The 121,896-nt window shown below is 50.0% G+C and overlaps 2 protein-coding genes across 3 annotated transcripts; both read left to right on the forward strand.

The window, feature by feature from the left end:
- Window positions 1-15,770: 15,770 nt before the first annotated feature.
- On the forward strand, window positions 15,771-25,545 carry LOC120386907 (glutamine synthetase). The gene is made up of 7 exons (XM_039506917.1): window positions 15,771-15,899; window positions 16,839-17,014; window positions 17,954-18,115; window positions 21,058-21,204; window positions 22,958-23,085; window positions 24,248-24,447; window positions 25,209-25,545. Exons 2-7 carry the CDS (start codon window positions 16,849-16,851, stop codon window positions 25,528-25,530), a joined length of 1,125 nt encoding a protein of 374 aa, XP_039362851.1. The 5' UTR covers window positions 15,771-15,899; window positions 16,839-16,848; the 3' UTR covers window positions 25,531-25,545.
- Window positions 25,546-51,033: 25,488 nt separating this feature from the next.
- Window positions 51,034-121,528, forward strand: ARRDC1 (arrestin domain containing 1). 2 transcript variants are annotated; one of them, XM_039506747.1, is made up of 8 exons: window positions 51,034-51,225; window positions 78,671-78,781; window positions 109,116-109,166; window positions 110,510-110,664; window positions 112,092-112,274; window positions 112,908-113,084; window positions 113,771-114,182; window positions 119,518-121,528. In XM_039506747.1, the coding sequence occupies exons 1-8, from the start codon at window positions 51,108-51,110 to the stop codon at window positions 119,580-119,582; spliced, it is 1,272 nt and encodes a 423-aa protein (XP_039362681.1). In that variant the 5' UTR covers window positions 51,034-51,107; the 3' UTR covers window positions 119,583-121,528. The 2 variants fall into 2 exon arrangements, with proteins under 2 accessions (XP_039362681.1, XP_039362682.1); XM_039506748.1 differs by lacking the exon at window positions 78,671-78,781.
- The last annotated feature ends 368 nt before the right edge of the window (window positions 121,529-121,896 follow it).

Genomic DNA, 121,896 nt, shown 5'->3' on the forward strand with positions numbered 1-121,896 from the left:
CATAGAGTCAGGGAGCTGGAGTTTCACAGTGCTGTGCCTGATGTGCAGATACGACTTTCAGGCATTTTGAGATCCTTGTGTGAAGGTTCAAACTTCAAAGCGTTATCATTAGCACACTGCTAAAAAGGGGTGTGAAAGCACAGAAGAGTGACAAGAGGAGGAAGTGGTTGGGATGTCTGGCTTGTAGATATAAACTAGTCTGTCACTGAACAAATATTTTCGCTCTGGGGGAGGGCTTCCAACCCTTCTGGTTCTACAAAGACAATGCAGAAGTGATCATCGTATAATGGTTGGGGGTGGGGGACACATACCAACTCACACCAGTCTGACCATATTGCAACAAAGTCGTATGATGGCTTCCAGCAGGGATGTTGGCATCTCTTGCTAACAGGGTTGTCGTATGCCACACTAGTGCATTCACAGTGAGAATACAGATTCACACCAGATCACACTGTCACTGATCTGAGAGAGAGAGAGAGAGAGAGAGAGCAAGCATGTGAAAGGGAGATTAAATCCCTCTATCTCCTGAAGTGATGGCACTAGAAAGGCACACCTATCCCACCAATATCTGGCATGCCAACAGAGGAGATACTTAGGCCATGTCCCTCAAGCTGTCTCATGGGAATGGATTCCTGCACCCAGTCCCATTGAAACTCATCCAGCTCTGTGTTGGCACATGAACAACTTGCAGGGTCAAGGCCATAGGCCAGTGGCAGTCCAGGTCCTAATGAACAAGCTTCCATATCAATTGCTCACCCCAGCTGGCAGTCCCGTTGGAAGCCTCCGCTCAGACATCAAGGACTGAATGGGCCAAGGAGACTGAATTGGCTGCAGGCTGAATCACAGATGAAGGGATAGATCTACAGGGTCATCTAGTCCATCCTCCTGAACTAGCGTTGAATCATCTTCTCTGTAAGCCCTTGCATAGAATTGTAGCATCGTAGACTGGAAGGGACCTCGAGAGGTCGTCTAGTCCAGTCCCCTGCACTCATGGCAGGACTAAGGGCTTGTCTACACTTACATTTTATAGCGCTCTAACTCGCTGGCACAGCAACTTTGAGCGCTTTAAAGCGCTAGTGTGGATAGGCTCCGAGCCCTAGTCCCCTCATGGAGGTGGATTACCAGGAGTGCTCCCGCAGCAGCGCTTTGAAGTTTCTAGTGTAGACATAGCCTAAGTATTATCTATTCTAAACCATCCCTGACAGGTGTTTGTTTAACCTGCTCTTAAAAATCTCCAGTGATGGAGATTCCACAACCTCCCTAGGCAATTTGTTCCAGTGCTTAACCACCCTGACAGTTCGGAGGTTTTTCCGAATGTCTAACCTAAACTGCCCTTGCTGCAATTTAAGCCCATTGCTTCTTGTCCTAGCCTCAGAGGTTAAGTAGAACAATTTTTCTCCTTCCTCCTTGTAACAGCCTTTTATGTACTTGAAAACTGTTATCATGTCCCCTCTCAGTCTTCTCTTCTCCAGACTAAACAAACCCAATTTTTTCAATCTTCCCTCATAGGGCATGTTTTTTAGACCTTTAGTCATTTTTGTTCCTCTTCTCTGGACTTTCTCCAATTTGTCCACATCTTTCCTGAAATGTGGCGCCCAGAACTGGACACAATACTCCAGTTGAGGCCTAATCAGCGCAGATTAGAACGGAAGAATGACTTCTTGTCTCTTGCTTACAGCGGTCCTGCTGATGCATCCCAGAATGATGTTCCCTTTTTTTTTTTCTTTTCTTTTTTTTGCATCAATGTTACACTGTTGACTCACATTTAGCTTGTGATCCACTATGACCACAGATCCCTTGCCGCAGTGCTCCTTCCTAGGCAGTCATTTCCCATTTTGTATGTGTGCAGCTGACTGTTCCTTCCTAAGTGGAGTCCTTTGCATTTGTCCTTATGGAATTTCATCCTATTGACTTCAGATGGTTTCTCCAGTTTGTTCAGAACATTTTGAATTTTAATCCAATCCTCCAAAGCACTTGCAACCTCTCCCAGCTTGGTATCGTCTGCAAATGTTATCAGTGTACTCTCTATGCCGTTATCTAAACCTTTGATGAAGACATTGAATAGAACCAGACCTGAACTGATCCCTGTGGGACCCCACTGGTTATGCCCTTCCAGCATGGCTGGGAACCACTAACTACTCCCTGGGAACAATTTTCCAACAACTTATGCATCCACCTTGTAGTAGCCATTGTATTTCCTTAGTTTGTTTATGACCCCCGTGCTTTATCTAGTCTACCTTTGAACACCTCTTATCAGCTTCCCAACAACTAGCACCCTGGGCAAAGTGTTCCACTTCTTCCACTGACCTCCCTGTTTAGAGAAATGTACAGTACTGCACTCCCTGTGGGTCCAGCCTCTTCTGTCTTAAATACTGCATCGCCTTCCCATTTCTTCCAATACAGAAAGCTCTGTCTCCCTCTAAGCTGTGCATACAGTAACGTTCCCATAACCTCTCTTCCTGGGTCATCACACCTTCTAATCCTTTTACGGTGTTTGTGCCGGTCTTCCCCACCCTGACCCTGCTCTTTGCCTTCTCCCTAATCTACTTGTCTTCATTTTGGTTGAGAGACAAACCTGCAGATGTTGTTCCATGTGTGACTGGACCAAGGCTCTGTATAGAGGAGATGCTGCCACCTTAGTCCTCGTCCTTGATTGTCCTAGACATGCAATCCCCAGGATAGCACTAGTCGGAAGTAGTTCCCATCGTATCTGAGCACGTCACAATCTTTAATGTATGTTTTCCTCCCTGGGCGGGTGCAAGGGTGTTTCATGCCCTAGGCAAAACTTCTACCTTGCACCCCCACCCCTGGGGGCAGCCCTCTGTCCTAAGGTGCCCCCCTCCTCCGTGGCAGCTCCCTCCGCCCCGCCCTGAGGCCCCCCCCGGCAGCTGCCCCCCTCCCCCCTAAGGCGCCCCACGGCAGCTCCCCCCAACCTGGGGAGCCATGCGGCAGCTCCCCGCCCCAGCTCACCTCTGCTCCACCTCCTCCCTGAGCACACCGTCACTGCTCCACTTCTCCCACCTCCCAGGCTTGCGGCGCCAATCAGCTGTTTGGCACCGCAAGCCTGGGAGGGAGAGATGCAGAGCGAGGCGGCGTGCTCAGGGGTGGAGGCAGAGCAGAGATGAGCTGGGGCGGGGAGCGGTTCCCCTGCGTGCCATGTCCCCCCTTACTTGCTGCAGGCGGTCCTCCCCCTGCCCCAGGTCCCTCTGCCTAAATGCCGACGACGACCGGGGCAGCCAAAGATCCGGCTGCCGCAATCGCTCCGAAGGACCTGATATGCCGTCCCCCAAATGCTAGAGCCCTAGGCGACCGCCTAGGTCACCTAATGGATTACACCGGCCCTGCCCATTGTACAGAGCGGGGAACTCAAGCACCAAAGGTGGGGTCCACAAAGGAATCTAGGCTTTTAAACCACAAACTTTATGTGCCTTAAGTCCCAATTTTGGCTCCGTTGCAATCCACAAAACTCCTGCTGACCCCCCTCTCAATGCCTAAATGCACTTTCGCACCTATGTTTTCTGTCGGGGGGGGGGGAACGATTTGAACCTGGGTCCCTCCCCCGGCGAGTGCTCACCCCATTGAGCTAGGGGATATTCTGCCGTGGGGTTCCCTCCCTCCCTCTCTCCTGTTGAAGCTGCTCCACTGAGGATAAATACTTGAGTCACTGCGAGAGAGAGAATGACTCGGGCGCCCAGCCATTATTTAGCCACAGTGGGGCAGCTTCAACAGGAGAGATTGAGGGAGCCCCACGGCAGATTATCCCCTAGCTCAGGGGCAGGCAAACTCTTTGGCTTGAGCGCCACATCTGGGTATGGACATTGTATGGCAGGCCATGAATGATCACAAAATTGGGGGTTGGGGTGCAGCGGGGAGTGAGGGCTCCGGCTAGGGGTGCGGGCTCTGGGGGTGGGCCTGGGGGTTTTGGGGTGCAGGAGGGTGCTCTGGGCTGGGACAGAGGGGCTCAGAGGGCAGGAGGGGGATCAGGGCTTGAGCAGAGGGTTGGGGCATGGGAGGAGGTCAGAGGTGCAGGCTCCAGGTGGCGCTTATCTTAAGCAGCTCCTGGAAGCAGTGGCATGTCCCCACTCTGGCTCCAACACGGAGACGTGGTGCCAGCCAGGCGACTCGGTGCGGTGTCTTGTCCGCAGGCACCGCCCCTACAGATCCCATTGGCTGCGGCTCCCAGCCAATGAGAGTTGCAGAGCCGGCATGTGGGGCAGGAGCAGCGTGCAGAGTCCCCTGGCTGCCCCTACACATAGGAGCCAGAGGAGGGACATGCCGCTGCTTCCGGGAGCCGCACGGACCCATGGCATGCGTAGAGCAGGGCAAGCCTCCAACCCCGCTCCTCGGTGGGAGCTCGAGGGCCGGATGAAAAGGTCTGATGGGCCGGATGTGGGCCCTAGTTTGCCCACCCTGCCCTAGCTCAACAGCTAGTGCACACTCCTGAGACCTGGCAGTGAGGGGGGAATTGAACCTCAGTCTCCCACCTCCTAGCCAAGTGCTTTAACCACAGGGCTAAAAGCTGTACCCTGCACAAGATCTGCTCTTCCTCAGGCTGCCTTGCGAGGCAAGAGCCGAACTCATCTCCCCAGGAGCTCCTTAGGCACCTGAGCCACTTGACTCCTGACAGCAGGTTCCAGTTGTGGATTGCGAAGCCGAGACAGGTGCTTCCCTGCAGCTGGCCTTAGGCGCCTATCTCCATGACAGGGGCAGGGCTCAGCACACACCCTCTCCTGGGCACCACCCATTGGCCAGCGTACGCCGCTCCCTGCCTGGTCTGCTGGCTTCTGTGGACTGCATTCTAATGGGCCTGTCTCCCCCATGAGTTGTGTAGGGAGCCTGGGTCCCTAGCTTGACTTTGTGGATTGCAATGCTGTTCCTGTCGTTTTCCAGGTGTCGTGATACTCAGCACTGCAACGCCTATGGCACTTTGTGGATTTGGGCAGAGACTAGAGCCCAGATCCTCAAAGGTATTTAGGCACTTGCAGCTTGGTGTCTATGTACCTTTAAGGATCTGAGCCTACGTGACTTGCCCAAGATCAGATGGAAACCCAAGTCCACTGGACCGTCCTTTCTCTCCATACAGCCTCTTTGCTCAGTTTTATAATTAAATCCGAGATTTAATTTTTCGTATATAATTTCCCTCCTGTTTCTTGCTGTTTCACAAAGTCCCTTTCACTTCCAGCACACAACCTCCCACAATGCACACCTTTACTTAAGCCAGGTGCACTCAAACGCACACCCTTAACTCCAACCTCATCGAAATGAACCTGTTACCCACAGACGGCCTCAAAGTGTTGTAGGTGAGAGTGAAAGTTGTGTGTTTTCTGCCTGACTTGTGAGGAATTGAATATACGTGAAGGAGAGCAGGGTGGATGCTGCGTGACAAGTTGATTGTGGAGGTGGATGAGTTCATGCATTTGGGCAATATAATGTTTGGTAGATCATGTGAATTGAGGATGGTTTGGATGTTAATATTGCTACAGCTGGTGATTTCCTACTGTTGGTGCTGAAAGGAAATACACTTGTTCAGCTTGAGCTCCATGTTTTAATGAATATATTTAGTCCTGGGGTATTTGCTTTAAGAAATGCATTGATAATATCTCTGGTGTATCTCCTTTTAAAGGGAGAAAATAGTCAGGAAGATAAAGTCTCAAAGTCAGAGATAACGATTGAAACAATGAAAAGTATTTTGGGTCACTGCCAAACTTACCGAAGGGAGTTCCAGCAGCGGAGTTCTCCAGCACTCGCCTAGTGAGGGCCACGACGTAGCAAAGAGATTGGTCTGGTGGACCCCACTGCCCCCATTCGCTATCTTATACCTTCCCTGTGGCAACTCCAGCAACTGCTGACATGGGAAAGGAGTAAAATAAGACCATTCAATGGAGCTTTTGTTCCTTGTGATCGGAAGTTAGCAGCTGGAACCGAGGAGGAGCCATTCCTATGTGACCAACAACCTGCCCACAGAACACCATGGACTCATGAAGCCCAGCAAGGGAGAAATGAATTGTAGGAGGGGAGACGCAGAAGTGAGAGGCTGCAAAGCTCCCCAAGAAGAACCGAGGGAGAGGGTGGTGTATATCAACAGGGAAGTTAGACCCTCCATCACCATTCCCCACTGGGTTCTCTCTAATAATAGCAAAACCACACGATGAAACCTCTGAAGAGACCGGCACTACTTCTTGGAATGCCACATACAGAGCTTGTTTCTAGCCACTGAACAGCGTTGACAATGGGGTTCTATCTTGTCTTTGCTATTAGTTGGTAGCAATAAAACAGAATTTTGTTTCTCTGCTTCCACCTTCCTTTATCTTGAAAGAGATAAAATTGGGCTTCTAATATAATGACACTGTCTTCTGAAAAGTTCCTTGAAGATTTAATCTAAGTGACTTTTTGCTGATATAAGGACATCTACGTTCTGTTCTTGGCTCCACCACAGAACTCTTGTGTCTGACCTTGGGCAAGTCACTTAATCTTTGGTTCGCTTTGCTCCTGGTGCATAATATTTACTGTACCTGCCTGCCAAGGGTGTGTTGAAGCTAAATACATTGTTCATAAAGATTGCTGAGATCCTGAGATGGAAAGCGCTTGTAGGACAAAAGATCGTATTACAATCGATGGGATCTAGGCCTGATCCCGAGTTCACGAACACTGGTGTAAATCAGGAGTAACTCTACACAAGGCAGTAGAGTTACACCAGTATGAGATGAGACTTAGTCCCACAGTGTGCACAGAAGTAGCCCAGTGTCTAGATTATTAACCCCTTTGGACAGGAATCCTGTTCTTGTATGTTCTGTCTAGTACAGCAACTAGCAGACTTTTGGTGATTTAATGATAGACTAGAGATTATCACTTCGTTTGTAAGCGGTTTGGAACAAGGGCTGCCTTTTGTGGGAGAATTGGGGGTGCGGGGACAGCGCCTACCGCAAGGGGGCTCTGATTCCTGATTGAGTACTAGGTGCTACAGCAGCGCAAACAGATAACGGACACAGAGTGTTTGTATTCTTAGAGGTGGACTATTTCTTGGGGTAGCTGGGAATTTAACTGCCCTCCCTCTGCCTCCCAGACATGCAGCTGTGTCCCAGGATGCTGCAGCGCTGCCAATCCCATATAATCACAAGAGTTGGCAACACAGATTATTGTTAAATTTGTCTGGTCTGATTCTTCTTTCATGACCACCTGCTGCCTCTTGCCTATCGGTAAATTTTCACCTACCCAGAAGTTATTACAAACACAATTCCCTTCAGTTCAGTGGTGAGAGAGACTGGCAGAGTAGATAGTGGGAGGAAACCTGCCACTCTCACTTTCTCTGAGCCATAGTTAGACTTCAGACTGCAGGGATATTAGCTTGTTGAGCGTGGGGCCTATTTCCATTTCCTGGTTATATCCAGGTGTTCATTGTGAAACAGTGGGCACGGTCTGGGGTTCTCTGTTCATTGTCCTCACCTGCTGCCCTTCTTTTGAATCTTTGACACCACCCACTCCTATTTCTGTTTGATCACATGTTGTCCTATGGAATCAGGGCTGCCCAGAGGCAGGGAGGGCAAGTGGAGCAATTTGCCCCGGGCCCTTCAGGGTCCCCCACAAGAGTTTTCAGGGGCCCCCACGAGAGTTTTTGGCGGGTCTTCGGCGGCAGGTCCTTCAGTGCTACCGAACATACCCGGAGCAAGTGAAGGACCCACTGCCGAAGACCCGGAGCTTCTTCCACTCTGGGTGGCAATTCAGTGGCGAGGGCTCCTTCCGCTCCGGGTCTTTCGGCAGCGGGTCCTTCACTCACTCTGGCACCCGCCGCCGAAGTGCCCCGAAGACCCGCAGCGGAAGAACCTCCACCGCCAAAGACCCCAGGCCCCCTGAATCCTTTGGACGGCCCTACGTGGAATCCATTGTTTTCAGGGCTCTGTGGCCTCTCCCTCATCTTGATGCTTTGGTGGGCTCTGCCCACCACCCCTGGCTTCAGATAGGCTTTCCCCAGTGTTTGAGATCTGAATAGCAGTGATTAGAAAATAGACGATGATTCTGAACATATTATCTATGAAATTCTAGGTGTTCAGAATACAGGTGGATTAGTTTTGTTCTAGAAGTGAGTTAGAAGGTTTTAAAGAACAACTAAGAATATCTCAGCAGTGTCTTTTCTTTTTTTTAAAGGGTGCCTTGCAAAAGGGGGTACAAACCCCCCAATTCCCACATTTATAGAATTAAATGCTGGAGGATCCCAAATAGCTTTGGGAAAAGGTGGGGTTTAAACTGTAATTTGTAAGAGTTGGGGATAACACATTTGTAGGCCGGCTTTATTCTCAGGGATTCTTTTTTGTAAAGCAACATTGTTATAACACAGCAACCACACTATTTACTGCTACTACTAAACAACTTCATTCAGCACCCACTGAGCACAAGATGGCCTCCAGACACCAAAAGATACTGCCCCAAAGAGCTCACAGTCTAAGGCCTCACTCTTGCAAGCAGTTCTTTGTGGATAGATTCCTGCACCTGCAAAGAGCTCCTTACAGGATTTCAGCCACAATGAAGCGATGACAAAGCAGAAGGGAATGGGTAGGTGGAATAAAGTACAGAGGTTATAGATACCACATTGGGTGGAATTTGGTGCATTCCAAAGGCCAAAAAAAACAACAACAACAAAATCCTCTTAAGAAAGATTGAGCCTGGATAAACCATCTAGGCCAGAGGTGACTGAGCAGTATTCATAGACGGGGAAGAACCTCATTGGCAGCTGTCAGGGAAACGTCTCCCAAGCCTCCACCCCCACTTCTAGTATTAACACTATTGACTATGTGGAATGGCTGCAAACTGGGGGATTCTCTAACTTATTATCTTTAAAACTTCTTGTCAGTTTTCAATGTTTCAGATAACCCAGCGTCTTAGAAATGTTTGCGGCTGCATGCCCCCATTTCTCCTCCCCTTCGATCTTCATAAGAACATAAGTTCTCTTCCCGACTGAGATCTGTGTTGGAGGGTAGCCAGCCACAGGGCCTGTTTCATTCATTCTGGTATTCCGGCTGCTGCTTTGCTCCACCTCCAACATAACAAGCACCATAGGAATCAAACAAGGAAGTTTCCCAATCAGGGAGTGCTATAAACAAGCTAAGGAGACTGATGCAAAATAGGACTGACTCATCCAATGTTCAGACCAACAGCACATTTAATCTGGAACGGAGAGAGAGGGTGGGAGTCCCTGGGACATTTTCTACCACAGGAATGTTGAAACCTCTCTAACAATATTTATTGGTTGGTTTGGTTTTTTTTATCAAATCACAGGTTTGATAGAAAACCCACTGGAGTCTGCCTGTTTGCATATGGACTGCTGCCTTGTTAATATAAATGCACTGATGCAACTCAAAATATATGAGGTTCTGAAACTGAGTTCAGATTGGAGAACTCAGTGCAAACGTTACCACAGCAGTACTACTGCTGATGCAGTATAAGTCAGCCTTTCGTTCAGGGCCTCTGCAAATCCTCACTCCTACGTGCTCTCTCATTATCTGAGCCTTGTCAGTGGACATGACTCCAACGAAGCTGCACTTGCCTACAGCAGGGTTGGTTTTTGGCTCACAGTTGAGTGCAGTCTTGCTGTCCAAAACCCTAAGCAGGTTTGCTTTTGTTGTTGTCAGCATCTACACTGCCTGGTTCTTGTGCAATCGCAAACGCTTCTGTGTCTCATCCGGCTAAAATTGGCCCAAGAAAGATGTTACCTCACCCAGCTTGTCTCTAAACATTTATCGTCATAGGCGATCAAAGCACCTTCCAAGGAAAAACAACAGGATTGTTGCTTTATAGTTCTCTATTTGCCTCCCCATCCATAGCAGTAAGGGGTAATTTGTGTTTAGTGGCTAGAGTTTTTAATTGTCAGGGCAAAGCAATGGCCTAGAGATGTTTAACTACTGTTTCACTAATGTGAGCTCATTCAAATGACTTTGAGTCAGGCCTCAAAAATCATGAGATTAAAAAAATGTTGTGGTGGTCCTTCTCTGCCCGCTGGGGTTTTGGTTTTTTGTTGTTGGGTTGTTTCGGGGGGGCAGGGGGTGTTGTGAGCTTTTATGTTATCAAGCTTTTCTCTGAAATTCTAAGGGTTAGAATTTACCTTTTTTAATTAAAGATGGGAGTCCCATGTAAGCCATGTCTATACTATGGGTGCTACAGCGCCGTGGCTATGCCTCTGTAACCCCGTAGTGTAGACACAGACTACAGCGATGGAAAGGGGTTTTCCATCCCTATAGGAACTCCACCGCCCCAAGAGACGGTAGCTAGGTCAATGGAAGCATTCTTCCATCAGTGTAGCTGCCTCTACACTAAAGGCTAGATCGCCACAGCAACTATACTCAGGGGTATGGGTTTTTCACAACCCTGAGCCCCATAGCTATGTCAACCTACATTTTAAGTGCAGATCAGGCTGTAATCCCATGAGTCCAGTAGCTGGGCCTTTTTTAGAAAACAAAACCCAACTATCATAAGCCCCATAATAAAATTCCAAGAGTGGGCAATGCTGGTCCTCTTGAGCTGGGGACTGGTCTGCACACATCTGCACAGGCTTAATTTGCAATGTGATTTTTTTTTTTAAACCAACTTATTTAAATGGGTGCAAACCTCTATGTGGACATGCTTCTTTTGAGTGAAAAGAGGGTTATCTGTCTAACTTCAATCAATTTAGGAATTGATTGAAGCTAAACTGCAGTAAGCCACTCGTCTACTGCAATAATCATTTACACGTGGGTTGCACCTTGTGATGGGGGCTGCAGGCCCCACATTGAATGAGGATGGGGAGTAGAGCAATCCTGAGCTAGAGAGGCCTCATCCCTCAACAGGTCCAGGCCTGTTCCCAGTGGAGGAACAGCTTTAAAAAGACACTGGTACCACAGGCCAGGTACCACAGGTACCACAACTGCTTTGTGAGGGCTGCTCTAGCATCAGGGACTTGGATTCCCTCTCTCCTTCGGGAGCTGAACGCCCAGAGAGAAACTGACTGAACAGACACTAAGAGAGTGAGGAGAGGCTGCTAAGCCAGTGACTGTGCCCCACACAGAGGCGCTCCAGACCAGTAGCAAGTGATCTGGGGGTAATTTGGGGTTGCTCAGCAACTGAGCTGGAGACTTTGAGACACTCCTGGCTCAGCATGAGGTGAAGTGCATGGGCCTGGGTCCCCCTACTTTCCCCTCCCCCCTCCCCCTGTGCCTTTATAGTGATGAACTCCGGGGGAGGAAACGGAGCATGGGCAGTAATTGAGGCCACAGCTGGGGCCTCCCTGGGAGGACAAGACCGGCAGAACCTGTAAGGCCGTGAGCTGACCACGAGGCTAGCTGGTCACTTGTTCCTGCTACAAGCCTGTTCAGCTAAATTGGTTTGTAAACGTGCTTAAATTAAACCAGTGCTTAACTTGTGTGTGTAAACAAGCCCTTGGTTTTATTCTATGCATGAGGCCTGAACTAAGTGTCCCGTTTTAACTTGTAAATGGTGCCCATATGCCGCAGGGTGAATATGGCAAGTTTGCAGTGCTTTTCCCTAACAGCGATCCCTCTTTTACTCCAGTCTGCTCTTAGTTTTTGTTGTGTTTTTTTTAACAAAAATTGTCCCTGGTGCCTTTGATTCTAAAGAGAGCCTTCAGACTGCTACCCGAACATATGTCTGCCGCCAGCCTGAAACAGTAGCCCTGAGAAATGTGAACTTTCCCATTTGTATCAGTCATGATGCAGAAGCCTTATTAGGGTTTTCCACATTGAAAAAACAACAACAAAACAACAACAACATGGTAGCAAGTCTCAGAGCCTAGACCTACTGACTTGGGCTTGAGCCTAGGGCATTCAAAATCGGGTGATGGTCTCACTTGGGCTCTGAAAAACGGTAAGGGGGATGGGTCTCTGAGCCTAAACGGAACACCTCCATGGCTATTTTTAGCACTAAGACGTGGGCTCCGAGACTTGCTGCTGCAGATCTTTCTTTTTGATTGATTGACGCTAAATGTCAGTGTTCTTAGCCATTTTGGTAGTGATCAAAGCATGCACCCAAGAGGGCTGATCCTATTACAGAAATCTGCACACACTTTACTCATAGACTTTAAGGTCAGAAGGGACCATTATGATCATCTAGTCTGACCTCTTGCACAATGCAGGCCACAGAATCTCACCCACCCACTCCTGTAACAAACCCCTAACCTATGTCTGAGTTACTGAAGTCCTCAAATTGTTGTTTGAAGACCTCAAGCTGCCTCCAGCAAGTGACCCATGCCCCATGCAGCAGAGGAAGGCATAAAGCCTCCAGGGCCTCTGCCAATCTTCCCTGGAGGAAAATTCCTTCCCGACCCCAGATATGGTGATCAGTTAAACCCTGACCATGTGGGCAAGACTCACCAGCCAGCACCCAGGAAAGAATACTCTGTAGTAACTCAGATCCCACCCCATCTAACATCCCATCACAGACCATTGGGCATATTTACCTGCTGATAATCAAAGATCAATTAATTGCCAAAATTGGGCTATCCCATCCTACCATCCCCTCCATAAACTTATCAAGCTTAGTCTTAAAGCCAGGTATGTCTTTTGCCCCCACTACTCCCCTTGGAAGGCTGTTCCAGAACTTCACTCCTCTAATGGTTAGAAACCTTCGTCTAATTTCAAGTCTAAACTTCCTAGTGTCCAGTTTATATCCATTTGTTCTTGTGTCCACATTGGTACTAAGCTTAAATAATTCCTCTTCTTCCCTGATATTTATCCCTCTGATATATTTATAAAGATCAATCATATCTCCCCTCAGCTTCTTTTGGTTAGGCTAAACAAGCCAAGCTCTTTGAGTCTCCTTTCATAAAACAGGTTTTCCATTCCTCGGATCATCGTTCCAGTTTGAATTCATCCTTCTTGAACATGGGAGACCAGAACTGCACACAATATTCCAGATGAGGTCTCACCAGTGCCTTGTATAATGGTACTAACACCTCCTTATCTTTACTGGAAATACCTTGCCTGATGCATCCCAAGACCACATTAGCTTTTTTAACGGCCATATCACATTGGCGGCTCATAGTCATCCTGTGATCAACCAGTACTCCGAGGTCCTTCTCCTCCTCTGTTACTTCCAACTGATGTGTCCCCAGCTTATAACCAAAATTCTTGTTATTAATCCCTAAATGCATGACCTTGCACTTTTCACTATTAAATTTCATCCTATTACTATTACTCCAGTTTACATGGTCATCCAGATCTTCCTGCATGACATCCCGGTCCTTCTCTGTGTTAGCAATACCTCCCAGCTTTGTGTCATCCACAAACTTTATTTTTTGTGCAAGGTCAGCAATAAAAAGATTAAATAAGATTGGCCCAAAACCGATCCCTGAGGAACTCCACTAGTAACCTCCTTCCAGCCTGACAGTTTACCTTTCAGTATGACCCATTGTAGTCTCCCCTTTAACCAGTTCCTTATCCACCTTTCAATTTTCATATTGATCCCCATCTTTTCCAATTTAACTAATAACTCCCCATGTGGAACCATATCAAATGCCTTACTGAAATCGAGGTAAATTAGATCCACTATGTTTCCTTTGTCTAAAAAATCTGTTACATTCTCAAAGAAAGAGATCAGGTTGGTTTGGCATGATCTACCTTTTGTAAAACCATGTTGTATTTTGTCCCAATTACCATTGACCTCAAAGCTTAACTACTTTCTCCTTCAAAATTTTTTCCAAGACCTTGCATACTACAGATGTCAAACTAACAGGCCTATAGTTACTCGGATCACTTTTTTTCCCTTTCTTAAAAATAGGAACTATGTTAGCAATTCTCCAGTCATATGGTACAACCCCTGAGTTTACTGATTCATTAAAAATTCTTGCTAATGGGCTTGCAATTTCATGTGCCAGTTCCTTTAATATTCTTGGATGAAGATTATCTGGGCCCCCCGATTTAGTCCCATTAAGCTGTTTGCGTTTGGCTTCTACCTCAGATGTGGTAATTTCTACCTCCATATCCTCATTCCCATTTGTCATCCTACCATTATCCCTAAGCTCCTCATTAGCCTCATTAAAGACTGAGGCAAAATATTTGTTTAGATATTGGGCCATGCCTAGATTACCCTTAACCTCCACTCCATCCTCAGTGTTTAGCGGTCCCACTTCTTCTTTCTTTGTTTTCTTCTTATTTATATGGCTACAGAACCTTTTACTATTGGTTTTAATTCCCTTTGCAAGGTCCAACTCTACATGGCTTTTGGCCTTTCTCACTTTATCCCTACATGTTCTGACCTCAATAAGGTAGCTTTCCTTGCTAATCCTGCCCATCCTCTACTCCTTTTAGGCTTTCTGCTTTTTCTTAATCACCTCTCTGAGATGCTTGCTCATCCAGCTTGGTCTACAACGCCTATGATTTTTTCCCCCTTTCTTGCAATGCAGGCTTCTCATAGTTTCTGCAACTTTGACTTGAAGTAATTCCAGGCCTCCTCTGCCTTTAGATCCACAAGTTCTTCAGTCCAATCCACTTCCCTAACTAATTTCCTTAATTCTTTAAAGTTAGCCCTTTTGAAATCAAAAACCCTAGTCCCAGATCTATTTTTGTTTATCCTTCCATCTAGTTTGAACTGAATTAGCTCATGATCACTGTGAAGATCATCTTGTTTTGGTGCCATAGGTGGGCAGAGCTCTGGCCAACACTGCTGTTGCCTATTGATTTATAGCACTGTGATGGGGATGGGAATCTGATAAACATAGGGAGATATACCTAAGCTCATAGAGCTAGAAGGGACCCTGAGGGTTCATTGAGTCTAGCCCCCTACCTTCACTAGCAGGACCAAGTACTGATTTTGCCCCAGATCCCAAAGTGGCTCCTTCAAGGATTAAACTCACAACCCTGGGTTTAGCAGGCCAATGCTCAAACCACTGAGCTAGGCCTCCCCTTCCCCAAAATGCTTTGGGTTAGATCAGTCTCATCTGCATTTTTTGTTTTTAAATTGAAAAAAAAACCTTTAAACTAGCAAGCTTCGTTTCAAGCAGACCGAATTTCTCCAGCTGCTTCTGCCATTCCCTAGTTTAAGGTCCATCCATGCTCCCACCAACCCGAGACCCAGCCCAGGCTAGAACTGATCCTGAAAAGCGTGTTCAAAGTGGAGATTGTGCAGAAAGGATGTACATCCTATAGTACTGCCAAGGTCATGCATTCCTAATTCATGAGTCAGATCCCCAAATAGCATGAGCTTGGCTTAAAAATAATGATTTTTTTAAATTATTTTGTGTTTTTATTTGCTGTCTGGTTGTCTTATTTTTTCTCTGCACCACAGACGAATAAAACATATTTTTAAAAAGCAAGCTGCTAGTCCTGTATCACTTGCCTCCAAAACTGAGGCTTTAAAAAGAGTATTTAAAAGAGGGTTGGGCAACACTCCATGCCCAGGTCACAACTGCTGCACATCTACTGCTCCAAACATCCCCTTTTTCCTCCACTTCCCCCCCCCCCCCCGCTCGCCCCCAAACCGTCTCAAAAATCCATCCTTTGCCCTCTGTGCACCTCTCCTCCCCAGGCTGCCCCCAGCCTGGCCCTACGTGCAAGCACAAAAATCATCGTCCCAGCCGCCTTTCAGGCCGGGCGACCCTACAATAACAAACACAAAACAACAACGCCCAAAGAACGAAACTTGTTCCAAACTTCCGGCAGGCTGGGCGGGGACTAATCGCAAACTGCGCTCGTACCCGGGAGCGGGGGAACTCCCCACCCCAGCGCGGCCGGCCCGGAGCGCGGGGAGGGGCGAAGGGAGCCAACCCTCTGCCGGCTCTTGCATCAGCTGGGGAGCGGCCGCCCCACTCTGCCCCCGGCCCCGCTGCCTGGCTGGGGCGCTATAAGAGGCGGCGGCGGCTGCAGCCGGGCTGCGGGCGGGGAGCTGCATCGCGGCGCTGGGCTCCTGCGCGGCCGGGGACGGTAAGTGGGGAGCGCGGGCGCCACGTGCTCCGGCCCGGGGATGGTCCCTGCCCCGGGGCCGGGCTGCCCCCGCTGATCTCCGGCGGGACGCTGCGCCCTGCTGCCGCTCGCCGGCTCCAGCCCTGCTGCCGCCTGCGGGATCCCGCGTGGGGATGTCCCCGGCCTCGCCGGGCGGTGGGGAAGTTCTTCCCCCGCTGCCCGGGCCGTGCAGCTCTGGCGGCATCGTGCTGCACCCGGGCGGGGGGATGCAGCGAGTCCGGGGTCCCGGCCTCACGGGGCTCGTCTCTTATCCCGAGCACGTCTCGTGCGCGGCGCTGGGGCCACACCGGCGTAGCCAAACCGCCCCAGCTTCTGTGTGTGGACAAGCCCCGCGTGGCTGCGCCAGCCTTGCAGCGGACCAGGCCGGCGCGGTGTCCCTGGCCGCGGATCTGTGGCGCTTCGGCCCTTTTCCCGCCCTCCTCGGGCTTCTGTAGATGAATCTTTTTAACAAAGGCCGCGCTTGGGGGCAGGACCGTCTCTGTGTGCGGCGATAGAACTGATCGCAAGCGCGTCCCGGGTCTGCAGGGAGTAGCTTTAATGTGGGGGAGGGGCGGCTTCTCTCCCCCCCCCAACTCCCCCCCTCCCACATGGGCTGGTGGAACTGCTCTGGGGTTTACGTTCAATCGTTCCTCAGTTACAAAATTTAAATCGGAAATGGCGCCAAAGCACCATCTCTGCAGGGGAAAGGAAGTGGTGCAAGATCATAAAACTGTGCATCTGCTGAGACACTGTTACCACTGTAACGAGAAATCAGTTGCTTGCTCCCCCATCTGCCTGCTGGGAAGGAGCGAGCGGTGGGGGCTGAGAGTTTTTTCCTGCTCTCCCCGTGGCTAGGGTGAGTCCATCTTGTTCTGGAACAGTATCTATAACTGGGACCTTTCGTTCTCCTCCCTTCTCTAGATCCATCAACATGTCTGTGTCACACAGTTCCAAGCTGAACAAGGTGGTCAGGGACCAGTACATGAGGCTTCCCCAGGGGGGCAAGGTCCTGGTGACTTACGTGTGGATTGACGGGAGTGGAGAAGGAGTCCGCTGTAAAACTCGAACCATGGACCAGGAACCAAAGTGCATAGAAGGTAATGCTGGGCCTATTAGCTGTTTGGCGCAGACACCCTCTTGTGGAGCAAAGTGTAGAAGCCAAGAGTTTTAAATGCAAGGCCTGTAACACTTGTAACATTATATGAGGAGCTGCTGTATGTTTTTGAGTCATTTGGTAGCATAATGCACAGAACAGATCTCTTTTCCCTGTGGATTATACAAAGTAAATGAACAGGGTTGCGGATGTTATCACTGGGGTATATAAGTTGAAACGGTAAATAGCCAGCCTTTTCCAGGGTGATGGTGTTTGCTATCCATAATCTCTCTGCCATCAGTGCTAGGATGGTGAGGGGGAACCATTCTTGCCTTGTAAGAGCAGGGCTCATTTCCAAGAAGCATGTTTTAATGGGATTCCATCAAAAGTGGTTTGTAATGGGATTTGGCTAGGTGCTGCGGACACAGAGCCAAAGGACTGGAGGCCAGACCTCTAGTTTGTGAGGCACCTCTATGGCTGGAATGGAGATGTTAACCCTGTCTGGTGTTAGTCCCTAACAATGCTGTGAGCTGTTTGGAGTCTAAATCTACTATCTCGTTTGAACCATCAAAGAGGTTAAGGGGCGTTATAGTGGGGGTGCTTGCTAAAGCCATTATACAAAACTAAACCCTATAAATGATGGAAACCGCTTCAAATGAGGGGGTGCTGCCGCATCCCCATTCTAGCACCTATAGCAGTTGCTGGATCACTGTCCCCTTCGTGGTCAGTGATGGGGGTAGTCGCTGCAGGACTGGGCTTTATGTAGATACAGGGGAGTTGGAAGCTTCCTGGATTTCCTTTTGAAGCAGTTTTTAGTGGCATGTTGCAGAGTATATCCCCCCGGGCTCTTGATTGCTCTCGTCTTAAAATTCTCTAACATTTGACATGATCAAATCGAGGGATTTTTAATCTTAGGGATTTTTCCGTTTCCTCTTGCTCCCAGATGTCCCAGAATGGAATTTCGATGGATCCAGTACAGACCAAGCTGAAGGCTCCAACAGCGATATGTTCCTGATACCAGTCAGGATGTTCAGAGACCCCTTCTGTCTGGACCCTAACAAGCTAGTGTTGTGTGAAGTCCTGAAGTACAACAGAAAACATGCAGGTGAGGTTCCGGGCTGTCTGCACTGGCCTAAACTGGTTGTTACCAGAGCCATTGTGTTACCAAACAGACACACCAGCTAAGTGCCATCGGCATCAAAATATTAGGGCCTCGTTCTCAGAAGTGCTGAGCACCATGATGCCACTTGAGGTCAGTGGGAAGTTGCAAGTGATCATGTGCTAATCCGTGACTGAGCTATATTTTGCTCAGTTAACCTAGGCATGCAAAAACCCCGTCGCTGGTGCTGGTTATCTGCAGGAACCCATCTTAGCAGGAAGGACAAGGAGAATTCTGTTAAGTGGTCAAAAAGTAGCTAATGTTCTGCTCGCATCTGTTGGCAGAGGTCACCGCACGCCTCGTAGACCAGGCCAGCACCAAGTAATTTTAACCTGTGTGCTCAAATATACAATCTCCCTGCTGCTGGAAAGCTCCACTCGTTCTTTTGAGAAAGGAAATCTGTATCTCGTGTGTTGCTTCTCTGACTTCCAACCATTTGATCTTCTCTCCTACGATATCTGTATCCTTGATCCTGGCCAATAGCTGGGTATAGGGATCTGTCAGGCGCACAGCAGGAATCAGGCCTGCGTGTTCAGGGTGATTGTGGAGAAGCTGATTCCTGACCTTGTCTAAAGTGATCTCGGATCGTTGTTGAGCGTGAACGAGATGTAGTTATGAATGAAGTCTCCTGGCTCCTGTGAGGGCAAAGGAAAGTCAGGTGATACCAACATGTGGTCCCCACATGTAGAGGATGCAAAGCTTTCGCTGGGATGGTGGAGGTCTGAGGGATGTGGTGGTCCAAGATAGGGTTGGTTGGTTGTAGAAACACTAAGACTCTGGCATTTCACTTTTGTGTGAAGTACCGTAGTCTAAATCCTGACTTCTGGACTCTTAAAAATAATTACTGTGTTCTCAAGTACTTCTGTACTTCCATTCTGACAAAGGCTTTCTTTAAGAATCGCCCTACTTTTTGAGACACCCGTCTAATAACCGTGTGCCAGTTTGATGTGGCTGGAAAGCTCAGTCCTGGGTCTCTACCAGTACATTTGTGGTGTTGGGCTCTTTAAGTTAATTCTTGTAACATACATAAGGTAATCATCAAGTGATCCATTCCTAGCTTCCGGCTAACAGAGGCTAGGGATACCTATCAAGCAGTAATACAGCTCTGAGAGGCAACTGTTGTGATCTCAGATGACTGAATTTATGGCTTAAAATAATCAAAAAAGCATTTAACTCCATGCGCTTGGCTGTATTCTGTCAAACAGGGAGATTATCCATGTTACTGTGTTTAAAGTAGCATGGTTTAATAGATTTAAGCATATGAGACATTCCTTATAACTTGAATCAAGGAGCATTTAGCTTGATAAATGAAGGCAGCGCTTTTCTAGCAAACGTATGCAGAAAGGTCCTGTGTCATGCACAACAAATGTCCTGTGGTTACAATATTTTGTTTCATTAAATTAGCCAACCATCCTCTACAGATAAAGGAATCAGCTGATTCATAGCCGCTAGCCTGGGGCTCAACTGTATCTTTAAAGCAGTGGCTTGTTTTGAGGTTGACGCAGAGCCAAATTCTTCCCCAGCAAGAGCTTCAGGAGACAATATCTCGGTTTCTGAAGCTTGTTTAAATGCCTCTATTGTACCATGTTCATGAGCCTAGTACAGCTAAAGAGATTCAAAGGGGAATATGGCAGCCAGTGTTGCCCATAACACTTAGCACTTACCTAGTACCCAGTGAGTGCCAATCCCTGAACTGACTTTTCTCTGAAGGTGCCCAGCTTAAATGGTTAGAGGGTCTCTTCATTTTTCTCTCCACCATTTAAGGTTCAAAGTGTGACCTTTAAAAGAAAATGTTGCTGATGCTTTGTCATTATTTACAAATCCCTGGGATTTTGTCGCAGCAGCATTTGGGTCTCTTCAATGAACACTGTGGGTAAAAGTGCAACTTATTACCTGCAGGCTGCCATTTTCTGTGACAGGGAAAACCTGTTATTTCACGTCCTCCTTCTCCCCTTTACCTGGATTCTTCTGGTCCAGGTCTGACTTGGGCCAACAATATCTTTGGGACTGTTCTAATGGGTTTCTGTGCCACTCCTATCGGGGAGAAAGCCAGATACACTAGCCCTGGTGCTCAGTGAGCTCTGCAAGCTGTCAGCCAGCTCGAATGCTGGCCCAGAACGTAGGGGCCAGTGAGGTGGGAAGAGAGCCCAGGGAAGCTTGGTTGGGGACACATACATAGGGTGGGAAGATGGACTTCTGATTAAGGGACTGTATCCATCTGTAAAATAGGAAGATTATTTGCCTACTACTAGTGGTTGTCTAAATCCCTACCTACTTGGCAGATGGCCAGATACTGTGGTGATGGGATGGGGGAAGGCAGCAGGGTATATGGCTACTTATATGTTTATGGATTTTTATGGATCAGTTTTAATGGGCAGGGGGTTACATTTGCACTTTGTATATAAAATTACAAACCCTTTGAAATCAAGCACTGTTGTCTTCCTCCAATGCTAAAGCAAATGGTGGGTGAGCAGAGAACATTTTCCTCATGGATAGAAGGAGATGACCTTGTGTAACCAGCTACTTTCCTTATTCCCTTTCCCACTGTTGAACACACCGTGTGTTGGTCTGGATTTATCGGCCTCTCAACCCAGCTTTTCCACAGCCAGGGCCATCCTAGTCCTGTCTTTGAGACAAGTCTGTCGCGGTGCAAACCAATACAGTGTCATGAATTGATAACGACAATATTGGTTGCAGATTCCCAACAGAGAGGCTGGCTGGAGGAGAACTCTCTATAGCTTATAGAGGGCTGTGCAAGGAAAAGCACCAACTGGTGTCTTCCCCAGTAAGAGAGGCCCTCAAGTGATGGGATGAATGAAATGCTGGAGGGTTCCTGATCCCCAGGTTAGGTGTTCCAGGTCTAATTAAGGAATTTCTCTTCTCTCCAGAAACTAACTTGAGGAACACATGTAAAAAAGTCATGGACTTGGTTAAGGACAGCCACCCGTGGTTTGGAATGGAGCAGGAGTACACGCTGCTGGGCATCAATGGACACCCGTACGGCTGGCCTGATAATGGGTTCCCAGGTCCACAAGGTAAGAGCGAGACTCCCCTTCCCCTGAATGCCCTCCCCCCACTAGTATTCCCAGATGCTTGCTAACTAGCACAGTGCTACCCAACTTGCGCACCTCTTCTACGCTGAAGGGACGGACTTCACAAGGTGCAGTTCCCATTGACCTCTATGGCAGTCAAAGGCACTCAGTGCGTCACAGGATCAGTGCTAAACCCTGTGCAGTTCATGAGTGGGGCTCCAGTCGTGCAACGAGAACCATGTGGACAGAGCCTCACATGCTGTGTGGGTGCAGGTATGTGCACACCCCCACCCACACACCTCATCTCCAATGCAGATCTCACAGCAGGACCTACATCCAAGGCTGTTTTAACTTGCTGAGTGAGTGAAGCCACGCGAAAAAGCTCTTCCATCCCTAGTGGTAGTGGTGGGTGGATTACCTTGGCTGGCTTGATTCAGCTGCTGTTCTCACTTCAGACAGCCGGAACTTCTTCTGAAGATGTTGATCCAACCATGGGCTTCTCCCCTGAATCACCCTACCAATTAGCGCTTAGGCAAATGGGTGCAGCTTTTTCCTGAAACTTAAATTACAGGCAGCACTGTGCCAAGTTCAGCTAAGTACCAGTGGCACACCTTTCTATTTTGTGCCCTGCAGGTCATGTGACCTGCAGTGGTACCACTCTTGACGCTGCCTAAGACAAAAACAACTTTTCCATTCTAGAACTTGTTTGTCGAGGGTTTGAGAACTTGTCTGGGGAAAAAATGTGCAGGTGGTTATTAATATAAAGACTGGCCATGTGAAGCCTGGGCACTCCAGCAAATTCCCCCACCCCCTACGCACAAACTGGTTCGGCTGCCTAGACTGGATTGTGTGGGGTTAGTGACGCTAGAGGGTTTTCTTTTCTTTAAGATCCCCTGACGGGGGTTGATTCTCAACATCTCCGTTTTTCCCTCTGAGTTTGTACTGCAGAGCTGAACTGCCTCCTGCGAAGGAGGAAAACCTGTAGCAAACTGCAGCAGGTTAATACTCATTCAGGTTCCAAGTTTGTTGCAATAAACACAGGCAACAGTAGCTGTCAGAACTCTCTCAAAAAGCCAGCCTTAGCGTTAGGGGTGGAGTTCATTGTAATGGAGCAGTTCTTCGCTTCCTTTCTTCCTGCCACCCCCACTGGGAAATCCTCTGTTTAATTGGGAGCAGTTAGCTTGCGCAGTCTCTCTGCTGGAACTTGAAGTACTAAGGACTGCAATAGCTGGAGTATAAATGAGGTTTATGGGGAAATTAACGCTTCACTGGGGAACAGCCTGAGACTAAATGGCCCAGAGTGGCGGGAATGGATTATGGAGCTTTTCACTTCCTAGCTGCTGCTCCAATCCGTCCCCTCACTGGTCGTGTCCACCAAACGGCTCTCACATGGAGCAGCTTTTGGTCTCAATACCTTTCCCATAGGATGGGCAGGTGTCCACACAACAGAACAGCCCTTTCAGTTGGTCATGTTGCTGGCAACCTCAGTGGAGGCCAACAGTTGGATGCGCCAGGGAGATTGAACTGCCCTTGCTCCAAGATGAAGTCCCTTCAGCTCAGTCTGGAGCCGAGCTGGAGAAGCCATTGCATCTCCGTGGCTGTTGGGGTTCTTGTGCTGGAAGGAGAGCCCTGGGAACGTCTCCGAGTTCGAAATGCCTGCTGGAAGATAAGCTTGTGGGATGGGAAATGAAGGGGCACTGCTCCTCCCTTGAACTTGCCTTGGTTGGTGACGTGGTGTCTTGTGTCTCCCTTCTAGGGCCTTATTACTGTGGGGTTGGAGCAGACAAGGTGTACGGGCGAGATATTGTCGAGTCCCACTACAAGGCGTGCATCTATGCCGGGGTGAAGATATGTGGCACCAACGCTGAGGTCATGCCCTCCCAGGTATGTACGGAAGGAGCATTTCTCATTTGTCCTGTCAAGGGAGCATTCGTTGAAGCAGGAAACTGACTGGGAGTTGGAATACTTACCTTGCAATGCCCCGAGCATTAGCTCTGCAGTGCTCTCCCTGGGCATCTGGTTCTTCCAGTCTCCAGCTTCCCCCTGCCCCACTTACTCACAGCTCTTGCAGCACCTTACCTCTTGCCCAGTACTAAGAGAGCTGTCTGCACTGAGTATCTGTGGTCTTCAGCAAAACTAAGTGGAGGGGAGAAATGAGCTCCTTCTCCAGCCAGGGGCAGTGTGTTCTTCTGGAGAACCTGGTCTCCAGTGCTGAAAGATGGAAGCAGGAGTTTCCAAAGTCACTGTGCAGGCTGGATTTCCTCTACACCAACACAGTCACTTGCCACTGAGTCGAGTGACCTCGTACAGCTAGGGCTTGGTCTCCAAGAGAAAGCTGAACCACTTCACTGAAGGTGTGACTTTCAAAGGAGCACCACCCCCGAATGCACTCCTATTTCAGATTAGCTCAAATTAATTCCTAATTCCGCAAGAGAGGGCTGCACCCGTTTTAAAATCACACCTTAAGTCAAACCAGTGTGACTTTCCCATGTAGACAAGGCCTGAGTCTTGGCGCACCCAGGATGAATCGTTTGGAGGTTGGGTTGGGTTTTTTTCACCCCCATCCTTGCCCTCTGTGGAATAGGGCTGAGGGTCATTGGCAAGGCAGCGTGTGGGGGTAGATCTTACCCTCGCTGTACCTGCTTGGGGTAAGTGGCGGTTTTACTGCAGTGTTGTCCGCCCTACACCTTAATGAGCCCTGAATTGATTCTAACCCGCAATGAAGTGAGTCCTCCTAAGCTTCTTGCTCCACTTCCTTCCGTGTCCTGCACTTGGTCCTTGCTAGGCTGGGTGATACCTACAGATGCTATAAAGTTGCCTCTGAAAGGCATCAGGTGATGCAAGCCTCTGCTTAGTCACCTTGGGTGGAGCAGCCTCTGGCTGCATGTTGGCAGGAGCCAGATGATTAAACCCTTGATAAATAGCTCACTGGCATGTGTGCCAGACCACCTGGCAGGAGTCTGCCATGATTGACTGTTGAGACAAAAGCAAGTGGCTAAGGGAAAAACCCAAACCTTAGCGTTAATGCTCATCTTTCCCCTTCTAGTGGGAATTCCAGGTCGGGCCTTGTGAAGGCATCGAGATGGGAGATCACCTGTGGATGGCAAGGTTCATCTTGCACCGCGTCTGTGAAGACTTTGGGGTCGTGGCCACATTGGACCCCAAACCGATGACTGGCAACTGGAACGGAGCTGGGTGCCACACCAATTACAGCACAGAAGACATGAGGAAGGAGGGCGGTCTCAAGTGAGTTAATGCTGTTGCTAAGCTGGAGTCTGTCTGGGGTCATTGTGGTTAGTAGCACCTTGGTTTTGTAGTTTTGCGGCCAAAAGGGACCATTGGATCATCTAGTGCAGTGGTGCCCAACCTTATTACACGTGATGGTCACATAAACCTAAGCACAACCTTGTATGGGCCAAACAGATTCTACATATTTTAATAAGATTTAAAGTCCCCTGTGTTGATTTGTATTTTAAGTTTGGCTTGTTTTGGATGTATTTAGATAGCATTGTCTAGTTAAAAACAAATAAAGAAATCCACGCATAAAATTTGCACACAACAAAAAACTTCTGATGAATCGCCCATTAGTATATTGTGCTGAAGCTGGTCACAGGCTTCGTGAAGTGCTCTGGTGGGCCGTGGGTTGGGCACCCCTGATCTAGTGTGAGCTGCATTGAATTTCACCCAGATACCCCATGTTGGGCCCAGTGACTTCAGTCAAAGTAAGACGTTTTGGTTCTCAGAAGACCACTATTGTGTGCCCCAGACAGAGAACAGGTGAGACCAAGGTGCCACCTGTGCCTAAAGCCCTGTGTGTGTCTCCTGCTTGAGTAACAGTGTTTGGCAGGATTCTCAGTCACGCTCACACCCCACACCCTTATTTTCAACACAATCTCTTTATTACTTGTATTGCGGTAGTGCCTGGGAGCCCCAGCCATGGCCCAGAACTTCACTGGGCATCGTGCTGCATATCTGTGTTTTAACCTATTCCTCTCCTTGTTGGTTAGATGTATTGAAGCTGCCATTGAGAAGCTAAGCAAGCGACACGACTACCACATCTGTGTGTACGACCCCAGAGGGGGCAGGGACAACTCCAGGCGACTGACCGGGCACCACGAGACTTCAAGCATCTTTGAGTTCTCTGCTGGCGTGGCCAACCGAGGGGCCAGCATCCGTATCCCCCGCCAAGTCGGCCAGGACGGCTGTGGCTACTTCGAGGACCGCCGGCCTGCAGCCAACTGCGACCCATATGCTGTCACAGAGGCCATTGTGAGGACGACGTGTCTTAACGAGACAGGGATGCAAACGATAGACTATGCAGACAAATGAGGCCTTGAAGAGGGTGGGGGTTTCAATTCAAACCTAATTTCTCATGTGGGTTTTATGAACGCGTGACCTGGTCAGCTGTAAAGTCCAGACTCTTTAGAACTTTGCTTCTGGTCTTGTGAAATGGTGGCTTAGAAAAATATTTTTAGATGTATTTGTGGGGGGAGGGAGAATCTATATAGTTCTCAGCCAAACTCCTGGTTACTGGTTTTAGATCATACATGGGGGGCGTTTAAAACTTGGATTTAATTTTTTTTAATTGACTTTATACTGTGATGTACATAGACTCCTATGTAAAAGCTGCTGCTGTTGAATCTGTTTGCTCCCCCCAGCCCTCCTCTTCCCCCTCCCCCTGCCATGTTTGTATTGTAAGGTAACAATAAATAGTCTTATTGGCTGACATGTCAGCCGCTCTCTGCTATAAATATTTGTTTTTTCTATAGTTTTTCCACAGATTTAATTCTGGGATCACTTAATCTGCTGCTGATAAGCAGCTACCTGTGGGGTGAGACATGGCAGCTGTTCAGTAATGTGCAGTGGTGATGGCCCTAAGGAATAGTTCTGGTTAGGAAACTTGGCGGGGGAGAAGATACCTCTTCCAAGCAAAACTGCTGACTGAAGGGGAATTTAGAGAGCCGTCTGTGGCTGCTTGCGATGGAATTTGGCCAAGATAATGAAGCAACCGTGAAGATAAGTGTGGGATCCTTAATGACCAGTGTGGTCAGGACCTTTTTAGTTGTATTTCTTGGCTGGAAGGCACCAGTAGAGCCCCATGCTGGGGTGTTCGTCCTATAAACCTTCAGTAACTGCTTCCTGCTGCACCTCTGTTTCCTGAGGGCTGCCAGACCAGGCCTGACCCTGCTTACCCTGGACAGGACACCTGGTAGGATCACTACACAATGTGGCCTGACGAGCAATGAAGTCTAGTGGGATGCTTCCTGTATCTCAGACCTTGGTGACTGCTTGGGTTGTTGCTTGCAGCAACCCACCACAATGCCTGTGACTGCTGGAAAGTAACTTGAGGCAGGAGGTGCCTCACCTCTGTGACTGGGATTGCATCCTGGTCCAAGAGACGATGTTGCTTCCTGGGGCAACAAGACCACTCCCAACGTTGGTCCATCCCCTGTCCCAACCCAGTAGCTCCCCACCCCCCAAATCGGCAGAGCCTTGTGGATTTCTATTTTTAACTATGCTTTTAACCACTGTTGTGATCCTCTGGCAGCAAACGTCCTTTATGCTGACCAGTGGATGGCCTTAGAGAATCATAAAATGTCAGGGTTGGAAGGGACCTCAGGAGGTCGTCTACTCCAACCCCCTGCTCAAAGCAGGACCAATCCCCAGACAAAATTATTACCCCAGTTCCCTAAATGGCCCCCTCAAGGATTGAACTCTCAACCCTGGGTTCAGCAGGCCGATGCTCAAACCACTGAGATGTCCCTCCCCCTTGTATCCATGCTGTTTGTGAATGTGCCCCAGCACACAGCTCATGGGGGCTGCTCAGACAGCTGCATGGACATGCCTAGCAAGTGATACTGATGTCCCGACTCAGGCTGCATGCCCATGTCCCTGGGGCTGTCCTGAGTAGAACCACCTACTTGCCTATTGCCCCATGGAGCAAGTGCTTGGGCTGTGGGAATCAGGTCTGGGTCTCTGGTACAGTAGTGCACCAGGCTGCCTCATTGGAAGAAAGCAAGAAGAGTTGCAGTTTTCTCCCTACTGCACAGGGTTCTTTTGCCATGGGCCCCATAACTGCCTTCTTCCAGTCTGGATCATTACTGCATTTCCTACAGGTGGCGGCATGTCGCTGGTGCAGCATGCACAGGCTCTGTCCATCCTGCTTCCATCCCTAAAACATGCTGGGCAGTGGGCGACCGCCTTGCCCTGACTCTGGAAGCTGAAAGCCATCCACCTTAGACGTGATTCTCCGAAAGACAAACAGCACGTGCAGCCTGAGCAAACATGCCTGGGACGGGCTGAGCAGCTGGCAGGTGTTTACACAGCAGGGTGCGGCCGGCTGACTCAGCAGCCATCCCCGTGGCCTGATTCCTAAGTATCCTAGTTAATGGTGCAGGGCTCCATTTACAGCGAGAGTCAGACTTAGTTTAACTGGGCCTGAGCCCTGGTAAGCGGGGGCTCGGGGGTTGCTTGTGCACCCACCTGTGCTACTCACTTGTGATTTAGGCATTTCTAGGGGTGAGGAAGAGGAGGTGGTGGACCCATCACTCCAAGATTAGCCATGTCATTGACACCCCTGGCTTAAATGCATAAATGTTGCAGCTGGGGAAAGTCCTATTAACCCCTCACCATCAAGGTAGGTTCTGCCCTACGCTCCATTAAGGAAATTAGAGCCAGGCCCTGGGGTTTGGCTCAAAGCAATGTTTACCAGGCTGCCTGCGTCTTCATTCCTACAGAGCTTATTGACAAAGGGCAGTTTAAAAGCCTGAGCAGGATCATTTCAGTGCAGCGGAGCTGGGTGCCCATCACTCTCCCTGCTCGCTGGAGGGGTAGCATTAGACTATGGGTGAGTACCCAGAGGGGCCCCCTGGCTGAAGGACAAGCCCATGGCTATAGGATAACTCAGGTATCCAACAACCTTGTTCCAAATTGCTGCCGCCTTTGAAGGGCTGGGCATGGGGAAACACAGATCTGATGTAGGTGATGAATGCAAATGTATGACACGCTTCTCTGTGGGCTGGGCTGAGTGGCTCGCAGTAGACAGGCAATAAAAAGCTGCACACCTAGCTCCCACCACACATCAGCTTGTTTTTCTTTTGCAGAACTGAAGCTTCTCTGCTTAAAGATACTACGTTTCTAGCCAGGCCAGTTGTGAAGGAAACCCTGAGGGTGCAGAACACATGCAGGGCTCCTGCAAGGCTTATCTACACCAGAACTGTGGCAGGGAACCCAGTTACCACACAAGTGTCCTGGCCTTGCTTAGGGGACACTGTTAGCAGTGACAGGGCTTCCCCGTGTCTCCAAAGACGCTTACAGCCTTGCTCAAGCCAAGGAAGTGGCACACTGTAAGGGCATGGTACAAAACCCAGGGCTTCCGCACAGCGAAGTGATCTGCAACCCGGAGAACAGCAACCCCAGCTGTCCAAATGACAGGCCATTGCAAGCCACCCTACAGAAATACTGGGTGGTTTCAAAAGGCTCCTGCAGGGCAGCTTGTGGGATTTCTAGAACACTGGATCCAGTCACCACTGACTGCTTCGTCCTTGAATATCTTTTGGTGACTCGGTGTCTGGTAACTAAGAGCCTGATTCTGCTCATGTAAATCAGGAGACATTGCCTTGGTGTGGATGGCGTGACACCAGGCCGGAGCTATGAATTGGGCTCTACTAAGCAACCTGGCACAGCGTGCTACCATCGGCAATACAAAAACTGTGTGGCAGTGCAAAAATTTCCTCTTGGCTCTGGACGTAACAGAAGCATCCAAAGGCCAAATGCTGCTTGGAGTAAATTTAGAATAAATGCCCTGAAGAACCCTGGTCTGCCTGACAAGAGAAGCTTCCAGCTCAGGTGTGATGAAAAGGACACTGCCAGAATTTCCCATTACTAATTTTTTGTAACTTCCTAACGCAAAAGGGCAAATATGAGTATAATGTTCCCCCCCTTGCCAGCGTGCAATGCTGTGCTAAGGGGGAAGGGATTGTTCTCAACAATGTACTGAATGCTATTTACTTTTGGAAAAATGAATAAAGAAATGTAAGCGTGGAACAGAGAGATTCTTTATAATCACATCTCTGGCCACCCACCACCAGCTTTCAGAGAGAGCACTTGGGAAATCAGGTTCACCCAACATTATGTTACAGACCCTGTGCTAAGCCTTTTTTGTGTGTGGGAGGGGAAGAAAGGGGGGAACTAAACACACAGACATTTTTTCAAAGGGACATCAAGCTGTTTTGCAAGCTCCCTCCACTCATTGTAATATCAACACAGTCTCTGGTGGATTTTATTTGCCACAATACCCCTGTGAGCTAGGGAAGCATTATGTCCCTTGTATAACTGGGAAAGTGAGGCACAGAGAAGATTCAGTGACTTATCCTGCGGGGGTTTTGTGGCTGAGATAAGAATTGAACCCAAGTCTTCTGAAGCCCATATGGGTCCTTGATCCACTAGACCAACCTGCGCCTATGGAGAGCTACTGGTAGCTTGGGCACCCAGGCACAGATCCTCAAACATCAGTTGGTCCCGCTCTCATTGATTTCAATGGCAGTTAGGTACCAAAATACTTTTGAGGACCTGGCCCGTACTTGTTGTTTGTGCCTTTGAAAATCTTCCCAGAGATGTTCTAGCATGCGTTTTTGGTCCACAAAATGGCCAGAAGAACTGATGGTGGATTGCCCCCCCCCAGACCCGAAGAGATCTCCATCCTCATAGCCGGGCACTACAGACGCCTGAGGGAGCCATTGCGAGGACGCCAATGGCATGAAATGTCCTGTGCAAGGCTCTACGCACAGCCACGCAGCAAACCTGGGTTGGGGCGTGTGTGTGCCATAGAGCAGAGGCTATGCCCAGGGCATTCTGGGAATCCTGAGACCTCTAGCCCAAAGACTGGGGGCCCAGGGGCTTGTGGGTAATTTACATCATTTACATAGAAGTTGAGTCATGCTGAACTGGTGCAGCTATGATGCTTGTCATTTCCTGTTCGTGCTGTGGGAAAACCAGTGAGCTGCAGCCATTCATCCCCCATCTTCCAACGGCGCTCGTACCACCCCGGCGATGGCTGTAGCACCTCAGCCAGACATGGCCGGCTCCTATTTCAATTCATGTCTGTGTCTTCTCTGTGCTTCAAGAGCTGGAGGCTTGTTCTGGTGACACACAGAAGGCGGAACCCCGTGCTGAGCACTGAATCGGGCCCGAAGGGACCTCGAGGAGAGAGCCCAGGTCCCCTGCATCCTTGTACCATCGCTGCCACTGAGCTGTTGTGTGAGTCTGGGTAAGTCCCATCTCTGTGCCTCCATAGCCCCATCCGTAAAACAGGACCCTCGTTTGTGACAGGCAGTGAGATCTACGGATGAAGAGCTAAGTATTAAATCCAACTGCTCCCTCATAGGGCCAGCTGTTTACAGGGAACTTCCCAGCTCACATATGCCTGGAACCTAAATCACCACCCAGTGCCACGAGCACCTTCTTCTGGGTGTGTTACTGCCAGGTAGGGCATCCAGGTTGTAATTGGTTCAAGTAACCTTCCCACACGTTGCAACACTCCTGCCTGCAGCCTCATGTCCTTTGGACACGTGTAAATTTCTCCCTGACTTTGGCAGGAGACAGAGGAACTTGGAGAAATGGCTTCCAGCCTCCAGGCTGGCCACACCTCTGTGGAGATGAGAGACAAACACAGCAGCTCTGAGGCCAGGGCGCTTTTTGGGGCGGTCAGAGTTAATCCACCTCTGCTGATCACTGCATGCCAGGTCAGTGAAAGCAAATGCTCCTTGTCAATAGACAGCTTTAAGGCCAGCCCAGACAAAGGGTAGGAATGCAGCCCTGCACTGGAATCTCTTGGAATTGGAGCTGCAGGTGAATATTTATCTCCTATTATTTATATTGCAGTAGCATCCAAAGGCCCCAGTGAGGAGCAGAAGTGCAGATTGCTAATACTTAATATGGCTCTTTGGGGTGTATTGGAAAGTGGTTAAAAAGGACAAGCTATTGCTTTAAGTGTAATGGGTTTCCTGGTCCTGCTTGCAGGCTAGGGCGCCTGGAGGGAAGCCAGGTGATCTGGGTCAGCAGACAGCCGGACCAGTCTGGATAGAGACAGTTTAAAACAAGGTGGAGTGAGCTGTGTCTTGTTGCCTTAGGGAACAGCCTGTTGTCTCTCGCTCTGATTTTTGGGAGTTCTTGTGTGTTATCGTTCTGAATGCTAAGAAATAAAGTCGTGTTACATCGCAAGCTGCCAGCAAGGAATATTATCTAACTTCTCTGCGCGTATGCTGTGAACGCTGCAGTCTGAACTAACTAATCCATGCACCTAGGCAGGCAGGCATCATTACCTCCCCTTTACTGATGGTAAAACAGAGGCACCCAGAGAGAAGTGGCTCGTTCAGCTAGTCTGTGGGAGGCCTAAGGTTAAAATTCTGGAGTTCCTGGCTCCCAAGTCCTCTAACCAGGCTGTCACTAACATGGGTTGCCCGGTGCCAGCTTATGGGAGCCAATGGCACCATCTGACCAGTGACTAGCCCTGCATGCAGTTATGCAAAGAAGCTGAAGATTCCCTTCAGGCTTCCGGACCGAGTTGCCTCCGTTGCTAGGTGCTGGGAGCCCTGCCTGGCTGTGTGTGAAACGCTGGGGAGCGAGCGATAGCAGTGGGTTTGGAGAGAGTTCAGAATGTTCTGCTCATTCAAGCGTTCCCTGCTCAGCCACCTGCATTGAGCAGAGGTGGGACCCAGGCAAAACCACAGAGCCGCACACCTGTGCATGCTGCCGTCTGGAACTGAGTCCAAATACTGCCGTTCCCGTTCTGGCTAGTTCCGGCCTAGTGTTCTAGCCACTAGCCTTTCCCCTGTGGGTCTTGTGTCCCCAGCAGTGACTCAGTTGAATGTGAGGTGCAGAGGGGAGAATCTCTGTTTTAACAACGACAGCTGCTCTTCAGCACATTCGGAGCAGGCCACTCACCCAGCCTGCACCGATCCGTCTTGTTCACGGGCTCCAGCCACTCTGGCTCCTGCCTGGGCCAAGATCTTCCCACCAGCTTTCAGACAATAAGGGTGCAGTCCTGGGTTGCACAATATATCTCCTTTCCTGGCTAGTGTCTCATGAGCCTGGTCCTTGCAGCCTGAGCAGGGCACTTGCCTCTCCTGCAACCAGGGCTGCCCGGGGGGGGCTAGTGGGGCAATTTGCCCAGGGCCCCCAGGGGCCACCACGAGAATATAGTATTTTATCGTATTGCAACTTTTTTTTATGGAAGGGGCTCCCAAAATTACTTTGCCCCAGGCCCCCTGAATCCTCTGGGCGGCCCTGCCTGCAACAGGGGCAGCATGGTTGGGATTCAGCTGCCAGAACTAGGTGGGCTCCTCTCAAGCCAGCTCAGGTCCCCCTAGCCTGCATTTGACCCTGCAAGAAGCGCCTCTCAAATGCAAAGCTCCCATCTCCCCCTGCTGCAGGCCTGACTGCTCTCCTTCCGCCGGCAGGTGGCGAAGGAAAAGGCAGGCTGCTTACTTTGTAGGTGCCTAGTCAGGCTGCTTGTTAGCAGGACTCCAGCAGGTCTAACCCAGATCTTACGGGCTGTGCAGGTAACTGTCCCTGGGGAACATACAGGTTACAGATGTGCTTCTCTGGATGTTTTGCTGCCCCCAACAGGTGCAGACAGGAATAACACCTGCTTACCTAGTATGTAAGCTCAGGCACCTCCCTTTCTGTATTAGGCCCAGATTCAAAGTCACTCCCATCAGGGGCTACGATTTCCCTCAACCCCCCTTCTTTCTGTCAAGTGAGTCTCTCTCTCACCCCAGCAGAGGCCTCCTTTCTGGGTGGCAGCTTCCTGCCTGGTGTGGCTCTGTCGGTAATGCTTGTCAGAGGCCAGTAGACTGTGGAAAAGAGAAGCCCCTGCCGCGCCCAGCTCTCCTCCTCCCTTCCTGCCTGCAGTACGAGAACCAGGGGGTCCTTGCTGAAATGAACAGCTGACAAATTCAGAGCAAACATCAAGAAACTATTCCCGTGGCATGTGGAACTCCCCACCACAGGATGTGGTAGACAGATGGTCTCAAACTGTGAAGATTTAAAATTCAGATCAGAGCTCCATGAGCATGCTGGGGTACCGGGAGCTGAGGTTTAGGTCTGTGCTTATCTCTAGCCATAGGTCCATTTCTGTGACAGGATTCATCCTGGACGTCACTGATGGAGGCCCCCAGTGTGTGTGTGGGGCGGGGGTTACAGGGGTGGGCAGTAGTTGTAACCCACTTGTGAGTGTGTTACGGGGCCCTCTCTGCACTGATCCTCAGAGGATATGAGTTGTTCCAGTCCCCAGATTAGTTCTTTCACTTAAGCTGCAGCAGCTTGTGCTTTTAGCTCCGCAGAACCCTGGTTCAGTCCCTGGAGTGTTGGCAAAAAACAAGTGTGGGGTGTGCATGGGACCAAGCTGCCTGTTATGTTTGTAGCACTGTGTGGGAAGTAGCCAGGGCCATTGGAGATCTGATCATTCAGTGTCCTCCAAACAGCTTCTCCAGGGGACCGGGTGATGGCCAGCCTAGCAGGAGATGTAACTTACACCTCCCCACCCAGAGAGTCACGTACTGTAGCTGGATAACTTACATTTGCATGTGCTGGTAAAAGAGGTGAGTGATCAGACACCAGGCTACAGGGCATACGCGGATCCTCACCACGGGGGATCAGGAAGGAATCCCCTTCCCTCCTCCACACAGCATCCATTGCTCAACTGGCCGGCAGCATGCTGGGCTCTTTCACCATCCTCTGAGCAGTGGGCACTCCCAGAGGATACTGTTTGGACAGTGGGTTGATCTGGTGAGGCAAATCCTACGGAATCCAGATGCGGCCGTTCATATGGGGCAGCCTGAATGGCTGAGACCATACCCCTGCCCAATTGGCTGTAATTGCTCTAGTTTGCCAGGAGAGAGCATCAGTAACTGCCTGCTATACAATGTCAATCCCGAGCCCCACTCCCATCACTGTGCACTGCTCCCTGCAGCCCCTGGCAGAGGGAGCATGCTGGGGCATTCCCAGGTGGCAGGAGACCACCAGAGCGCTGTTACACTTCGGTATCCTTGGCTGGCAGACAGCCCCTCGGAGACAAGAACGGCTCTGAACGATGCCAGTGGCCCAGCTGGCTCCAGAATCAGGGAACTGCAAACAGCTCCTCCTCAGGGCCCAGCAGATCCATGGTGCAGCTGAGGACGCAGGACCTTGCCTCTGCAAAAAGTACAGGGAGTGAGGTTCGGCGCTTAGCTCCTGGCGTCTCTGTAAGAGCTGTCAGGGAACCGGCAGCAGCCAGGCTGTTCCAGTGTGTCCAGGTGCCTGTCACTGCATCAAGTGGCTGCCGTCTCTTCTCTCCCCCACCCCCCGTTTGCATCCCCCAAAGACAACGTTTAAACAAAAGGGTAAAAAAGGGGAAGATGAGAAGATCGGCAGGGACCGTTGTGATTATCTAGGCTGAACTCCCGCATGGCACAGGCTGTAGGACTTCCCTGAGTTAATTCCTGTTTGAACAAGGGCAGAGCTTTTCGAAAAACTTCCAGTCTTGATTTTTAAATGTCCAGTGCTGGAGATCCACCACGCCCCTTGGTGAGTTGTTCCAACGGTCAGTCACCCTCCCTGTTAAAAACTGGCACCTTATTTCTAGTCCAAATTTGTCTTGCTTCAACTTCCAGCCATTGGATCGTGCTACACCTTTGTCGGCTAGACTGACCAGCCCTCCAGGATCAAATTTCTGTTCCTCGTGTCATTATTTACAGACGATAATCCAGGCGCCCTTGAACCTTTGTGCCGGGCAATACCTTTGGGGGAACCTATTGTATTAAGTCCATGAATGGTTTATGTGTCACTGTGGGGCTGGGATTGTCTGCAACTCCATGGGCTGGGTCACCGCAGCTCCTCCAGGGACCAGAAACAGCGGGCAGTTGGGATGGGACACACCCCATCCTGCTGGCAGCGAGTCTAACAAGCCCCTGCACTTGCTAATTAGGTGCACCTGGAGCGCATGCGCTGCTTGGAGAAGGGGAGCGTAAAAAGGTGAAGCTGGGGGGGGAGGGAGTTTGCCTAAGAAGAGAAGCTGCTAGTGAGAAGTGCCCAAGGCAGTGACTCCTCGTTTAGGGTAGGCAGCCATTGCAGCCTGGGGAGTGGCTCTGCTCGTCCGCTCTCTGTCAGTGCCCTGTAGCCTTTTCTAATCCTTTAATCATTCTCATGGCTCTTCTCTGAACCTTTTCCAGTTTCCCAGCATCCTTCAAGTGCGGACACCAGGACCGGCCACAGGATTCCAGCAGCAGGCGCACCAGTGGCCAGTACAAAATAACCTCTCCAGGCCCACTCAGGATTCCTCTGTTGATACAGCCAATGAGTCCTTTCGGCCACAGCATCACATTGGCAGTTCATGATCCACTATGACCCCCACACACACCTTTCCTACTGTAGGCTAGGCCTGAGTAAGCCACTAGCAGCGCTAGGCACAGCAGCCAGGCCTCCTGACTCCAAGTGTAATATTCTGGCCACTTGGTCACCCCGGCTCCTCATTTTGGACGAGTGGGGGGGGATCTTTGTGGAGTGTGGTTTGCAGACTTGACTTTTACAGGTTTTATCAAACTAATTCAAGAACTCAAACTTCTTTCCCCCCCATGCCTTAACCCATTTACCTCCTGGGATATTTAGCTTTGCAACAGAAAGGGTTTCCAAGCTGGAGGGAAGCCTGCGCTGTGTATTGGTGACAGCGGAACACTGCACACATGACCCAGAGTTTAAACCGTAAGCTCCTCGGGGCAGGGAGCTCGTCATTCTCTATGCACGGGTCAGCACCGTGCACACTGCTCCCACTCAGTCCAAGTAACTGCTTCAAGAGCTGAATATGACAGCCAAGGGCACCCCATAGGCTGCATGGCAGGAGTGAGATTTGCAAAACACTTGGCAGTAACTCAGCACTGCCACCTGTGTGCGATGAGGTGCAGAAAGTCAGACAAACAGCTCCCATCAGGCCTGGAAATGGTGTCTTTGGCTAGTGCAACATAAACGCAGGCAGGTTGTAGTATTGTCTGTGGCCACCAGGGGGCGGTAGTCAAGCTTTTTTTCCATGTAGCCTTGCAACATATCTAGAAATGCTCAGATGAAAAATGTGTGTGTGTGTGTGTGTGTGTGTGTTGTACAGGACAGACGTCGCCGAGTTCCTCAGACTCGTGTTTATATAGTTATATAGCCTCAGTGCTTTTCGTAACTATATATTCCATTCCTTTTAATTCAGTTGATAACTGGTTATAAAAGCAGGTTATACAGAGGACACTAGATTTAACAATAGCATTAGTCAAAGCCTCTGGCCAGGAGAGGGTGTTAAGGGTTAAGACCTGAACTAAAATGTCAATAATACCGTCTTTGTCCTTATTCCTGGCTGCACAGCTTGACTGGCTTGTTCTTTCAGCTGAAGTTAATGAGCATTGCAACTGCTCCAAACTAGGCCCACTGAAAATCAGATCTCTCTCTTCATAAGCGTAGTGCTGCCTTTAAAGGTCTGTGATAAGAATATTTCATTTGCTAGAACACCTTTGATCCCAAAGGCTCTCAAAACAGCTTACAAGATAGACATGCTAGATCAGCAGCATTTTGCGTGCCACTGAAATGCAGCCATGCCTGGGGTGGAACACAGCAGTGTACAACAGCACTGATTAATTCTTTAGGTGAGGAATGAAGGAACATCACCTCCCATGAAGATGCAGGGGGAATTTCAGGTATGCAAAAGGTAGTCACCCTGCCTGGAATTTGGCTAGCAGGGTGAGACTAGAACCTCGACTCTCGTGAGAAAATCTCACATGATGTCCAATGCCCATAAGGGGTCAGGAACTTTGGTTTCAATCTCATGCCAAAGCCAGTGCTTCCAGTAGCAAAATGTCTTAACATCATATGCGCTGGGCCAATGGTTGGCTAATCCCAGTACTTAATGCTTATATACTACTTGTCACCTTCAGAGCCCTGTACAGGCATTATCTGTCCTGACTCGTGGGGACGAACATCACCTGCTGAGTCACCAAGACCACTTCCGGCACTTGTCACTGCTGTCAGAAGTAGCGTGGGCTAGTAGATTGAGCCGGGATCACCTGAGTTCTAATTACAGTGGCACTGACTCACTACGGTACAGACTCTTAAGTGCTCCGTGCCTCAGTTTTCCTACCTGTGACATGGGAAGAATGATGCTTGCTCACTTCATTGGCAAGCGTTAAATCAGGAATGCTGTGCTGTGACAAAATAGTGCTCAAGGGGCTATTTCCCCATTCCTTGCTCTTGCAGCTAAGAGGCAGAGGGAATTAACAGTGAGTGCTCGTTCCTGCTCTCTTCTTTCCGGCTCCGATCTCCCTCACAATAGAGGATCAACTGCTATATTATTATTATGGGTTGCCTTAGAGCTTAGAGGGTCTATGTGCTAGCACTCCCCTCCCCCTCTCCCTTTTAATTAAACTCAGCCAGCTACAGTCAGGGGCACTGAAACAATTTGTATAGTGAGGTGCTGAGAGCCATTGAACCAAACTGTAGACCCTGTATATGATGGAAACCACTTCAAGCCAGGGGGAGCGGCAGCCCCCCACTCCCACCCCTAGTTCCGGCATCTATGGCTACAGTACAGTACACCTTGCCTTGTCTTGATTAGTGTTTTAAAAGGCATTCAATGAAGCTCGCTAATATGGTCTAACAACACACCTTTAAATCTTAGTCTAGACAAAGCCTATGGGTTTGTCCAGCACCTGGCACACTAGGGCCCTGAACTGAGCTGTGGCCTCTAAGTGCTAGTGTAATACAAACAAGAAACAATAATGGCATATCTCAGCTGCAGGCCTTTTTACCACCTTGCCGCTCAACTAGAGTGAGGAAGAGGTCACTCTGCACGTTGTCTTCTGCGAAGGGTGTTGAGATGCCTTCATCTGGCCTGCCCTGGAACTTCCACCTTTGACAGTAACAGCGATGAAAAACATCCGTGACGTTGACTAGCCTCATCTGTGGGGACAGCAAGAGGGGGCAGGACCATGGCAGTTGAGACGTTGTCGCTGGACACATGGGGATGGAACTGGCAGGAGCAGAACACACAGTAACTCAAGGCAGAATCTACTTGACATTAGAGGGTCTGATTGCTTAAAAATATCCAGCCCCGTCACTGACAAAGGTCCAACCCAGTCACTTTCATACTGAGCCCACTATTAGAATCCAGTGGAACAAGGACCAGATCCACTGGGAAGGGCTGTTAAAGGAGGGAGTTCTCAGTCGTTCTACAGCCTGGGACCTAAACCAGGCTGCAGTTTCTTGCCGTGATCCCCAATTCCACAACTCTTAATTGCCACAAGTTTGTAATCTGCACAGTTTATAAAACTGCAAGATGTCTATACATTAACGTACACCAGTGAATCGGCGGCTGCTGTCATCATGGAGATGGAGGAAATACACGTGGGCACCCGGGGAAGCACTGGAGGAACCTTTTTGGCTGGAGAACTGGATGGTGCATTAAGGCAGTGCTTAGAGATGGTGCTGGCCTGACTTACAACAGAGGCAGCTATTACAATTTCCATTAACTCCACTAATGAGGCAAGGCGACTACCCCTCTGATACTTGGAGCAAAAGGTAACAGATCAGCGGTTCTGAACCAGGGGTACATGTGTTCCTGGGGGTACTCTGAACTCTTCCAGGGGTACATCAACCCATCTAGATATTTGCCTAGTTTTTCAACAGGCGACATGAAAAGCACTAACTTTTCATACAGACAATGACTTGTTTATACTGTTTTATATACTGTACTATATACTGAAATGTAAGGACAATTGTTATATTCCAGCTGATTTATTTTATAATTACATGGTAAAAATGAGAAAGTCAACAATTTGTCAAGTATCAGAGGGGTAGTCGTGTTAGTCTGGTTCTGTAGAAGCAGTAAAGAATCCTGTGGCACCTTATAGACTAACAGATGTTTTGCAGCATGAGCTTTCGTGGGTGAATACCCACTTCTTCGGATGCGGGTATTCACCCACGAAAGCTCATGCTGCAAAACGTCTGTTAGTCTATAAGGTGCCACAGGATTCTTTGCTGCTTCAACAATTTGTCAGTAACAGTGGGGCTGGGACACTTTTGTATTTTTTGGTCTGATTTTGTAAACAAGTGGTTTTTAAGAGAGGTGAAACTTGGGGGTACGCAACACAAATCAGACTCCTGAAAGGGGTACAGTAGTCTGGAAAGGTTGAGGGTCACTGTAATAGATAACCCCCAGGTAACGCATGTGTTGTTATTCTTTTAAAAAAATAAAGCAAACAATGATTGCCATAGAATTACAGAAATGGGACCTTGAGAGGTCATCCATTCCTTCCGCCCGTGCTGGAGCAGGACCAAAGATACCTAGGCCGTCGCTGACAGACAGTCGGCTGCATGCTTCAGTTACCCCATTAGAAGGTCAATTAGACGTGTTCTGATCTACAGTGAACTTGCTGGGGTTGTGGGCAGCCCAAACCCCAGATTAGACCCAGTAGAGAAGGTACACTGGATAGAATCACTGTTAGAGAAGAATCACTGGATAGAATCACTGTTAGAGAAGAATCACTGGATAGAATCATTGTTAGAGAAGGGTTCAAACCAGAATGCTGAGAGGCCAGATCCTCTGCCGGTGTAAATGGGAGTCATTCCCTTGACTTCAGTAGAGGAACCCCCATTTACACCAGCTGAGGATGTGGCCCCGGAAGCTCTGATTTGGATCAGAACTTCTCAGCTCAGGGCTACCTATATAATAGGTTGAGCTTTGGCAAAGTTTAGATTCAGATCCAAATCCAAACCCAGAGGCTCTGGTGGGTCAATAGTCACTGGTGAAATAAGCCATAATGACATAGTTGTCTCTAACACACACGCAACACGGTTAATGCACAGCCAGCAGCCATGGCACCTTGCAGTGTTTCACCCCTGCCAACGCCCAAGCCTGGTACGTGGCTGGGGCCTGTAGGCAGTTGGGCACGCTATTCGTTTTCAGCGGAGATGGACTCTCCTGGTTTCATTGGTGGCAAGTGATGCAACGGGCAGGCAGAGTTGCAGGGACGATATCTTTACCGAGCACACATAGGGTATGTCTGCACAGCAAAGAACAACCGTGTCAGCCGACTTGGGCTTGCGGGGCTCAGGCTGTGGGACTGTTTCATTGCTGTGTAGATGCTGGGGCTCAGGCTAGAACCTGGGCTCTAGGACCCTGCAGGGTGGGAAGTCCCACAGCGAGGGCTCCAGTCCGAGCCCGGGCTGGGAGTCTACACAGCAATGAAACAGCGTCACAGCCTGAGCCCTGCGAGCTCGAGTCGCCTGGCACGGCTGGGCCAGCTGCGGGTTTTCCTGTGCTGTGCAGACACATCCATAGAGGCCAGTGTTACGCTGGAAGGCTCATGTTTGTCTGGTAAGAGCATGGCCCAGCATGCATTCCCGATCCCTCCTGAAACCTGACCCTCGTTCTCCAGTTCCACTCATTGTACCACAACCCTGTGTAACCCATTTGGCTGGTCCTGCTGCCCAGTAGATCTCTGTGCGGTACAACCTCACAGACTGCACTGCCCTCTGGGCTGCTCTCTGTGCATGGCCCTTCTTGGCCAACGAGCCCCCTGCTAAGGCACGGTGGGAGAGCAGACCTGATGTGCCCACAAGGCACTGCCACAAACGCGGTGAAGGACCCAAGCGGCCGTGGACACAACTCGGTCGTTTTGATTGTAACCGGGTCAGATGCTGGTGTCCCAAGCTGGTTAGGAAATCACTGGTGCACTTTATAGTGTAGACAGGGCCTAGCTTGGTCACTCATTTTAGACCAGGGACCTCCGCAAGCGGTAGCCATGCAGGTTACTCCACCTAGTGAGAACTGTGAGTGCATTTATCACCTGTGCGGAGGCAAGGCGTACCTTTTAATTGCACCTCCTGTTGCTAGTTGTACAGGTTCCTCAGGCATTACTCATCAGTCTCATGATGAGTCCAATTGAACTAGGCTCCAATGACCTTTTAATCTCTCATGTTACCTCATGTAAAATCAAATCAAATGATAACTGAAAAAAGGAAACTGTCCTGTGGGGAACAACACCCTGCTGTGGCGAGGCGGATGAGCTAGTCAGGGCCCAGTCAGGGTTTTCCCTCTCCGGCTCCTCTGGGGCTCTGAGCTGAAATGCTCAGCGGGGAAGGAAGGTCTCTGAACTTATCAGACACCCCCCAACAGGACTCTAATCTAGAAGCATCACCTCATGAGGAGAAACGTTCATTGGCTGAGCCTGCCCTGAAGGCAGAACAAGGTTCCTTCCAGCTTCTGAAAGCAGCTTTGTTTGAGAAATTAACCCTTTCCTGGGCACCACACGCAGCTTTGCCGATCTTGGGTCCAGTCTTAGATTGGCCTCAGAGCTGGCCCCGAGGAGATGGGCTGGCAGGCAGTTATCACTATGTCCCCTTTCCCCTGGCCACACCCTGGTGCTTGGGGGCTCAGGAGACAGGCTAAGCCATTCTTCATACAGGAGGGGACACCCCAGACCCAGGTAGCCAGCTAAGCTGAGTTTCTGGCTGCTTTGTGCCACCAGAGCTGCGCAAGGAAGACTAGGCCCCAGCAAGGCCAGCAGGGCCTGGAGTAAGATTCGCACAGTAAGTGCTGAGGGCTGACTCTTCAGTGACCGTGAGCAGTCAGGGCTTTGCTTTTATGTCGTGCCCAAGGCACTGGTGAGTCTGGCTTGCTGTGAGTGTGTACCCGGGAACGGTGATCACAGCCACCTGGACAAGCTTGTCAGGGTGGAGATTGATTTTAGTCTGGACTCTTGGAGGGACAGAGAAATTGCTGAGAACCAAGGCGCTGCTTCTGACTTGGTGAAAGGGATGGTAGGGAACAAGGGGATTAATTGTGCTGGGAAAACAAGTGGAACCCCCAGCCCAACACTAAAAGAAAGGGGGTTCAGGAAGGGCGTAAAGCAGAAAATAGAAGAAGGTGGGAGCCAGCACGCCGGGGACAGAATATAAATACAAACAGCAGGTATCTGTGGCAATTTCACCATTGCTCTGGCTGTGGATGGCTGGAGATTAATTGAGGGAGGCAGCCATGTCTCTGCCATATGTACCTGAGCACCTTGCATTCATCATTGTATTTAGCCTCACAGCACCCGAGTGATAGGGATGTGCCATCCTCCCTATTTCACAGCTGGGGAACTGAGCACAGCGAAACTAAGTGACTTGCCCGGGATCACACAGGAAGTCTGTAGTGGCTTAGGTAGGGTGACCAGATGTCCTGATTTTATAGGGACAGTCCTGGTTTTTGGGTCTTTTTCTTATATAGGCTCCTATTACCCGTCACCCCCGTCCCAATTTTTCACACTTGCTGTCCGGTCATCCTAAACTCAGGGATTGAATCCCAGTTTCCCATGTTAAAGGCGAGCTCCTGAACCGCTAGATCATCCTTCTTTCCGGGGGAAAGGCTGAACTGCAATGGAAAGAGTTTCTCTCCAGTGGGGAAACCAGACCGCTAGATCATCCTTCTTTCCGGGGGAAAGGCTGAACTGCAATGGAAAGAGTTTCTCTCCAGTGGGGAAACCAGTCAGCCCTGAGCGCTGTTTGTTGTAAGTTTTGATACGTATTTAAATCTCGGGGGGTGGGGAGGAGCAGACGTGATTGACTTTTAAATTAGCTTCTTTTTTTTAACTTTGGGTCAATTGTGCAAGTCTCACTTACTCACAGGAGCAGGCCCAGCTGAACCACTGGTGGGAGTAGGGGCTCATCTATGGGTGAAGTGCACCCCTGTGCTGAGGGCCGACACCCCACTTAAACCCGCAAAATAGGATGTGAGCAGAGCATAGTCCCTTGCACTGGCCTTTTGCACGGGTGTGAATTTCACCCCACTGTGAATAAAGGATGGAAACGGCAGTGCAGCTGTGGTTGCATGGAGGGTGGGAGGGGCCAGCCGAGCCGGGTATGTACTTAGCATTTCAGACAGGATCATACTTAAGGCAGCTAGCCCATCCCACCGCTCACACCGCCAGGGCTGCACTAGTATTTTGGGAGCGCTGGCTGGACCACAGCTAGTGCACGTGTGTCTGCCTGAACTGAAGATTACGCCTGCAGCTGTTGTGCAGCTGCACCCTGCAGGGAACGAGGGGCGTGTTCTTGGCTCAGGCTGGCTAACCCCAGCTGCGGGGGCTCCTCCAGAAGGAGCTGAATCACTAGTTAAGCCGGCCCCATTCAAACACAATATGTTTTAATACAGCCAAATGCAACATTTCCCGTTTAGGAAAAAAGGAATGCAGGCCACACCTACAGAATGGGGAACTGTATCTTGGAACAGGGTTGCCCGGGGGGGAGGTGGGGCAATTTGCCCCGGGATCCGCAGGGGCCCCCACGAGAATATCGTATTCTATAGTATTGCAACTTGTTTTTATGGAAGAGGCCCCCAAGATTGCTTTGCCCCAGGCCCCCTGAATCCTCTGGGCGGCCCTGTCTTGGAAAGCAGCAAGAACTGTATCTGGAAAGGATTTAAGGGTCATAGTAGACACACAACTCAGCAAGTGTGAAAAATTGGGACAAGGGGTAGGGGTTACTAGGAGCCTATATAAGAAAAAGACCCAAAAAACAGGACTGTCCCTATAAAATCAGGACATCTGGTACCCTAATGAGTCCTGAGTACAGTGCTGTAGCAAAAGTAGGTGATCCTTGTATGGCTAATCAGGGAAGTGAGGAGATGATTTTACCACTGTATACAGAACGGGTCAGATCAATCCTGGAATATTGTGTATGGTCCACCTTTTAAAAAGGATATTGAAACATTGGAAAGGGTGAAGAAAAGAGCCACAAAAATAATTCGAGGGCTGGAGACCTTATGGCAGATGTGGGCAAACTATGGCCCATGGGCCAGATCCAGCCCCTCGGGGCTTTGGATCCGGCACACGGGATTGCCCCCCGTGGTGCTGCGGGCCCCGCGCCGCTCTCAGACGCGGCCGGCACCACGTCCCTGCGGCTGCCGGGTGGGGAGGCAGAGGGCTCCCTGCGTTGCCCTTGCCTCCAGGCACTGCCCTCCGCAGCTCCCATTGGCCGGGAACGGGGAACCGCAGCCAATGGGAGCTTCAGGGAGGTACCTGGAGGCATGGCAAGGGCAGTGCACACAGAGCCGTCCCCGTCCCCCCCCCCACTCCCAGGGACCGCAGCGCTTCCTGGAGCGGCACAGGGCCGGGGAGAGGGCAGGAGGTGTGCAGGGAGCCTGCCTGCACCGTGCACCCCTTCTGCATCCTAACTCCCTGCCCTGAGCCCCCTGCTGCACCCCACACCCCTCCTGCACCCCAACCCCCTGCCCTGAGCTCCCTGCTGCACCCTGCACCCCTGTACACCCCAACCACCTGCCCTGAGCCCCCTCCCGCAGTCCGCACCCCTCCTGGACCCCTGCCCAGATCCCCCTCCTGCACACCGCACCCCTCCTGTACCCCAATCCCATTCCCTGAGCCCCTTCCTGCACACCACACCCCCCTCCCACACCCCACACTCCCTCCCGCACCCCAATAACCTGCCCCAGCCCTGCATACAATTTCCCCACCCAGATGTGGCCCTCAGCCCAAAAAGTTTGCCCACGGTGAGAGATTTAAAGAGCTCAATGTCTTTAGCTTATCAAAAAGAAGCTTGAGAGGTGAATTGATAACAGTGTATAAGGACCTTCATAGGGAGAAAATATTGGGTACTAAAGGGCTCTTTAATCTAGCTGAGAAAGGCAGAACAAAACCATTGGCTGGAAGCTGAAGCCCGACAAATTCGAATTAGAAACCAGCACAGATTTTTAACAATGGGAGTGATTAACCATGGGAACAAACTACCAAGTGAAGTGGTGGCGTCTCCATCGCTTGACATCTTCAGATCAAGACTGGCTGCCTTTCTGGGAGATGCTTTAGTCGAACACAAGTTATTGGGATCAACACGGGGTAAATGGGTGAAATTTAAAGGCCGGTGCTATACAGGAGGTCAGACTAGATGATCTAATGGTCCCTTCTGGCTTTAAACTCTGTGAGTCTCTGAATGGGGTCCTGCTCGGTGGCTGGGGTTCCTAGGTGTTATGGCAGTACAAATAACAAAGGGATGGGTCAAGGATTAGTGGCGACCTCTGAGTCACAGAGAATAGCTCAATAAAGACGTCTGCTTGATTTTGTTATATTTTGGGGCTGTGCTTAGCACAGTGGGGTCCTAGGCCCATGAATGGTGCTATCATAAATAAATAACAACAATTGAGTGTGGTGGTCAGAAATCAGCTAAGATGTTACAGTGCGCTGAGAAGAGGACAGAGAATGGTGAGGGAAATGTTATAACACCAGTATAGAAACAAATCCGTGGCGTGACTTCACCTGGAATACTCTGGTATTTGCTACTTTGTCTACAAACGGCTGCAACGGAAGTAGAAAAGATCCAGACATTAGCTGGCTTGAGGGGGGTGTATTTTCTTTTTGTTATGCCTTTCTTTGCTAGATTGAAGAGCCCTGTTAGTACCCGTGAAGGTGCTTAGACAGTATAATCAAGTCACCTCTTCATCTCTTAATCAGCTCAGATTAAACACAGACTGTGAATGGCTTGCCAACTACAGAACCAGTTTCTCCTCCCTTGGTTTTCACACCTCAGCTGCTAGAAGAGGGCCCCATCCTCCGTGACTGAACTAACCTCGTTATCTCTAGCCTGCTTCTTGCTTGCTTATATATACCTGCCCCTGGAAATTTCCACTACATGCATCCGACGAAGTGGGTATTCACCCAAGAAAGCTCATGCTCCAAAACGTCTGTTAGTCTATAAGGTGCCACAAGACTCTTTGCTGCTTTTACAGATCCAGACTAACACGGCTCCCCTCTGACTCTTGATCTTGTTAATATAAATATAAGCTTTGGCTATCTTGGCTTTGTGTATACTAGTATTTTCTTCTCCCACCATGGCTGTTGCTCAGGTGCCTGGCTTATGACATGATGGGAGGTTCATTACGCTGCATGGCTTTCTCTCCAGTGGTAATACATTGCCTAGAAAAGCTAACAGGCCAAGGAATTGTGACAGTGTTCATCAGTGGTTTGAGCATTGGCCTGCTAAACCCAGGGTTGTGAGTTCAATCCTTGAGGGGGCCATTTGGGGATTGGTCCTGCTTTGAGAAGGGGTTGGACTAGATGATCTCTTGAGGTCCCTTCCAACCCTAATAATCTATGAGTATGTGAAATCCACAACGCGTGTGTCGCTCCCACAGCACACTTCTGGAACCACAAATAATCTGGAAATGGTCCTGTGATTTGCAATTGCACTGAAGACAAAGAGGTGTTGCCTCACCTTGATGTGTTCACATAACTGGCCTATGTGTATGTGCATATCAGTCATTACGTAGTTATTTAGGGACATTTCCATAGCACTTCTCACTGAAGTCACGGGTTGCCTCACAAATTCAGCATCACAACCTCCCTTGGCAAGATAAGTGTTATCATCCTGAGTTGGTAGGTGGAGAAACTGAGACACAGAGAGGTGACACAACTGGCCCAAGTCACCCAGGAAGAGACAGCTAAGGAATGGAAATTAGGCCTGGTCTACACTAGGCGTTTAAACCGGTTTTAGGAGCGTAAAACCGATTTAACGCCACACCCGTCCACACTGAGAGGCCCTTTATATCGGTATAAAGGGCTCTTTAAACCGGTTTCTGTACTCCTCCCTAACGAGAGGAGTAGCGCTAGTATCGGAATTACCATCTCGGATTAGGGTTAGTGTGGCCGCAGATCGACGGTATTGGCCTCCGGGCGGTATCCCACAGTGCACCACTGACCGCTCTGGACAGCAATCTGAACTCGGATGCAGTGGCCAGGTAGACAGGAAAAGCCCCGCGAACTTTTGAATATTTCCTGTTTGCCTAGCGTGGAGCTCAGATCAGCACGTGTGGCGATGCAGTTAAAAATCAAAATAAAGAAAGAGCTCCCGCATGGACCATGCGGATGTGATCGCTGTAAGGGCAGGCAAATCTGTTCTATCAGCGCTCCGTTACAGAAGACGAAATTCAAAATCATTTTTAAAAAATCTCCAGACAGACGCCATAGCAGGGGCTCAGCGCACTGCTGCGTGACAAGCGTAACGGAAAGCCAAAGAATCAAATGGACGCTCATGGACTGGAGGACTCAAGCTATCCCACAGTTCCTGCAGTCTCCGAAAAGTATTTGCATTCTTGGCTGAGCTCCAAATGCTTCTAGGGTCAAACACAGTGTCCGCGGTGGGTCAGGGCATAGCTCGGCAATTTACGCACCCCCACCCCCACCCCCAGAAGTGCTTTCCCAGAGGAAGGAGTGACTGACGACATTTACCCAGAACCACCCGCGACAATGATTTTTGCCCCATCAGGCACTGGGATCTCAACCCGGAAATTCCAAGGGGCGGGGGAGGCTGTGGGAACTATGGGATAGCTACGGAATAGCTACCGACAGTGCAACGCTCCAGAAGTCGATGCTAGCCTCGGACCGTGGACGCACACCACCGATTTAATGTGTTTAGTGTGGCCACGCGCACTCGATTTTATACAATCTGTTTTACAAAACCGGTTTATGCAAATTCGGAATAGTCCCGTAGTGTAGACGTACCCTTAGATCTGATTCAGAAGAAAACTCCTGTGCTTTAATCATTACACCTTCCCCCGTACAGATAGCTATATTATATACTAATAATATTTTGCACTTACTGCTGGTCTTTGCATATGTACTTTGGTATCCTTATTTTATTTAATAAATACAGCTACTCTTTGCTCCCCAGGTAGAGGCTGGTGTCTTTGGTCCCAAAGGAGAACAGATGCGGTTATTTGGTTTTTAACTTGGGATTTTGAGAATGGTTACATTTTTCCAGGAAAAATTTCCTATTCCTCAACACATTTAGTTTTTTGATGCACTTTCCAAATGAAAAATTTGTTTTAAAATTGTAGGGAGAATCTCACTTCATCATACTTTTTAAATGTATCTTTTTTTCAGCAGAAAAGGGGGAAGGGAGAGATTTTTTAAAAATAAGAGAAAGTGGGATTACACCTCCCCACCCACAAAAACATTTCAGAACAATTTTTTTTAAAAACTAAAATTTTTGTTTAGACATTTTTGTCAAAAAAATTCTGTAAAATTCAAATTAAACAAAAATAATTTAATTAAAATGTTAATGTAACGTATTTTTTTTCAATAACTCTAGTTGTGATTTTCATTCCTCATGCTTCTTTATGTGCTGTTAGATAAGAATTGTACTTTCAGTGCATACACGTAGCTGCAGATGAGCAGACAATTAGGTATGTAAATAGCCTATGAGTACATACCCCATAGGCAGAACATAATCAACCAAGAGGTGAGGAGTAGGGAATGGTGAGTGAGTTGGCATTCAAGTGGTAAGACATTGGGTCCATATAGTTATGTCATGTAAATTGCTAAGCAAACTACAACCATGGATCTTTGTAGCTCCTGGCAAAAGAATCAATTCTGAGGTTTCATAACCATCCATATTAGAAAAATAATCATTATCCAGACAGAGAGATAAAATTTACAGCTTGCACTTGTATTACGGCATAGGGAACATACCTAGTGGATAGACCAGCGAATAGGGTGCCTATGTTCTATTCCTGGCTCTGCTACTTATTCAAACTTTGGCCTTGGGCATGTCATTTCACTTTTCTGTGCCAGTTTTCCTTGTGTAAAGTGGGGATAATAATGATATCGGATTGGAGGGAGGTCTCAAGTGGGACTCCATAGGGATGTGTTCTGGGTCCGGTGTTTTTTAACATCTTTATTAATGACCTGAATGTAGGAATAGAGAGCGTCCGGATCAAGTTTGCAGATTTGCTGGGTGAGTTGCCAATACTTTGGAGGACGGAACTAAAATTCAGAGGGTGACACCTTGGAGAACTGGACTATAGACCACAAAATGAAATTAATCAAAGACAAATGTAAGGTGCTACACTTAAGGAAGAAAACCCAAATGCACAAATACAGAATGGGGGATAGCTGGCTTGGTGACAGCACTGCTGAGAAGAATCTGGGAGTTGTGGTGGATCACAACCTCAACATGAATCAGTCATGTGATGCTGTTGCAAAAAATGCAAATGCAATTTTCGGTTACATTAACAGAGGCATAGCGTGCAAGTCATGGGAAGCGATAGTACTGCTCTACTCAGCACTGGTTAGGCCTCAGCTGGAGTACTGTGTCCAAATTTGTTCACCAATGTATAGAAAGGATGTAGAGAAACTGGAAAGGATCCAGAGGGAGCGACAAAGATGGTGAGAGGGATGGACTCTTTAGTCTGGAAAAGAGGAGCTTAAGGAAGGACCCAACAGCAGGCTTCAGATATTTGAAAGGCTAAAAAAGATGAAGAAAAGTTGTTCTCTCTTGCCACAGAGGGCAGGACAAGCGGCAATCGGTTCAAACTACAGCACAGCAGATCTAGATTAAATCTCAGGAAAAACTTCCTAACTGTAAGAACAGAAGGACAATGGCAGAGACGCCTAGGGAGGTGGTGGGAGCTCCTTCCCTGGACATTTTCATAAGGAGGCTGGAGAGCCACCTGTCTTGGACGGTTTAGATGCAAATCCTGTCTCTTGGTGCTAGACGACCTTTGCTCCCTTATAGCCCTATAATTCTAGGCCTACTGACTCCAGAGAGTTGTGGTGAAGCTTAATTATTAGCATTGGTAAAGTACCTTGGATGAAAGCCACTAGGGATGGGATCACTAGTGGGACAGAGCACTCCCACTTTTGCTACTACAGGACTGTACCAATGCTAGTGCAATGGCAGGAGACTTTAAGAAAAGTGCTAGCAGAGCCCAGGCCTTAATCACCAGTGTGAATGCAGCCAGGTTGGGGGAAACCAAGAGCTGTTCCCTTTCCCAGCTAATGGCTGCTAAGGGGGCCAGGTGAAATTCATTGGAATTTCAAGTCCATTTCTACTGGATAGCCATTCTCATCACAGGAACTACTATCAGGACTGACAGTTCTTGTCCCTCTCTTTACTGGCAGGCTCATTGTAGAGAGACTAGGACAGACTAATGGGTCATATCAACTGGAATCTCTTAAAAGTCTGAGCTGAGAAACGGAGCAGCGTGGGGGGAAGCTTACAGGGCTATACGATCCCTGTTATGTGGATAAACAGGGTTTGTTGTTAATTCTTCCAGTGTCCACAACCTGCCAGTCCTCACCCTGGCCTGAGTCTCCAGGAGGAGCCTTTCACTAGCACTAAAGTCACACCAGTTCATTGCTACATAAATGGTATTTTGACTGCACTGACTTGCTCAGCACATCCAACAAGGATGGAGACACAGGAGAGGGAGGGGGGGGAGGTAGATGGTTCTGAGGACGGAGCACCCTGGTGCAAGGTGCAGCCCACCCCTTGCTAGCTGAGGAAGGCTGGATTCTTCATAATCCTCCCCACTAGCAGGGTGACTGGCTGCACTGCAAGGGAATAAAGGACAGAGGGCATTTATCTGTAAGGGGCACCTGCCCACCCTGTTTCCCCTTTCCTTACGATTCAGGGTAGGTGCATTTGGATCACAGCCGCTGCAGGCGATTGGTTTTATCTCCCTGAGACAGGCGGCAGTTGGACAGAGACTGGGTTGTTTTTGCTGATACAAACAGGGCTACCACTCTGAACCCAACAGAGCCCTGCTTGGAAACACGCTTTCTTCCCGGCTGGCTCCAGCTCCCAGGGCATCAGACTAGGGATTCCTCCCCCTCTAGCCGCAGGGTGCGGGACACCCCGTCTGGCATCCACACCTCCCAGGCATCCCCCGCCCCCGCCGCGGGCGGTGTCTGCCGGCCCGGGGGAGGGCGGGGCGGGGGCGGTGCTGGCGCTTTAAGAGGCGGGACATGCCCGGCCCGGCGCGTCACTAGCGGCAGGTAGAGCCGCCCCGGGAAGCAGCAGGAGCCGCCGCCGCGCAGCCCGGCCGGGAGCAGCAGCGGGGCCCGGCCATGGGGAAGCTGCAGCTGTTCGAGATCCGCCTGGGCGAGAGCCGGGTCGTCTACAGCCCCGGGGAGCCGCTGGCCGGCACCGTCACCGTGCGCCTCTCCGGGAGCCTGCCGTACCGCGGTGAGCCCCGCACGGCGGGCTGCGAGCTTCCCCACCGCAGTGCCAGCCCCCCCCCCCCCCGCACCGTCCCCGGGCGGCGGGGCCCCTCTTCCCCCAATAGCGCCCTCCTCGGGCTGCGAGCTTCCCCGCCGCAGTGCCACTCCCCCCCAGCACCATCCCCGGGCGGCGGGGCCCCTCTTCCCCCAATAGCGCCCTCCACGGGCTGCGAGCTTCCCCGCCGCAGTGCCAGGTCCCCGGGCGGCGGGGCTCCTCCAGGGCTGCCCAGAGGGTTGAGGGGGCCTGGGGCAAAGCGAGGGAGCTGCAGTGCTTGTACTCACCCGGGGTCTTTGGCGGCACTGAAGCCCCCCCCCCCCACTGCCAAAATGCCGCCGAAGACCCGGACCGCCCCCGCGCACCCCTGGGCTCCTCTCCCCCAATAGCGCCCTCCTCGGGCTGTGAGCTTCCCTGCCGCAGTGCCATTCCGCTCTCCTCTCCCACTGCACTTCCGGGTGTAGGGCCACGCTCCCCAGGGCTGTGGGATTCCCGGCCACCGCGCCTGCTGGCTCCCCCTTGTCCCCCCGCCCCTGCACTTAGAGGCTGAGTTCAGTATGACCATGTTGAGCCACATCTGGACACCCCCCCCCACACAGATCCCTTTGTACTGGGAGTTTCATTATTTGTGACTTTTCAGGAGGCTGGTTTTCATAGAGTTCTGTTATGCGGGGGGGGGGGGCTTTTTGGACCCTCCAGCCCCTCTCCTTATTGTAGGGCTTGGATTACATTGTCCGTTGTGTTTCATTTCTACCTCCTGTGGGCTTCAGCCGGAGTGTGACTAATATTTCACCACCTTCCCCCATCCTCTGCTCCATTCTCCCTCCTCCCCTCCCCTGCCAAGGAGGGGGTGGGGATGGGGGAAGTTTCCTCCTTGGATCATGGGCAGCAGGAACAAAACTTGCTCTGCTCAGGCTCTGTGCATGCGGGGGTGGAATGGCCTTGGTAACAGGCTGTGTTTAAGCATAGCGGGTACTAGCTGGCGTCTGGCAACGGTCTCCCTGTCCAGGGTAACTGTGGGTTTCTCCTCTACCTGTTTCAGATGTGAGATCCATCTGGTCAAAGTAAGTGTGTGCGTGTGCCCCCCCACACTCCCAGTTTGGGGAGCAGTTGCTCAGACCCTCTTTTTAACAATTGCTCAGATTCCATTGTTGCTGGCATGGCTCTGGCAACAGTGTTGATTTTTATGCGGCAGGCGCTCAGATGCTGTGGTGATGGGTGGCGGTGTGAAACCCTGAAACAGACACAGAGTGTTGACCTAAAGCTCAGCTGTGATCTTTCCGGAGATAGGCGTTGGCACAGGCAGTCTGAACTTCCCCATAAAGTTTGGGGAATTGCCAGGGTTTGGAGCATAGGAGTTGTCAGATGGGTTCCGCTCCAGGGTCCATCTACTCCACTACCCTGTCTTCAACACTGGGACCCACAGTAAACTAATGTGGGATAAACTGCCCTTCCACCCATTTTCCTCCCCTCCCCCCCCCCCCAATCTCTTCCTTATAGAAGTGTGATGTTAAATATCTGGGTTCTGGCCTGTATCTAGTTTGTCCCAGCTTGTGTGAATAGGACTGAAGTGAGTTAAAAGTCCACAGCCAGGCCTAAAGTCTTTAGCTGGGTTGGAGCATGTGTTATGTGCTTGGTCCCAACTTGGTATGACTGTTTAGAGGCCAAACCATAGTGGAGGATATTTGAAACACAAGCAAGTGTAAGGGTTAAACTCAGCTGTCACTGTAGTGTGTGTTTGGGGAGGGAGGGCCACATAGATACTTGCCCTAAAATCTGAATTCTCCACACCTGCTGTTAAATGTAACTGATTTTGATTTATTTATGGTAAGACCCTGTTTCTGATATGGATGGTGCTCGGGGAGAACTGTTTGAAGACTGTCTTGGTGTATCTGTCTTTTTATAGAATTATTGACTGACTGTAAAGGACCCAAGAGATTGTGTATAGGTACTTTGCACAGAGAAGGTTCTTTCTCACCCCCTGAATATCCCCCTCAGCCCCAAAAAAACCCCCAACAAACAAAAACCTATACCGCTTGGTTCACAGAAGTGCCAGCCATGTGCTGACACAGCTCTGACTCCAGTGCTGACTCACTCATGAGGTCAAAGAGATGACAACCTGAGTAGCTTGGAGGCAAAACCCAGCAGAGCTGGGTCCAGGTGATCCTCTGACTCTTCCATTTCTTACACTGTTCAGTCTACTTGGCTCCCAAGTTGTGATGTGATGGGGAGAAGCAGTGCCTTGGTGAAGGGCTTGTGCTCCAGAGTGCAGTTGGAAAGTGGGATTTCTGCATCTTCCCTTGAGTCTAGTTGGACTGTGCCTAATGAAACTGACAAGCAGGCCTGCTGCTGCCTGGGGACAGCTGCTGTGGTGACTTGGGAGAGGGAGCACTGAGGCTTTCTCAGACAGTGGGGATGGTAGGGTAAGGGGACTATGAGGAGCTAGGCTGTGCCAGGCACTCTGGCTGTAGTCGAGGGAGAGCACTGTGGCACCTCCTTGTTAGCAAATCTGACCATTGCAAAACTCTTCATAGCAGAGTAGGCAAATCCTGTGTTGTGTTAATTCACTGGAATTCTGCCAGTTGAGAAACCCCAACTTAGACTGGAATCTTCCTCTGAAAACTTCCAAACTCTAAGGCCCGGTCTATGCTAGGGGGGAATCTTCTAAAACTGTTTTAAAAAGAATTAAACCCCTTCTCATCATTGCTAATGCTAGTTCAGCTCTACCAGTGCTAGCCGGGTTGGGGACCCTAGACCTGCAGACACCCATGGAACTGACCTGATAGTGATGGAAAGTTACCTTAGAATTTCCTTAGCATAAACAGGGCTTCCCCATATAAACAAGGGATGGTTAATGGGATGGGGGTGGTTGGGGATAGAACCAAGATCACCTATCTCAGCTCTGCCACAGGCTTCCTGTGTGATTTCAGGGTGAGCCTCTTTTGTCTGTACCTGTTTCTCCTTTGTTTGTAAAATAGATATTAGCATCTTTCCTGTCTTCATTATTGCTTGCAAAGTGCTTTGATAGCCCTGGTGCTTCAGAAATGCAAATGATTATTCTTTGCTTTCCCTAAGGCTGAGTCTCTCCCTCCTCCATCTTCTGCTCTCATTGACTCTGTCTCTGATTCTTGGGACTGTTTCCAAGTATTTAGATTTAGTCCTTCTGGGCCAGGACCTTGTTCTGTTGACCTTGTCTGGAAAGCACAGTTGCTGTAGAAACAAGTGTGTCTGTCTTGATTTTTAAAACACCTCTCCCATTGGGCTTCGGTTATTCTCACTTCTGAAGGCTATTGTACAGAACTTGTTAGAGTGATGGTGATGGTTTACACCCATTCTCCTTAGGAAATGCTACTTGCCTCTTTCAGCATGAGACTTCTAATGAAGTAGTCCGTGATTTCTCTCTCCTCCTTCTCTCCTTCCCCTCCCCCCCCAAGCCTATGGACTGACTCTTCTCTCTTCCCAAGAACCTGCTCCCAGTAATAGAGCAGAGCTGTAGTATCACAGGATTCTGTTGAGCTAGTCCAACTAGCCATGATGCATTATTGGCCAGCTGTGAGGTAACTATGGTTGCCCCAGGCTACTGACTGCTGTTTGCCTGTGGCGCAGCCATAGGCAATTTAGGTTTTCTGGAGAGTGTCTCTCCTCATTTTTCTCACTTGTCTTCAGTTACAGTTTTATTTAACCTCACTGACCACTCGAGATCTGTGGTATGAGCCCTTTTTCTTCATTTTGGAAAAGTCCCTCCTCTCCGCCCCCCGGCCCTGCTGTAGCAACCTGCGTGGACTTGAGCCTAGGAAATTTTGGAGTCTTGCATAAGCTTTAGCAACAAAGATGGGAAGACTTTCACCAGCCCCTGGCCTTTCAGTACTTGGGTAGTGTTTGGTAACAAGCTGGTGAGCCCTGGGCTGTAATGGGACCTGAGCAGGGGTTTTGTGAAACTGTTGGGAAGTGCTAGCTGATGACGGCTGCTAGACAAGTTTTTTGTTTTTAATTGCATGCAGGGATGGCCTTAGGCATAAGCATCTGCTCTAGGCAGAGGAGTCCTGGTTAACTCAGCAGCTCGTGGAGCAGCCTTATCGCCTCTCTCCCTGTGGCACTGCAGAGGGAGGCGGTTGGTGGCCCAGTTTCCTTATGACCACTTGAGTGAGCCCGCTTGCAAATCTGCACGTCTGGCTCTGCTCTCCAGGGCAGGAGTCTGTATATTTTTAGACTGCAGGATTTGGTGTGATACCATCCCCAGGCTGGAGTCGGAATGTGTCCAAATGGGAAGCCTGCATGAAGGGCCAGTGGCAGCTGCCTGCAAAATGCAGGCTGTCTGATTCATTCCGATACATCCTCCCTACTGACTTGGCTAATATCTTATTTATTGCACTTGTGGCAACTAGTGTCTCAACTCTAAGCAGCTGAGTTGGGGGTTGTAGTTTTGCCCCCTGAGGTTTACAGCTGCTTCTGTTTGGTTTCTCTGGCTAATGGCAATGAGGCTGCTGTATGCCCGCTGTAGGAAGGGGTCTTCTCAATGGGCTGCTGTCGGGGGAGCATCCAGTTAGCTGTGGTGGTGTCTAGGAGCCTAGTCTGAGATCCCATCTCTGCCCCCAAAAATACACCAACTGGAGGCTACTTCATGTTACGGCTCATTGTCTGGCTCTCAGATGCTGTGTCTGATGCCACAATCAGCCAGCACAGGAGTATCTTGGTCATTCTTCCTTGCCCAACACATTGGAAACCTCAAGCATCTCCTTTGAAAAGGACTCAGATACCAACACACCTGCGTCCTTCAGATCAAAACACATTTCTCTGATCTGCACACCTTTCGGTGCCAACTCCATAACTAGAGAGATGTGTTTAGCCAGAGGTCTCCCTTAAGGAATGTCCCACAATGAAGTCATAAATACTTTCTCTGCCCTGCTAAAGAACAGGAAGCTGCCATCTTGACTGAGTCAAATTGGAAGACTCTCTGCTTCAGCGCAGGGGAAGATGGCTTCAGAGTTGTAAGGAAAACACTACAACGGTGTGTTACTTTTTTTTATTTAACCACTTGCTTCAGCTGTAGAGGGGCTTTTTAAACCTTTCAGCAACTTTAAACTTTCTGATTTCCAGTGGCAAAGCAGATTGTTTCAGTTCTGCTTTCCGCTATCAAACTGGAAAATATTGTTAAAAGAACAGCCCTGACTCCCACACCACCACCAGTGGCAGACCAAGAATGAAGAAACTAAGTTTGCTTCTAAAAGCAGCTCTGAAAAGTCCTGCGTTCCCCACACACTTATTTAGCTGTCCAGATTACTATAGTAATGGCTCTAAGTGAGACTTTTATACCTTAACATTTCAAATACACACATCTTAGGTTTTTTAAAACATGCCAACTCTTTATACAGGTACTAAAGTACTGGCAGTGATGGGGCTATCTGATTACCCCCTGGGTATTAATCCTTATAGGTATAATAGCCCCATTTTATAGATAGCAAAACTGAGGCACAGAAATCCAGGTCACAGAGGAACTTGATAGTAGAGCTGAGAATTGAAGCCATGTCATTCAATGCCAAGGCTAGAACACCATAGAATATCAGGGTTGAAAGGGACTTCAGGGGGTCATCTAGTCCAACCCCCTGCTCAGAGCAGGGCCCAATCCCCAAGACCATCTTTCTTCTCCTGGCTTGTCTATATTAGGAAAGGATGGTGGGGTTAGTTAACTTAACTTGCACCCATGCTAGGGGGAAAACTTGTGGCTAAGTCCTCCACCCCAGGCCCCCTACCCCCATGCATTCAAAACCCAGCTAGCTATTCAAACTACCCTGGTATTTCTTTGACCTAACACTCACCACTGCATGTTCCTGTACATCAGTGTAATTCTGTGTCAGTCTATCAGGCTGACTGTTTCCTACTTCCCAGTTTCAGAATCCAGTTCAGCTATGTGTGGGATGAGAGAACCTTAGCTCTGTGGCAGAGTCTGTCTGCTGAGACAGGGAGAAAAAGGAGGCTTCTGCCCCTCTGGTTAGTTCACTGGTGGATCAGAAATGCCATGTAAATTATTCTCAAGATTATGCTGTATGTCTTGGTCTGTGGTGCACTCCTTTTGCCCTCCCCTCCCCCAGCCTCACCTGTGGGCAAAGCTTTGCTGTTAAATTCCTCTTTGACGGAAACATGAGAACTGGAGCCATCTGTGGTGCATCGTTGGGCAGGTGGAATGTAGACCTGAGAGCTAGTGGCCAGCATCTGTTATGCTGCCAAATATGCTGAAGGGACACTGGGGCATGACCAGGGGATAAACAGGAAGAGTGGGCAGTTGTGTTGCTTTGCAGCATAAGTCTGTTGCTAAGCAGGGGAGAGGATTTAGTGGCTTGAAGGAGCAACTTTTCTTACCGTTGGCTACCACTTGAAAATCCATATCCTTTCATGGAGAGGGAGGCTGAGTTCATATCGGGATTCTGAGGTCCCCCTGATCTAGGGAATGTTCTGCTCTAGGGGTCAGTCTGTTTATTCATGGTTACTTTCCCATGGTGGTGGAGAAGACTTGGAAGTGGGTGGTTGGTGTATTGTATTGTAACCTCTCTGACAGAGACATCTAAAGTATTTTGCAGGGAGTTGGGGGGTCAACCATTTCTTGGTAGGCAGTGATGCTTGTTCTCGTTGGTTCCATGAGAACTGGTGTGATTTGGGGAGGGTTGTTGGAGTGAAGGTGGAGAGGTGCAGAATGGATCTGGTCAATGATTGAAAGAAGGAGGCTGAGGGTGAAGAAACAGTCCAGAAAATGGATGGAAAGAAGTGGCAACTGGGCTCTTGGTGTTAGACCTCGGTATTGAAGTCTTTTTTTATTTAATTATTTATTAAATTTGGAGGGCAAGATACTCAAAAGTTGCTGTGCACTCACTGAGACTGGGGGAGAATCAATCCCCCACTGTGGTCAGTCTTAATCTTTTTTAAAATGCAAATCTGTGTATGTGTCAGGCCATTCCATGACCTCTTGCCCTGGATTGCTGTGAAAGATGATGATCTCTTTGGTGTGGCTTCTCTAACTACTTTTGTGTGCAAGTGAAAAGTGCTTAGAGAAGAAATGTACAAAAGATTTAACTGCCTCCAGTTAGCAGACTTGTGTGTGTATGTATGTGCATGTGCTCGTCTCCCGTTTCCGATTTGCTTTTTGGGATCTGAAAGCAGAGATGTCTGACCACAAAGATGCTCTTCCCAGGCTGACAAAATCCTGAATTTCCTTTGCACAGTTAAAAATAGGTGACACTCCAGTGTCTGATGTGACTTGACTTTTGCTGGGTGTGTCTTTAAAACTTGCAGTGTAAAGGCCTGCCACCAAAATTGACAGGTTTTACTCTAATGGTATAGGGGATATTTGTAACTAGTTCTTGGATCGATAGTAGTGTCTGGATATCTGCCCTTGGATATCTGCATGCAACCACTGCTGGAGTCAGATGTACATGAGTCGAATTGTAGGGCCTGATTGAAACCGTCTGATATAAAGCCTGTGGAGGTGCAAGTCTTCTAGAAAGCTGGATGGCTGCAGAGGAGGGATACTGTAAGTATCCCAGGGCAGGAAGGGATGTCTTTTGATAAGAATTTAGGGGTCATAAATTAGCTGTAGATTGCCACTTCCAGACAATTTGTAATTGACTTTCAGCTCAGAATAAAACCTTGGGCTTCTCTGATATCCATAACAAGCATTTTAAGTCCACGTTGAGTGAGTCATACACTTAAATTGTGTAGGTGAACAAATACATTGTCTCAACCTTTCACTAACTCCTTGCCAGAATAGGTGCAGGTTATGTCCTTGTTCCCAATCTTCCCTGCCCCAGTGACTCAAGTCAGACCCTGCTCACTAATGGGAATAGAGCCTGAAGAGGGAAGTTCAGCTCCATATGTTCTGTAAGGCTGGCTCTGCTCTACAGGCTTCTGCTGGCACAGCTTTGTCCGTCAGAAGTGTGGGGAGGTGTGATTCCCTGACCTGACAGATGCCCCTAGTGTAGAAACAGCTATGTCAGGTACTATTACCAATATAGCTTGGATTTGCTAGTGGATATGTGGAATAGACTAAACCATACCAGTAAAAGTACAGCTATACCAGCAAAGCTGCATCCGCACTAGGAGTACATTGCTGGTATAGTGTACTAGTAAAGTGTTCCTAGTGTAGACATGGCTGAAGTTCAGAGCAGGTCCTGTTTCTCCAGGAAGTGGACTGAGGCGGGAGGGATGGCTTAGTGGTTTGAGCATTGGCCTAAACCTAGGGTTGAGTTCAGTCCTTGAGGGAGCCATTTAGGGATCTGGGGTAAAAATCTGTCTGGAGATTGGTCCTGCTTTCAGCAGGGGGTTGGACTAGGTGACCTCCTGAGGTCCCTACCAACCCTGATATTCTATGAAGGTGTCCAAACAGCAGGCAGGTGTTTAATGGGCCATCATCTCTGCTCCTCTGTACCTCTGTTAACTAGTGTTAACTAATGTTTCAGGTGCATGTAAGTTTCTGAGCATAGAAGGTACAAGTTGGTATGTTGGAAAAGGAGGTCATGCAAAAGTGAACATAAATGAAGGAGCTGGGTGTGTACAATTTCCTGGACTGTAGTAGTTGCTAGTTAAATCCCAGAAAGACACTACATGGTGCTGTCAAAAGAAAAAAAAAAGGGGGGAGGGGGATGACTGTCCTATGTCTTGCGACCTGTGTCCTCACTTACAAGTGCAGAGCAGCGGGGATCAGGGGCGACATGAACTGTTTACTTGGATATAAAAATAAACCCATGAAGTGTACATTTCCTGTCCTTTATTGAAGCCTTCTCTAAAATGAGGCTGCAAAGGCAGCAGGCTTGTTCAGTGACCAACACCCTTTGTGGTGATGGGTGTAATGCTGATTGGTCCCAGGAGTCTCAGTGCCATATGGGGTCGCACCCCTTTGAATCAATGTCTGTGGTACACACAATGGCTGATGCTGAGGGGGAAGGATTGATTGCTTTCTTCCCATGGCCCTCCTGAGCGGTCTTAAATTGCCATTGGTATTGGCCAGATTTAAAAGACTCTGCTCCCAGGATGTCTGAGCACTAGGTCTCTCAGCCTCTCCAACTGCTTATTGCTGATCTCGCTCATTCAGTGAATTGCTGGCTTGCCCTGGCAGCCGGACAGGGATGGGATGATTTGCTTTGTGCATACAGGGAAAGAACAATACATGGATAACATGTTTTGAAAGGGCAGCTTATTAGGCTGTAGACTTGACAGGCATTAAAGCACCTTGTGGGGAATGTTTGCCAGGACCTAAAGAGTCATTAAGCTTGTCTAAATGTGAAACTTGCAACAGAATAATTTAAGGTATGAATTTAAACCAGTGCAAATTGTGGTGTGGACACTCTCTCTTATTTCAGGTGTAGCAACCTGTTTTTGTCTAGTTAAAGTCCATTTAGGATCAGATTTAAGCTAAATCAGAATGAGCCATTGGTAATTGAAATGAGAGGATGCCTGGCTCGGTGACTAGGGTACTAGCCTGAGACTCTAGAGACCAGGGTTCAGTTCACAGCTCTGCCACAAACTTCCTGTGTGACAGTGGGCAAGTCATTAGGGGATGTCTGTACTGTGGCTTCCAAACCAAGAAGGTGCAACCTGTGGTCTCAGAACTTGGGTGAACTGACCTAGCGGCGGAGGCATGCGTACCCGCCCCGCTGGGTTTCAGAGCCGAGCGGGAACATCTACACAACTGTTAGCCCTGTAGCATGAGCCTGCGTTGGTTGGTCTGGGTTCTGAGACGATTACTGCTGCAGATGTTTTGCCGTATAGATGTACTCTTGGTCTCCCTGTGCCTCTGTTCCCCCGAAACCAGGAAGTAACAGCACTGCCTTGGCTCACAGGAGTGTGGGGGTGTTTGTGCAGCTCTCTGACAGCGATAAGGGCCGTGTCGGTATACGCTGGCTTAACTCGGCCGGATCACCCACCCCCTCTCGCACCCCTGCCCCAGCCTGGTGGAAATGAGCGAGTGAGCAAAGGTGGGGGAGAGCGAGCAAGCAAGGGAGGGAAGGGGGATAGAGTGAGCAGGGGGTGTGGCCTCAGGGGGGGTGGGGCTAGGGTTTGGGTTTTCTGTAAATAGGAAGTTGGCAACCCTACTTGTTTTCCAGGGGTGGGATTCTGCACTCCTACCCCCACACACGTTCTGAGAAAAGAACAGTGACCCACTGGGGAAAGGCTGGCACTGTGGTAGGCTACCATAAGTGGCCCTACAGATTCTCCTTCTGTCTCTTCCCCCCATTTCCCTTGCAAGCCCAGTTCTAGGAATATTGTCCTTCCTAGACTTCAGTCTGGGGTAACTTTGTGGGGGAGGAGAGTAAAGGAAACATCTGTGCAGCAGGTTGATCCTAAAAGCCCATGAACCTACCTGAGGATCTGGAGCATTGGAATAAGTCTCCAGGAGTCAGGATTATTAGGCAGAAGGGTAAATCCAAGGTGCAGCTGATCACATGGCTCTGTAATTACCCCACATGCCCACTGTGCTGTGTCAGATGAAGGGAGATAACGAGAGTTATCAGGGGAAAGTAACTTCCCCATTCCACAAGACTTGACGGAAGCAGGATTTGGAACTAAACCACAGTTTCAGAGTTCAGAAATCCTTGTATGTCTGGGGGTGGGGGATGGGAAATCTTTGTTGTGAAGACAGATGCTCCTGTGCCAGTGGAGTAACAGAAGGGGGTTAAAAATGAGAGATTCCCACAAAGCTGCTGGATGTCAGTTTCTAGACTCGTGTCCCAGAAGGTAAGGTGCTTAATGCCTGTTGCTAAGAAACTTCAAAAATCTGCCAGAAGCAACTGTAAATTATGAGCGCACGTTGGTTGTACTTTTCTCTCATTTCTTCTTTTCCCCGCCCCCTCCAAACCACCAAAACAAAGTCGAAGTGGGATGCATTGGTTCACATTCCACTCCCCGCCTTGCAGCATGTGTAAAGAACCAGGTGTGGTAAACATTCTCAGGTTGGGTTTTGTTCCAGCTGTGCAAGGTGACTCATTTTTTTTCTTCCTCCTGGGGCAGCCAGTGTGCTGATAACTCACACTTATTTATAGCACCGCATGTTGTCTAAGTAGGGAAAAGTGACTGAAGTTTAAACACACGGACTCCTGTTTATAACGAACTTGGCAGTTGATTTTTTTTCTTCCCCTCCCCTGGGATGCATGCAGACGAAATCCCTGATGGGGAAAGAACAGGTCCTCTTGTCATGTTCAATTTGTCTGTGATGGAAGAAAATCCTTGCAGACTGGAGACGATCGACCCATGTGTCGCATGGGGGAGATTTGGACAAGTGAACTGTACTTAGAGCCCAATGGTGGTGAATCTGTACCGCACTTTGAGGAAAAAGCTGCATTTGCTTAAATCAAAACTTCTGCTTAGCATGGAGGCAGTTACCCAGAAAAACAAATGAAAATAAAAACTCTACCTGACCAGCTTCTTGGCATTGTGGACATGGGCTATGTAACCTTCTGCAGCAATGTGCTGAAAGGCCGAGGAAGGGTAAAGTGTGGCCAGGGGGATGCTCTTTAGGATTCCTTTGAAGTAAAACCCCGGGGGAAGATGGTCTGGATATTGCTAATGCAGAGACTGCACAAACCCAGATGCAGCCCCTTGGGCTGGACTAGCAAATTGCCTGTAGCCCCAGGGCGGTGCCTAATTTGAATATTTGCATGTATTATCCAAATTTACTCGGCCAGAATACTTGCTCCTATTTCTGTCCCTTGTGGGACAAACTGAAACTGTGTGGAGTTCACAAGCAATACAGACCCTGCAGCTCAATTCTGCAGAGGGAGGGAAGCAGAGGGAGGGATTTGTCAGTTGATCTGGACTTTCTACAACCCTTTGGCTGGACTGTGTCTGCAGTAGTGTTGAGCTAGTGCTGAATGCAACTCCCTTGGCCATGATGATTTGTTGTAGCCAACCACTAGCTAGTCCAGTTTGTTCCATGTTAACTGGTGGGCTTCTAAGAGTAACTGTCTTCCCTAGTCCCTTTCAAGAAGCAGCTTTCAGCTGATTCTCTTAAGCAGTCTGTGGAGGTTTGAGCACCTCCCTTGTTTCCCAAGGCATGATGCAACATACCCAGGGCTGAATGTTGCACCCATCCAGAGGTCTAGCACCAAGTCTATGCAAAATCCTACTTATCCCCTCAAAGTGGCACTGGACCATTGGTGTGTAGGTCTTGTGTTGGCTCTCTGCGTCAGAGTAATCTTCACCCAGGGTGGTGGGATTCCTAGAGGGAAGTGTGGTGAGATGGGCATAAGATGCTCCTCAGAGGAGGGTTCCTATCTTTAGAATTGGTCTCTCTCTCTCTCCCGCCTCCCCTGGCTTTGGTCCCTGCAAACTACAGTACTCTGACTGCAGTGTGTGTTTCTGGTAGCCGTGTGCTCGAATGTCTGTCGATCCATGTATGCATGGCTGTCGTCAGAAATCTGGTCAGCTGTAGGGTGACCAGACAGCAAGTGTGAAAAATCAGGACAGAGAGTGTGTGTGTGTGTGGGGGGGGGGTAATAGGGGACTACATAAGACAGCCCCAAATATCAGGACTGTCCCTATAAAATCAGGACATCTGGTCACCCTAGTCAGCTACCTAAGCAGAGGGAAAACCGTGGCATTTACAGCTGCTTCTCTTGCTGAGTGGGGGATGGGGTGGGTGGGTGTGAGATGGATTTGATCGTGGTTGGGGGTTATTGTAGAGTAGTAGGGAAGGAAACATTCTGTGCCCAACACAACCCTTTTGCAAAACAAGCACATTCTGTCTTGCAGCTGCTGTCCTACCTTGAATGTCCTGTTGGGCCATGCCTCATGGGGCAGAACTCCTTGCTGAACTCAGTGAGGGACTCTGGCTCTAATGAACAGTGTGTTTCATGCCTGAGCATATTGGTAGCTGTGGTATGAGAGGCGTTGAGAACACTGGTCAGCATTGCATTCCCGTCTGACTTTATCTACCTTCAGATAACAAGTGAATCCTTAACCCCAGAAGGTCACTGAATAGTTTAGTCACATGCTGGAGTAATAGCTGTTCTAGACTCATGAATTTTTCAGCTGGATTTTGATCCCAGCCATTCTTGTGATGGCCTGTGTCTCCGTACAGGGTCTACCTCCCGGTCCTCGTGTACAAAACTACATAGGCTTTTTTTCCCCACCCCTGAAGATCAATACCCAGGATATTGGTTAAAGAGGAACTCTAAAGTTGTCACACTAGAATTATGCAGTGTCTTCCTAGGATTTGCTGCTGTAATATAAATGGCAGGAAAATGTACGATGTCTGTTCTCCATCTTGGGCTAATCAAGCATTGTTCTCCGGCAGCTTAAGTGCCCAGTAGCTCCACTACATACGATGGCTTTTCGGTGTGTGCTGATACTTGCGGTGGCCTCTTGGCTGACCATAAGGTTTTCCTCAACATCAAGCGGAAAAGGAACCTCTAGGGCTTGGTCTATCCTTCTCCTTACAATACACAATTGTTCTCTAAACTATATTTTTCCAGTGCCTTGTTCTGTGCACTTCCAACTCGCACAAGCAATGTGGCGTGAGCATTTCAGATTTGCATTTCTCTCCCATCACTCTTGATATCCAGCCTACCTTTTCCCTCTTTAACTCCTATTAATGTAGGACCCTTGGCCTTCACCCAGGCTAATCTGCCTCTTCATCCTTCATCTAATTAAGGATTGCTATCCCCGGCTTGATCATCCCTTAGCTAGACTATACTTATCTGGCTCTTGGAAATCTTATACCTCTCTAGCACCGGACTGTCTTTGTGCTCTGAACACAGGTTGTGTTACAACATCACCCTTTGTGGCTCTTCCGAGGAGGTGTAGTAATCCAAACAATGGGAGCAGAGAGCATAACTGGTCTGAGCAGAAGTGACAAGACCAATCGGGGGTGAAAGTAGCCCAGGTCAGAGCCACAACTTAATGTTGTCATTGCAGGGCCAGCCTTGAGGATTCAGGAGGCCTGGGGCAAAGCAATTTTGGGGGCCCCTTCCATTAAAAACAAGTTGCAATACTATATTCTTGTGGGGGGGGCCCTGGGGCAAATTGCCCCAGTTGCTCCCCCCCCCCCGGGGCAGCCCTGTGTCATTGGACTATAAACTCTGTTTGACCCTGAATAGAGAGAAGGTAGGTGAGGTCATATATTTTATTGGACCGACTCTTGTTGGTGAGAGAGACAGGCTTTGAGCTACACGGTCTCCTTCAGGTCTGGGAAAGCAGCTCAGAGCACCTCAGCTAAAGGACTGTTCAAGGTAGAGTGGCCTGGTAACACCTCTGCAGTCATAGGACCAAAAAGGGGGGGTTAGTGGGTTACAGACGGTTGTAATAAGCCATAAATCCAGGGTCTCTGTTCAGTCCATGATTTTTGGTATCCAGCAGAGTTCTGAATTTAAGATCCCCCCCCCCCCCCCGGCTCAACTTTTGAAAATGTTGTTGTGCAGGTTTCCTCTGAGGATGGGGACAAGTCTGTTAGGGAGTGATAGCTTTGTGAACAGGTGATAGGGTGTTTTTGTCTTTTATCACTTCTCTGACTAGAGAACTATTTCAACCATGATTCATGTGATCACATCTGACACACATCCAGCTCCTGGGAAGTGTGCTGTCCCTCTGGTCACAATGATCAAAGTTCAGTTACCACAAGAAGTCACGTTCTCCCACCCTTTTTAATGCTGTCATCAGTGTGGGTGACAAGCATCTATTCCAGACCTGTAGAATCTGAATCCCCTTCTATATTACCAACAGCCATGCTAGGGGCCTGATTACCCCATGGACCCCTGACAGTCTTAAGCATTTCCGCCCTATTTTGTATTTTGTTCCCAGAGCATGCTTTTAAGTGGGGGAATGATCCCACCCCCCCTTGCAAATGAAGGGTAGGCTAAATTAGAATCTGGATCCAAACCACTCTTGCTTTTGCAAAACCAAAATACTGCCTAAGCACCTCCTACTACAGGTATCTAGCTTACCCTTTCCTCTTTCACCTTGCTCGGATGACTTGCTCTATTGTTTGTGTGTGTAAATGTACAAGAATTGATAGGACAGCCCCAGAGGGTGGGGACAGCTAAAAATTAATTAGTAGCTGGTTAATTAGGAGTGTCTTTCCCCAACTTTAGCAATTTATGCAAAGTATTTAAACTAAGGTTGCTAGCTCTTCTGTTGACACTTCCCAGCCCTTTCTCCAATCAATTTTCCTTGCTCCTCAGACATGAAGGGGTTGAAATTTTTTTAAATCTGTGGGAACTTAAGGTGCTTTTCACCTTTGAAAGTTACTCCCTTTTTGTTCTGCTACCAATGAAGTTTTCATTGACCTTTTTGAGATGTACTCCATTTTAATTTTCTTCTACACGTTGAGCAGAGACTAAAAGTAACATTTTTTTACCTAAAGATTTTTGTAGTTCTTCACAAACTTTCCAGCTTCCCAAAGTCTTGTCTTGTCTTACAGCTGGTAGATGGACACCCAGAGTCCTCAATTAAATTCCAACCATCTATGTCCCCTCCCTACAATGCTGGGGCCTACCATACACCCAACCAGGCCGGCAAGAACTTCAAGCACACATGAGCTTTGACTTCTGTCTCTGAGATGAATTCTTCAAGCTGCTGATGTATTGACACACATGCTGCTTGTTACAGCAACTTGCTGAGACCTTTGTGGCATTTTTATAATGTGCTGCATGTCTTGGAATACAGAATCTCATGCCTCCGCTTCGGCAAATCGATGTGGCCTTATTTTTCTGAAGCCAGCTCTGCTCACTGATGCTCACTCTTGAGAGGTGGTGCAGAAGGGTGTGTGTGACAAGTCCCTGTTGTGATTTGGCCATGCTAGATAATTGACCCATTGCTGGCAATGATGGATGACATGTTACTGAACGATCATTCGATCATCCCACTTCAATCCTATCAACTGGTGCTAAATGTGGTTCTTCAGCTGCTAGTGTAGACAGGGACAATGTCTTAATTATTTGTAAAAAGAACGAGGAGTATTTGTGGCACCTTGGAGACTAACAAATTTATTTGGGCATAAGCTTTCATGGGCTAAAACCCACTTCATCGGATGCACACAGTGGAAAATACAGTAGGGAGACAGACGCAGAGAGAACATGAGAAAATGGGTGTTGCCTTACCAATTATAATGAGACTAATCAATTAAGGTGGACTATTACCAGCAGGAGGGGAAACTTTTGTATGATAATCAGGATGGCCCATTTCCAACAGTTAACAAGAAGGTGTGAGTAACAGTAGGGGGAAAATAGCATGGGGAAATAGTTTTTACTTTGTGTAATGATCCATCCACTCCCAGTCTTTCTTCAAGCCTAACTTAATGGTGTCCAGTTTGCAAATTAATTCCAATTCTGCAGTTTCTCGTTGAAGTGTTTTTTTGGTGGGGTGGTGGTGGTGGGTGGTTGTTGGAGAATTGCGACTTTTAGGTCTGTAATTGAGTGTCCAGGGAGGCTGAAGTGTTCTCCAACTGGTTTTTGAATGTTATAATTCTTGACCTCTGATTTGTGTCCATTTATTCTTTTGCATAGACTGTCCGGTTTGGCCAGTGTACATGGCAGAGGGGCATTGCTGGCACATGATGGCATATATCACATTGGTAGATGTACTGCACAAGAGTTGAGGATCCAAGTGAGATCAGACCCTGCCCCCCTGCAGAGCTCAGTCTTGCTAGGCAAGCCAAGGATGGAAAGGGTCACCAGAGGCAATATTACTTGTGCCAAGCTGGGCAAAGAACTCTCCTCTCATGTCTCCCAAGCCAGTAGGTCACATTGGCTATAATGGTGCTTGGGGTCTGAAAACAGCCTGTGCTATCTTATACTAGCACTAAATTTGCTCTTATTACCCTACTGGAACTGGAGTGAGGAAGGATCAACTTACTGACAACCCCCCTTTGCTATAAGGCCCAGTCTTAGTGCATATGGGACCCGGATGTACTGTTGCTATTGCCAACATTGTGTTGGTTATGGAGGGCTTCCTCCCACTTTATTCATGGATCGGGGCATGGGTGCTCAGGATAATTATCTCCTTTCTCTTTCGGGAGGGCTTGGCTATTGCTATTTTTGGTGCCTTCAGCTATTGACTGACTCTTCTGAAAGCCTGTCTCTGGCTGCAGATATGTGAGGAGGCAGTACCGGTCTCGTGTGTGTGTGTGTGTGTGTGTGTGTGCACATGGAGAATCTAATTAAAACATGGTGCTTGGCTGATTCTATCCTCTAATGGGGGCCCAGTTCTCATCCTCCCTCAAAGTTAAAATTGGCTGATCAGATAAATCTCCATGTCTCAAAGCTGAATCTCTAGTTTCCCAGAGCACTTGCTGTTCCCTGCTGGATCTTAGAATTGAGGGGCAGCTCACTCAGACTGAGAAAAATGCCCTTCTCCTGCTCCCTGCGTCATGAGGGAAAGGCCCCTCTCTAACTCCTGGGACAGTTGTGATAGGGAGGGAGCATGGTCCATGTTTAACATGACACGATGGCTGGAGAGGCCAGCACCCTGTAGCTCAGGCAATTTAAGCAACCCTGTTTAAAGAGCATCCATCCCGAGTTCTGGGCACTCTGGATAAACTTTACAGACCCACTGTATGTAGACAGGCTCCAGCGTTTACTTGGATAATGCTGCACTGAGAGCAATGCGGATAGAACATACTTACTTATTAAACATGAAAAGAACAGGAGTACTTGTGGCACCTTAAAGACTAACAAATTTATTGTAGCATGAGCTTTCGTGAGCTACAGCTACATATGCATCCGAAGAAGTGAGCTGTAGCTCACGCAAGCTCTCATCTATAAATTTTTTTGTCTTTCTTTGGCTTAAGTTCTTGTTCTTTTTCTTTTCTAACCTAACTGCTACTGGCTCTGAAACCTGTTATTAAACATGCTGCCCCTTCCCCTCCATCCCACCAACCCACGGCCACTCCCCATCCCTTTGCCACAACGGCTCCAATTTAACCTTGGTAGTGGCACTGTAGCTGCTTCCCTGCCCCAACCCTCCAGAATAGTGACCTGAACCTTGTCTGAAATCCCCTAAAGGGGGTCCCTGCAAACTCCAGTCTCCCCCACCCGTGCGAGGGGTTGGTTGTATTAGAGGCTCCAGCCAGGGTGCTATTTCAGATTTTCAGGGGGAGGGGGTAACTTTAACTGATCCCGGGGGCTACTTAGGCACCTGAAAACCCTATACTGGAGGGGGGGAGAAATAGTTCAACTTCTCGGGCCAGCTCCATATGCTGGGGCCTAGTGAGAGCACCACCTCCATCCCCTGACTCACCTCAGCAGGCCACCCAGCCTGTCTGGGAGGGGGTTGGGGGGACGGGGGGACGATGACACTCAAAGTTTGCAAACCAGTGAGGCAGCAGGCAGGGGGTAGTGCTGTGTGCCAGAAGAGGGGGTAGCTCAGGGCACAAGGAGTGGGTGGGTAGGTGCGGTTTCTTCCAGGCATCTTGGCAGGGCAAGGGCTGGAGCAAGGGGTGCACTCTGCCCACCCAGGTACATAAGGGAGGCCACTCCCGACATCAGCCTCCACCCAGCTCTGTGCAGCAGATCAGGAGGCAGGTTCCTGGTCCCTAGCAGTGCAGCCAGCCGCAGCTCCATGGTGGGGGGCAGCGTCTTCCCTCCTACTGCAAACTTCACTCAAATGTGGTATGAAACTTGGGGTGGGGGGAGAACTACCTTCCTGCTCTCCCTAAATGGCACCCTGGCTCCAATCAGAATTGGGGGCCCCTGTTTGTTAGGTGCTGTGTAGACCTACTGAGAGCTGCTTGCTAACCTGAAGAGCTTAAAAATCAAGCAGAGAGTGGGCAGAGAAACAAGACACAGCAGGGAAGTGACTTGCCCAAGGTCACACCACTAGTAGTGGCAGAGCTAGGAACAGAGTCCTGGTCTCCGGATGCCTTGCCCCGTTGTCATGGGGATCCTCATTCACAAAGAAGTGGCTGTAGGAGGAAGACCTGCCTCTGAGGTGATTCAGCGTAGTTGGGGTGGGGGGAGGGATTGTGACCTTCTGCATTTTATTTTGTTGCCGAACTTCCTGCTGAGCCTTGTATTCACTCCTCATGCAGGGCAGCAGGTGACATTCTGTGAACATTCGTGACATCTTGTTAGCACTCCGGGAAGTAGAAGAGATCTTAGCCCGCTGTCTCTTGCTTGCTACTCTGCTGTCTTCTCCTGCAGGGGAGCGTGCTGTACACAGCTTCTCATTCACATGTGTCTGTCCTTGCTTTTCCCCCACCTACAATGGAAATGGAGCTTCCCTGAGGGTAGACACCACAACACTGAATCAACAGAGAAAAGCAATTGGAGCTCTGAACAGAACTTGGCCGCTCTCCTACATCACCTGGAGGGGAGGCGGATGTGCTCAGGCTCCTCTGCTGACTCTGGCCACATCTAGCCATGTATTGAGGGTAAACAATCTGTCTGCCTTCGTCTCACCATCACTTGATTCTCTTACTGTGACGCATAACGTGGGGCATCACTGGATGCATGCAGATACCACTGCCTATCTTGTAGGTGTGGCTGTTCTGCAAGTGCAGGGTACCTCTGGATTTTGCTCTATGTACGTGTGGGGGGATTGGGTGTCTTTCTTTTCTGTTGAACCCTGGAGCTCTTACTATTTGAATATCAAGTCCACCCAGTGGAACAGGAAAGTGCAGAAATATGGGGCTGCTGGTGTCACCTTACAGGCAGCTTTTGTTTGCTTGTTGTAAATGTGACTCAAATAGCTGAAATTGGATAGCATGATGAGGAAATTACCCACATCCTTCCTCTCCCTGGGAAGTACACCCAGGCCGAACGTTTGGAACCTCTACACCCATGGACTCCCCTCCAGTACAGCACTGCCACTGGGATTAGCACCCCCCAGTTGGCATAGAGCCATAGCAGTGAGAGAGGCAACTTCTGTGCCCAGGACATGACTATTCACCTTCCCATCCATCACTAGGTAACGATCCAGTGGAACTTCTGTTGTGCTACAGATGGACAATACTGTGTCTCAAGAGATTAAAAATCATGAGTCAGCCCACCCCAAAAACAGGTTGGTCCCCAAAATGATCCAAATAATGTTTAGTCTGACTCTGACTCCCCTCTGCTCTGCCAGTGTGTGGTGGTTTCAGGCTGAAAAGGCAAATTTTAAATGCATGCCTTTCCCCGGCTGCTCAGATGGAGACTCCACTTTCCCTATCTCAGGAGGGGAGGGGGAGGGGAACTGCCAGGAGTACTCCTGGCATATGTCTTTTGATAAAAGGCTGGGTGGCAAATAACTTGAGAACCACAGAGGTGATTGATGCATCAAGCTGGTACAGGGTTGATGAGTTACAGCTGCACATTAGAGAGCTTTGAATGACTATCAGTCATTGCTATGGGTGGTGGTAGCCCCTAAAACCAGTGAGACTGGCTTAACCTTTGGCAAGAAGCAGCGCTTCCCTGAACACCGCCTCCTGCCCCCTCACATTCTTCTCTGCGTGACACTAAGGCCATGGCTCCACTTGCATATGTGGAGCGCTGTGAGTTAAACCTGCCTTTGTAGAGCGCAGTAGTGGAAAGTGCTGCAGTCTGTCCACACTGTCAGCTTCAAGCACAGTGGCGTGGCCACGTTTGTGGCACTTGCAGCAGCATTGGGAGTGGTGCGTTATGGGCAGCTATCCCAGCATGCAAGTGACTGCAACGTGCTTTTCAAATAGGGTGGGGGTGGGGTGGAGTGTGACAGGGAGTGTGTGTGTGTATATATAATGTGTGGAGGGGAGTGGGTTTTTGGGGGGGCTGAGAGCATGGCAGCATGCTGTCTTGTAAGTTCAGACCCCCCCTTCCCCCCACCTCTCACTCACTCAAAGCCAACAGTAAATGCTTGCTTTTTCTTGGGGCTGCCGGCTTCTCCAAACAGAGCTTTGAAAGGGTATTTCCACATTTCTGCAGTCGATTTCACAACAATGAGAAGAGTGGCCCCTTGACTTAAAGGGATTATGGGATGTTTCTGGAGACTGATCAGAGCACAGTAATGCAACACCTCGTTCACACTGGCGCCACCGTGCACCAGCAGGGGCGCAGCAAACATTATTCCACTTGCCAAGGTGGAGAACCAGCAGCGCTGTAGCCACGGAGTCAGAGCGCTCTACGTGCCTTGCCAGTGTGGATGGGGAGTGAGCTAGGGGACCTGGGGCTGCTTTATTGCGCTGTAACTCGCAAGTGTAGCCAAGCCCTAAGCAGCAGGACTCCTTCACCCCACCCCCACTTCCGCCCTACCTCTGCCTATCTTAGGCCCCTCTCCTTCCTGCTCCCATCCATCAGTCAGTGTCTCTGCTGTCCAGCCCCCCACCCCAAGCCATAGAGTGGCAGCTGGTTTTGCCTGTGGGCATGGCAAACTCCAATCTCCTCCACGCTGCCACCTCCCACTGTAAACTTTAAGGGCCGTGTCACTTCCATAAGCAGGCTGTAAGGCCATAGTGGTTATGTTGCTGGCTTCAGCCTCACTGAGAGGATTAGGATGTGGTAGCCATTTTGAATAAGGGAACTTTCCAGAGTGGGCACCTGGGATTGTTTTCATGAGACAGGTTAAGCATCCCAAATCGCTAGTCATGATAAAATGGTGAGAGCTGGCAATATAGGGGGTGCACGGTTATCTTTCCAAAGCCCTTTTCTGTCATCCACCAGCCCCAACTGCTCATAGGGAATTTGGTTTTAAAGGATGAGGACGGCTCTAGCTTTCCTCCTTTTTACTCTTTCAAAGGCAAGAGGGTTTTCCCACCTGTGTAACTGCTGCTCAGCTCCAGGCAAGGGATTTTAGGCCTTGGTGAGCCAATCCTAACCCGAGCAAGCTGGTGCTGAAATGCCAGTACCCATGTGTGATCTGAACACCCTGCTGTCTAACCGCTCTTCCTGTGGCAGGTGTGGGGCTAGCAGGACTGGCTCCAGGCACCAGCTCAGCAAGCAGGTGCTTGGAGCAGCCAAGGGGAAGGGGTGGCGCATCAGGCTCTTCGCCGGCAGGTCCCTTGGTCTCTCTCGGAGGGAAGGACCTGCCACCGAAGAAGAAAGTGGCGTGGTGGAGTAGTCGCCGCTCGCAATCGCAGGGATGTGGTGGCTTTTTTTGGTTTCCCCTCCCCTCCCCCCCGCTTGGGGTGGCAGAAACCCTGGAGCCTAAAACTCTCAGAGGGAACATGGCCGTAATGGAGACTGTAACAGGATTCCACTGGATCTACAGAAAATGGAATAAATGGCAAACAGTTGAGTACAGTAGCCTAGCTAGGCCACAGACTTGCTCCCATTTCCTTGACAGAAAGCCGAGGAGTCCTTAGGTGCCACAGGTTCTGGCCTGTGATAAAGGGAGCTCAAGCATCCACAGCTGTGCACTAGACTAAAGCAAACTGCAAGCTTGGCTGTGTCCTCTGTGTTCCACATGCATCCATCTGTGCCTAGATAACAAACACTTTGCCGAGTGCCCTCTCGATCAGGCAGGCCCTAACTACCGGGCAGTAATTCTCTGCAACTGGGCATTGCAACAGATGCTGATGACTTATGAATGTCTGAAGTGGCCCGTGGAGGTTTCCTGATGTGTCCTTTGGGACTATAAAGATTAAGAATTTGATAGGAAAATTACCATCTTCATTGTGGGGGAAAATGTAACTGCGGTGGGAGAGGAGCTGGCTGGGGTTTGGAACTGTTCATCTGTAACAGATGGGCTGGCTAAGCAATTGGTGTGAGCTTCCCCCTATGGGAAGGACTAGACCAGAGACCATGGCAGCTGTGTAGTGGAATTCGTCTACTCCAAAATGATGAGCAAAGGCTGAGTGACTCAACACCTGGCTGGTGTGCTTTGGAGTCCTGACTGCAGTAAACCTGGGCTTCCCTCTGCTGTTCTTCCTGGTATCTGCCCTGGTGAACAGTTGTAGCGGAGCCTTGAATTCCCTTCCCTGTTGTGGGCACCCCCTCCTGCTAGGGCGGAAGGTTTGGATTTTTCCAAAGCCCACTTCCCATTCATTTCTAATGTGGGCCTGTCAGATGACCTGTACTGGCTCAGAGACTGAGGGCTGTGTCTGCCCGACTGACCAAGAGATCACAACTGATGGCCAGACAATTTAGTCTCTCATTTGGCCACCTGCTTGGGCAATATTGTCGTTTGAGGGCTGCCTTCACACCAGCCTGGTAGCCTTTTACAAAAGGCTTTGCCTCTGAGCTAAGAAGGGAATTCCAACACATTGGACTCTCAATTGTATTGACTCTTAATGAGAATTGCCCTTTATGATGCTAAATAAAGAACTCTTCTGGATTAAGCCAGTTAAGTTACATACACATGCCAATCTCCATGCCGGGTATGTGTGTGGGTGGAGGGCTGTATTCTGTCTAACTACTGGTCAATGCAGAAAAAACTGGTAACCAATGGATCTTCTGGTGGCTGCTCTTTGCTTCATTCTATGATGACTATGGCCCTGCAGGCACAAAAACCTAATGGAGTAAATTGGCACCTTGAGTCTGAATGGGGGAGAAAACGGACTGGAAAACTGAATGCAGTGCAATGGGGAAGGCGACGATTCAGAGTGGTGTGGTCAGAGGACTGGCCAGGGAGATGATCTCCAGAGCTGTAGACTGGAGGGTATGACATGGGTGTGAGGGACACTGGGCAGAAGACTAAAGCGATAAGGCAAATGTTGAGCCTTTCTGAGAAATCAAGCTGCATGGTCCAAAATCTTATAGCAAGATCTGGACACTGCTTGCTTTTAGTCCATAAGGTGCTACAGGACTCTTTGCTCCTTTTACAGATCCAGACTAACATGGGGACCCCTCTGATACTATCTTATTTATACAGATAAGGGCACAAACTTAATAAGATAACAAAGGGAGCAGAATCTGATACGTTTACCTGGGCTAGACATGCACAGTTAATTTCCTTACTAACTTTTACCAATCTCTGGTTAATGTTTCACCATTAGCTCAAGTGGGCTCATTGTTTTATGCCTTAATGTTTCTTTTCCTGACACCTGTATTTCAACATTTTTCTGCTTTAAAGTACAGCATTTCTTTAATCCATTCTTATTTTTACAATATAGTTCATTCTACTTTCACAAGGGAGACACCTCAGGTAAGGCTGGGTAGATCTGAGTCAGATACTTAGTGGCTTCAGTTACTTCAAATCAGTGGGTCACCCAGAGAGGCTGCCGAAGGAGGAACCCTGTGGAAGCCTTGGAAGCCTCAGAGTGGGGGAGGATGAGGACCCCCAAAAAGCACTAAAGTTGCTGCCAGGGAACCAGAGGAAAACCAGGAGAGGACCCCGGTCCCATCAGCTTGTATCAGGGTCTACACGCACACAGGGGCGGCTCTAGGAATTTGGCCGCCCCAAGCCCGGCGGCACGCCGCGGGGGGCGCGCTGGCGGTCGCCGGTCCCGCAGCTCCGGGGGACCTCCTGCAGATGTGCCTGCTGAGGGTCCGCCGGAGCCGTGGGACCAGCGGACCTTCCGCAGTCGTGCCTGCCGAGGGTCCGCCGGAGCCGCCTGCCGCCCTCCTGGCAAAATGCCGCCCCAAGCGCGCACTTGGCGCGCTGGGGTCTGGAGCCGGCCCTGCATGCACACCCTTCCACCCAGCAGAGAGAGGTAGCACTCCCACTGTAGGAGGACAATCTCTGTGTAACAGGCTAGTTTTGTGTGTGTGTGTGTGTCTCTTCTCCCCCCCCCGGTTAAGGATATAAAGCCATATTTTGACTCCAGCTCCGCTATGACTTTGCAGGACTAACTGCTCTGCCTGATGCCTTCTGTCAGAGCAGCCCAGAAGGCATAACCGCCAAAAGCCCAAAGTGGAAAATGTTTTGGTTTAAAGAGTCTCTGATCTCAGAGATGCTGCCCAGAAGCTTGGTCTAGAAACATGGATCTAATTATGCTATAATCCGGGAAAGATCAGGTTACGTCCTTGGTGCAGCTGGGGACTTCCGAGCGTAGCTGTGAACAAGTGAAGCTGTTCTGCTAGAATCCTGTTGAGGAGTGTCTCCAGCATGGTTACTTCCTTCCAGGATTTGTGGGGGTGGGTGGGTGTGATCAATTGGTGTGTACTAAACACCAAATTGGACCAGTCATAGCTGTGTGGTAAAGCCCAGGGTCTACTCCCTACATAGGCCCATCCATAAACCCTATGGGTGAGAGAGTTCAGCACATACTGCCCAGTGTCTGATCAGCCCTTCCTGAAACTCTGCACAAGGGCCCTTGACTTGACGAAAACTCTTTACAAAAGGCACAAAGCACCAGCCTTTGTTTCAAGAGAGGCCAAGGTAAACAGCAGCCACTTACTTCGCTTGCCAGGGAACTGTCTTCCGGCCATCTGAACTGTAAGGGATCAGCAGTGAGGAAAATTCCCTCCCCCCTCAAAGTGCTTTTCAAGATACCAGAATTGCAGGTTTCAGAGTGGTAGCCGTGTTAGTCTGTATCAGCAAAATGAACAGGGAGTCCTTGTGGCATTAATAGTCTAGTCTCGTTAGAGTTGGTATGACAACACCCATTTTTTCATGTTCTGTCTGGATATAGACCTTCCTTCTGTATTTTCCACTGCATGTATCCAGTGAAGTGGGTTTTAGCCCACAAAAGCTTATGCCCAAATAAATTTTAGTCTCTCAGGTGCCACAAGGACTCCTCGTTCTAATTGCGGTGTGTTCAGTCATGATTCTTACTGCTCCCAAGAATTCTCAACGTTCCCTCCCTGCAGCCTAGCAAAAGAGGATTTCTGCCTTGGGTGAACAGGTCCTAAAAAGCTCTGCCCTGGGGCATGGTGTGAGGCACTGCCAGTTGGACCCAGGCTCCTTCCCGACTCCGCTTTCTGTGTGGCTGCACTGCTTAGCCTGGCCAGCCATCCTGCCTGGTGCTGTGCTGAACGTTAACCTGCCTGCATGAGACTTTTCCACCCCTACTCCCTTTCCCTCCTAGAAAGGGAAGGTTTGTGCTTTCGGAACCACCAGGGTGGGAAGGATGGTGTAGTGCAGCATTTTCCCGGGTGGTGGGAAGGTTTTAGGGGGGGTCATAGGCCAGGTGCAGACAGGTGGCCTCAGGGAGGTGTGGGGTGGAGAGCAAGCCCATCGTGCGCACGCATCCTCCAGTGGCAACTCCTGTCCCACAGGGCTGGCCCTGATTCTCTTCCTCCTCCCGCTCCCGAATTGGTTCAAACTGGGCTCCAGGGTCACAATGCCACTTGCTCAAGCCCACCCACCTCAGCCTCCCTTCTGGGCTGGGATTAGGCCTGCAGTGCAGGGGCAGCGAGCGCTGCTGCAGGTGGTTGGTGGCCCCTCGGTGGGGCAAGGAGAAGGACACTGGCCTGTGGCCTTGGGGGAGCCCCCCATGAATTTGGACCCCGTGTGGATCACAAAATAGACAGTGCAGTTGGTGGGTGACTTTGCTCTAGCAGCTAGGCTGTTGGAGTGGGCTTGGACCCAGGTTCAGTTCCTTGCTCTCCCATAGAGTCCCTGCGTGACCTTGACGTTTCTTCAGCTACCTGTGCTTCAATTGCCCATCTCTGCAACCCTTCCCCCTTCCTCCCGTAGGTGTGTGGTGAGGGTAAAATCCACTAATGTTTGAGATGCTCAGATAGGACAGTGAGTTCTGTAAGTACCTATACAGACCATCTCGGCTCCCATCCCCTAAACAGTTTGGCTTTGTGTCCCGCTGAGCAAGTGGTGTTGCTGCCCCTTTGAGAACGGGTAGGCCAGATGGTGTCCCAGGTTCTCCGGTCTTCATATGACTGCTAGGTTAGTGTGTGACCTGACCTTGCTGTGCAGAGCAGAGGGAGCTATTGGTGGGCTTGGTGCATCTGGCTCTCGTCAAACGACAGGAGACAAAGCCCTTTTCCCTGAGGTGTTCAAAGGTTGTGGAGCTCTTGCAGCTCTCTGCTCCCTTCGCTGCATTAACGGGTCCTTCTGGGGCTGAGAACGACCCACCTTTGGATCAGTGGTTGCTCTGCCTGTGCACAGGAATTGAGGCTGAAACCACAAGTTACCTGGTGTGGGGGTGTTTGAGGAGGATTAGTTGAACAGAAAAGGAGGGGAGCCAGAGAGAAATGGGAGACGGGATAAAAGTTTCAAAGGCCCCCTCCAAGTCCCACTGACTTTTCTAGGAGGTTTGAGCTCCTAGTTGATCTTGAAAAATCTTACCCAGAGGCTTGTGATGAGACTAGCTTAGAGAATGCTCTGGCTTGCTGGAGAGAGAGGCTGCATTTAGAGCAATAACTTTCCAGTAAAGGGAAAAAATACCCTTTGAACTGAGAGCCACTGACCTCTCTTCTCGCGTGCGTGTGTGTGTGCTGTGACAGTGCCCCTTTTACTTACACACACACACACACCCCTAGTGCATGGATGCTCTACTTAAAGGCAAATTGGCTGTGTCTCAGTGGAGGAGGAGAGCCCACAGGAGGCAGCAGGATGAGACCCAAGATGGAATTTATTTGACTGGCCTGGGAAGACGACTGAAAACTCTATTGCAGTATTGATGTAGACGTGCATTTTTTTCTTCTAGCTATCAAAGTGAGCTGTGTTGGCTCTTGCGGCGTGTCCAACAAGGCCAATGACACTGCGTGGACTGTAGAGGAGCAGTACTTTAACAGCACGCTCTCGCTGGCAGATAAAGGTAAGATCCCCAAGGGATGGGGATGTGGGTGAATGGAGAACTGTGTCTGATTAGTAGGAAGGGTCCTTCCCTTTTGGATACCTTTTTTGGGCTGGTTTTTTATTACGATGCAGGTTCTGCATGTGTGCGCCAACAAGATACCTAATGCCGCCATTTCCTGAAATACCCCTATGTTGAAACTGGCTCAGCTGCATGCAGAGTACAGGGGATGTCATGTTAGCGGGGCTATATGCAAGACAGCTAGGGGTTGTCTACGCTATGCAGAAAGGTCTTGGAATGCAGTACAACACAGCACCCGCCTCATGTGGCTTTCAAACATTGCTTGCAACCTCTGGGCCAAGGTTTCTAGCTCATGTCTAGTTAAAACCACTGCAGCTGTCTGGTGCTGTCAGAGTCTACAGGTGTTGCAGCTGTACCAGCTTTGCACCATGTCTTTAGAAACTACAAAGGCCCTGCCTGCCACCTCAGTGCTGGCCCTTATAGGAAGGAGGCTTCAGGAACCGTAGAGTGCTCTGGCCTAACCATAGGGATGGGGTGCACTGTAGCAATTCAGTCGAGAGCAGCTGTGCTAGGACTGTAAGAACGAAGTCCCTGCAATGCTTCCCTTGCTTAGCAGATGCGCACCCAGTGAGAGGAGCTGTGTATTCGCTCCTGCCATATATTCCTGCCACAAGTCAGGATGACTTGGGTGTGCTCCAGGGACTCTGCGTTTGAATGAATGCCGCCTTTCAGCCGGTAAATAGGTCAGAACACCACAAATAATTCACGCTGTATCTAGGCTTCCATTGAAACCGATCGGTACCAGCATTCACCTGCCACAGCAGCGTATGGAGTCGTAACTTATATACTGAAGTGTGTGCGGCAAGGAAACAAACTAATGGGCCTTCAGAGGCTTCGTCTCCTCGTAGGAAATGGGTAAGAGGCAGTAAAACAGGACTGACTGCTTTTGCTAAGTCAGCAGTCTGCAAGCAGAGCTTTTAGCACATGCTGGGGAAAGGTCAGCTATATCCTGCAGCGTTTCCTGGGATAAACATCTCTGCAGCCCAGACCCCAGGCTGGAGGAGTGGGTTGAATCACAACTTTTGTTTTCGGCATGCAGCATGGGAGGGGGAGTAGGAAAAGCCCTGTCTCTTGGAAATGGCCCAGAACAAAGCCAGACAGTGCATACATCAGGCTGGTGAGTATCTGGGCTGCCGAATCCCAAAGGGCTTTATAAAGCACTCCAGGTAAAACAGCCCTGAGTGAGTTGAGAGCTGGATGCTTTCTGTGCTTAGGCTGTAGGGCTTTTGGCTGGCTTCAGACTCCATTTAAGTCACTTTAACCTGTAACCACTTTCAAGTCTGAGTATTGGAGCGTGGTGAATTTTTTTTTTCATGCCAATGATTTCTGTGAGGATCCTGTGTCTGAATGACTGTCTGCTGCTCTGGAAAAGCTTAACCATGTAGCAGCCTAGGTGGCGGACAGGGAAAGTGACTACGGGACTTTGAAATGTCCCAACCCCAGAAGTTTAATTGAGGGATTCAGGCAAAAAAAGCAAATGCCATCAGGCATCCTCCTATTTTTCTGGAATAAAGCATGGGCTGCCTCCACCTGGGTGTTAGGGGGGAGACTGAACTGTCCATTGGGGGCATGCATTGCCTGTGAAACTTGCCCTGGGTGGAATCTTTACATCATTGTCAAGGGAGAAACAGTCATACGGGTGCTTCTGTCCTGATTCACTCAAAGTAGATGAAAACGGTGTGGACTTTGGGATCTTTGGAGCTTCTAAATTAGGGCTCCCCTGCACTAACCTGGGGGGTGGAGGAAGGAATGCAAATCCCTGGCACAGATGGGGAATGGACTGTTGAAGTCATGACAAAGCTCAGACTTTTCAATGTCTTCAGAGTGAACAAAGACTTAAGCCTGGGTTTCCAAAGCAGTGGAAGAGTTAGCTGGCCAGTTCCCAGTGAGCCTCACTGAGGTGTGGGTGCCCTGCTTCCGGGGCTCATCTGAAAAGCCCAGCCAGTGCCCTTAAAATCTCTAAAGTCTTGGCTAACATTGATAAGAGGATAGGAGGTGGCTGGGAGTCAGAACTCCCTGGAGTCTGTCCCAAGCTTTGGCCACAGACAACTCACTTAAGACCTGATTTATCTTCAGAGGTGTTGAGTGCTTCAACTCCAGTTCAAGACAGTGGGCGCTGGATGTGCTCAGCACCTGTGAAAACAGACCTTATGGGCTCTTTCACTTCATCCTTATTTTCTGTGTGCTTAATACAGACCTCGCAGGGGTGTCTGTGTTGAATTAGGTGTTTGTAAGGGGCTTTGGGATGCACCAAAAGGTGCTAGAGAAAAGTAAAGTCAAACCCTAATTTTGGTGGCTTTGCTACAATTTGTTGCTGATTGGCTAAGTAGAAAGGACTGTCTGAGCAAGGCAGCTAAAAAACAGCTAGCGAATACCTGCCTTTCCGACGCAGTGGGGATGCACCCACGAAAGCTCATGCTCCAATACATTTATTAGTCTATAAGGTGCCACAGGACTCTTTGCTGCTTTTACAGATCCAGACTAACACGGTGACCCCTCTGATACCTGCCAAGGGTGAAATCTGATGCATTTTAAGGCGTGCTCAGCTACATAGAGAGGAGTTGAGTATTATCCCCATTTTTAGAGATTTGGAAACGGAGGTGAAAAAGGTCAAGCCACTTGCTTGGAGCTGGTGGTGTGGACTGGCAGATGGGGCATGAGACAGACGTGGGTGTAAGAACTCAGCTCAGATATGGACTCTGCTGTGTAATCATGGGTGTGTCACTGTTTGCAGCGTCGTAGTGGCTGTGTTGGTCCCAAGGTGGGTGAAGTAATGTCTTTTATTGGACCAATGTCGGTCAGTGATCTTCGCCTATTCCTCGGGCATAAATAATGCTGTACAGCGCTTTTTAAATACAGCGTAGTACTGAGGCCAGTGCAGTCATTGTAGGTGAATGTAGCACTCATGACCTCCTGCCGCCCGTCCCTTTTGCTCATTTCCCTAGAGCATGTTCTTGTGCTAGGCACTAGTCTCCCCTGCCAGCATCTCTTTCAGAATCCTCCAGTACAAAGCTTGGCAAGAAAGTGCCCATCTATTTTCCACACTAGAACAGGAACAAACAATTCAGCAAAAAGTCCACCTTTTTAAAATGGCTGCATTTTTTTAAAATGAAGTCTCAGGAAACTTTTATAGAGAGTCTTAGACTAGGTACCATTATTCATAAATAAAAATGTTATTGATCTGAGTTCATGCTTTCATAAACTGAAAAATGACTGAACTTGTAAAGCTCTGTCATCTTAGTGGTCCACAGTTAAATGTTACACGCCTGTTCAGATAACACAGGGTGGATTTTTGTGTAAAATATCAGCCCTGCAGACTCTACCTGAGATCTGAGGGTCAAGCTGGGCACTTTGAGGCTTGCCTACAATTGCCAGGAAGTAAGTGTGTGTAGTTTTGTTTGTTTGCAGTTGGCACTTACCCGCCAGTTTTTGTTTGATGCATGATGAACAGAATGCAGCTTATTCGCCTGTAGCTGTGTTGGTTCTGCAGGGCCAGCGGGAGTAAAAAGCAGTAGCAAATGGTTCTTTGTCAGTAAAGTCAGCAGATGTGTCTCAAAAATGCACAGGGAGCAGATCTGTTGAGTAATAAGATGGTTTAGCTATTCAGCTGCACTCTAAAGCAGTCATTAGTCACTTCACTCCTCTCCCCACACACCTGTCACTTACTCTGCTGTCTTGCAAATTTGTAGTACAATTATGGGAAGAGGCTTAGTACTATTTCAGATAGAAATTCACAGCTGAGTACCAGGTTGTCATGTCAGTGACCTCCAACTGTATTATTGCCTTTTGCATCTCAAAACCCCCGTGGCACATCAGTTGCTGTCACCCAGGAAGTGTCAGACAGAGGCCCTGGCTATGCTGAGTGCTATGACACTGCAGTGGTAGCACTGTCATGTAGATGCTTCCTACAGAGATGGGAAGGTTTTTTCCAACACTGTAGTTTAATTCACAGGAGAAGTGTGGTTCTCTTTTCTCTTCTCCTCCCCCCATTGACCTAGCCAGGATTACACCAGGAGTTAGGTTGGCAAAGCTCTGGCATTCAGGTGGTATGAATCTTTCACACTTCTGAGCACTGTAGCTATGTCAACTTAATTTTTAAATGGGGTGTGGGGGGCGGGTGTAAAACCCACACACCTCCTGGGTGTGGTGCTCTGTCCCATATAAGGGCACCAAGACCACTTGGGGGGGAGAGAATGAGTCTGCTCTACAGCTGCTAAGGGCCGTGTGGCTTTTAGCTCATGCAATAAAGGCTCATGCATTTAGCTCCAGAGGTCCCAGGTTCAATCCCGCCCACAGATGACCGTGGTCTGTTGGTGTTACATGTGCACCATTGGTGCATTACTCCCCTGACCCTCTGTCCCTGTTCTGTCCTGCTTTCCCAAGCAGACCTTCTGATGAGGCAGGGGTTTCCAACTCCTAGATCTACTGACCTCCGGCTCAGGTGCTGTCTCCTGGTCCGTTGGTTTGCAGCTGAGGTACGGTCCTGTGGAAACAAACCATAGGTTTGAATGTGCAGAATGTCTAATCATTGTGAGAGTCTGCTATGTAGTGCGACGTTCCCAGCTGCCTGCCAAAGGCAAACTAATGAGTTACAGGCCCCTTTGAAATGGTTCACCATCTTCTGGGCATGGGTGGGTGTGGGGAGGGAGAAAGGACAAACAGCTCTTTGTGTAGGATCTTTGCTAAGGGCAGCATTTGCTGGGCGTTCACTGTTAAATGAATGGTATGTGCTAGAACCGCAGACTCACTGTTAGTCATCCTACCTGGGCAACGGTGGAGGATGGATTGCAGCAGAGAAAAGCTCTGCAGCTGTAAGAGAAGCTGGTACCTCAAGGTGGTAGAGAATGGAACTAGGCTGGCATTGGGTGCTCATCCTTCCATTTGCATCTTGGCTCTGTGTGTTCACACAGTGCAGTAAACTCGCTTGGTGAGCTCTGCTGTCCCAAGTTCTCACGCTGTGGCAAGTTGACGTCTTCTCTTCCCCTTTAAGTCGCGCATCTGTGTCTCCAGTTACCTCACCCCTCTGTGTGGGTGCGCCAGTAAGAGCCATACAGCTTTTATTTTGATACCTATGCAGATCCAGCATGACAAGGTGTCTCCTTCTTTATCTGAAGGACAATGCCTGTATTATAAGGAATCTCCAATTTTCCATTCATTTGACTGCTTTTCTCTTCTGTATGTGCTGGAGGAAGGTGTAACTTCTAAATATGGGTTATTCTTAGTACAGTGCCTCAGGACACACCAGAAAGCATACCCAGAACCCACAGTCTCATGCTTTGTGCCTTGTCAGGAGGGAAACCCCCCCACCTCCTTTTATGCTGAAGTGCACAAGAAGCTATTCCTGATGAGCAAAAAAGCCCTAGAAGGGACAGCTGAGTAGCGTAGGATGGTCCTGCCCTTGTTTTAGATGCATCAGTTCACAGCCCAGCTCTTAAAAGGGAACTGCAGACAAGCAGCCTGTGCGCTCTCATCCCCTGTGATGTACAAAGATGCCCCTGCAGTTCTTGTATCCATCTCTTGGATAGGGAGATCTCTTGAGCCTGAATCTCCATCTTCCGGTGGGGGGGGACTTCAGCTGGAGCTCTGGAGGAGCATAGTGGTGGCTTCATGTGAGGCTGAAGCCTGGACATCCACTTCCCTGTCACACTCCCCGTAAAGCAGTGGTTCTCGACCTATTTACCATTGTGGGCTGCATATGCAGCTCGGTTATGGGAGCCACATCCACGCAATATGTATGCCACCTGTGTGGCCCTGAGGATGTCACATGGGCCGCAGCTATGTGCCGATTGGGCTGCAAGTGGCCCATGGGCCACAAGGGGGTTGAGAGCCACTGCTGTAGGGGGTGAGGGAAGGAATATCAAGTTTAATGGGGGGCAGGGGGAAATTGGGCTGGAGCTTAGCTTCAGCCAAGGGAATAGCACTTACAACTACCGAGGCCCTGGAGTTGGCAGGCAGGAGGGGGGAGCCTTCCCCTGAAGGCATTCTTGGCTCTGGAATGTTTCCTCTTTCTCTGGGCCAGCTGACTTTGCACAGCCAATGTGCAACTCCCCCTCCCCCTGCCAGAATTTGGCAAAAATGCAAGCTGGGGGTGGGGCATGTATTTACATTCCTTTTCTGGGACTAAGGACTAGAGTGGTAACTACACCATAAACTGTGCATCTCTTCTGCTCCCCTCTCCCCCTGTCCCACCCTATTAGGGGTCCGGGTTGCTGGGAGAGCTGATGCTCAGGTTTGGGTTTCCAATATCACTGTTCAGGCCTCTCCAAAAATGAATGAAGTTCCCTGCGTTGCTAACGAAAGCCAAACAAGCAGAGGAAAGCTCGTCTTACGGCTGTAGCTGTGCCTTTGTTCTGTACACTGTATCGTCTCATTAAAACAGCTTCGGTTCTCTGTCCAAGGACCCTGTCACAGCTCTTTCTGCATCCCTGCTGCTCAGTGCTACCCGCCCTGCTACGGAATAACCCCCATCTCTGGGGATCCCTTGACAAAAGCTGCATTGTTTCCATTGGGGAAAGGCAGAAGCTGGGCAGGCCGCTGGGCTGTGTAAAAGCTCCTTGACCTTTAACGAGTTGTCTCTTAACTCCCAGCCCTCTGAAACCCACACACCAGGGAGCAGCTTGGGGAGAATGTGGTGAAGCAGCAGGAGGTGGAAAGCAACCAAGAGACAAGACTTTCCAAAGTCTCCCTCCTGCCCAACCCACATTCCCGCCTGAGACACTTGGGTGCTAATCTGGAGTGTTTCTGGAGCTGGGATGGGCAGGGAGAACAAGCCCCTGGGAGTTGAGTAACCAGCAAGAATGTGGTTGAAAAGTGATCTGATCAAGGCATCTAACCTGTCTCTCTTCTCTTCCACCACCGCTCTGCTCCCCTCAGCTTTGTTCTTTGATTTTTATTCCAGATTCCTGAGTGGGGCCAGGAGGTCAGGGTGCCACCCCCTGTCTGGAGGTGGGTGGCAGATGAGAGACTTGCATTCAAAGCAATGGGGAAATCTGGCTCTTCGCCAGCATTAGTACTTCTCACTCTTGCAAGAAGCCAGTTTATCAAGCCTGACAGCATGTCTGTTCCGATTCAGAGAAAACCCAGCAGGTGGGCTGCAAGGCCAGGTTGCAAACAGATCTTGCCTGTTTTTCATGGAACTGTTTTCTCTCTAACAGTTCAGCCACATGCTTCCCTCCCCCTCCTCCCCCCCACCAGTGACCAGAAGGGGGAAAACGTGAATTCAGGGAGATGCTCCCTAGGGTAGGTAAAGTCCCTGGCTTCCTATGCACTTCCAATCAGTCTCTTCCCTACCCACCCCTGTTTTAAAAAAAACAAACAAATCCCCAAGCTTGTGGATTTTAGACGGGACAAATATTTTGGAACACTGGTGCTGTCAGCTGGAAGCTCCCCCCCGCCCTGCCTTTGTGCACCTTGCTAGGGAAACTGTAACAACTCGGCAAAACCAACCATTGAAACTGGCCTGCAGTCTCGAAGAGGCCATTGTAAGTAGCCTGGTATCTTTTGTTTTCCACAACCTCCACCTCCCCCCTGCTGAAATGGCTCAGTGGTTTGAGGGTTGGCCTGCTACATGTAGGGTTGTTAGTTCAATCCTTGAGGGGGCCATTTAGGGAACTAGGGTAAAAATCTTTCTGGGGATTAGTCCTGCCTTGAGCAGGGGGTTGGACTAGATACCTCCTGAGGTCCCTTCCAACCCTGATATTCTATTAAATTGGGTTGTTTTTTTGAAAATCTCATTTCCATAAGCTTTAGGCCTAATTTAAACACACTGGGCATGGGGAGGGGAAGGGGAGGTGGTCGCACTGACCCAAATATTGTGTGAGAGAGAAATAAAAAAACATAATTTCCATGCTATTTGAGAGAGAGTAGATACACTAGTCTAAAAAGGTGCTGTATAACCCTGCATCCATTCTACAGGGTGGTACACCTTAAACTGGGGGGGGGGAGATGAGAAGCTCAACCTTTCCATTTCTGAGGCCCCCCACAACAGGCTATTTAAAAACTCCAAGGCCCAGGGGGGCATTCAGGACTCTTGGGGGGAGGGCAAGAGGCTCAGGAGCTAGCAGGGCTTGAGAGGTGGTCTGGGGAGGGAGCGCCATCTCTTCTACCCCCCACCACCACCACTCACCGCAGCAGGCCACCCAGCTTGTCTGAGCAGTGGGGATGGGGGGGGGCGTAACCAAAAATTATAACTCAAAGTGGGCAGCTCAGTTCAAAAAGTTTGAAAACTGCTCAGGGAGATGGGTAGCTAGGGGTTGTGTGAGGGCATGGAAGGGAGTAGCTAGGGGCTGCGTGCCGAGGGAGCTCCCCTGTGGTCTCTGTTCCCAGAGGGCTCTGCCAGCCACTGAGCTGGGTCCCCTGCCGAGGCGGCTCTTAGCAGCTGCATAAGCAAAAGTGGCTGGGAGCTGAGGAGCAGCTTCAGCCCCCAGCAGTAGCTGGAGATGAGGGAACCCTGCATCTGCCTGCCCCATGGCAGAAGCCAGAGCAGCAGCTGCCTCACTACCCTGCCTCTGGCTTCCTGCCTCTGACCCGGCCAGGGGGCTGGGAGAAGAGCTGGCGTGGGTGTGGGGAGCTGCCCTGGGACTGCACTGCTCTTGCACTGTAGCTTTTTTGTGGGGTGGGGGGAGCAATGACCCCCAACTCTTCCCATGGGCTCAGGGCTTCTGCCCTGTGGGGAGCACTGGGGTTCAGGAATTCAGCTCTGCTGCTCCTAGTTTCAACCCCACAGGGAGCACCAGGGATCAGGAGGTGCTTGGGCTCAGGGTTTTAGCTGTGGGGCTCCATGGCCCCCAGAAAGGATTTGTGGACCCCCAGGGGGCTGCAGACCCCCTGTTGAGAACTGCTGGCTTAGACCATACTTGTCTCAAATGCAGTTAAAGCAGTAAAGAAACAGCATAGACAAGCTCTTGAACTGTGACCGGGAAGATGCTTGTTAAATACAACGTGTAAACTTTATTTTTAAAAAGCCAGTTCCGTCTTTCACAGCAAGATAATGTTGCTCTGCTTAGGGGAGGGGGTGTGAGAGGGAATCACTGGAATTTATTTCTTAAAATCTCACCAGAACAAAGCAGGGTTGAACTCCCTCATTCTGTAGCTACCTCTGGGTCAGAAATGGGCTTGTGGCTTGCTGTGGTTTGAAGAGCCATGTGCTCAGTATGTGATCATGTGCTGCGTTCTTAGCCTTGGCCTGTTTGCACTAACGTGTGACTTAATGGGCTCGGCTTTTTCACATAAGCCCCTGGAAACTGAGTGACCCCGGTGATTTGGAATGGAACTGGGCAGGCGGCTTTCCGAGGTCTCTCTCTGGTTTCTGCTCTTTGCTTGAGTACACACTGAGTTAGGTCATCTCCTGACTACAATGTTGTCCTTTAATGGAGCTTAGTTAAATGTCTGCTTTCAGTAGTGAGGAGAAAGAGCATTTGCAGACTCTCCCACGTGGTTTGGCTTTTGTGGTTTGTCTGTTCGACTTGGACTCTTGTTTTTTTTCCTGTTGTGTGTATTAAATGGGTGACGTTGCTCTTGTACGACACCCTGAGCACTGGGGGGTGAGCGCACTAGTATTGATAAACCAGCAATATCGGAGGCATTTAGTGAATCCATCATGGCGGTAGAAGCCTGTTGGCAGGTCCCATTAAGCTGGGCAGCCCGTATAGAGCTGCCTGCTTGTGAGATCCCCAAGAGGACTGCAGCTGCCACTTGCTGTCCAGGTGTGATTCTGGGCTCGCTCTTGCGGGGAGGAGCAGATGCGCAGGACATCTGTGCACCCACATGTGCCCATTCTGAGCAGCAGGTGTAAAAACCATTCCCCCTTCAAGAGCAGGAGCACTTCCAGGGGAAGTGATAATGGCTTGAGTTAGCAGAGTTTCCCCATCTCATGGCAGCTCAAGTCTGATCTAGGTCGATACAATGCCTCGAACAAGGGGATGTTCTGTGGCAGTGCAGAGTTGGAGAAATCCTACCTCGCACCCGCATTATGGGGCAGATTTGGTGCTGCATCTCCTGAGAGACAGAGCACAGACAACCCATCCCGGAGGGGATGGTGTGAAGGCACAGGTGGACTTAAATCCCCTTTTGTTGCCTGGCTTCTGCCTATGCTGCTGGCTGGCACAGTTCTCAATTGTCTCTTGCACTGGTACAGCTTCTTTCCATCCTGCCATGGTCCTCACACCCCCAGCTGCAAGGGGGAGCAGCATAGAGCCCCCTGCACATGCCCAGTGCCCTGATAGCCTGTCATGTGCTGTTCCTCCCCTGGAGGAGTTCTCTTGGCCTGGGTATGCCACCCAAGCGAGAGATGGGGGTTAGAGCAGTGTCTCCAAGCTCAGTATAATGCGTTTTCAGTAGGTTTTAAGGGGCAGGCTGACTGGCTGTTGAATGGCATGGGGTCTCTGTTCCGGGCTCAGAAATAACTTCATCTAACATGCACCCAAGGCCTCTGAGCAACAGCATGGAAGGCAGCGTGGCTGAGTGGTTAAAGCACTAGACTAGGGCTTAGGAGACCTATTCCCAGCTCTGCTACTGATTCTACTGGGTGACCTTGAGCAGGTTGCTTCATCTTCTCCTGCCTCAGGTTTCCCCATCTGTTTCAAAAAAGGAGGTAAAGATGCCAACCTCCCCTGTATCACCCTATCAGTCACCACTAGGCTGCACGAAGGCTAGTGGTTTCATACTGTCTGATATCAGCTATCCACTCTGGGACTGCAGCTCCCATCATAAAACCTTCACTATGGTGACCGGCCTCACCAGGTACCAGGAACAGAGTGGCACCTCTGGAGACTCCCTCCAGCTCTGGCCTGGGAACAACATGCAGAGGGGGCTGAGCCTGCTCGGTGATGGAGGGGCTGGTGAGATGCTGTCTGTCTTCACGCTGATGAGCTGTGCCACTAAGTCGCTGCCTGGGAGCAAGCCCCAGGGGTTCAGCAAGCCCTGACCTCTTGGTAACGTGCAGCAAGCAACTTACCAGCTTGGTAAGGAGAGGTGGATGACCTGCAGATGACGTTTAATCTGAAAGCCTGCGAGGTGGGAGGCCACTGGCTGACTCTCTCATGATTATAGTAACCTAGAGGAGAGCTGATACTCTTGCTGAGATGTGCTGGAATGGCACAATATCTGAACGAATACTTTGCCTCGGTCTTTAATGAGGCTAATGAAGGGCTAAGGAATAGTGATAGAGGGACCGATGGGAATGAAGATATGGGGGTAGACATTACGGTAGGCTAGAAGCCAAACTGGAACAGCTTAACGGAATGGGGCCGGATAATCTTCATCCTAGAATATTAGGAGCCCGTTAGCGATAATCTTTAATAAATCCCTAAATTCGGGATTGTACCGACTGACTGGAGATTAGCTAATGTAGTTCCTATATTCAAGAAAAAAAGTGACCCGGGAATTATAGGCCTGTTAGTCTAACATCTGTAGTATGCAAAGTCATGGAAAAAATCTTAAAAGAGAGAGTGGTTCGAGCATGAGGCCGATGGCAACTGGGATAGATTACAGCATGGATTTACGAAGGTAGATCGTGCCAAACCAACTTGATCTCCTTCTTTGAGAGAGTAACAGATTTTTAGACAAGGGAAATGCGGTGGATCTCATATATCTGGATTTCAGTAAGGCGTTTGATACGGTACCGCATGAAGAATTACTGGTTAAATTGGAAAAGATGGGGATCAAGTGAAAATCCAGAGGTGGATAAGGAGCTGGTTAAAGGGGAGACTGCAGAGGGTAGTATTGAAGGGGAACTGTCCGGTTGGAGGGGGTTACCAGTGGAGTTCCTCAAGGCTCGTTTTGGGTCCGATTTTATTCAATCTATTTATTGCTGACCTGGGAACCAAGAGTAGGAGTGGGCTGATAAAGTTTATGGATGACACCAAGTTGGGGGTATTGTAAATTCGGAAGAGGATCGGATATTCTCCAGGGAGATTTAGATGACCTTGTAAACTGGAGTATTAGTAACAGGATGAAATTCAATAGTGAGAAGTGTAAGGTTATGCATTTAGGGATGTCTAACAAGAACTTTAGTTATAAGCTGGGACGCACCAGTTGGAAGTAACGGAGGAGGAGAAGGACCTAGGAGTCCTGGTTGATCGCAAGATGACTATGAGTAGGCAATGTGATGTGGCTAAAAAGCTAATGCGGTCTTGGGTTGCATTAGGCAGGTATTTCTAGTAGGGATAAGGAGGTGCTAGTCCCGTTATATAAGGCGCTGGTGAGACCTCATTTGGAGTATTGTGTGCAGTTTTGGTCTCCCATGTTTAAGAAGGATGAATTCAAACTAGAACAGGTACAAAGAAGGGCCACTAGAATGATCCGAGGAATGGAAGGCCTTTCGTATGAAAGGAGACTTGAGGAGCTCGGTTTGTTTTCCTTAACCAAAAGAAGGATGAGAGGAGATATGATTACACTCTTTAAATATATCAGAGGATAAATACCAGGAAGGAGAAGAATTATTTCAGCTCAGTGCTAATGTGGACACGAGGACGAACGGATATAAACTGTCAGTCAGGAAATTCAGGCTTGAAATTAGACGAAGGTTTCTAACCATCAGGGGAGTGCAATACTGGAACAGTCTACCGAGGGAAACAGTGGAAGTAAGGACCTCCATGACTTTAAGATTAAGCTAGATAAGTTTATGGAGGGGATGGTATGATAGGATAACGGGCTTAGTCAATAGATCAATTATGTGCCTGGTATGATATAACCTTTTCCAGAGGGTTTGGCTGGAGAGTCTTGCCCGCATGCTCGGGTTTAGCTGACCGCCATATTTGGGGTCGGAAGGAATTTTCTCCAGGGAAGATTGGCTATGGCCCTGGAGGTTTTTCGCCTTCCTCCGAAGCATGGGGCAGGGTTCACTTGCTAAGGAGTGGGTGGATCGGCTTATGTGGCCTGCATCTTGCAGGAGGTCAGACTAGATGATCATAATGGTCCCTTCTGATCTTGAATTCTATGATTCTATGTCCTATTTGTATTACTAGTCCTAGGCTTGGACCCCATGGTGCCAGGCACCCTGCAAACCCAGAACAAAAACCCTAGTGTCATGCAACACAGCAGAACTTTGGCTCCTTCTCCCTCTCTTTCTGGGCCCTGCCAAAAGCTTGAAGTTCTGATGCCTACAGAGAAGCAAGAAGCTTTAAGTGGAATCCACCAGACCTGGGAGAGAATTCGTGCTGGGACGGAGCCGTGTTAACAGCGCTGTAAATATCAGGAGCCTGCAGGAGCCCCTCTCTCCTCTAATGAAATCTTTGGAGCTGGAGGGCTAATTACAGCATACAGGAGGGTTGTGCTATTGTGATAGGCAGCAGGGGGACCAACAAAAGGCACTGTGTAATTTCTTGCTCTCCGGAGGGTTCGGCTGAGCGTGTTAATGCATCATTCTCTAATAAGTAGCCTGAGAGAAATTACCATAGTGCCAGGCCTGCTGTTTGTCAAATAGTCTTGAAAGTCTCTTGTTTTTTGTTTAAAGCGGCAGCATTTTTATGCATTTGGTGGGAGAATGCCGTGCTAACTGCGTCTCCAACAGCCTCCTTTCCCGTGGCGGTGAGGGGCGGGGCTGGCCCCTGGCCTCTCCAACACAGTGAAGCCTGAATTTAGAGGTCATGACCTGGCTCTGTTCCATTTGGGCTCTATCTACATACAAGGATGAAACACTTCAGCCATATCTGGTCTCGGTCTAGTGATGTGATGCACATGCTAACATGACGTCTAAGCTAAGTTCTCTGGAAGCTGCATGGCCGTGCAGCAGCCTATTAAGGGCCGTACAGGCAGGGCCGGCTCCATCATTTTTTGCTGCCCCAAGCGGCGAAGTGTGTGTGGGGAGCCCCGATCTGCAACACTTCAGGGGCAGCTTAGCCATGCTGTTTCGTTCTTCGGTGGCAGTTTGGCAGAGGGTCCTTCCCTCAGTCCCTGTTGGAGTGACCCGCCGCCAAAGACCCAGACATGCCTCCCCAAGCACCTGCTTCCTTTGCTGGCTGGCTCCAGGCACCCTGTGTACAGGTGCTCAGGGAACCTCCCCAGTTGGGAGAGGGGTGTCCCAACTCCAGTCCAAACCTCCCATGGCTGGGGTGCCCCTCCCCTGGTCTGGACCCAGCCTTGGCCCAGATCTGCAGGGGGGAGGGGTGCCTCTTCTGCCCAGTCCCAGTGCTGCTGTGGCAGGAGAGTGCTTGGAGTGTTTGTTTTCTTTTGTTTTGGTTCTCTTCTCCTTCCCCGCCCCCCCACAGCCCTGGGGCAGCCTGCACCCCAAACGCCTTATCCCTGGCCCCACCTCAGAGCCCACACCCCCAACTGGAGCTCTCAAAGCCCAATCCCCAACCCTCTGTCCGAGCCCTGAGCCCCCTCCCACACTCAGAACCACTGGGCACCACCCCACCATGTGAATTTTGTTGTCAAGCATCACCTCCGTATTGGTGCAGGTAACAAAATTCATTGCACACATGGGTGGGGGGGAATGAGAGGGAACGCTGCCTCCAGTCCTATGATACCCAAAGCAATGGGCAGGTGCCGGTGGTGTGTCTGGCCTGCACTAGCTTTGTACTGCATAGAAGTCGGGGGTTGCTTTTAATTAACAATAAAAACAACAAGGTCTCCTTGTGGCACCTTGGAGACTAACAAATTTATTTGGGCATGAGTTTTTGTCAGCTAAAACCCACTTCATCTGAAGAAGTGAGTTCTAGCCCACGAAAGCTTATGCCCAAATAAATTTTAGTCTCTCTAAGGTGCCCCAAGGACCCCTCATTGTTTTTGCTGATACTAACAATGAATCTCAAGTTAATGTTGGTTAGCCAGTTTCCCCTGCTAATAAGCCTTCTCTTATCATATTGGGTCCTATCTACACTATGAGGAAAAACAGTCGCAGCTACGCTGTAGTCATGCCTAACAGGCATAATACCTGTATATAGCACTCTCCATGATTTCTCATATGAGTGGGGAAGGTGAGGTACAGTTGAAAGCACAAGTGAAGTGACTTGCCCAAGGTCACCCACCAGGCAAGTGGCAGAGCTGGGAAAAGAATCCAGGACTCCTGAGTCCCCAGTGCCCTGTCTGGCAGATGGAACCAAGTCCTGCCTTCAGACACTGCTCAAGCCTAGGGCTTTGCAGGTATATAGGATGGCTTGGGATCATGGTCTAAACCAGAGGTTCTTTGCCTTTAGCTTTCAGAGGTGCTCCCTCCCCTGAACATGCTATAAACTCCACAGCCCACCTGTGTCACATGGGGCTGACATTAGGGGGTAGCAAGCAGGGCAGTTCTCTGGGGCCCATGCCACAGGGGTCCCCGGAAAGCTAAGTGGCTCAGGCTTCAGTTGTAGCCCTGCTTTCTGATTTATTTTGGCAGACCCCTTGAAACCTGCTTGCAGCCTCCAGGGGGCCATGGACCCATGGCTGAGAACCACTGGCCTAAACCATGATTTGGTCCTGTCCCACCTGCATTGCCAGACTAATCTCCTGTCCAGGAGCAGTGGTTTGTAACCAGGAAACCACCACAACACAGGAGCTTAATGTAATTATAAACCAGGCCGAACTGTTTGCCCAGACAAAAGGCGCTGTAACCTCTCCCTCCCTGGAAGGGAGGGGGCCCATGCGAGTAGGGTTGTCATTGGTCCTCTGGCTGCTGTATTAAACCCCTTGTCTCCCCTCTAGATCAGCCCTGCTTAGCTGCATCACTACTGCGAGTCGTGCTGTTTAAGGGGTGATGCAAAGGTTCTCTCCCTGCCCCTTTTCTTTTCTGGTGCCTGTATGTCTAAAGACCAGACAGTCTTTTATTCTTCTGGGAATGTGGGGGTCCTTGGTGGCCATTAGATTTCAATTGCTCTGGCAGCCAGTGGACGATGGGGTCACCCTGGGTCGTTAGCCTTTAGTCTGTGCCTCCCACTGCAAGTGGCCAGTGCAGCAAGTGTAATGAGCACATCAGGCCCTCATCACATTGGACAGAAACCCTAAGTCAGGCGTCTGCAACCTTTCAGCAGTGCTGTGCCGAGTCTTCACTTATACACTCTAATTTAAGGCTTTGCGTGCCAGTCAGACATTTTAATGTTTTTAGAAGATCTTTCCATAAGTCTATATATTATATAACCAAACTACTGTTCTATGTAAAGTAAACAAGGTTTTCAAAATATTTCAGAAGCTTTATTTAAAATTAAATTAAAATGCAGATTTTATCAGTTTAGTATGATCCTTGCCCTTGCTTTTCCTCAGGGCTGCCCAGAGGATTCCAGGGACCTGGGGTCTTCAGTGGCCGGGGGTCCCCGCTGCTGAATTGCCGCTGAAGACCCGGCACTTCTGCAGTGGGTCCCAGAGCAGAAGGACCCCCCACCACCGAATTGCCGCCGAAGGCCCGGAGCTGAAGAAGCTCCGGGGGCCTGGGCCCTGTGAGCGTTTTCCAGGGCCCCTGGAGTGAGTGAAGGGCCCCAAAAACACTTGTGGGGGCCCCTGTGGGGCCTGGGGCAAATTGCCCCACTGCCCCCCACCCTCCCCCCAGCAGCCCTGCTTTTCCTTGCTGAGTTTTCCAATGTCTGGCACGTATTTGGATACTTCAAGCTGCACACAGACTTCTGAGTGATCAGTTGTTAACCGGCTCAGAGAGGGACAGATTTCATGTATTATACCACCTGTTCACACAGGCATGTGGATCCAAATGCTGAAAGCATTGCAAACACAATTTTCTTCAAACAGTTAAATTTCACTGGCAGGGACGTCCAGCAGGTCAGAATAGAGGCCCCACGATCTCTCTCGGTAGCTTCAACTGCGCTCTGCAGATCCACAAACTTTGGTGTCCACAATTCTGAGCGTTTTCGAAATGCAGCTCATTCCGTTAAATCTTCAGCACCCATCCACTGAAATACAGACACACCCAAGTCGCTTTTGTTGAACTTTTCAGGTTTAAATTGGAAAAGAAAGCATTGGGCCAAATCACTGGAAATCTTGAAGTCTCTCAAAATTGATTCCAGTTCTTGCATGTACTTGCCAATCTCATCAACATTGACAGCGCAAGTAGCGGAAAGTAGAAGTTTGAGTATCCCTGGAAAACTGCGAGTTTCACAACAAATGCTTTCCAGACTTCATAACGATCCAGAACTGTTTGCCCTGTACCCTGGAGACCACGGTTGAGTTTGTTTAGGTGAGCGGTGATATCCGTTAGAAAGATGAGCTTTTGCAGCCATTTATCGTCATCCAGTACGGGGTAGTTTTGATGCAATCAAGGCCTTTTTGTCAGAAAAAGCACAAAACCATTTACAATTCGCACCAAAACCTTGCCACGACTTAGCCACCGAATGTTGCTGTGAAGTGGGATGTCGTTATAAGCAGTGTCCATCTCCTCTAGCAGTGTTTGAAATTGTCTGAGTCAAAGCAGATCGAGCAACAAGGAAATTCACAATTCACACCACTGTATTCATGACATTATTAAGCTCTGAATTAGAAATTTTAGCACACAGGTTTTCTTGATGGATGATAGTTAAATTTGACTGTCTGTCAGCCAATTTTAACTTCAAGTAACTTTACAAATCCCTTCTGTTTTCCGACCATGGCAGGAGCACCATCTGTCACGCCAGGGCCGCCGGGGGGCGGGAAGAAGGGCAATTTGCCCCAGGCCCCACAGGGGCCCCCACGAGAGTTTTTCAGGGCCCCTGGGGGTCCTTCACTCGCTCCGGGGGGGCCGGAAAACTCTCGCAGGACTGGGCCCAGGAGCTTCTTCCGCTTCCGGTCTTCGCCAGTGGGGGGGGTCCTTCCACTCCGGGGCAGAAGGACCCCCCACTGGTGAATTACCGCTGAAGCGGGACCCGCCGCCGAAGTTCAGCTCGGTCTTCGGCGGTAATTCGGCGGCGGGGGGCCCTTCCGTTCCGGGACCCGCCGCCAAAGTGCCCCGAAGACCCGCAGTGGGGGGCCCCCGCCGCCGAATTACCGACGAAGACCGGGCTGCACTTCGGTGGCGGGTCCCGCTTTGGCAGTAATTCGGCGGCAGGGGGTTCCCGCCGCGGGTCTTTGGGGCACTTCGGCAGCGGCTCCTGGAACGGAAGGACCCCCCCCCCCGCTGCCGAATTACTGCTGAAGCGGGGCCCCCCGCTGCCGAAGACCCCAGGCTCCCGGAATCCTCTGGGCGGCCCTGTGTCACGCACTATTTTTCTGATGTCAACTCATTCTTCAAAATGGTTTACAAAACTTTCCAGTATATCTTCCCTGCATAGCACAAAAAGGGGGGTTTTAGGCAACAAAGTTCCTCTTGGATTTCATCGGAAGCACAATATCTCGCAACAAACTGCCAAACATGGAACGTCATTTATATCCACGCTCTCATCAACTGCAACACTAAACACTGCTGTTTGTGTCTTTCAATGCAGTTGTCTGCTTTTCCTTAATGTCTTCTGCCATTTCACTTATGCGTCTCTCAACTGTTCTGGCAGAGGTGGGCAGTTTTATTCTAGATATGATTGTATCTTTATTTAGCAAATCATGGAACAAAATCTCTGAACTGCTGAGAAACTTTTTTATATATTCCCCATCTGTAAACGGCTTTCTGTTTTTGCAATGCACTGTGCAATCTTGTAACTTCCTTCTATAGCTTGATTTCTTTTTTTACTTACACTTAAGCTTTTAAAACCACTGCTTTGCTTCTCATAGGCTGCTACTGCCTTTTTTGACCGATTCAGTCTTGTCTGCTTCGTCAAGGTTTTCTCGTGCTTAGTTTCAAAATGTTGTCGAACACTTGATGTGCAACAAACACTTTCATAACAGAGCACAAATAGCACAGTCCTTTTCAATGAATCCAAATGCATCTGTCCAAGCAGGCTGAAATGATCGGACATCTAGCTTCGCTTTCTTAAGAGCTGCCATTTTGTCAAATGGTCCCTTCAACTCTGGGTGGGAGATGGCAATAGGCAGGCACAAGGTCAGATGCAGTGTGGTCTGATGTAAGCAATTTTAAGGTTGGGGGGGGGGGTTCTGCACTGCACCCTCTTGCCTCGTGTGCAACCTTCACTGTCGCAGGCTGGGGACGGTGCAGAGCACTGATCCAAGGCCTGGAGCAGAGCCCAAGGTGGTCTGCCGGAAAGCAGGCTGAGCAAGGCTGGAGATCCAGACCCCGGCTGGCAGGAGGTCAGTGGCAGGAACACCAGATCGGCAGCTGAGGTGAGTGGAGCTGGCGGCGGGTAGGGCTGAGCAGGGCCAGAGGCCTGGACCCTGTCTGGCAGGGGGCCTGCGCTGGAACTCCAACCGGAAGCAAGGGGAGTGGGGCTGCAGCGGGGACCCCGGCTGGCAAGGGGCCAGAACCCCTGAGCAGCTCAGCCGTCCCAGCTGCCGGTTCCTGCCAGCTGGGGTCTTAGCCTGCTGCCAGCCTGGGGTTCCTTCACCCAGGCTGACAGCAGATGCTGAGTGGGGCTGGCAGCAGGACTCCGGCTGGCAAGGGAGCGGCGGCGGGCTGAGCAGCTCAGCCCGCCACCGCGTGCCATCAAAAATCAGCTCACGTGCCGTAGGTTGCCGACCCCTGCCCTAAGTCATTGTTAGTATGTTTACAGTGAGAGAGAACCTGTGACTGGCCCAGGTCAGCTGGCTCTGGCTTAGCCTCTGGGGTTGAACATCTACACAAACTTTTCCTGCCCCATGAGGCCATGGCTGTGCCGCAGGTCTTTTTATCCCTGTATAGGTGAACCCTGAGAGCTGCATAGGGTCCTGCCTGGGGAAGAGGGCAGGTGGCTGTAGCAGGAACCCATTTAAGAGAGCGGGTGACCTCCTGGAATTCTGTTTCCATACTTCCCTTGTTGTCACTGTGCACTTTGTACATGAGGTGGCCTCCTCCTTTTGTAATACTCCTCTAATGGCATTCATTCAAGGGTCTGGTGCTTTGCAAAGGCTAGTGGATTAAGAGCTGGTCTGCTCTCGGGTGGGGTGCACGTGTGGGTTTTGTTTTCACCAGCATAACTAAACTGGTCCAGCTTAATCATCAAAGCAAACTTCTAATGCAGATGTGCTTAAACCATTAACTCACTGAATTTAAAATAAACTGTTTTAGATCCTCATTACCCAGTAAGTGCATCTACATTAGAGGCTGTTTTTCCACTGAGCCATGGCTCAGTGCTGATATCTCTCCTGCCATGCAAGCTTTCCTGTTCATCTGGCATGTCTAGAGTGCTTGGACCTGGAGAAACTGCCAGGGTCAGCTCTTCATCAAAATGTCCCTTCCATAGTTCCGGCACCTCTTCAGCTCTTGTTTCTGCAGCATTGAATACTCCTCACTAACTTGGAAAATTGGTGTCGTTGCCTTGGGCTTAAAATAAACACCAAGAAGACCGAGTGGCTGTGCCTTGGAAAGGGAGTGCTACAGGAAGTGCTTGAAAGGCAGCCACGATGAAGTTGCAGAGCAAGTAGAATTTTGTGTGGACCTAGGAAGCTTGAGTCCCGGTGGCTCTGTCCAGATCAGGTGCAAAGCCAGTGAGCCTTCGCCACAAGTGCTGCATGGAATCACACACACGCAAGTGTGGATGGCTAAGCAGTCTGGTTTGGTACTGAAGTGGAAAACGTTAACACGCTGGTTTGATTTCCCCACTACTCTATGGCCTGAAGCAGACCTCGGGAGGCTGGAAGCAGTAGAGAGGAGAGTTCCTCCAAAGATGGCGAGTGTAAAGTGGAGTGACTCAGAGGAATGAAGACCGGTGTGTCCGTGCTATGGGCACTACAGCACTATGCAGGTGCAGCACCGCAGTGTAGACACTTCCTGCAGTGACAGAAGGGGTTTTTCCTGTCTATTTGCAGCAAGCCACCTCCCTGAGCAGCAGTAACTAGATCAAGAGAAGAATTCTTCCTTTGACCTGGCCACATCTACACCAGGGGTTAGAGCTGTTACGCCAACCTTGGGGGTGTAGATCAGGGCGAAGAGGAGAGTAGGATGCAAAATCAAGGTATGGGGTTGGCTGCATTTGAAGAGATTAGTGGTGGGGACCCTGTAGAAGACTAACAGATGATGCAGATATAATCGAGGTCAGTAAGACTGGGAAGCTGACTAGATGGCCACTTCACCTCCCTGTGCCGTAGTTCCCCGTCTGTAATCAGGGTAACGAAACCCACCTCACTTGCCTAGCGCTCTTTGTCGGAGCACCAAGCCCTTGACAGAAGCCAGCATTTATAGTATCTGGCGGCTTCAGCCCTAGAGGGGTAGGCGCTCACATCCTACAATGAGCAGTGTCCATCGTACGCAGAGACGTGATCAGGCTGGGCTGAATAGAGGAACAGGCCATGGACTGGAACAGATGCAGACGCTGTGCTGCTCCCTGTGTCCCCAAAGATGTTTTGGGATGAAAAGATGTTTTTTAGCTCCGTGAGGCTCCAGCTGAGGCTCGGGAGCTGTAAGTGGCTCTAATGTGTCTCCTGCGGCTCCTTGCAGCACATATTAAAACACAGGGTGATTGGTGGTTAATTAAGTCAGGATGCTTTTACTATGTTAATGAAGTTATCAGCTTGCACTACGTTCTTAACTTATTTGCTGTGCGAATTTTTTTATATATTGGTTAAATATTTGCCTGTCATACTGTTTATAGTACAATAGCCAGCTACTACTGTAGGGTCTTCTGGGCAATGTTGATTGCTAATTGGGCTCCTGAATTGCTGAGCTCTGAGCATCGCTGCATTAGAGACTTGGGTTGGTCGTTATGGTAGGGACCAGAAATGAGGTCCCGTTGTACTACTGGGCACTGTTCAGAGTAGAACTCACCTGTCCTACTGACCAGCAGTGCCTCATTGTTTCCTTCTGCTCTCTTCTGTGTTCACTTGTTGTCTCTACATGCAAGGCTCTTTGGGGCAGGGATCATCTCCGTTCTGTTTGCTCGCTCACGAGCACGGTGGGATCCTGGTCCGTGACGGGTCTCCCATACTGCAGTACAAATCTCAAATGCAGTTGGCTGTCCTGCCCAAAGAGCCCTCCATCTAGGGCCTTGTCTATAGGCTCTGCCTTTCTTTTTATTGGTGAAGAGAAGGTATGAACTTTAATATAAACTCCTACACTTATGCTGGTGTGTCTCCTGTGTGGAATCTTACTCGGGTACAAGAGTGTTTTGGGGGTTGGGTCGATTGGGGATTTGCTTATGCTGCTTGGGAAGGGGTTTAAAACTAACCCCAAAAAAAGTCAGTCTTCTACCTGGAGAAGCGTTAACACTTGGAGAGGTCCCTTGGTCTGTCTATACCTGTGTAACTGGTAACACTTCCCCATGCAGACAGGGCCTACCTAGATAAAGAAAAGGCAAAGAGGTGGAGAGGACTAGATCACGGGAGCAGACTGATGGCTTGTGGACAGCAGGCTAGTGCTGTGATCTTAATTCATTGGGTGTGGTGTAGGTAGGACAGAGGTCTTTCAATGGAGAGACACAGGGAGTAAAGTGGACAGAGGGCAACTGGAGTGAGGCTGAGGTGAAGACTGGCTGTGCCTTCATTAGGGTTTTAAAGTCTTCAAGTTAAGACAGGGAAGTTTTCACACCTGGCCTTGGGGAGGGGTGCTGATGCCACATGGGTCCTTGTGGTGCCCTGAGGGGGGAGGCTCCGGTACACTGGTACGTTCTTGTTCCAGTAGGCCTGGTCTACCCTTAAAAATTTAATCTGCATTGCTTGGGTGTGAAAAATTCACTGTGCCTCAGTTTCCCATCTGTACAGTGGGTATAATAGCACTGCTTTAGCTCCTGAGGTGGTGTGAGGACTATGGGCAGGGCATTGGAGTCTGCTGGTGGCCCCTTGTGGCTTGTGCTGGAGAACTGGAATGGGGGGCCTTGTCTGTTTCATGGCTGCTGATGATTTTTTTGCATTTGGTCTGGGGCTCCAGCTGTCAGCCCCAGAGCCTGTGATCTCCAGCTGTCAGCCCAGCCAGAGACCAAATGTGAACTAATACTAGCTGTGACACTGTCACTGCTGGCTGGCTCCCTGCTGTGAAATAAAGCCCCGTGCCTGGCTCACAGCTGCATTGTCCAGCTGTGAGCCCTGCACAACTGTCAGTGCCCCACACTCCAGCTGTCGGTGCAAGTGCTCCTGGTGAGGACAGGCACCATTGGCAGAAGCAGGGTAGTGTGAACATGAATAGCCAATTTAATTACTGTGGTGGCTGTAAGTTGGCCTAATTCTGTAGTGTAGACAAGCCTTTATTCCCCTCAGGAGTCTGTAGGGGAGAAGATTCAAAGGCCATAAGTTCTGCTCTTCAACCTGGAGGAAAAGCTGCTGCAGGTGGAATCCTAATCATTCAGTCCTACTAATCCAGCTGCCTCTGCTGCATCATAACTTTCTCAGAGGTATTTTTAGCTGCATGTAAACTTCAGGAAAAGCACTTGTGTCTGTACAAACTACACCCTTTGTTCAGGCTTCTGGAAATCCTGAGTTAATCACTTGCTGAGGGTGGTAACTCTCTCAACCCCTTCCTCTCCATAGTTCTTATTTTAAAGCTGCTGTTAGGAGTAAGAACAGGATCATTCAGACTAGAGTGTCTCAAGAGGAGACTCTCTGGGTATCAAAGCCAGAATGGGTGGGAGGGGGAAGAAATGGGGTTGAATTTGTGGGCTTTGCTTTAAAAACCAGCTTCACACACCCTCTGACACTGCACACCGCTTCCCTTAAAACGCTCTTGTACCAGACAGCATGTGGGTGCTTGTCATGTTGCTCTAGAAACACATCTCTCAGCCCTGCTGGTTCCATGTAACCAGACTTTTAACATCAGGCTGCAGACTAAAGAGGAAACCTCCCCCTTTTTTTGTCTCTAAGGGAAAGCCTTTTTCGTTAAAATTGGCTCTTAGAACTTTTGCAGGGAGCACAATTAATACAAGTAAGATCCAGAACAGTTTTCTTATGGCCCCAGTTGGGGGAGTTAGGCGGAGAATGGAGGTGTCTGTCTCTCCCCCACACCCACCTCTCATGATCCATGCGGTGCTTGTCATCCAGGCTTTCCTCCTACCAGCAGGTCCATCAGACTGACTGCCCGGCAGTCAGTGAGTGACAGCTGCTGGTTGAGCTGTACTGGTGGATGTGAGATGTAGAAGTCGCAGTGAAGCATAGGACAAAACTCTTCACCACTGACCCTGGACTCTCTTCCTGGCAGAGTGTGTGGATGGAGGCACCCCGGCCTCTTCACCAGTGTGGCACCAACAAGAGGAGAGCAATCTGCCTGCTTCCAGGAACAGGGCTGTGGACTGTTCCCTCTCCCCTAGTGGGATTCCAAAGAGTGCATCTGCCCAAATCTACCTTGCACTGTGGGCGTGCCTTCAACAAGAATAAACCAGAAGAGTGGCCAGTGTCATATCACATTCACACTGTCTGCTAGTGCCTGAGCAAAGCTTTATCCCCTTTAGGCAGGTTATTTAATGCACATCCTCCACCAGGGTGAAGAAGGCTGATGCTTCCCCTTCCCATCTCATGGAGGCTTCAGAGAAGGGACCGCAGCAGTTAAGCCAGGCCGGCATGAGGTGGGATGGTGAGTCACGGGACTCCAGCCATCCAGGCTATACGGAGTTAGTGGCAATGACCCTCATACGTTCCTCGGCAACAGCCTGTTGCTGCACCCCCACACCTGCCTCCCAACTCTGCTCCCTCCCTGGTATGGGGGGGGGAATAGGGGAGTGTTCCTCCACTGAGGTCCCTGGAGTTGCACCCACTTAGGGCGTGGGGGATTTCTGGCAGTCGTGCAGGGTGGAGGTTGTGCCCCGAATGGGTCAGACATGGTAGCTAATGAGAGTGAGTCTCCCTGCTCTGTGTGCGTTGGGGGAAGAGGGGTGTCCCTTCCCCCAATCTGGGAGGAACGGCGTGACGACTAAACACCCCACTCGCGCCGGGCGGAGAGGCAGCAAGCCAGTGCCATGGAACCGCTGCGCTGTGACAGCTGCGTGATCTGCCAAGCAGGGTCCCCTGGAATGTTCACAACCCCCTGAAGCTTCCTACCGAACCTGTGGCTTTGGGTAATACAAAAAAACCTACCCCCACCGTGCAGCAACAAGTGTCGTAACCCAGCTCCGCCAGCTGGGGCTTGTGCTGTGGGGCGAAGAATAGCCGGGTAGATGTGGCTCGAGCTGGAGCCTGGGCTCTGACCCGCTCCCCGCACTGGGTTTCGGAGCCCAAGCGGGAATGGCTGCACTGCTGCTGTTAGCCCCATAGTGTGAGCCTGAGTCAGCAGAGCCAGCTTGGAGCCTTGCTGCCCTGGGGGAGGGGGGGTTGTAGTGAAGATGCACCTTTAACTCCTTGCTTTGGAGCATAAACCCCACCTGCTTTCTCCCCCAAACTGACATTGGGGGGGGGGGGCAGGAAGGGATAGCTCAGTGGTTTGAGCATTGGCCTGCTAAACCCAGGGATGCGAGTTCAATCCTTCAGGGGGCCATTGAGGGATCTGGAGCTAAAATCTGTCTGGGGATTGGTCCTGCTTTGAGCAGGGGGTTGGACTAGATACCTCCTGAGGTCCCTTCCAACCCTGAGATTCTATGATTTCAGTTGAGTGCTCCTGAAAATGCCAGACTGCAGTAGAGCCACTCCCAGCTGAGGCTCTGCCTGCTCTGCTATCGCACCCTCGGTTCTGCCTTGTAACACCTGCTGCTATTGCAGCCCTGAGCTTTGTCTGGCAGCAGGGAGAGCTGCTGGTGCAGTGGCTTTTATTTCCCGTGAGCCGGTATCCACTAGGAACATCCACCTCCCTCTAGTGAGGGCGCATCCTTCCAATCATCAGTGACCTGCAGCCTCTTGCTGTTCCTGATGTGCACTCCACAGTGGTGAGAACTGTGGGCCCCATCTCCATTCAGCCAGGCGCCTGGGCTCATTCCTCTATGGTGGCTTAGCTGCTGATAGCCTGGCCTGAAGGCGTGGATACGTGTTGCTTTGCCTGGGGATGTAAGTTGAAACCCTTCAGACACTCCAGTTTGCACCCCCACATACACGTGCACCCAGCAGGGGGTCTCTTGGCATAAAGCTGCCCTACCCTTGGCAGAAGGAGGGGGCTGTGCATGGGCAGGACAGAGCTGGGACGGGGTGGAGCAACTCTCACCTGGGTCACTGGTGAGCAGACCTGAACTGGGGAGATGCTGCTGGCTGCCTGCAGCGTCTCCGCTTGACAAAGCGGAGACTCAAGAGCATATTGTGTTCCACTGGCTTCGCGTTCGGTTTCTGGTGCAGCATAATGACCAGGCCCTAGTCTTCATAGCCCGTAGCCAGGCCTTAATCTATCAGCCTCTAGGCAGCTTTTCTCCCAAGGCTCACTTGACGGGATGCTGTGGTTCAGAGAGCCCAGGGTGGCATTCTGAGGGCTGGGGGCACTGCGGCAGGATGGCCCTGCTTACCTCACTGAGCCTACACCCTTGACTTTATCAAGCATGGTGCAAACCCACCCTCGAGCAATAACGAAGACTAGAGTGACCTGTTCTGTGCAGAGGGGCTGGAAAAGTAATTTCAGGCAACAGCACAAATAGAACAGGAGTACTTGTGGCACCTTAAAGACTAACACATTTATTTTAGCATGAGCTTTCGTGAGCTACAGCTCACTTCTTCAGATGCTGTAGCTCACAAAAGCTCATGCTAAAATAAATGTTAGTCTCTCAGGTGCCACAAGTCCTCCTGTTCTTTTTGCGGATACAGACTAACACGGCTGCTACTCTGAAACCTAGCACAAATAGAGTTCTTATTCAGTGAACCCTTGGTAATGGGAGCATCACAAATGTCACTGGTACCTTAAGGCCCACCTGTCTGTTTCCTGAGGCAGGCTGAGATCCACCCATGCGAGCTCCCTTTCTCTCCGCTGCACTGATCGCTTGCAAAAACTAGAACAAAAGGTGGCTCAGCAGCAGCAATGGGCATAACTGACTTCAAGATTCAGTACAGCCCTTGGAAGTGCAGCTGTCCCGAGGGTGGGCTGGTCTGCATCCAGCCGGGACAGGAGCTAGCTAGCCAGCCTCCATCTTACGGGAGGGCACAAAATGCCAGACTTTCATCCCCTCCCCCTCTCCCCCCAGCCACACACACTTTAGTTGTTCTCATACATAGTCTTTGTGCGCCACTGGAAACCCTTCTGGGCACAGGTGCCTCTCGGAGGAAGGCCACGTGTTGTCTCCTGTGTATCCTCTTTGGAAAGCTTACAGAATAGTAAAGCTAATTGTCTGATGCTGCAACCACACTTCAGCCGCGGGTGGCTAGGGCTGAGAAGCCAAGACACAGCAGTTGCGGGTTTTGACTGTAGCAATCAACGCTAGATACAGAGTTTGGCATCTCCAAAGTGCTTTGCAAATAACTAATCCTTGCAACCACTCCAGTGGAGTAGGTGAATAATTACTCTGTTTACATGTAGGGAAACTGAGGCATGCAGGTGAAATAATTTGCCTGAGGCTTGGTGCGAGTTGGCAGAGCTGGGGATTGGCAATCAGGTTTCCTGTCACCCAGGTCTATGCTTCAGCCACTCTGTTTGAATTACACTGGCAGAGTCGTAGTGGGTGGTGTGTAGGGTTTTTTTAAATAGCTTCAGTCCAGCAAGTTCATAGCATGATCTTTATCCCGGATTGGTCTGAACTTTCTGTAGCTGTGTGCCAGTGCTGGGCAAATAAAGGAAATGAGAAATCTACTCCACACAGACACCTCCTAATGTAATTCCCAGCAAATGGCTTGAGTAAGCCTGCAACTGAAGAGTGGCTACAGAACACCACCTACTGACTGGACTAGTTATTAGACTTTAGCCTGCACCTAGGGCAGGGAGGTGTTTTTTGGGAGTGGCGGGGGGCAGAGGATTGAAACCAATCCTATAACAGCATGTCTAACGGATGATTCCTTTTCCTGTTCTAAAGAATAAGGTGTCTAGACATTTGTTCAGTCGTGAGGTGTTTGGGAGGAATTAAGATCCTAACGCTTGTCACATTGTGTGTCTTTCCATTGAAAGTCAGAGAGGCTTGTTGGTTTCTGTATGTACCAAGTCGTGTGTGCAGCTGATTTCCTCCCCACACCACCTTGCACAGCCCCCACCACTCGGCTGCATGAATGAAAAACAGAATTCCTAGCCAAGCATGCAACTGGACAGACCTTGATTCAAACACCTCCAACGTTGGGGTGTGAATGAAATCTCTGTTTGGCCTTGTAACAGGGTGGCAAGCCCTGGGGGCTCGCTGTCCCTGATCAAAGAAGCAGCAGTAAGGGGTGAGCTCAGGGAATTGTCGAGAGGGAGAAGGGCTCCTGCAAAAAGACCCTGAGACCAAGGGAGCGATGACCGAAAGGAGGCTCCTAGATGGGAGTTGAGCTAGGCAGGCTGGGGCCTGGAGGGCTGAACTCTAGATAGGAAGATGGCCTCTGGCCGTGAGAAGTCTGGAATCTTGTGCGGCGATGGACTTAGGTTTGGGGGCCTGAGGACTGTTAAGAAATCTGTTAAACTGGCTCCAGGCAGGGGTGGTGCTGACCTGGAGAGAAGTCCGTGCGCAGTTCTGGTGTGGCCCTGAAGGGGTGGGAGGAACAGAAGCAGGTGTCAGCAGAGGCACCCTCACTGCAAACAGGCATTCAGGAAGTGGCCAACCCTGTTACAGGATTCCATGCTGCAAAAATGTCTCCCTGCAAACGGGGAAGAGAGACTCCATTGCTGTCCGTGTCTCTTCCAGTCTGCCTCCATTAATCTGCTTAGTCTGCTGACAAATGGGGTCCTACTGTTGTGCTAACAGAGTGACTGGCAGCTGTCTTGTAGCCCATTTCTTGCATCAACAAACCAGCTCGCTCAGTTCTGGGTTTTGGCTCTGGTTTGCTGGTAGAAGTAACCTGCAGAACTTGCACAGCTTCAGTTGATAGGTAGCAGGTTCCTCTAGCTATGCTGCCAATTAAAAACATCATGTGTACATGTAAACAACCATTCTGTAAAACCCTCTTGGTTCTTGCTGTTTATTGCTGGAGATTAAATAGTAAGTACAACAGTATCGCTTATCAACTGCTGATGAACTAGGTTGGAATCTAGAAGTGAGAACTGCCCACAGAGCGTTGCAGTTGGCTTGTAAATGTAAAAGGCAGGATTTGCTAACGGCTTTAGCCGAGCCGTGGCTATTTGCTGCTTGTTTCTCCAGATTGCAAAGTGCTCTCACGGTAGGTTACAATGCCATTAAAGGGGCCCAAAGACATTTAACTAGAGATGCTGCTTGGCCACTGTAGTTAAAGTAATAGTGGGTTTGGAAAAAGGGCAGCACGTGCTGAAGGGGAGAACTCGATACCAAATAAAATGAAGTCTCTGGTACAAAATCTAAATCCTTCTCCCAATCCCTGATCAAAACCAAGCGTCTTTAATACCCGTAACTGCTAAGGCAAACCACCAGACCAGCAATTCTCTCTCATGCCACAGTCTTGAATTCTGTTCCCATCTCAAAGGATGGCCAGGAGCCATAGGTGCTGGAACTAGGGGTGCTGGGGGGGCTGCTGCACACTCTGGCTTGAAGTGGTTTCCATTATATGCAGGGTGGTTCAATGGCTCTCTGCACTTCAGGGCTCTCTGCACCCCTGCAGGAGCCCATCCAGCTCTTCAGGTGAGGGCCTGGGGTGTAGGTGCCAGGAGGGAGGGGAGACTGCCTGCCGTGCTGAAAGCACAAAAGATCATGTCTAGGATCTGCAGTCTCTAGGCCTGATTATTGCCTTACAGGCCTTGTTCACAGTATGATCCTTGCACTTGGCTGTGGGACAAATCCAGTCGACTGCACCGGAGTCTTTTCAAGCTGATATTGGTGAGATCTCAGCCAAGTCTTTGAAAAACCAGGACCAGAACCCTAGGGTCTTGGAGTCTGAATCTGGACTCTGCCTTTAATCCTAATGGAGCTCAGTAGGGCCGAAGCTGGAACATGGCTGATGGGAGCCAGAGACTGCAAAGCGACCTGGCTGAAGGAGGGGGAGTTAGGTCCCATCTAGGTAAATGGGCTCCTTGTGGGGGAGGTTAAGATTATACTGGCCTGACGCCACCAAACTTTTCCCCAAGCCCAGGACAGCCAGCAGAACACGCTGCACATCCTGGCCTTGTTCACATGCATCTCCTTCCTGGGTCCCACACCAGTCACCTGTGGCCGGCCAGTAGCTATCGACCGTGCTCCTCTGACCACTGCACCTGCTGCCCCAAGGACCGTGCCCCATATCGCCCCTGTTGCTAGTGTTTAGACAGGCAAAGGGATCTTGGCCTATTGCATGCACTGAGCGTGAGAGGAAGGCTTTGTGGGGATGAGTCCTGTACACGTGCTCTCCGCTGGCAGTTTGTCTTGCGGGGGAGCCTCGTGCTAATGCACTGAGATCCTGTTTCAGGCCACTAGTGTCCAGGATGCTTCCAGGTTGTCTCACTTGCCTTTTGCTCGGTCTCTTGCAGGCGTTCTGACAGCTGGCGAGCACAGCTTTCCTTTCCAGTTCCTGCTGCCAGGTACGGTGGAGATACTGCTGACTGCTTGGGATGCTCTCTGGGGCTCAGGGTTGTGAAAACTTAGTGACTAGAGAGACTCTTCTCTCCTCTGGCTTATATGGTAAAAATCCCATGCTGGCCAAGTGGGGAAAGGACCTTTATTGTCAAGCCGCTAAGACCTTGCCTCTGCTAGGAGACGGGGTGAGGATTCAGAGCTGGCTGGCTAATGTGATTTTTTTTTTTTTTAAACATGACTTTTGTACCTATTGGAGACACTGGTGGGAGCCCAGAGTCAGCCACAAACAGCTAGTGACTCTTGATGGCATTAAAGCGTGTCCATGCCGGGGCAAAGTCACATTTTAAGGTCGCGTCCGCCAGTGTTTTCAAACCAGAGCTATTCTCCTGGACTAGTCCAGGCCTAAGAGCATATTAAGCATTGGTGAGCGCCAGCAGTTGGACCATAACCTCTATTAAAGTGAGGCCCTCAGGGCAGCCTCTCAATGCACAGCTGGAGTTGGTCTTAAATTGACCCCGGCTCTTTAGAACAACTTTGAGTAAACTGGCCCTTTAAGGAATTATCCCTCTGGAGGTTTGTCTCCATTAGAGAATCTAATCCTCGGGAGCTGTAGTACTGATGGGAGCCCTGACTTGTTTCAACAGGCCAAATTCAGCTCCGTACACCCCTGCTGGTGGTGGTGGTGATGGAAGCTGCATTGTAGTCGTGCCTCTTGACCCCACTGCTGGCTCACCCAAAAAGGAACTACGCAGTTCTTCTTTGCCTAGTGCAGCTGAGGCTCTGGGAACCTCTAGTGCCTCTACGGCCATATTAACTAACCCACACGGTGGTAAAAGAAGCTGGAAGCTGCTGGAGTCTGCCTGCATTAGCGACCCCACCTCCTCACCAGCACTGGTGGGGAACACTGAATTGTAAACTTCTCCAGAGCAGAGTGGGAGGAAGATTGTCAGCTCCTTGGGGCAGGGACCGTCTTGGTTCACTGTTTTGTACAGCACCTAGCACCGTGAGGCCGGGTCGGTGACTAGAGCTCCTAGGCACTACCATAGTACAAATAAGAGGAGTTAGTGCTGTCCCTACTTCTCCATACACCATGGCTGCATGGCACAGGTTGCTCCTACAGTAAAAAGGAGGCAACCATGATCCCAATGGACCAAATTTGGTCGCAGATCCTTCACGCACAGGCTCAAATGCACTTGGGAGACCCTAACCCCCAAATAGTTGCAAGGTTTGGCCTCTTCTCTTGCTTTGAGCCACAGGAAAGTGTTTCAGGCTCGGTGGGTAAGGCCGAGCTCCCCTTTCAATGGCTTGAGGCGTTCTCTTCTGACTGCCTTCTCCCCTGTGAATCCAGCATCAGCCCCCACGTCATTTGAAGGCCCTTTTGGGAAGGTGGTTCATCAGGTCAAAGCCGTGATAGATACGCCCCGATTCGCCAAGGACCACAAGTGCAACAAGGTCTTCTACATTCTCTGCCCGCTCAACCTGAATGACATCCCTGACATTGAGGTAAGAGAGCAGCAAGGGGGCGGGCAAGAGGCTCTCGCACCCTGGAGCGTTTCCCATTGGAATAAAGGGGAAGCCAAGCATCCCGCTCCCCCTATCCAGTGTGCCCCTGCAAACAAAGCCAGGGGAGTAACTCGAGCTTGGAGGAGAGGGTTGCTCATGGAGCGCACTGCACGGGATGAGATGCAGTAGGGGTGACTGTTGTCACCCAAAGCACTGCAGGGCATCATTGGTCTGGGCTGTAAATCCGTGGGCCTGTTTCCACCACCACCACCAGTGGTGCAAGTAGTATTCATTTCTTACCAGTATGTTGCCCCAGTGAAAGGGAGGGGGCACATGACCTCCCTGTGTGACTCCACCTCTCCCCTAGCCTGGGGCCCCTGATCTCCCCCTCCTTTCCTCATGATCCATCTCATGTTATGTGGGTGGGGAGGGGAGCGCTTCCAGTGGGTGGACACGGCAGAGCAGAGGAACAATAGCTGGCTCACAGTCGCCCCTGCTTTGAGAATCACCAGCAGAAGAGCTTCAAACCAGCTCCCTCTGACAGTAGAGAATGTTTATTTCAGAAACGTTGGCAACCGAGGCTCACGCCAGCTGCTCCTCTGGCTGCTGTTCAGACCCCAGACGGGAGACCCGGGCACGCAGCTGCATGGAAGGGCTGGGGACAGTACAGCTGCGCTGGAGGAGCTGCCAGCGTGGGGTCACTGGGCAGCCCCACTTTCTGCTCCTCCTGTGTCTTTCCAGTACATTGTACTGACTATAAATAGCTTATGGCAGACCGGACTGGACCACCTCCTTGCCCCACTGGCTATCGCAGTCACCTGCATGCGTGGGCTGCAGAGATCTGCATGAGAACTAGCCTCTTTCTAGGTGATCCCACTGGGTGTAGGCCTGGGGGAGCGTGTAACCAGCCCTACCCTAGGGGTGGTTGTAATGACCCTTTGGGTCTAATGACACCATCTGGCGTCTGCCAGCCTGGAATCTTTCCTGATGAACAGACCCTTGTTCTGGGGTGGCTGTGTCACTGCTGGTGTGAGAAGGATGCTGCAGGCCTGCACAGACTCTCCCTCCCTGGGCACTGGCCCTGGAGATCATTGGATCGCATGTACGGGGAAAGGCAGCTGCTTTGTGTTCGCTTCCCTGGGGTCTGCACGGCCTTCTGGGGACCAATGAAGTCTGCCCTGCTCTGGAAGATGATTTGTGGGGTACGGTAGCTCATAGCATTGTATTCATCCACATCTCCCACATGTGGACAAATACATCCATCCAGAGGCACTTGCAGCCTCATTCCAACTGCAGAGGATACCACGGTTGAAGACCAGGTGTTTAGGATTTGGGGGGAGGAACAAACCCTCATTCCCTTTGACCATCTGAAAACTGCAAACTCCCTCTTGATCCCCCGCATCTGACCACCTGCTGTCCTCCCACAGCAACCCAACACCACGTCCATCACCAAGAAGTTCAACTACAAGCTGGTGAAGAGTGGAAACATCATCTTAACCGCCACCTCGGACCTCAAAGGGTATATCGTGGGGCAGGCAATCCAGCTGCGCACCGACATCGAGAACAAGTCTGGCCGGGACACTGGCACGGTGGTAGCCAGCCTCCTCCAGGTACGAGCCATTGGCAGGGTCTGGGACCGAGGCTGGGCTGGCTTGGATGGCGCCACATCCAGACAGGTGCTGAGAGCAGTGTCTCAAGACCTGCTTTCCCTGCTAAGCGCAATGATAATATCAATGGGGGGGGCCTGCTAAACTCGAAGTCCTTGTGCATCTCCCTTCTCCTCCCATCACCACCTACTGTGTGCCTGGGGGTCAGGTGGAAACCAAACCCTTAGAGGGGAAGCAGAATTAACTTGGGCATGGTGGGAGGAGAGAAGCCCCCTTGAATGCAGTCCAGGTGTAACTCAGTGAGTGGGCAGAGGGTTACAGATCCTCACCTCCACTCTGCGTCTGCTCCACTGAGTCTCTTGCAGCACCAGCTAGAGAGCTGTAGTCATCCATGCTTTCAGCTCTGGAGTCCTTGATTTAATCTCCGGAGTGTCCGCCAAGCTGGTGACTGTCACATAATTAAAACCGGGCAGAAACTCCATGTTGCTGTCCGTCATGCCAGACCTCTGCTTACTCTCACTCAGCAATGCTTAAGGGGTTTCTAGTTCTTGGCAGCCCTGAGCAATGCTGGAAGCCTAGTGAAATGGACCTTGTAGAGATCGTTCTGCTTAATCCCGTCTTCGCTCCTCTCTTTAGAAGGTCGCTTATAAATCCAAGCGCTGGATTTATGACTTGAGGACCATTGCGGAGGTGGAGGGCTCGGGGGTGAAGGCCTGGAAGCACGCGGAATGGAAGGAGCAGATCCTTGTCCCCGCGCTGCCGCAGTCTGTGCTGCACGGCTGCAGCCTCATACATGTCGACTACTATATCCAAGTAAGTACTGCCCTGCCCCTTGCTAACAGCCGAACACCTGTGAGTGCTTCCAGTGGGCTGGGCCAGAGCAGCCAGAGTCCTTGGGGAGGGTGGAGCCAGAGGAGTTTGTGTCTGGGGGAAGCTCTCCAAACTATACTGTGCTCTTGGGAGTCAACACCATCTGCTCTGGAGGAGACACCCATGTGGTAGGACTTGCCTGTCGGACTGCTGAGCAGATGTGTGTCTGCAGCTCCCTGGGTTACAGAGCTCCAGTCCGCTTCCCAGTTTTGGTGCAGGTGAATACTACACTCCCCACCCATAGATGCCCAGCTTTACATTGCATTTTTCAGCAGCAAGCCTAACGGAGCACTCCACACTTCAGCAAGTCTGGGGTTAGCCGGCTAGAGAGAGGCATAAAGGTGATGCTTCTGGCCAAGCTTTCAGCAGAGCTCTGTGCATGGGATCCTGAGTACTTGGAAATTTGGCCCTGAGCTCTCAGAAGGCACCAAACAAGACCATGTGGGTTCTCCAGTGCGAGACTGGGGACCTCCCAGAAACTCGCTCCTGCTCTGGTACATTTGGGCCTAGAGCTGTAGCTGTCGTTAGTCTCTGCTCAGTGGCTGGAACTGCCTGTGTTTGGAGCAACTGGTCCTTTGGCAGAACCTGGATTGACCGACTTGGATGCCTCTTGTTTTCCCCTCTCCCAGGTTTCCCTGAAGTCGCCAGAGGTTTTAGTCACTCTGCCTATTTACATCGGCAACATCGCTGTGAACCGGGTTCCTCTGACCCCAGCGAGGTCTGTCCAGCACATTCCATCCGTTGTGGTCCCGTCTGCCCCACCAGAAGAGGAGGAAGCTGCCAGTGGCTATCACCCAATGGACAACGTTTCAATCCCCACCAAAAGCCATTCCCAATTTCAGACGTTCAGCTACGCTCCAGGACTGAGCTTCCAGGACCTACGGCTGGACTCAGACCAGACTGCCTCCCCAAACCACCCCACGCTTTGCTTGGCGACAGGAGCGACGGTCCCTTACTATGCTGAGGGGACAGTGGTTCCGGTTCCCACCGCCAGCTCTCTCATCTTGCCACCGGAGTACAGCACGTGGGGTTACCCCTATGGTGAGCGCTCCCTCCCAGAGCTCTAAAAGAACCACTGTCTAGGTTCTGAGGGGAAATCAATCTAGCGGCCATTAGGAGTATAGAATTGTCCCTTACCCTGCTGCTTCCAGAGCAGTGGTTGAACCCCTGCCGTGTGGTGTAGTGGTTCTTTCCATGACGGCTGAGCCAGGCCAGGACACGGGGAGAGCCATGTAGGAGGAGACAAGGCCACATGGTCAGTCAGGAAAACCACAGGGTCTCTGTCCAGTAGCCTCTGTAAAGGATCCCACCCCCCACATCCCTTATAGCCATGACAGTCATGTCAATGTCTACAATGAGTGACGCTACCTACCCACAGCCAACATTATCCTAGGGATAGCTGTGTAAGTGGAGAAGATCTTTGTAAAAGATGATGGTGTTGATCCAACAGGATGGTGTAAATGTCTGGGCCCATGCTGATGCAGTTGTTAACAGAGCTGTAAAAGCTACTTTAACGGGAGTTTTTCCTTTGATGTGAATGGGCATTAGGTCTGGCTCAGAGGGGAAATTCTACATGTCTGAGATGGTCCAGCATATAAGAATTTGGGAACTTCTTTATACATGAGGAGAAAATCATGGAACCCTGCCTATCCCAGAACTGTCCATACAGGGTCTGTGAGAGAACAGGCTTAGACCAAACCAATATCCTAAGGCAATAAGAACACCCTTCGCACCCAGGGTAAAAACTGAGGCACTAGGCAGCATCTTGGCTGTGTAACTGACCCAAGCTGTTTCTCTGAGGCCAAACAAGGGATGGATGAATTGCAAGGGGAGTGAGAGGATGCTGATTGACTAGGAGGGAGAGGGGGTAAGATCTAGGGGTACTAACCTACCCGCTGCACAGGTAAGCAAAACCATGACTACTACTTCGAGGGCTGGTCCCTATGTGTATTGTGCACATGCCATGCACCTGAGACTGGAGATTTCTAGCCAATAGTGTCTGTTGGTCGGTCCGAACCTACGCAGATGCCCTCCTTGTGCTCCGAACTGAGGGAATAAGAGTTCGTGCAGATGGAGACCTCTCCGGTTCCTTCTTACCACCCCATGGCCTGAGTTCGGAATCTTAGATACCCCTGTTTCGTCTTTCTTCAAAACCTATAAATATGCTGTATGTAGTCTTGGTGGTGGTCATTTGTCTTTTAGTAGTAAGTTTGGCTTAGCTGAAGAACTGGATCTCTATCCCTGTTCCTTCTCTGTGAGCATCAAACAACGGTGCTGCCTTTGTGAGGAGGGAGATCTCCATCTGAGAAAACACCTTTATGGAGATGGTTGAGACCTCAGTCAGGTACAGGCCAGGGAGACTCCTACCCTCCCCCATACACCGTACATCGGCTTCCACCAATGAACGGCCCTCCAAGCAAGAGCTCCAGAGCTGCAAAACCCAAATCATCAGCTAGGGCTGCTCATGAGAGTAAGGGGCGCACTCATAAGTACAAGGACAGATGTCCTTCCAGGTCTGTTTCCAAAAGAAGGAAGCCAGCTTCAACCCTCTGATCAGGAGGATAAGGCATGAAGATGAAAGGATCTGCCAGTGCTGACAATGTCTCCAGTTGATAAGCCTAAGGATCAGCACACCAAGACCATCTGAGTTCCCAGTTAGACTCTTTGATGGTGCCAGCCCATTCCTGAACTAGGGATATGCCAGATCTGCTAGTCCCAACTATAGGAACACCTCATCCTTCAAGACAAACCAAACCCTACACCTCCCTGTAGAGCAGTGGTCTCCAACCTTTTTCACGCCCAAGATCACTTTTTTAAATTTAAGGGCAAGCCAGGATCTACCCTCCCCTGCTCACTCCATTTCCCCCTCCCCCGCACTCGCTCTCCCCCACCCTCACACACTTTCACTGGGCTGTGGCTGATGGCTTCACAGTGTGGGAAGGGGCTCCGGGCTGAGCCTGGGACAGTTGGGGTGCAGGAGGGGGTGAGGGGTGCAAGCTCTGGGATGGAGTTTGGGAGCAGGAGGGGGCTCTGGGCTGGGGCAGGCAGTTGGGGTACAGGAGGGGGTTTGGGGTGCTGGCTCAGGGCTGGGGATTGGGGTGCAGCATCCCACCAGCCAGCACTTACCTCGGGTGGCTCCCGGTTGATGGGGCAGCGAGGTTAAGGCAGGCTCCCAGCCTACCCCAGCCCCATGCTGCTCCCAGAAGGGGCAAACGTGCCCCTGCAGCCGGTGGGGACATGTGGCTCTGTGCGCTGCCCCTCTCTGTAAGCACCACCCCTGCAGCTCCCATTGGCAACAGCTCCCTGTTCCTGGCCAATGGGAGCTGCTGGGGCAGTGCTTGCAGGCATGGAGGGAGACCCCTGTGCCCCTCCCCCTGAGGCTGCATTGGCTGCTTCTGGGACTGGCGTGAGGCAGGGGGGCTGCCTTAGTGGCAGCCCCATTACACCACCAGAGATCCTCTAGGATCAACTGGGTGGTGACCACTGCTGTAGTATATATTGTTTCAGGTCTTGAGACATTTTGACACTGGAGGAGGAAACCTTTAGGAAATGGAGATGCTCCTGTCCATAGGCAGGAGCTTTACCCACCAGTGCAGATGGCTCTGCTGGTTGAACAGGAACCAGCTTTCTCTCTAGGTGGGTTGGAAGCTCTAGATGAACCATCATCCCCACATATGGAGGGGAGTTCAGACAGACTCAAAGATCTGGAGTCCATCCTCCACCCAGATACATGCCGTCAGTCCCTTGGATAGTTGTGATGCCTTGGGATCCCCCACAACTGGTCAGCCCTTCATATTGGACCTGCTCAGGTCTATGGGGACCCTACTTATGGATGGCTCCAGGGTGTCTAAAGTCTCATTGACTCTCTTCTACACTACACAATGGAGCTGGTTGGTAGTACAAGAGAGAAGAAATTCAAGCTGGATCTGGAAGTACCAATGCGTGTTTCTCACCTTCACCAAATGAGGCAATTTGCCCCTTCTTCCCTAACCCTGCATGATGGCCACAGGCAATATCAGGAGCCCCTGCAGAGAGTGGTCAAGATGCTCAGCACATGCTCTTACATCTTGCAGCCTTCTGCTTCCAGCCAAGTAGCCCTCCCAGTAACTGAGGGCATTCTGGAACCAGCCAGGGTAGCATGGCATTTTCCAGCCTCCTGTGCACCACCCCAAAAAGGTGCAAAAGGTGAGATTTTTGTACCAGCCAAAGAGTGGAGTTTCGTTTCACACATTCAGCAATCAACTCCCTGGTGGTACAAGCGGCCTCCGGGAGATCTAGGCTGCAGCATCCTAAAGCAGCACCTGTGGACAAGGGCTCTAAATGGCTTGACCTTCTAGGGAGGAAGGTATTATCTTCTACCAGCCTTCCGTTTCATATTGCTGACTACCAGGCTCTGTTGGCAAAATGACTTCAGGGACAAACACCCAGTAACTGTTGAAGTCAAAAATCTTCCTCAAGAAGACCGGGCCCAATTTCGAGACTTAATGGGGATGGCAAATTGGTGGCAAAAGCATCCCTTCAAGTTGCCATGGATGCTTCTAACATGGCATCTACTGGGATGGAGACAGGAATACTCATGAGTCTTGGCTACACTCCTCGGTTTCCCTAGGAGGTTCAGAATGACCTAGAGAACTTGCCCATTGAGTGTAATCTATCTAGTGTGAAGTCTCAGTCTCTACAAACACTGAAGGACTCTAGGACAATCCTCTGCTCCCCAGGCATTTACACCCCTGCCCTAAAGAGAGAGCACAAGTGCATGAGCTAAATCTGCCTCCTCCACCACCAGCACCCTTTCGAACCACCATGCAAATGTCGGAGGATACAAAGACATAGGTATTATCTCCCTGTGCTACAACTGCAAATACTCCAGCACGTCCACCACCCAGGGATTACTTTTGATGGGATGATCAAGAACCTCCTACCCCTACTGATGCCATCCACTTCTGCCCCCTGAGCATTTGGTGGCCCCCTCATCCTCTTTGCCCACAACTGGGTTGTAGTCACAACAGACAAGTGGATATTAGAAATCATCCACTGCGGCTACTCTGTAGAAAACCTCTCCCCTTCCTGTTCCTCTTCAGGGACCACTCAAGAGGAAATTCTTCATCCAACAAGAGGCTGTAGAACAAGTGCCACCTCCGTACCAAGGGAAAGGTTTCTACTCCCCATATTCCATCGGTCCCAAGAAAAATGGAGGCTGGAGACCTGTTCTCCACCTTCAGCTATTACGTGTTTGTACTGGCAAATCAAAATGCCATCTAGTTAACCTGGCATAAATAATCCCCTTCCTGGTGGAGGGAATGTGGTTCGCAGCTCTCAGCATGAAAGACTCTCGCGTTCATTTGGACATTAACCTGGAGCTCCATTCATAGTTTTGTGAAACATTAGGCATTGGTCCAGACCTTGTCTGCAGATGGAACAGGGCCAGCAATATTAAACCTCTATACCAGCTGCATCCTTGCACCCACGCATGCGCACACCTGATTCAGACAGTTTACCAATCACCCCTGTGTGGAATACACCTAGGAATGCACACTTTAAGAAATAATGGAGGCTACTTGCCTGTTACTGGAGGGACCACACATCTCAAAGAACCTATCAGTATTGGACTACCACCCTCCTTCCCCTCTGCTGCGGATTATATCTGATTGGCAGAAATAAAGGAACTGGGGAGGTGTTTGGTCTGCACCTTCTCTTATCCCCTGGGTTCGGAGCAGGAGGAGGAAAACTGCGGGCACCGACCAATGGATGCTCTTGCTAGAATTCTCTGATCTCTGGCACACGGTGTGCTTGTGTACGCACGTGTCAAACACAGATAGGAACCACCTGTAAAACGGAGTATTTTCCCCCTTGTATAACTGAGTGTTAATCCCTGCCAGACCAGGGAGTTGTGAAGCTCGACATTTAAAGAGCTCTGAAGGACTGTGTTGGTGGCTGTCTACCTAATTGAAAGTACTTTTTCTTGCATGAACAGACGCATTCTAGGGGTATGAGTCTTTCAGTAGCTACAGACTCCTTTACAGCCTCACAAGTGACCAGTTCATGTACTTCCAGGTCAGATGGCAGGGCTGGGGGCTGCATCTCCGGTGTTCTCCGGTCCACAAGGTCATTCCTGGCTCCTCTGTCCTCCTAGTCTGCTCCTGTCAGGGCATGAACTGCAGCTTGTCCACAAAAAGACACTCAGTTGTGTGTCTCTTTATGGGCTCTAATCCTGTAAAGTTGGAGATGATTTTTTTGCCATTGGCTTCAGTGGGTTTTGGATCTGGCCCTAGCTGGAGGAGCAGAGTGGTGGGAAGGAAACCTTCAAAGTAAGCTGTACAATCTGACTCCTAAACTTTTTGTTTGTTCTCTCTCTCTCTCCCCTCCCCCCCCATAGAAGCCCCCCCTTCCTATGAACAAAGCTGCAGCAGCGCCAACTCCAGCCTCAGCAATGGCAACTAGCCCCGTGCTTGGAATCCTGACAGTGCTGGCCCCGAGGCATCATGGCCCCCTGTCTGCTGCCAAGTCTGGTACCACGCAAAGCATCTTCCACTTGGGGCCACCGGCTACTCCTGGGCTGAGATTTTTAAGTCCTTTTTTAAAGAAATCGAGCGGTGAGAAGCAGTGTGGGGCGTGGGGTGTGTGTATGTATGGGGGGGAAGGGAATTGTACAGCCCCCTCACACCTGCTCTCCTGACGCAGCGGGGCAGAGATGTTGCCTGCCCTCGGGACACCTTGCACAATGGTCTGTGTTCCCGTACTGTAATCCAACACTTTATTTACTGCTTTATTATTGAAGCACCTGTGATGCCTTATGGAAAATGCTACTGAATTGTTGTCTCTACTGTCTGCAATAGCGGGCTCGTGTGGATTCTTTTGATATGTTTCATGTGGTGGGTTTTTTGAGTGCTGTTTCTAATCGGGACTGGACTCAGCAGCCTTAGTCAGCCTTCCACATGGGCCTTTGGTGTAGCTGATTTCCTCAAAGCCCTTCCTACCTGCTCTGCACCCCCACTTTACACCAAATCAATCACAGGAGATCTCGGGAAGGTACTGCCACAGCAGCGAGGGGGTAAAAAGGGCCTACAGCCAAGCTCTCTGCAGTGCCATGCTGCCAAGTGACTGGCCAGCTTCCAACAGCTGCAAGCTAAAACATTGCCAGCACATGCCAAGATGGGGGCCTGCTGTCGCCAGGGCCTTGACCTAAGCCCTCCTCAGTAACCCTAGCGGGGTTCATAGTGGGGACAGCCCCTGGCGGTGAGGGGGGAAAGCAGCCCGTGCTATACAATTTAATACCTTTTCATGGCACTTTTAAAGCCAGTCTCTGGAGGTCTCTTGCAGGAATAGAATTGTCTATTAAAAACCTTATAGGATTTTCTGAGCACCACCTGCAGCACCCTACTGGCTTCATCCCTTGTAAATGCTCTAGGACTTTGGTATAAAGGGGATAAGCTCTGCCATGCCAGTCAAATCAGCTGGAGGGTGTAACCTCGTCGTTCCCACTCTCAGCCAGCTGGAAACTGACAATCATGCTTCAAACTTGTGTCTAACACTACCTCTGAACTCTCCCAAGGCACCTGATGGAGAAGCCCTGTCCTTTGATACAACCCTATACCACGAAATGCTCTCCTCCCAAAGAGCCTTGCTGTGCAGCCGATGGGAGTGCCAGGAAGGCCCCTTGGACTGTGGCCTGCTTCTGCTTCTCGCCACACCAAAGCTGTCTGCAGCTCCCCCCACAAGCTTGTACTGTCCTGGGGAAAAGGCTGATTTGCCACTGGAGTAGCGTTCCTTGACTCATAAGGAAAACTAGCTTTACAAGCTGCAGTGCAAAACCAAACCAAATGTGCATGCTCCAGGGGTAGAGGCTAGGGGCATTTAGGGGCAACTTTTTTCCACCAGGAGCCCTCTACTCCCCCCTTTCTTTTTTTGAGGGTGCCCATCTTGATGGCCTTACCAGTGTGATGATTAGAAATGCTGATCACCTACAGCTGCGTTTGACATGGATGGGAGCTGCAGCCATTTTTTGCCTGTGAGAGCTGAACCCAAGCTCAAGGGTCTCAAGCTGTGCACCCAATAGCCGAAGCCAATTCTTGAGAGACGAAACCTTTCCATCACCCCTGCTTCCACCTGCCCCTACCTAACCCAGGGCTGGCTGCTGGGGGACAGTGCTCGCTTTTCTGTGCAAATGTCATTAATTGTGCTGAACTGCTTTGGGGGAAGGGAGGATGGGGAAATGACCATTCCCTAGCAGCGCTGGCACTGTTGGTCGGTCTCTCTCTGCACCGATAGTTATAAAATGATTGTCCAGGTCCATAAATATATGAAATACAAACTTGTTTTTAATGACTGAATTCATAACAAATAAAATTTTAATGCTGTATTTAATAAATTATTCTGAGAAAAATGGAGTGATTCTTGCAAAATGATCATTTCTATATGTACACGTGGCCTAGAACTCTTGCACATGTGATTTGGGATCACAGGGGATTAGGGTGACCAGATGTCCTGATTTTGGGGTATTTTTCTTATATAGGCTCCTATTATCCCCACCTCCTGTCCTGACTTTTCACACTTGCTGTCTGGTCACCCTACAGGGGATGTGCATGGCCCTTTAACTGCTGTGGGGGGGTGCTTTCCTAGGAGTGGTTCTGCACTTCCAGCAAGGGTCTGATGTTTGCAGACACATCTCTTCATTCTGTAGCCTAATGATTTTGAGCTGGGGGAGCGGGTATGTGTCTTAATGGCTGAATCACGTTTCCTAGTCATTTAGTGAATT

Source organism: Mauremys reevesii, linkage group 19 (assembly GCF_016161935.1).
Source record: "Mauremys reevesii isolate NIE-2019 linkage group 19, ASM1616193v1, whole genome shotgun sequence".
Taxonomy (NCBI): domain Eukaryota; kingdom Metazoa; phylum Chordata; order Testudines; family Geoemydidae; genus Mauremys; species Mauremys reevesii.

Excerpts from the sequence above, each read along its gene's own strand:
- LOC120386907 (XM_039506917.1), top strand. The coding sequence starts at position 16,849 with ATGTCTGTGTCACACAGTTCCAAGCTGAACAAGGTGGTCAGGGACCAG. Across the intron at positions 18,116-21,057 it reads GTACAACAGAAAACATGCAG|AAACTAACTTGAGGAACACA; the intron begins GTGAGGTTCCGG and ends TCTTCTCTCCAG. Across the intron at positions 24,448-25,208 it reads AGGAAGGAGGGCGGTCTCAA|ATGTATTGAAGCTGCCATTG; the intron begins GTGAGTTAATGC and ends CTTGTTGGTTAG.
- ARRDC1 (XM_039506747.1), top strand. The coding sequence starts at position 51,108 with ATGGGGAAGCTGCAGCTGTTCGAGATCCGCCTGGGCGAGAGCCGGGTC. Across the intron at positions 109,167-110,509 it reads TTTCCAGTTCCTGCTGCCAG|CATCAGCCCCCACGTCATTT; the intron begins GTACGGTGGAGA and ends CTGTGAATCCAG. Across the intron at positions 110,665-112,091 it reads ATGACATCCCTGACATTGAG|CAACCCAACACCACGTCCAT; the intron begins GTAAGAGAGCAG and ends GTCCTCCCACAG.